The sequence below is a fragment of the Chiloscyllium plagiosum genome, unplaced genomic scaffold, assembly GCF_037043375.1.
Source record: "Chiloscyllium plagiosum isolate Xiang-an unplaced genomic scaffold, Cpla_swu_hap1 HiC_scaffold_3, whole genome shotgun sequence".
Lineage (NCBI taxonomy): Eukaryota > Metazoa > Chordata > Chondrichthyes > Orectolobiformes > Hemiscylliidae > Chiloscyllium > Chiloscyllium plagiosum.
Window position 1 is genome coordinate 74,989,690 of NW_028270141.1, and position 112,977 is coordinate 75,102,666.

Sequence of the window (112,977 nt, forward strand, 5' to 3'; positions counted from 1 at the left end):
AAGTTTCAATCTGTTGAAGCTGACTAACAGGACTATTTGTGTACCAAACAGCATAAGCAGCAAGTGTTAGACAGAGCTAAGCAATCAACCAAACAGATCAGATCTAAGCTCTGCCATCCTGCTACATCCAATTCTGAAAAATTGCTAACATCCAATTGTGAATTATGGTGGATAATTAAGTAACTCAATGGAGAAGGAGGCAGGAGAAGCATCCTTATTCTCAATGATGGAAGAACCCAGTACATCAAAGCAAAATAGAAAACTGAACAATTTGCAGCAATCTTCAACCAAAAGTGCCAAGTGGATGATTCATCTTGGCCTCCCCCAGTGGTCAAGATACCAGTCTTCAGCAAATTTGATTCAGTCCACGTGATATCAAGAAATGGTTGGAGGTACTGGATACTGCAAAAACTATGGGCCCTGACATCATTCTGGAAATAACCTGTAATAACCTATACATGGATGCCCAGTTCGGGTTCCGCCAGTGCCACTCAGCTTCTGACTTCATTCCAGCCTTGATTCAAACATAGACAAAAGAGTTGAATTCCAGAGGTGAGGTGAGACTGACAGCCCTGGACATCTAGGTAATCAAGCAGGAGGCTAGAAAAACACAGCAACCCAGGCAACATCAGGAGGTCAAGTCAACATTTCAGGATCCTGAAGAAGGGTTACATCTGAAATGTTGACTTCTCCATCTCCTGATGCTTCCTGGCTTGTTGGGTTCTTCCAGCCTCCTGTTTGTCTATCTTGGATTCCAGCCTCTGCAGTTTATTTTGCCTCCAGCCTGGACATCAAGCCTGCATTCAACAAGTATAGCATCAAGGAGCCCTACCAAAACTGGAATCAGTGGGAATAAGGGAGCAAATTCTCTGCTGGTTACATTCAGGAAGATAGTCATGGTTGTTGGAGGTTAGTAATCTCAGCTCCAGGATATCTCTGCAGGAGTTCCTCAGGGTAGTTTCCTACACCCAACCATCTTCAGCTGCTTCATCAAAGACCTGTCTTCAATCATAAGGTCATAAGTGGAAATGTTCACGGATGATTAGACAATGTTGAGAACCATTTGCAATTCCTCAGATACTGAAGCAGTCCATGTTCAAATGCAACAAGATCTGGACAATATCTAGACTTGGGCTGACAAGTGACATGTAACATTCAGGGCAAACAAATGCCAGGCTACAACTATCTCCAATATGAGATTCTAACCACCGTCCGTTGACATTCAATGGTGTCACCATCACTGAATCCCTCACTATAAACATTCTTGTGGTTACCATTGACCAGAACCTCAACTTTACTTATCATAGAAATACAGAGACTACAAAAAAGGTCAGAGGGTAGGAATACTATAGCAAGGAACTCACCTCATGACTTCCTAAAGCCTATTCTTCATCTACAAACCACAAGTCAGAAGTTTGATGGAATACTCTCCACTTTTCTGGATAAGTTCAAACAATGACAGCATCAAGGACAAAGCAGCCTACTTGATTCACATTCACTAACATCCACTCCTTCCAGCAATTACACTCAAAGCAGCAGGATGTACTATCTACAAATACACTGCAGAAATTTACCACAGATCATAATCATAGAGTCATGCAGCACAGAAAGAGATCCTTTGGTCCAACTCGTCCATGCCATCCAGATTTTCCAAACTAGTCCCATTTGCCTGTGTTTGGCACACAATCCTCTAAATCTTTCCTATTTATGTACCTGTTCAGATGTCTTTTAAATGTGTAACTGTACTTACCTATACCACTTCCTCTGGCAGTTTATTCCATAAATACACCACTATCTGTGTGATTTTATAAACCTCTATACGGTTTATAAAATCAAAACCTCCAATGCTCCAGTGAAAAGTCCCAGCATATCCATCCTCTCCTTATAACTCCTTAGATTGCACCTTCCAAACCCACAACCACTTACATCAAGGAGGACATGGGAACACCACTACCTGCAAGTTCTACTCCAAGCCACTCACCATCCTGACTTGGAAATATATTGCCGTTGCTTCACTGTCGGTGGGTCAAAATCCTAGAAATGTGGCAGCATCTGTGAAAAGAAATCAGAGTTAACGTTTCAGGTCCAGTGACCCTTCCTCAGAACTGATGGAAGCTAGGAAAATGTTGGTTTATATGCAGAAGATAGGGTGGGGGAAGGGGGTAAGGAGTAAAGGATAGCTGGGAATAGAACCCAAGGAGAGAGAAGAACAGTTGGACAGACAAAGGAGTGGATAACAATCTAGCTAGGGGGTGAATAACTGATAATGGAGACTGTTAGTGGCTAATAATAGGTAGTGTGTAATGGCAGATTATGTGATAACAAAGCCTGGTGAATGGGGTAGGGGGCTTGGGGACCCTGCAGTCTTCCAGACTCAATATCGAGTTCAATAATGTTAGGGCCTGAACTCCCCCACGCCCTTGCCCCCTACTACACACTCCAGGCCTTGTTATCACATAGTCTGCCATTATACACTACCTATCATTAGCCACTAAAAGTCTCCATAAACAGCTATTCACTCTGCTTATCACTATCCACTCTTTTGTCTGTCCAACTGTTCTTCTCTCTCTTTAGGCTCTATCTTCACCTATCTTTTACTCCTGACCCTTTCCCCCCGCCCTATCTTCTGCATATAAACCGACATTTTTCTAGCTTCCATCAGTACCAAGAAAAGGTCACTGGACCTGAAACATTAACTCTGATTTCTCTTCACAGATGCTGCCAGACCTGCTGAGCTTTTCCAATAATTTTTATTTTTATTTTCTGATTTACAGTTCTTTCCATTTTTATTTCTCTCTTCCATAGAGGTAGAGGACAGTCTATCTTACGATGCTGTTGTCTAGGGCGCACAGACTATTGTAAAATTCCTCATAACCTCAGGAAACAAAAGAGAAAATGCATTGGAACAAAGGGGTAGAAGTTGCAGCATGGTGACAATACATTCACAGTGGGGTTTATTGGAGAATTGTGCAGCAACAGAAAGTGCTTCTCCAAGAAATGGATGTTTCAGTGTCTCCACAGCACCAGTCTCAGCCTCTCATTGTAACAGAATTTCAAAGGGACAATATGTTAGTTTTGATAAGACATGTTATATAATGTAAGCAATGGGAAGCATCAGGTTCACGAATACTTGTGCCATATACACAACTCACTTGTAACAAAGATTAACAGCCAGTAGTTTAAGTTTAATGGTTGTTTCTGCAGTCATCCATTAAATAACATGGGCTTTCAGTGTTCCCAAGTACACATTCGCTGCTTGAGAAGAGCTGATCTCATCAGATTCTGCAGAGCTTGCTCATATAAATAATTGAACTGTACTTAGTACATGCCTTTTACTTAAATGAGAACTTTGTAGATCTGAGAGGTATGAAACCAGAAAAGCTGTCACTCTTAAAAGGCAGGCAGTGCTTTAATTGAAAGCTGAGTAAGGTTAATAGGTAACTAACTCCTGATCATCCAACCGAACCACAAACACTGGGCAGCTAGAGTATGGTGTGAGTCATGCCATGCCTCCTTTCGAGAAGATGCACTGAATTAAGGGCTTCTCAGTGTTAATCAATGGGCCCTTCCCAGGATCATGGACCTCAGACAGCTGTACACTGTTGACTTTTTCTTGAGGGAGCTGCTAACCAGAGTCAACTGCTGTGCATTGCAGTTGGCACCACCAAGTGGCTGCTGTCAGTAATGTACTCACCAAAACACTTTGGATTGCCAATGGACTGGGGCAAGTGAGTGAGTCACAGGGTGCAGGTGTATTGGAGCAGGGGAGGTGTTCACAAACAATGCCAAGGAATTTGCTACCTGTTGGTTCACTATTTCTGTTTTCCAAAACGTCTGTGTTTAGGGGAAGATTACATTAAGATTGGAAGATAGCAAATGTAACTCTTTTATTTAAAAACACAGAGAGATAAAAAGCAGCAATCTACAAATCTACCAGCTTAACATTTGTCATTGGAAATGTTAGAAGGTATTATGAAAGATGATTTAGCAGAGCACTTCAGAAATTTCAAGATAATCAGGCAGAGTTAGCATGGTTTTGTGAAAGAGAAAATATCATTGGCCAATCTATTGGAGGAGGTCACACAAGTTGTGGATAAAATGAAACTGGTTGAATAAATTTCTAGAAGACATTTGAGATAGTGCCACATTAAATGTTATCATGGAAAATAAAAGCTAGTTGGAAGTAGACTGGATGGCTAGCAGAAATCAGAGTAGGCAGTTAGGACTTTTACAGATTGGCAAGATATACAAAGTAATGCCAAAGGGGTTTTTGCTGGAATGTAAACTGTTTAAAATGTATATATCTGACTCAAGTGAAGGGACTCTATGATTCTAGGATATTGTGAGACATTGCAGGTTTTAGATGCAGAAGGATCTAGCCATCTAAGTGCATCTATCACAGATTGTCAGTGTTCTGATATAGTTAGTAATTTGGAAAGCTAAAAGTAAGTTATCATTTATCGTGAGGCAAATTAAACACAAAAGTAAAGAGTGTATGCTTTAAATATACAGGGCACTGTAGTATTGTGCATTGTATTGGTCACCTTAATTAAGGAAGGATGTAAATGTTTTGAAGCAGTTCAGAGACTAATAACTGTAATGGTTATGTTGTCTTATGAGGAAAGGTTGATAGTCTAGTTTTGTATCTGTGGTATTTAGAAGAGTGAGAGAAACTTGATTAGAATCTGAGGAATCTTCGATGGATGAGGAAAGAATGTTTCCTCTGATGAGAGAATTTAGATTTAGGGGTCACTGCTTAAATATCTGGGATCATGGGTCTTTGTAACTCTCTTCCTGAAAAGGGGATGAAAGTTAACAGGAATAAGTGGAATGAGTTTACATTCTGATCAGCCATGATTTTATTGTATGATGGAGCAGCTGAAAGGGATTGAACAGTTGATATCTGTTCTTATTTGTACATTTATGTCAATGAGAAGTCTAGAGCAACTCTCATGGAACCCAATCAGCCTGTTATCCATTTACATCAGACTGAATTTGGAGGATTTCCAGTGGATCTGTTGTAAAGGAAACCTAGGGTTAGAATTAGGTTTGGTGAATTGGAGCAACTAACACAGCAGCTTATGAAAGTCTAAGGATCAACAATTCAAAGATGTAAGTATAAAAGGGAGGCTTTCAAATGCTTAAATATTTACGTTTGAAAATTGGTGGGCTCTTGCCTCTGGTTCACTCAATACCTAACCCATAGAAGGTTCTATTGGTGTGTTGGCAGCAACCTGGCAGCTTATGTGTCCATGCACTCAAATACAGAACATATTACTGTCCCACCATTTTTTTTTACATATGCTCTCGCTGGCTCAGATAAGAGATCTATATGCATGGTACAAAGATGGAATGCAACCATACTTAATACCTTGTCAATATTGTCTCACTTACAAATGCAAATTAGGTAATGAACACTTCAAAATTACAGGCTCCTGACCATATAATATAGACAAACAGGAGGCATTTTAATCCTCACAATAGAGAGATATAAGGAGTTGGTTAATGAGGCTGATGTCTGTTAGTCGCAATGTAACCCACCATCCTCCAACCAAAGACTCTGAAACTGCATTTTACCCTCTCAATTCATGATCTTCCATCAGATGGAATCTTTTCCCATCCAGTGATCATCCCTTATAGCCTAAAATCTCCTCCCTGGACTCTCAATCTCTCGCCAGATCAGCAATCTTCCATTTTTCACTTTTTGAAATGTTATGAAGTTGAAGGCGTGTACTGTACCTTTAAGAGAGAGAATCAGCCATTGAGACAGTAACCCATGGAGAGCTAACATACAGTCATAGAGTCATAGAGATGTACAGCATGGAAACGGACCCTCCGGTTCAACTCGTCCATGCCGACCAGATATCCCAACCCAATCTAGTCCCACCTGCCAGCACCTGGCCCATATCCCTCCAAACCCTTCCTATTCATATACCCAGCCAGATGCCTTTTAAATGGTATAATTGTACCGGCCTCCACCACTTCCTCTGGCAACTCATTCCATACAGATACCACCCTCTGAGTGAAAAAGTTGCCTCTTATGTCTCTTTTATATCTTTCCCTTCTCATCCTAAACCTATGCCCTCTAGTTCTGGATTCCTCCACCCTAGGGAAAAGACTTTGTTTATTTATCCTATCCGTGCCCCTCATAATTTTACAAACATCTATCAATTCACCCTTCAGCCTCCAACGCTCAAGGGAAAACAGCCCTAGCCTATTCAACCTCTCCCTTTTGCTCAAATCCTCCAACCCTGGCAATGTCCTTGTAAATCTTTTCTGAACCCTTTCAAGTTTCACAACACCTTTCTGATAGGAAGGAGACCAGAATTGCACCAATGTCCTGTACAGCCACAACATGACCTCCCAACTCCTGAACGCAATACTCTGACCAATATTATCCTATCTACCTGTGACTCTATTTTCAAGGAGCTATGAACTTGCACTCCAAGGTCCCTTTGTTCAGTATGACCTCCCAACTCCTACACTGAATACTCTGACCAATAAAAGAATTGCTCTCCAAGAAATTAGGAAAATAACTGTTACGACAGTGAGGTGAACCCCTCTGTTAATTAAACCAAGCACCCAGAAAACCTCACCTCGCTTCGGATTCTATTAATATGAGTGACAGAGAACCCACAAATTCCACTATTTAAAGAAAATAACATCAATTTGGGCAGCACAGCGGTTCACAGCATGAGGGACCTGGGTTCGATTCTAGCCTCGGGTGACTGTCTGTGTGGAGTTTGCACATTTGCCCCATGTCTGCGTGGGTTTCCCTCCACAGTCCAAAGATGTGCAGGTTAGGTGAATTTGCCATGCTAAATTGCCCACAGTGTTCAGGGATGTGTAAATTTGGTGCATTAGTCAGGGGTAAACGTAAAGTAATAGGGTAGGGGAATGGGTCTGGGGTGGGATACTCTTCGAAGGGTTGGTGTTCACCTGTTGGGCCAAATGACCTGTTTCCACACTGCAGGGATTTTATTAATTTTTTTAACTCTAAAAGTGAACATTAAACAACTATTCACAATTCTAAGCCCCCCCTTGCACTTAACTGCTTATTATCTGCCTCCAACTCTATAACAATTTGCTGTTTGAATAAGACACTTATTAAAATTACATCAACTTAATATAAAAACCCCCAGCCAATGTCGTCTTCTGTCTCTTTCTTCTTCTGGCTGAGGATCTCCCTGGGTCATCTTCTTTCTTTTTACTCCGAGTATATTTCCTATAAAAAAGTAGCTTTGATAGAGAGTGTTTTCTAATGTCTTAGAGAGCAACATGTTGGCTCTCCACTCGTTTCTACCTCGACAGCAGTTGCTCTCTCTTAAAGGTACAGTACATGCCATTCAACTTCATAACAGTAATTACTCCAAAATCAGTTGAATGGCAAAAGTGTCAGATACCTGCAAGTTACTGAAAACCGTGACAGTTCCCCTTTATGAAATAAAACACAAGGAGCCTCTGATGTGTTTGTTTTACCTCACTCAAATGAAATGTCCAATTGCAGTAATATAACCAACCATGAGCTTTCATGGCATCATCCCTCCCTATTTCTGTAACTTCTTCCTAACATATAAGAACAGCACCCCCTGCCTCCTCACTGGCTGACCAATGAACTGCATTCTCCTTATTCTGGCTTTCTATGCAGCACACCTCCCTTCAACCTCATTACTGATGATTGTTCACACAGAACCTCCTTAAAACTCACCTCTTTGTTTGAGCTTTTGGTCATGACCCCTAATCCCTTTGTTTTATGCTCAGTATCTTTTTCTTTACAAATCACAGAATAGTGTAAACTAGAAGGCCATTAGTCCCATCGTGCTTGTTCAGCCTCTTGGTTGTCCTATCCAACTAAACCCATTCCACCATTTTAAGGGTCATGGTCTAAGGGTTTGGATTGGATCATTCAGAACTGAGATGAGAAGAAATTTCTTCAGCCAAAGAGCAGTGAGCCTGTGGAATTCTCTGTCACAGAAAGTAGTTGAGGACAGAATATTGAAGGTTTTCAGGAAGGAGTTAGATATTGTTCTTGAGGTTAAAGCAATCAAAAGTTATGAAGAGAAAGTGGGAACAACACACTCTAGGTGGTCAGCTATGATCATACTGAATGGCGGAGCAAGCTTCAAAGGATCGAATGGCCCACTCCTGCTCCTGTTCTCTATGGTTCTATGTTAATAGCCCTGTAAATTATACCTTTATGAAACAGCAATTAACATTTTTACAAAATTGAATCTCTGCAAAAGACAAGTTGTAATTTTCATGTCAAAGAAGGTATAATTGTATTGGAAGCAGAGGAGTCACCTCAATGCATTCCTGGAATGAAGAGCCTATTTTATGAAGAAAGATTGAATTGTTAGGTCCTGTTGTAGTTTAAAAGAATGAGAGGTGATCCTGTACGATCCTGAGGGTAGATACCATGAGGGTGTTTGCTGTAATGTGAAAGACTAGAACTAAGGGAGGCAATTTAACAATTAAAATGTCTCTCTTTTAGGACAAAGTTGGAGATTTTTCTTCTCTCTCAGAGGATCATTATTATTCGGAGTTCTCTTCCCCAGTAACTTGTGAAGGATAAGTCATTGAATTTATTCAAGTCTGAATAACAGTAGATTGTTGAATAACAAGGGAACCAAGAGTTCTGAGGCAGACAGGAGGGTGGAATTGACACCTCAACCAGATCAGTTATAATTATATTGAATGGTAGAGCACTTTTAAGGGGCTGAATGGCTTGTTCTTAAAACCTATGGTGAACAATAGGTATCATTTTAATCAACAACATGCAGTGATTTGAGTCAGATTCCAACTGTGTCAGATCCAAGGTCAGACTAATTAGATCTATCAATAATTATGGGCTTATTTCAGATCTGAAAGCAAAACAAAGTATAACATGAAAAGCCTGGCATGCTAGAATTTCCTGTTAGAGACTGCATCCTTCTATGGAAATGCATACATATTGAGGGAATGATTTTCCATTAACACCAGTTACATGACAGGCTTTCAATACCTATTTTTTTTTGCATTACGATATGGGATACACAAAGCCATTTTGTTGGACTACCAGAGACTAAACCATTCTTGACAACATGCCCAGTATCATTAAGGTACCATTTATGCAAAGGAGATTATTAGCAACGTAAATGTTTTGTCTACTCCCTCAAAATCATTGTACATAACTTTCTCAGCAATTTTAAATAATCATCTGAGTTGGAATACTTCCCACTTCTCTGGACAAGTACATATCCAACAACACTCTAGATGCTTGACACCATTCAAAGTTAAGCAGCTTGCTTGATTGCTTTATTCATGTAGATGGTGCAAGACTGCAGTGTGCACCATCTACAAGAAATACCACAGTAATTAAACAGCCCACATTGTTAGACCTCTTTTCTTCTTTATTTTTTGACTGGATGTGGGTGGCACTGGCAAAGCTAGCATTTTTTGCCCTTTTCTAATTTCCCTTGGAGTGAGCGGCTTGCTAGGTCAATGCAGTGGCCAGATTAGAGTCAACCACCCAGGGAGTCAAGGAAGAAGGTACAGCAGATGCCTCTGCACTAGACTTTGTTGGGCAAAAAGTACAGCCACTACAATTTGAGCCTGGATATGCCTCAGTTTTTTTTCAGAATCCTGTTGATTCTTTGCAAATGCTGGCAAACACCCATGTCTATGTTCTGCACACTTTAAACCACATCAATCAAAATCTGCTGCTGCAAGTTAGCAATGGCCAACTCACTATCAACATGTAATGATAAAAAAAATTAAAAGGTTATAAGGGTCAGTTGCTGAATTACTCAAGAGCACAGAAGACGGCAATGTGTCCATTATTGGGCTACATTGGTAATGTTGATGTTGGCAATTGAACAGTTAACTTTGAGATTCTTGGTCGGAGGGGAGCTTACCGATTGTTCTCAAGCTGTGAATTCCACAGCGTATTAGATAGATTCTAGTTCACAGTAGCATAACAATAAAACACGACTACTGGTGTAGCTCATGTTAAAGCTCTCATTTGTGTTTTGCTGGAAAGGGAACCTACAAAATGTCTGCAAGAGGTAGCTTCCTCTGTGCAAATTGGCATTCGGTATACTGTATTAAATTAGAGAGATGAGTATGTGGCTCAAAAAAATATTGTGGGAGAAGTGTGTTCTGATTGTGGGATAATGGAACAAGTACTATGGAAACTGGGGACTATGTGATCAAAGCCAATAAAACAAACAGCTTATGAGATCTTGGCTATTTTTAAGAGTTGGAAAAAATAGAAGCTGCCTGAATGGGCCCCAGAATTGCTTTTTGTTTTAGCTTCAGTAGTAATTACTTATGGCCCCTGGGTCTGAGCTCCATGGTCATTCAGAACATTCATTTTGTGTTTACCCTGTCTAGTCCTGCTAGAATTTTATAGGTTTCTATGAGATCCTGCCTCATTCTTTTAAACTCCAGTGAAGACAGTCCTAAAATGTCCAGTGTCTCTCTCTGTCAGTTCTGTTACCCCACGAATCAGTCTGTTAAGGCTTTGCTGCAATCCCTCTTTAGCAAATACATTCTTCGTCAGATGACACCAAAACTGAACACAGGTGTAATCTCACCACGGCCCTGTCCAATGACAGCAAGACTTTCTGCTCCCGTACTCGAATCATAGATCCTGAAAGTGTGAAAGCAGGCCATTCAGTCCATTGAGTCCACACCACTCCTCCAAAGAGTGTCTCACACAGACTACCCTCCCTCCACCCTATCCTTGTAACCCTATATTTCCCATGGCTAATCCACCTAGCCTTCACATCCCTGGACACTATGGGCAATGTATAGAGTTACAGAGATGTACATTATGGAAACAGACCCTTCGGTCCAACTCGTCCAAGCCGACCAGATATCCCAACCCAATCTAGTTCCACCTGCCAGTATTTGGCCCATAACCCTCCAAACCCTTCCTTTCATATACCCTTCCAGATGCCTTTTAAATGTTGCAATTGTACCAGCCTCCACCACTTCCTCAGGCAGCTCAGTCCATACACATACCACCCTCTGCGTGAAAATGTTGCCCCTTAGGTCTCTTTTATATCTTTCCCCTCTCACCCTAAATCTATGCTCTCTAGTTCTGTACTCCCATACCCAAGGGAAAAGACTTTGTCTATTTATCCTCCCCATGCCACTCATGATTCTATAACCTCTAAAAGTTCACCTCTCAGCCTCCGTGCTCCAGGGAAATCAACCCCAGCCTATCCAACCTCTCCCTATAGCTCAAATCCTCCAACCCTGGCCAGATCCTTGTAAATCTTTTCTGAATCCTTTCAAGTTTCAGGTCTCCGATAGGAAGGAGACCAGAATTGCATGCAATATTCCAACTGTGGCTTAACCAATGTCCTGTACTCCTGTACTCAGTACTCTGACCAATAAAGAAAAGCATACCAAACACCTTCTTCACTGTCCTATATACCTGCGACTTCACTTTCAAGGAGCTATAAACCTGCACTCCAAGGTCTCTTTGTTCAGCAACATTCCCTCGGACCTCACCATTAAGTATATAAGATTTGTTAAGATTTGTTAAGATTTACTTTCCCAAAATGCAGCATCTCACATTTATCTAAATTAAATTCCATCTACCACTTCTTAGCCTATTGGCCCATTTGATCAAGATCCCATGGTAATCTGAGGTAACCTTCTTCTCTGTCCAGTACACCTCCAATTTTGGTGTCATCTGCAAACTTACTAACTATACCTCTTATGCTCACATCCAAATCATTTATATAAATGATGAAAAGTAGTGGACCCAGCACCGATCCTTAACTCCACTGGTCACAGGCTTCCAGTCTGAAAACACCTCCTCCACCACCATCCTCTATCTTCTACCTTTCAGCCAGTTCTGTATCCAAATGGCTAGTTCTCCCTGCATTCCATGAGATCTAACCTTGTTAACCAGTCTCCCATGGGGAACCTTGTCAAACGCCTTACTGAAGTCCATATAGGTCACATCACACACTCTACCCTCATCAATCATCTTTGTTACTTCTTCAAAAAACTCAATCAAGTTTGTGCGACATGATTTCCCACGCATAAAGCCATGTTGAAGATCCCTAATCAGTCCTTGCCTTTCCAAATACATGTACATCCTGTCCCTCAGGATTCCCTCGAACAACTTGTCCACCACCGATGTCAGGCCCACTGGTCTATAGTTCCCTGGCTTGTCCTTACCACCTTTCTTAAACAGTGACACCACGTTAGCCAACCTCCAGTCTTCTGGCATCTCACGTGTGACTATCGATGATACAAACATCTCAGCTCGAGCACCAGCAATCACTTTCCAAAGAGTTCTGGGGTACACCTGAACAGGTCCTGGGGATTTATCCACTTTTATGCGTTTCAGGATACCCAGCACTTACTCCTCTGTAATATGGTCTTTTTTTCAAGATGTCACCATCTATTTCCCTACATTCTATATCTGCCATGGCCTTTTCCACAGTAAATACTGATGCAAAATACTCCTTTTATTATCTCCCCCATCTCCTGCGGCTCCCCACATAAGCTGTCTTGCTGATCTTTGAGGGGCCCTATTCTCTCCCTAGTTACCCTTTTGTCCTTAATGTATTTGCATTCTCCTTAACTCTATTTGCCAAAGCTATCTCATGTCCCCTTTTTGATCTCCTGATTTCTCTCTTAAGTATACTTCTACTGCCTTTGTACTCTTCTAAGGATTCAATCGATCTATTCTGTCCATACCTGACATATGCTTCTTTCTTTTTCTTAATGAAACCCCCAATTTCTTTAGTCATCCAGCATTCCCTCAACCTACCAGCCTTTCCTTTCACCCAAACAGGAATGTACTGTCTCTGGACTCTCGTTATCTCCTTTCTGAAGGCTTCCCATTTTCCAGCCATCCCTTTACCTGCAAACATCTGCACCCAATCAGCTTTTGAAAGTTCTTGCCTAATACCATCAAAATTAGCCTTTCTCCAATTTACGACTTCAACTTTTAGATCTGGTCTATCCTTTTCCATCACTATTTTAAAATTACTAGAATTATGGTCACTGGCCCCAAAGTGCTCCCCCACTGATACCTCAGTCACCTGCCCTGCCTTATTTCCCAAGAGTATGTCAAGTTTTGCACCTTCTCTAGTAGGTACATCCACATACGGAATCAGAAAATTTTCTTGTACACACTTAACAAATTCCTCTTCATCTAAACCTTTAACACTATGACAGTCCCAGTCTATGTTTGGAAAGTTAAAATCCCCTACCATAACTACCCTATTATTCTTACAGATAGCTGAGATCTCCTTACAAATTTATTTCTCAATTTTCCTCTGACTATTAGGGGGTCTATAATACAATCCCAATAAGGTGATCATCCCTTTCTTATTTCTCAGTTCCATCCAAATAACTTCCCTGGATGTATTTCTGGAAATATCCTCCCTCAGCACAGCTGTAATGCTATCGCTAATCAAAAATGCTACTCCTCCTCCTCTTTTGCCTCCCTTTCTATCCTTCCTGTAGCATTTGTATCCTGGAATGTTAAGCTGCCAGTCCTGCCCATCCCTGAGCCATGTTTCTGTATTTGCTATGATATCCCAGTCCCATATTCCTAACCATGCCCTGAGTTCATCTGCCTTCTTTGTTAGGCTTCTTGCATTGAAATAAATGCAGTTTAATTTATCAGTCCTACCTTGTTCTCTACTTTGCCCCTGCCTGTCCTGAATGTTTGACTCACCTTTGTTCTCAATTGTACCACTTTCAGATTGATCTCTTTCCTCACTATCCCCCGGGTCCCACCCGCTCCACCTTACTAGTTTAAATCCTCCCGAGCAGCTCTAACAAATCTCCCTGCCAGCATATTGGTTCCATTCCAATTTAGGTGCAATGCGTCTTTCATATACAGGTCACTTCTACCCGAAAATAGCTTTCAATCATCCAAAAATGTGAATCCTTCCCCCATACACCAGCTCCTCAGTCAAGCATTCATCTGCTCTACCCTCCTATTCCTGCCCTCACTAGCTCGTAGCACCGGGAGTAATCCAGATATTTCTACTCATGAGGACATCCTTTTTAAATTCCTTCCTAACTCTCTGGAATCACCCTTCAGAATCTCAACCTTTTCACTTCCTATGTCGTTGGTTCCAATATATACAATGACCTCCTAATGGCTTTTGAGAACACGCTGCACCCTCTCTGAGACATCCTTGATCCTAGCACCAGGGAAACAACACACCATTCTGATTTTTCACTGCTGGCCACAGAACTTCTGTCTGTACCTCGGACTAAAGAGTGCCCTAACATAATCAATCTCTTGGAACCTGACGTACCCCTCATTGCATCAGAGCCAGTCTCAATACCAGAAACTTTCCTATTTGCGCTATGTTCCCCTGAGAGTCCATCACCTCTTTCATTTTCCAAAACAGCATACTTGTTTGAAATGGGAATAGCCACAGAAGACTCCTGCACTACCTACCTACCTCTTTGACCTTTCCTGGAGTTAACCCATCTATGTGACTGTATTTGCTACGTTTCCCCCTTCCTATAACTGCCATCCATCACATCCCCTTGCTTTTATAAATTCCTCATTGCCTCTATCTGTCTCTCCAACTGATCCATTCGATCTGATAGGATTCACAATCAGCAGCATTTATTGCAGATATAATCCTCAGTAACACGTAAACTCTCCCTAAACTCCCACATCTGACAAGAAGAGCATACCACTCTACTAAAGGCCATTTTTTTGTTTCTTTCAATCTCCAGATCCAGAAAATAGCATTGTCTTATTCCTCTACAAAACATTGCTCCAGGTTAAATTAATGCTTACAGCTTATATTTTAAGTTTAATCAAAAAACATATCACAATAAAACATATAATCAAGGAAGAACCCATTCTACTCACTACTGCAGACTTACTGTAAGGCCACGATTAAAGTATTCACTTACCTGTGCTGTGCTGTGACGTCTCCCAAACAGGTTCCTCCAAGATTAGTTGTGAATTTCACTGTTTGTTAATTTTCCTATACACACTCCGATGTCAACGATACATGAATTTAAACAGCAAAGGCAGTAGCTGTGCAGGTTCACTGCTCTGTCAGTTAACAGTGTGGGTTTCTTTCTCTCTCTCTCCCTCTCCTGCACTGACCTCACCATGTAATTTAGTATGGCCAGTCCACCCAACCTGCACGTCTTTGGACAAGGGGAGGAAACTAAGTACCCAGAAGAAACGCATACATAAAAGTGGAGAATGTGCACACTTCACACAACCAGTCTCCTGAGGGTGGAACCGAACCCACACACTTCCAGTTACTCAGTTATGCAGGCACAGCAATCAAACACAGAATTACACAATCCCTACTTACTTTCCCCTCTCTTGTAGCACTACTTTTGGCATGATTGTAGGGAACGTAGCAGAATTGGTGGGAGTCAGATTGCCTACAGCACCTGGTAATTCACATGATGGGGACAGTTGCCACAGTGCCTGTTTATGTGACAAAATTGAAAACATTCTAAATTATGATATGTTCCTGTCTGTGCTGCTTCTTGACACATAATTCACCATCTTTTTACTGTGTGGTAGAATATGTTGCTAATGATGTGACCATTCACCTTTTGTCTTTCATCACACATCCCTTTCCGTATTGATTTTCTGCTTTCAGATTCCCAACAATTGATGCCTAGGCAGCATCAGCAGCTGCAGGAAGAGTGAGAGCCACCACTGATGATAAAGCATTGTCACTGAAGTTGTATAAGACAATTGGCTTGAAAGGGTTAACTGATGAATATTTGCTTGGCTCCACCCATTGATATATATGTGACAGTCTCTAGAAGGAGCTAGTTAGCATGCATTATATATAGTTGGACTCTGCAGTCTGTAATCATGTAGTTTAGATTTAGCTACAATCCTGTAGGATATAACAATGCCACTTACCTGGTGTATATGTAGTTCTTTGATCTTACTTTCTTGTAATTTGCTATCTTACTACTATGAAATGAGCCTTTCTTATGATTCAAAACACACTTCTTCTATTGAGACGTCTATGTGCCATCTTTCTCCACTTAGTAGACATAATCCTTAGATGTGAAGTAGAAAGGGATGGGTGGCAGCTTTCTATCCTGAGTCTTCAAACGTCTTTGATGTGAGCATCTAGCAATGTTCCTCTTATATGAAAGTGCGTCTCCTACAACAACTTAACATGACTTGCTACATGCAGATATTGAAATTGCTCAATCTTTAGAGTAGGCTATAGTTTGGATTTGCATGTGGCAGTCATGGGGAACAAATAAGCTTCAGTCAGACCAGGGGATAGGGAGAGGCTGCGACCCACTTCCCTGGAAGACTTAGTGGCACACATTTTATGCTACATATGAGGATATCAACGGGGCAGCATACAGAAGAATGCTGATGTGTTTGCAGACCACAGTGATTCGTACACTGACAGATCTTTAAGGCAGTTTCCTGTCACTGTCAAGGAGCATGGAGGAAGCCAGATCAAATGTGTTTTGTACGAGAGCTTGGAGATAATATTTCACAAGATAGAAACTGTGGTTAACTCAATGGGAGTGCTTTTACAACCAGACATGGTGCAGCATCTGGTGACTGATACAGAAGAGAGACATAGCAGTATTCTATTTATAGTAGGGGTGTGCTGGAGAAATTGGACAGAATGACTGCAAGAGCTAGGGGTAGAGTGTGAGGAAGAGGGATACTGACAAAATTTGTGACATGCTGGTAGCTTTGGGATCAGGTCCCATGTACTCACCCACTCATGAAAAGAATTAGATTCTCTGCACGTAGCTCCATTTAAGAACTGATGTTTGCACTCCCAGAGGATTTTTACTACAGTTGGACAGTTGTAGAGATTGCAAATAACTAATAATGTCCATCATTTCTGTTGTATTATGGCACAGAACCAAGACCACGCAGGCATTGCACTTTTAAAACACTACATGACATCACAACACGTGATGTTCTGGTTTAATGGTACCTGCCTCACCTTCAGTCAATCTATAATTGGAGTCAGTGTTATCAATCAGTTATGTGTATGTACCGTACAGTAATGACAATAAGCACAGAACCCAGACCATGTAAGTCTGTGATATCATAATCTTGTAAATAGTTTGAAAATAAACTTCAAGAAGAATCCAAGTATCTGTGAAATGACAATTTGATAATGTACTGCGTAACAGTGAAATCACTACTTCAGATACATTTTTCTTTCAGGTGGAGAGCATGGCTCTGGTTATTGCTGACATTTAGAACAAGGAGAGTTTGAAAACAAGTTAGGCGAGGCCATTGTGGAATTCAACCTAAAGTTGAAATGATAAACCAAGAAGTAAAAACCAGTACTGAAGACGACAAACGCTGGAAACTCGAAACGTTAGCTTACTCTCTCTCCATGGATGCTTACTGACCTGCTGTTCTCAGTACAGATTCCAGCATCTGCAGTAATTTGTTCCTAAGGAAAAACCAGTAACATTTCTGTTCTTAAAAAAAGTAAAATACATTCTGTTTAGTGGTCTCCTTTCTGTTTTAATGCTCAAAATGGCACAATTCCCATTATTTCTTCAACATCACATTGAATGTTTATGTTATGAAACATTTGAAAGAAATCACTATAAACTAAATCTTATTGTAGGGAATTTTAGTAGATTTCTGGATGTTCTTTGGAAAATTTATTTTCATTGTTTAAGGTATAGTGCAGTTTTGTCCAGATTTTGAAATATAACAAATCCCATTTGATTTGTTACATTCCTTGGCTAGCACTCAAAATGACTAAGTCATAGCCCAAGATAGAATAGACAGAAAGACTGACGGTTGCACAGAGACCAAACTCCCTGTTCCCAAGCCTCTTTCATGAGTAATCAGAATTAATAAAAATAGGACCATCCCTTTGCTGCCTTTGTATGGGTTTCATCTTGGCCTTAGGAACTGCTATTAATTTTAGTTAAGCCTTGAACTACTTTGTAATATTTCACCAATATGAGTTTCTGAATGATATTTTTTTCGGTGACTGATTATAATCAGCTGTTTTATAATAATGCTAACTGTTACTCAATAATAGGAGTTAATTTCAAAGGCATCACTTGAAATTATTAAATGCACCAATTAATTTAGGAAGTCCTAAGTCTTTCACATGTCGTAAATCTTTATATTTACCAACTTGTGTATGCTTTCCAATACACCTACATCTGTGCTATGTGCATATTTTACATAGTTGAGATTTTTGTGGCAAACTGTACAATTACAATTTGATTTTGGAGGTAAATGTAGGAGGTATGATTAGTAAGTTTGCAGATGACAGCAAAATTAGAGGCATAGTGGACTGCAAAAAAGGTTACCTCAGAGTTCAGCAGATCAGATCAGATGGGTCAATGGGTTGAGGAGTGGCAGATGGAGTTTCATTTAGATAAATGTGAGGTGTTGCATTTTGGAACTGCAAATCAGGGCAGGACTTATACACTTAATGATAAGCTCCTGGGGAGTATTGCTGAACAAGGAGACCTTGGACTGCAGGTTCATAGTTCCTTCAAAGTAGGTCGATAGAATAGTGAAGATGTTTGGTTTGCTTGCCTTTAGTGGTCAGTGCATTAAGTATAGGAGTTGGGAGGTCATGTTGCGACTCTACAGGACATTGGTTAGGCCACTTTTAAATACTGCATTCAATTCTGATGTTTGTTATAGGAATGATATTGTGTAACTTGAAATGGTTCATGAAGGATTTACAAGGATGCTGCTGGGATTAGAGGGTTTGAGCTGTAGGAAGAGGCTGAACATGCTGGGGCTGTTTTTCCTGGAGCATCGGAGACTGTGGGGTGATCTTATGAAATCACGAGGGACATGGATAGGGTAAATATGTAAGGCCTGTTCCCTGTGATAGGGGAGTCCAAAACTAGAAGACATAGCTTTAAGGTGAGACGGGAAAGATTTAAAAGGGACCTGAGTTTCACACAGAGGACGGTGTGTGTACGGAATGAGCTGTGAGAGGAAGTGGTGGAGGCTGGTTCAATTACAACATTTAAAAGGCATCTGAGTAGATATATGGATAGGAAGGGTTTGAAGGGATATGGGCCAAAATGTTGGAAAATGGGACTAAATGTATATACGATATCTGGTTAGCATGGATGAGTTGTGCCAAAGGGTCTGTTTCTGTGCTGTACATCTCTATGACTCTAACTTTGGGCAGTTGTAGAAATAAAGACAACAGGGGTTTGTGTATCTACAGGATTCAAAGGATTAGATTAGATTAGCTACAGTGTGGAAACAGGCCATTCGGCCCAGCAAGTCCACACTAACCCTCCGAAGAGCAACCCATCCAGACCCATTCCCCAACATTTACCCCTGCATCTAACACTATGGGCAATTTAGCATGGCTAATTCACCTGACCTGCACATCTTTGGACTGTTGGAGGAAACCGGAGCACCCGGAGAAAACCCATGCAGACACGGGGAGAATGTGCAAACTCCACACAGACAGTTGCCCAAGGCGAGAATTGAACCCAGGTCCCTGGCGCTGTGAGGCCGCAGTGCTAACCACTGAGCCACCATGCCACCGTCTTACGAGTTACAATAACTATCAGTACTGGTAAATGTGTGTACATAATCTTGAAGTTACCAAGCAAATAATGGAGAATACATGAGGATGACGGAAAATATGCCAGTGTTTATTATTTCTAGAACAGCTATGTAAGAATCCTACTCATTGACTACAATTCAGCCTTCAACACTATTATCCCCTTGAGACTGATTACTAAACTTAGTGATCTCGGAATAAGCCCCACTCTCTGCAATTGGATCCTCAGGTTCGTGACCCACAGGCTAAAATCAGTGAAGATTGGGGACAATACTTCATCCTCACTAATACTCAACACTGGAGCCCTCCAGGGATGTGAACTCAGCCTTCTACTGTACTCACTGTATACCCATGACTGCATCGCCAAATACTAGACTAGTGTCATTTACAAGTTCGCTGATGACACCACCATAGTTGGACAAAACAGACTACCAACAGGAGGTGGAAGACTTGGAAAAATGGTGCATTGAGAACAACTTAGCTCTCAATGTCGGCAAAACCAAGGAACTCATTATTGACTTTCGGCGGGCTGTCACTCATGCCACCCTACACATTAACAGAGGTGGAACGAGTGGAGAGTGTCAAGCTCCTGGGAGTGGTCATCAACAACAAGCTTTCTTGGACTCTTCATGTGGACACACTGGTTACAAAAGCCCAACAACATCTCTCCTTCCTCAGGCAGCTGAGAAAATTTGGCATGACAGCAAATACCCTTGCCAACTTTTATAGGTGCGCCATCGAGAACACTCTGTCTGGAAGTATCACTACGTGGTATGGTAACTGTACCATTCAAGTTCGGAGATGGCTACAGAGAGTAGTGAACTCGGCCCGGACAATCACAAAGGCCAACCTCCTATCTATAGGATCTATCTACCAAGCCCGCTGTCAAGGAACGGCCACCAGCAAAGATCCATCCCACTCTGGCAATGTTTTTCAACAACCTCTACCATCAGGGAGAAGGTACTGAAACCTGAACACATGCACCAGCTGGTTTCAAAACAGTTACTACCCTACTGTTGTTAGAATACTGAATGGACTCTCAACATTCATCTTTTTTTTAGACTAGATTAGATTTTACATTACTTACAGTGTGGAAACAGGCCCTTTGGGCCAACAAGTCCACACCGACCCACTGAAGCGCAACCCACCCAGACCCATTCCCCTACACCTACCACTACGGGCAATTTAGAATGGCCAATTCACCTAAGCTGCACATTTTTGGACTGTGGGAGGAAACGAAGCATCTGGAGGAAATCCACACAGAGAGTCGCCTGAGGTGGGAATTGAACCCAGGTCTCTGGCGCTGTGAGGCAGCAGTGCTAACCACTGTGCCACCATGCCGCCCACATGTACCTGTGTTTTGGTTTTTGCCGCTGTTTACCTATTATTTACTTATCTATGCTATTTAACTATGTGATCTGCCTGTATTGCTCAGAAGACAAAGTTTTCACTATGCCTCGGTACATGTGACAATAAATTCAATTCAATTCTTATTGGTTTAAAACTCGGTTTTATTTGGTTCTCCATCACAATTGTAGAGGGTGCCCTTGCAGCCATAATCCCTTTGACTTAATTGCCAGTGACTGCACAGGACTGGTTTAATAGCTTCATATTTTCTTTCATGTAGCAGGCTGAGCTCCTGAAATGAATTAGACAGCTATTGACCAACTGAAGCACTCAGAAGGAGTATATAGCACAGAAACCGACCTTTCATTTCAATCTGCGTTCATGTAGACAGACGACATGAATCTCCCCACATTCCATCTGTCTCATCCCAGCCTTTCAACATAACTAATTCCTCTTCTCTCATGTTCTTATCTTTCCTTTTAAAAACATCTCAGCTATTTGTCTCAACCACTTCCTATGGATGGTCTTTCTTCTAGCAGTACCTGTAGTAAAGAAATCACATCACCAGAGATATTTGGAGGTCTCAATGTAATCTGTACATTCAAGGTTATGAACTCTAATATTCAGATAATTACCCTAGAAAGATTTTCAGGGTGTGGTAGACAGTTTCAAGACAGTGGCTAGTTTTTTGCAACATCAGTTCTTTTGCCATGTTAGACAATCCTTTTTAAATTTCCATTGAGCTTGAGCACCCATTTTAAAGTGTTACTTTAAATGTTTTCTCTCAAAACAATGTCCAAGTTTTAAATTTAGTGAATGAGTTTTAAAGGGTTCTAGTCTATATTTGATGTCATCATGACGTAGTGCATTAGTATTTTCACATCCATCAAAGTTTCTCCATCCAAGGCCCACATCTATCAAAATTTCACCTGCACATCGCACAATGTCATTTATTGAATCCGTTGCTCCCGATGCGGTCTCCTCTACACTGGGGATACTGGACGCCTTTTCGCAGAGCACTTTAGGGAACATCTCCGGGATACCCCCAACCAATCAACCCCACCGCACGTGGCCCAACATTTCAACTCCCCCTCCACTCTGCTGAGGACATACACGTCCTGGGCCTCCTCCACCGCCACTCCCTCACTACCCGATGCCTACAGGAAGAACGCCTCATCTTCCACTTCAGAACCCTTCAACCCTAGGGCATCAATGTGGACTTCACAGTTATCTCATTTCCCCTCCCCCTACCTTACCCCAGTTCCAAACTTCTAGCTTAGCACCATCCTCATAACCTGTCCCACCTGTCAATCTTCCTTCCCACCTATCCGCTCCACCCTCCTCTCCGACCTATCACCTTTACCCCTTCCTCCATCCACCTATTGCACTACCTTCACCCCAGCCCCACACCCTAACAATAATCTTTCCAGCCTTATTAGTGATGAAGGGCTTCCTCCCGAAGTGTCGATTTTCCTGCTCCTCAGATGCTGCCTGACCTGCTGTGCTTTTTCAGCACCACTCTAATCTTGACTCTAATCTCTAGCATCTGCAGTCCTCACTTTTGCTTAGTATTTCCAGAACTGAGCAGGCAGAGTAAATAAGCCGTGAGGCAACTAGGTGACAGAAGGCTTGAATGATCTGTTCCCCTTGGTGTGCTGTTGATCTCAAATAGAAGGTTCTGATCAGTTTCAATTATGACATTGCAATATTAATATTATAGCAGACAAATTATGTAAACTGGGAGGTGATGGCCTGGTGGTATTATCGCTGGACTGTTCATCCAGAAACTCAAGTAATATTCTGGGGTCATGAGTTCAAATCCCACCAGGGTAGATTGTGGAATTAAGAGTCTAATGATAACCATGAAATCAGTGTTGATTGTTGGGGAGAAAACCCATGTGGTTCACTAATGTCCTTTAGGGAAGGAAACTGGCATCTTTACCTGCTCTTGCTTAAATGTGACTCCAAAACCACAGCAAAGTGAGTGCCTCTATACTGCCCTCTGGGCAATTAAGGACAGTCAATAAATGCTGGCCTGGCCAGTGATACCTTTATCCCATGAATGAATTAAAAAAAACATGCCTGATACAGACTGGATTCTTAAATACAGATATTTTACTGCTAATTTTAAGGGCTATTCAATTTGGTTTGCTGTTGGTTTCCAGACCTGGCAACCAAGCCCAGGCAACCAACATGCTATCTTACAATTGTACTTCTTATATGTTATTTGATTTTTACATAGCTGGAAGATCTGGAAAAGCCTGTTACTGAGTTGTTAGACAAATCCTAAGTAACACCACCAAGCTCTGTTAGTCATAGCTGCAAGGACAGACTAGTTTTAGATAATCTGTGCAAAGAAATCCGAAGACTGCCTTCCATCAAACATTGAGTTTTGTTTTTCCAAATGGGTGCAAAACCAGTTCAATCATAAACTTACAAGTATTCCTAAAGTAATTTCTGACTGAAAATCTATTTTCAAGCTTTTATTTGAACTTCAGGAGCTGATTAACATTAACATTTCCAGGACTTTTGTCTTTTTACTTCAGATTACCAGCATCTAAACTGACATTTTATTGATATTGCTGGGCAAAAATGTAAATTGGCTTTTCCCCTTTCAAAACAGTACCTACATCATATACAAACCAAAATTCATCAAAGTGCCTGCCAGTCACACTCTATTATACACTTAAGCTGCCAGTTGTGTCCTTTTAAGCAGCAAAACTACTCTCTATCCATGGAATTAATTTTGTGGATGCTTCTAAATATGGGAAAAGATAATTAACAGAGTGATTCCAGGTTTCAGGCAGCTGAGAGCTCACTTAGAGGTATAGCAGATAAAGGAAAGACACAGAGAAGAGCAATATTTGAGCACAGACAATCACAGCTCCTGCATGGTATAATGTAAGAGTACTAAGATTTGAACTTGGTGCAGTTATTATGAATGAAAAAAATGATTTTTTTCTCAAGTTATAATTTAAATTAACAGTCAGACTGTAACTTAGAACTTTAAAACTATAAGTTATTTAAGGAATAAACATAGAAAATGCTGGAGAAACTCCACAGGTCTGGCAGCATCTGTACAGAGAAAATCAGAGTTAAATTTTTGAGTCCAGTATGACTCTTCTTCAAAACTGATGTCCAGAATTATTGAGTTTCTCCCGAATTTTCTGTGTTTATTTCATACTTCCAGCATCTGCAGAGTTTAGCTTTTATTTAAGTTATTTAAGGAGCATGGTAAAATAAGCTACCTGCAAATGGTAGTTATTTATTAATCAACTTAAAATAAGTAGACATCAATTATTATAAGAGGAAGTTGATTTAGCAGTTGCTATTTGCAGATGCATCAGGGAGGAGGAAAGTTACCTAGACACTTTAGATTAGATTACATTACATTACAGTGTGGAAACAGGCCCTTCGGCCCAACAAGTCCACACCGACCCGCCGAAGCGCAACCCACCCATACCCCTACATTTACCCCTATACCTAACACTACGGGCAATTTAGCGTGGCCAATTCACCTGACCTGCACATCTTTGGACTGTGGGAGGAAACCGGAGCACCGGGAGGAAACCCACGCAGACACGGGGAGAACGTGCAAACTCCACACAGTCAGTCGCCTGAGGCGGGAATTGAACCCGGGTCTCTGGCACTGTGAGGCAGCAGTACTAACCACTGTGCCACCGTGCCGCCCACATAATGTGAAATTGCATACAGACAGTCACCCGAGGCTGGAATTGAACCCAGGTCCCTAGCTCTGTGAGGCAGCATTGCTAACCACTGAGCTACCATGTGGAACTTCTGATTCAGAAGGAAACAGACACCTTAGGCTACTTCAGATTTGGTCAGGATAACAATGGATGATACAGGGTATGAGATCCAAAAGCAACAATGAAGGAGCCTCAGATCGTATAAGTACACAAAAAGCTTGAGACACTTGCAATTTGTGTCTGCAATAGGTCTGCAGGGATTTTGAGCAAGTTAAATATGGCACTATCATTCAGAGAGCCATTAATGTTGGGGAGTTAATAAACAAAGTAGAAGTAATATAGGACAGTACAGTTAGGGGAATACATACTGTTCTTTGTATCTGATATTGTGTCCCAAAGGCTTGTTGCCTGCCTGGTGCCATATTCAAAGACATCTCATGAACTTGGAGTGGAAGGAAAATGACTTTTTTAAAAATTCACTCATGGGACATAAAAATCACTGACTGGTCCAGAATTTACTGCCTGTCCTGAGTTGATCTTGAGAAGGTGGTGGTGAGCTGCCTTTTTGAATCAGTTCAGACCATGTGCTGTTGGCAGACCTTAGGGATGAATTCCAGGATTTTTACCCAATGATACTGAAGGAACACAGACATATTTCAAAGTCAGGATGGTGTGGTCCAACTCACTATCAGTGACGTAGGTAGGACTAAGAAAGAGAGTGTGCTGAAGGGTTTTGAGCAGTTAAGGACTAAATTAAAATACTCAGTTATTAAGGTAATAAATTCTGGATAACTATCTGTGTCACAAACAAATTGGAATTGGTGAAATAAGATCAGAGTTGAATATGCGGCTCAAAGACTGGGAACAGGTTATTTTAAATCCCGTAATGCGTACTGTGACAATGTTAATTAAAAACCTCATCGTCAAATATTGTCTAGGTAATAACGATCATAATAGTTTCAAATTCAGTTTGAGGGTGAGAAATGTGGGTCTGAAACTAGTGTCTAAAACCAAATAAAGGCAATTAGAAGGTTATAAAGACATAGTTGGCTAAAGTGCAATGGGAAAATAAGTTAAAAGATAAGACAGTAGATATAGGAGCTATTTATGTATATACATATGATATATGCAAATAAAAAAGATAGTTGCTTTGAAAAGGATGCTCCATCTGTAGACGTTAAGGAGAACATTAAATTGGAAAAAAAGTACAATCTTGAAAGATTAGTAATAGCCTAGAAGACTTGGAAGATTTTACATATTAGCATATAATGAGTAAAAGAATAATAAAGGAGAAATTGGAATATAACAGAAACAAAACTAGCAAGAAATATAGAGAACAGTTCATACAAACCTCAAGGAAGTAGATGCAGAGTAGATTTTAACTGGATGTTAAAATCTTCCAAAATGCCCTAGTTTCTGGAAATATTTGAGAACATCAGAAAATCACAAATGTATTGCCAGTAGTCAAGAAAGGAGTGAGAGAGAAGGCCAGTTAGCTTAAATCTGTCATTGGGAAAATGCTAGAATCCATTATTACGTAACTAGTAGAAATAACACATTTGGAAATTTACAATATTATCTACCAGAGTCAACATAGCTTTTTGTAAGAAAATTTGCATTTGACAAATGTATTAGGGTTTCTTCGGAATATAACAAGGAGTGTGGATACAGGGAAACCTTTTAAATGTATATGAATTTCCAAGACGTTCAATATATGCCATGTAAAAAATTACTGCTGAAAATTATCTTGTGGTTGTACAGGTCATTGGTTAGGCCACTTTGGAATATTGTGTGCAATTCTGGCCTCCCTCCTTTAAGAAGGATGTTGTGAAACTTGAAAGAGTTCAGAAAAGATTTACAAGGATGTTGCCAGGGTTGGAGGGTTTGAACCATAGGGAGTAGCTGAATAGGCTGTGGCTGTTTTCCTTAGAGCATCAGAGGCTGAAGGGTGACCTTATAGAAGTTTATAAAATCATGAAAGGCATGAATAGGGTAAATAGCTAAGGTCTTTTTCCTGGGGTGGGGGGGGGGGGGCAGAACTAGAGGATTAAGGTTTGGGGTGAGATGGGAAAGATTTAAAAGGGACCTAAGGGGCAACGTTTTCATGCTAAGGGCAATATGTGTCTGGAATGAGCTGCCAGAGGAATTAATGGGGGCTGGTACAATTACAACATTTAAAAGTCATGATTTGGAAATGCCGGTGTTGGACTGGGGTATACAAAGTTAAAAATCACATAGCAGCAGGTTACAGTCCAACAGGTTTAATTGGAAGCACACTAGCTTTCGGAACAACGCTCCTTCATCAGGTGATAGTGGAGGGCTCGATCGTAACGATCGAGCCCTCCACTATCACCTGATGAAGGAGCGTCACTCCAAAAGCTAGTGCAATTCCAATTAAACCTGTTGGACTATAACCTGGTGTTGTGTGATTTTTAACATTTAAAAGGCATCTGAATGGGTACATGAATAGGAAGAGTTTAGAGGGATATGGGCCAAGTGCTGGCAAATGGGACTAGATTAATTTAGGATATCTGGTGTGCATGAACGAGTGGGACTGAAGGGTCTGTTTCCATGCTGTACATCTCTATGACTCAACAAGAATTGTTGGTATTGGAGTGATCAATTAACATAGACAATTAGCTAACTAACAAGAAATAGAGTGTTTCAGATGAAAGGGTCTTTTGAATCAGATTAGCAAACTGTAACTAGTAAAATGCCACTAGTGCAGGGCTCAACTATTTACGATTATTATTAATGATTTGGATGAAGGGGCAGATTCCCTGTAGCCAAATTCAAAGATACACAGGAGTGAGTTGTGAGGACGATACAGTGGGGCATGGACAGGTAAGCGACTAAGCAAAAAAATATTGTCAGATGTATAAAGACCCCTTATTTGGTTTAAAGATTCTGGCCCAGACATCAATGGTACACAACTTGGATTCTGTTCCACTATATGTAGTATACCTTGATTAAACTACCAAGTATGTACTTAAAATTTCCCTGGCTGCTTAGAAGTCCCATGGGTCAGTCTCAGGTGGTCAATATCAACTGATCTCTTGATGAACCTTTGGAACAGACAACTGAACTGCTCTACCTGGCTACGTCTCAAAATATGTTTGAAGTCTTTCTTTACACCATTTCCTTCATTTGACTGTTTTTGGCCTATACAATTGGTGTTTAATTATATCATTATCTATTCAAAGCTTTTGCCAGATGCATATTATATGGCCTCAATTTACAAGGTCACACTTGAATGGACAAAAGCATTTATCTGGGCCGTTCCCTCTTGATTCCTTTACCCACTTCCAATGCTGAAATGAAAGAGACACTTTACAGTCATAGAAGCAATGGAACAAAAGTTCTCTCACAGTTCTGCCACTACTTAAAAATTACTTGATAAACTTCAGCAAATCAATGCTATATGCACCATCCTGTCTTCCTATTCGCATTCCATAATGCAGTTCTTCAATCATGGTACCAATTTCTTCTTTGATGTTCCATTGCAACACCATAACCAGCTTACATTCATTAATATGAAAGGAAAAATACATGATTTATGGTGATTAATACAAGAGTAAAAAATGTATTACCGTATGTTTGTGCATGTGTGTAAACATTAGCTTACAGATGTGTGTAAATATAGGAAAATGTGAGGTTGTTTACTTTAGACAGAAAGAATAAAAATACAGAATATTATTTAAATGGAGACTGTAGAATCAAGCAATTGAGAGGGATCTGGTTGACCTTGGTATATGAATAATGAAAACTTTGCTGGCAGGTAGAGCAAGTAATTAGAAAGGCAAATGGAATTTTTATCTTCATGGTAAAGGGGATGAAATATAAAAGTAGCGAAGTCTCACAACAGGTGTAGAGAGCACAAAAGAGACTTCTCCTGGTGTGTACAGATTTTGTCTCCTTACTAAAACAGGGATACATTTATACTAAAAGTAGTTTAGAGAAGGTTAACTAGGCAGATTCCTGGGATGAAGAGGTTTATTTTGAGAAAATTATTGAGCAGGTTAGTCTATGTGCTCATTGGAGTTTAGAAGAATGAGGTGATCTTATTGAAACATATTCTGAGAGGAGTTGACAAGATAGATGCTAGGAGTATGTTTCCTCTTGTGGGGATCTAGAACTAGGGGATATATTTTAAAAATAAGAGATGACTCTTTTAAGACAGAGATGAGGAGATTTATTGGTCCCAAGTCAATTTAATGCCTTGTATTTGATTTATGCAGGTATTTCAGACACATTATTTTTCTGGCACATTCCTTGGCCAGTTGGTCTCCTTGCATCAACTGAATGAACATTAAATATTTCAGCAAAAAATGTACTTTATTTAAATGAGCAGTGGCATAATAGTATACAGCAGCTGCACTTCCTTAGAACAGTCTGAAATTCTCTCAGTTGATATGTTGTGAAGGTTCATGTTTAGATATGCAAAATGTACATTCACTGTACATCAGGGAGTAGCTGTAATTGGTACTCATGCAGCACTGTGAGAGAGAGCAAAGAATGAAACAGTTCAAAGATGGTACCATGTAGCAGCAGCTACACCAGGTTCACAGTGACCAAGTTTGATGTTATCATCAATCCATCTTGACTCCAAGCAGTTTCCCTTCAAGTAGATCTGGGATTGCAATAAGCTGAGTCTTGTGATGACTCTACTTATCGCCTCTACTTGCTTCCAAGACCAGGATGAGTTATAAAAGTAAAGCTATGGTAGATAAAGATGTTAATAATTTTGCCTGTTAATCAATTTTCAAGATGTCCTGCTGCAGAACTTCTGCAAAATACAATGAAAACAAGTAGGTTGACATTTTCTAATAAGAACAGAAAGTGCTGGAGAAATTCAGTGGGTCTGGCAGCATCTGTTGAGATTGAAGCAGAGTTAATATTTTGAGTTCAAATTGACACTCCTTTAGAATGTTTGAACATTACTACCCAATGATTTTGACAAAACACTTCTCTATTCTCTATCTTGTCCAGGAACAATGTTTGAGATTGCTATCTTTCACCAAAGAGGTGGTCACTGAGCTGTGCCACTTTCTACAACAAGGCAAGGATGATAATGCTGTTGATTATAAAAATCAAAGTTGTATTCAATTTCCATGCTATTGGTTCATTCCAGGCAGGAATATTGCCAACAATTCACAGTTCATTGAGGAAGGGATAAAGGCCCTCTAGCATTGGATTGATGGCAGCTTCACAAGAAATCCATGTTTAGTGACAGCACTCCTGGTAGGAAGCAGTTGATTTTCAGCAAGTGAATTTTCCAATTTCTGAAGGTCACTGGACCTGAAATGTTAACTCTGATGTCTCTTCACAGATGCTGCCAGACCTGGTCAGCTTTTCCAGGAACTTTTGACTGTTGTGCCAGTCCTCATCATTATGGACACTTGCCAGAGAGGAAGCAACATTCGAGTGCACCTCGCCACTTTCCCTTCTGGATAATATATTCAGGAAAAGGCTCATATTCTAGCCTTTAACTCTGAATCTCCAGAGAGACTAAAAGACCTCCTATTTTCAGGATTCTGCTTCACATCCTCACAACTCTTGTGGGGGACAACAATCTCCAGTGCTCTAGTCCTAACCCTCCAGGATAGCCCTGTCTAATGTTCCCCTTCCCTCTCAGTGTCTTATTTGTAATGTCAGCTGAGAAAAAAGTAAAGAAATTAAATCTAGTAACAGTACTGGATTGCTCTTTGAATTGTTGATCCAAACTCAGCATGCTGTATTTTACCAAAGTGCAGGGAGGAATCATAGGAGGTGGGGAGGTAACCAGTTTGCCTGATTTGTAGCAATAAAATGTAGTCCTATGACTTATTAAGAATTCATCACCAAATAACACAAAATCTTTTCTTCTATCAGTTTCTCCCATTTTATTTAAGTTACCACAATGATGGTTGATTTCATACCCTTCTTGATTTCCTTCTGTCAGTCACCCACCGTTCTTTCAGTCTCCTTGATGGCAGTCTCATCTCCATCACCGGCTTCACCACATGTCCTCTCTCACTCTGCAATATTAAATCTTTATCTTAAAAGCTTATGGTACTCTAAATTGGAATGACATTGAGTAGCTGCAGAAGATAGGAATGCAGTGAAAAACATTCTGTGGTAGTATCAAAATACACAACAAGCTGCAATCAGCCTAAAGTATATGTGATCTGCTTGGTTAAATCCATTTACAATCATATGTCAGCCAGAATGTGGTGTATTTTTGAACCAATAAGCCAAACAAATCCAGGTCCATTCAATTTGATATTGCAAATTCTGAAGTTACACTGAATTGAAGGTCTCAGAAGCAGTGAACAAATTTAACCAAATTTATTTTCTGGCAATTGGGAGATGTGGTCAAATTATTGCTCCCTGGAAGAGAGTAGATTAGATTAGATTAGATTACTTACAGTGTGGAAACAGGCCCTTCGGCCCAACAAGTCCATACCGCCCCGCCGAAGCGCAACCCACCCATACCCCTACATTTATCCCTTACCTAACACTACGGGCAATTTAGCATGGCCAATTCACCTGACCTGCACATCTTTGGACTGTGGGAGGAAACCGGATTACCCGGAGGAAACCCACGCAGACACAGGGAGAACATGCAAACTCCACACAGTCAGTTGCCTGAGGCGGGAATTGAACCCGGGTCTCTGGCGCTGTGAGGCAGCAGTGCTAAAATCACAGAATCCCTACAATGCAGATAGAGGCCATATGGCCCATTGAGTCAGCACTGACTCTCCGAAGAGCATCCCACCCAGACCCACTCCATCTCTGTAACTCTGCATTAACCATGGCTAATCCACTTAGCCTTAGTATCCCTGGATACAATGGGACATGTTAGCACTCTCAATCCACCCAACCTGCACAACTTTGGACTATGAGAGGAAACCCACACAGGTACCAGGAGAACACGCATACACAACACAGAATCACTCAGGGAGGAAAGTGAGGACTGCAGATGCTGGAGATCAGAGACAAGATTAGAGTGGTGGTGGAAAAGCACAGCAGGTCAGGCAGCATCTGAGGAGCAGGAAAATCGATGTTTCAGGCAAAAGCCCTTCTTCAGGAATGAAACTGGGACCCTCCGGGGTGGAGAGATAAATGACGTGGGGGGGGAAAGGTAGCTAAGAGTACAATAGGTGGATGGAGGTGGGGATTGGTGACAGGTCGGAGTGGAGGATGGAGCGGATAGGTGAGAAAAAAGATTGGCAGGTAGGACAGGTCATGAGGACGGTGCTGAGTTGGCAGGTTGCAACTGGTGTAAGGTGGGAGGAGGGGAAATGAGGAAACTGGTGAAGTCCACATTGATGTCCTGGGCTTGAAGTGTTCCGTAGCGGAAGATGAGGCATTCTTCCTCCAGGTGTTGGGCGGTGAGGGATTGGCGGCAGAGGAGGCCCAGGACCTGCATGTCAGCTAGAATTGAACCTGGGTCCCTAATTCTGAGAGGTAGTAATGCTAACCACTCTGCCACTCTCAGTAGTCACCAAGTAGTTAATAGTTCCACCAGGTTAAAAATTCTTGTTCTGATCATTTCACGAAATGATTTCCAGACACATACATTTCCCAGAAATTGTTCCACGTAGCCAAAACACTTTACATAGGTGTCTAATGCAAATGTAGGAGTATTCTCTTCTTTTGCAATTTTGTTTCTTCAATACCATTTATAATTTTGATCCTTATAATGAGTGTTGACAATAATCTGGATTAAAATAAATCAGCATTTGGAAAATTATGAGCTAATAAATAAAAGCATAATTTATTAAAGGCAAATTGTTTTGACTGACTGATTGAGGACTTTGACAAAGTAATGGAGATGATTCATGTGATTCATACGGTTGAAGTTACGCATTTGAATTTTCAATAGGGTTTGACAATGTTCCACACAACAGATAAACAAAGCTAAAGTTTATGTGATTAATAGAGAAGCATCTGTGTGTAATAGGATCAGTAACTTGGGGGTCAGGGGGACATTGGACCTGGTTGTTGAGACAATTAAAGCATTAGTTTAGTAAAAAATAATTGGAAAAAGTCATTGCAATAGGAATATAAACTGGATTGTGAAGCTACAAGAGAATGCGCCAGTACTGTCATTATTATCATTCTTTGAAAATTCTTGTGTACAGCTATCCACCTTTTAGACCACATTCTAATATTGCATCTTTATTTTAAAGTGTTCTAATAGGTAGGGAACTTATTGGAGTAAAATTTCTGGCCACGACATCAATTTTTGCCTGAGCATGCTTACAACACATTCATCAAGAACTATTTTGATTATTTATTACTGTGCATTCATCAAGAACTGCAATAAGTCATCAGTGCACATGAATAAGAAGCACACCAATATATTCAGTCATCGTTGCACCAAAACATCGTTGTGTAGAAGATGGTGTATAACTGATGCATGACTTTCATTTGTTTAACCATCATTGATAATAGTGTATCTAGTTGTGCTGGAGTCTGTCTTCTGCATTAGCACATTAAATTAATACATATAAGTAATGTTTAAATCTAAATCATAGGGGTCAGGAATATGAAATACCCTTATTACATAGTTTCTTAACAGGCAAGTGATTTTTGTTCAGCAAAGTATAAACAAGGGATAGCAATATTACAATGAAAGCATAAAACATTGGGGAAACTCAGCAGGTCTGGTGGCATCCATGGAAGAGAAACAGTTAACATTTTGAGTCAAATATGAGTCTTGTTTGGAGTGAGATGGAAAAGTGTTGGGTTTATGCTGTGTAAAAAGATGGAGAGCCACAAGTTGAACAGAAGGAAAAGTCAGCGAGTGGTTAGAATGTGAAGATTAGCGATCAAAGGCTTCGCAGAATGAAAAGCAAAAAGTGTGGCACTTTTCCATTTCAATTAAGTTCCAAAGAGTCATATTGGACTTGAAGCATAAATTCTTGGCAGAATCTACCCAGACCTTCCACATTTCCACAAAACACAACTTGCTTCCTTTATGTGTGTTGTTCCATTTCGGTTTAGTTCAGATTGGTTGCGCCAGTCATTTTGGAATGCAGTCTCTAAATCCACCAGACAAGGTTTGACTGAGGCTGCCAGCTGGATACCACTTGCCCACCGTGTGGGTTCAGTAATGGGTCATAGAGCATGGAAACAGACCCTTTGGTCCAACCCGTCCATGCCGACCAGATATCCCAACCCAATCTAGTCCCACCTGCCAGCACCCGGCCCATATCCCACCAAACCCTTCCTATTCATATACCCATCCAAATGCCTCTTAAATGTTGCAATTGTACCAGCTGTCACCACTTCCTCTGGCAGCTTATTCCATACACGTACCACCCTCTGCATGAAAACGTTGCCCCTTAGGTCTCTTTTATATCTTTCCCCTCTCACCCTATACCTATGCCTTCTAGTTCTGGACTCCCCCACCCCAGGGAAAAAGACTTTGCCGATTTACCCTATCCATGCCCCTCATAATTTTGTAAACTTCTATAAGGTCACCCCTCAGCCTCCGACGCTCCAGAGAAAACAGTCCCAGCCTGTTCAGCCTCTCCCTATAGCTCAAATCCTCCAATCCTGGCAACATCCTTGCAAATCTTTTCTGAACCATTGCAAGTTTCACAACATCTTTCCGATAGGAAGGAGACCAGAACTGCATGCAATATTCCAACAGTGGCCTAACCAATGTCTTGTATAGCCAAAACATGACCTCCCAACTCCTGTACTCAATACTCTGACCAATAAAGAAAAGCATACCAAATGCCTTCTTCACTGTCCTATCCATCTGCGACTCCACTTTCAAGGAACTATGAACCTGCACTCCAAGGTCTCTTTGTTCAGCAACACTCCCTAGGACCTTACCATTAAGTGTATGAGTCCTGCTAAGATTTGATTTACCAAAATGCAGCACCTCGCATTTATCTGAATTAAACTCCATCTGCCACTTCTCAGTCCATTGGCCCATCTGATCAAGACCCCGTTGTAATCTGAGGTAGCCCTCTTCGCTGTCAACTACACCTCCAATTTAGGTGTCATCTGCAAACTTACTAACTGTACCTCTTATGCTCGCATCCAAATCATTTATGTAAATGACAAAAAGTAGAGGACCCAGCACCAATCCTTGCGGCACTCCACTGGTCACAGACCTCTAGTCTGAAAAACAACCCTCCCCCATCACCCTCTGTCTTCTACCTTTGAGCCAGTTCTGTATCCAAATGGCTAGTTCTCCCTGTATTTCATGAGATCTAACCTTGCTAATCAGTCTCCCATGGGGAACCTTGTCGAACGTCTTACTGAAGTCCATATAGATCACATCTACTGCTCTGCCCTCATCAATCCTCTGTTACTTCCTCAAAAAACTCAATCAAGTTTGTGAGACATGATTTCCCACGTACAAAGCCGTTGACTATCCCTAATCAGTCCTTGCCTTTCCAAATACATGTACATCCTATCCCTCAGGATTCCCTCCAACAACTTACCCACCACCGAGGGCATGTTCACCGGTCTGTAGTTCCCTGCCTTGTCCTTACTGCCCTTCTTAAACAGTGGCACCACGGTTGCGAACCTCCAGTCTTCTGGCACCTCCCCTGTGACTATCGATGATACAAATATCTCAGCAAGAGGCCCAACAATCACTTCCCTAGATTCCCACAGTGTTCTCAGGTACACCTGATCAGGTCCTGGGGATTTATCCACTGTCACCTGTTTCAGGCATCCAGTACTTCCTCCTCTGTAATCTGGACATTTTGCAAGATGCCACCATCTATTTCCCCACAGTCTATATCTTCTATGTCCTTTTCCACAGTAAATACTGATGCAAAATACTCATTTAGTATCTTGCCCCATTTTCTGCGGCTCCACACAAAGGCCACCTTGCTGATCTTTGAGGGGCCCTATTCTCTCCCTTGTAACCCTTTTGTCCTTTGTGTATTTGTAAAGACCCTTTGGGTTCTCCTTAATTCTATTTGGCAAAGCTATCTCATGTCCCCTTTTTGCCCTCCTGATATCCCTCTTAATTATACTCCTACTTCCTTTATACTCTTCTAAGGATTCACTCGATCTATCCTGTCTATACCTTACATATGCTTCCTTCTTTTTCTTAACCAAACCCTCAATTTCTTTAGTCATCCAGCATTCCCTATACCTACCGGCCTTTCCTTTCACCCGGACAGGAATATACTTTTTCTGGATTTTCATTATCTCATTTCTGAAGGCTTCCCATTTTCCAGGCATCCCTTTACGTGCAAACATCTGCACCCAATCAGCTTTCGAAAGTTCTTGCCTAATGCCGTCAAAATTGGCCTTTCTCCAATTTAGAACTTCAACTTTTAGATCTGGTCTATCCTTTTCCATCACTATTTTAAAACGAATAGAGTTATGGTCGCTGGCCCCAAAGTGCTCCCCCACCTGCCCTGCCTTATTTCCCAAGAGTAGGTCAAGTTTTGCACCTTCTCTGGTAGGTACATCCACATACTGAATCAGAAAATGTTTTTGTACACACGTAACAAATTCCTCTCCATCTAAACCCTTAACACAATGCAGTCCCAGTCTATGTTTGGAAAGTTAAAATCCCCTACCATAACCACCCTATTATTCTTGCAGATAGCTGAGATCTCCTTACAAGTTTGTTTCTCAATTTCCCTCTATTAGAGGGTCTACAATACAATCGCAATAAGGTGATCATCCCTTTCTTATTTCTCAGTTCCACCCAAATAACCTCCCTGGATGTATTTCCAGGAATATCCTCCCTCAGCACAGCTGTAATGCTATCCCTTATCAAAAATGCCACTCCCCCTCCTCTTTTGCCTCCCTTTCTGTCCTTCCTGTCGCGTTTGTATCCTGGAACATGAAGCTCCCAGTCCTGTCCATCCCTGAGCCATGTTTCTGTGATTGCTATGATATCCCAGTCCCATATTCCTAACCATGCCCTGAGTTCATCTGCCTTCCCTGTTAGGCCCCTTGCATTGAAATAAATGCAGTTTAATTTATCAGTCCTACCTTGTCCCTGACTGTTTGACTCACTTCTGTCCTCAACTGCACCAGTCTTGCTTGTTAAATTGTTCCAGTGCAGGGGATTTTGGGCATTCACCTGTTTGGCAAGCTTAATACCAATTACAAACACAAAGAATACTGCAGAAGTTCTGCAGGCCTGGCAGCATATGTGATGAGAGAAACAGAGGTAATGACTCCAGCTCGATATGACTTCTTCAGAAGATATTGCCAGACCCGCTAAGTTTCTCCAGCAATCTTCTTTCAGATTTCCAGTATCTACAGTATTTTTATTTCAGTGCGATACAAGTGACAAGAGATCTCACACATGGGCTCTGAGTGAACGTTCAGATTTGTTTCGGTACTGCTTATTATTGTTAGTTACTGGTGTAACTCTGGTCAGTTACGGTTAGTTATTGGAGGAGCCCTGCTCCTCGTAACTCCGCACACAGCTCCCGCTGGCACAAAAAGCACCAGCAAAACTTTTATAAACCAAGTGTGATGAAATGTGAGGCTGAGAACTCAGCTGTATCGACCTGGAGTTGGCTTGCTTTGTTTCGGTTATTTGTGTTTGTTGACAGTGCCCCAGGGGATCTCTGTGCTATTCCTTACTGACTATTGCTGTCCCCGGGACTGTGCAGGCGACAGCCCAGGCTGCATTTCTAACGGATCTACGTTCCATTGCGGTTCAAACCGAAACGGCATGAGTGCGTGTGCAGGGTGACGTCACCTCCGTCTCTCAAACCATGGCCGCGAGGACGGGAACGACCAACGTGAAGACTTTGCTGCAGTTCATTCACTACATGGGACAGCTGAAGGTAATCCCGCTCATAAAGTCAAAAGTGTCGTGCCCAATGTGTGTAGGTCTTTTCCTTCTTATTGCATGTAGGTTTTTTGTTGCATCTCCGGCGGTTGCATTTGCAAGCCCTGCGCGCGCACATACATATACACACACATTCTCACACGAGCCGTTTGCTCTCTGCCGGTTCGAACCCATTGTCTCCATTGTTTCCCCTGGATCACATCACGTTCCACGCTTCATTGTTCTCACGGGCTCACCCAGTCATGACACTGCCCGCGGACCTCACTCCCAAGTTAAGACTTCCTTAATAGTACCACGGTCCCTAGGATCTCCCAAAACCTTCAACAGAGTATAGAATTACAGTCACTCTTGTAATTGAGAAACGCAGTAGCCAGTTTGGGTAGGGCAAAATGCCATTTCATAATATGTTGATTGATAAAGTAACGTGAGGACACCAATTTAATTAAAATGGAAGTAGTTGGAGAAATTCAGCGTGGCCTTGCAGCATCTGGAGAGAAACCAGTGAACCGTGTTCAAAACGAGAAGTAACTAGGAAAAGGAGTTATTTATGGTAATGAGGGGGAGAAGTGAGCAGATGGGTGGAGACGGACCACAGACTCCACCAAGGCCGCTTTGAAGTCCAGGTAGATAACATCCATTGGCTCTCCTTGGTCTAACTTGCTCATTACCTCTTCAAAGAATTCTAGCAGATTTATCAGCCATGCTTCCTCTTGATAAAACCATGCTGACTTTGCCCTATTTTACAATGCATATCGAAGTATTCAGAAATCTCATCCTTCATAATGGACTCCAAAATCTTACCCAAGACTGAGGGTTAGGCTAATCAACCTGTAATCTTCCATCTTTTGTCTTAATCCCCTTTTTAAATGGGGTGTCACAATAGTGATTTTCCAGTCCTCTGTGACCCTCTAGTGATTCCTGAAAATAATGCCTCCACTATCTCTTCAGCGATCTCCTTTACAACTCTGGGGTATAGTCCAGCAGGTCCAGGTGATTTATCCAATTTAGATCTTTCAGTTTTTCTAGTACTTGCTCCTTTGTGATGGCCACCATAGTCAGCTGTGCGCCCTGACTGTCCTGAATTTTTAGGAAATTACTTGTATCTTCTACTTTGAAGACTGACACGAAGTAATTATTCAGTTCTTCAGTCGTTTCCTTATTCCCCACTGATATCTTTCCAGTGCCACTTTCTAACAGTCCACAGTCCACTTTGCCTCCCTTTTGCCCCTTATATATCTAAAGAAATTCTTACAGTCTTCCTTAATATTACTGGTTAGCTTACCCTTTCCCTCATTCCATTTTTTGTTGGTTTTTGTAAGCTTCCTAATCCTCTGATTTCCCACTGCCCTTTGCCATATTGTATGCTTTATATTTTGCTTTTATGCTATCCCTGACTTCCTAGTCAGCCAGGGTTGCCTCATCCTCCTTGTACCATGCTTCTTTTTCCTAGAGATGAACTTCTGCTGTGTCTCCTGAACCAACATCACCTCAACACCAACTTCCTTAACTAAAACTTATAAAAACAAATGATCTAGTCCCAGATTTTATTGCTGTTGTTCAGTGGTGATTCTCTCTGCAATTTGGCACCGTTTATCTCTAGCAGCAACTACACTTTACATGTATTAACTGTAAAATGAATTGGAACATCCCAAAGACATGAAAGAATTTAACAAATATATAAATGTTCATTTTTCTTCACTTGTCCAATTGGAAAACTTTAAATGAAAGGAAATATTATAACATTCTTTAATACAAATAAACAATTAATTGTGAAAGACTAATTTTCTTTATACTGCTGTGACGTCCAGCAATTAGACTGCTACTTATCGACATGCTTAGGCAGATTTAAAAATTTAATTCTGTCATTTAAAAGTTGATTATCAAAATCATTTGTACTTGATATGTTGGAATATCAGACTTCTGACAATGTATTTTTACATATATTTGTTGAATGATCTAAAGTATGCTGTGTAAGTAATGTCACCATTTAGAAATATTCTGGGACCAATGAATAATCTCAATAATGGTGTAATTATTATACAACCAATATTAGTTTGGGATCTGTATCTGTGTACAATAAAGGGGAACTGGCATCACCCAGATAGGTGGCAGATGAAGTTCCATTGAACAATTGTGAGATGATGCACTTTGGTACAAAGAATCTGGAGACACTGCATAAATCAAAGAATACTTCTGTAATATGTGCACTAAGGTGTATATGTGCATGAGACACTAAATGTATGACAGGGAGAGAGAGCTATTAAAAACGTGCAGTATTCTAGGCTTTATTACTAGCAGCATAGAGCGCAAGAACAGGGAAGTTCTGCTGACTTCATATAAAACACTAGTTAGCTCTCAGCTGGAGTATTATGTACAATTCTGGATGCCACACAAGAGGAAGGATGTGAATGCATTGGAAAGAGTGTAGAAGAGGTTTACTGGAATGGTTCAATAACTTCAGTTATGAGGATAAATTGGAGAAGTTGAAATCGTTTAATTGGAGAGAAGGCTAAGGGGAGATTTGGTAGAAGTTTTCAAAATCATGAGGGGTCTGGATGAAGGTGGCCAAAAGGCCTCTCCTACAGTAAAATTATTCCATGATCATCACATGTATCAGGTAAACCTCTACATTTGCATGTTTGTATACTGTCATTTAGGTGCTGGTTAGAATTGAATATTTTGTTTTAAATCAGTGGGATAGGAAACACTTTTTTCAGATAGAGGTTATGTTTTTATCTTAAACTTCCAGCTGGATTTAAAGCACAGCATTAGAGATAACGGTGGTGTAAAGATTTTGCTTCTAGTTTAATCTAAGTTGTTTGTTATTGTAACCAGCAGGTTTAGACATGTAATTGCAATTTCTGTTTGTGATTAAGTATAAACATTTTATGGATGTATCCATATGTACAGAATGATTGTTATGGCACTCTTAACTGAAGAACCAGGAAGATAAATGAAGTTCTTCAATGTATAATTTGTTTAAAAAAAGATTAATATACAAAGTGTTGCCTGGAGTTCCACAGCTCATCTGAAGTTACAGTGGTTTACTGGGAAATCCCCTGGGGAAATTCATCCCCATAATATTTAAAATTATCTATGTTTTTTTTGTATAAATTTAATGTTCCGTATGTTTAAAAATCAGGTAGCTATAGGAAATAAATTTGATTAGCGAGTTTTGATAAGATTTGTAGCTCAGGTTGAGGTTCTGGATGTAGGTTTGCTTGCTGAGCTGGAAGGTTCATTTTCAGATGTTTCGTCACCATACTAGGCAACATCATCAGTGAGCCTCCAGATGAAGCACTGGTGGCATGGCCCACTTTCTATTTATGTGATTAGGTTTCCTTGGGTTGGTAATGTCATTTCATGTTCTTTTTCTCAGGGGGTGGTAAATGAGATCTTCTTGCCATCATGCTAGCCTACAAACCCACCAACACACTAAAATAGCAGCTAATGAACTTGAAAGATCCTAAACAGACAACAAGCAAAACTAATGTCATTTACAAAATACCTTGCAAGAACTGTAACAAACACTACATTGGACAAACGGGCAGAAAATTAGCCACCAGGGTACATGAACATCAACTAGCCACAAAAACACATGACCCACTCTCACTAGTATCCTTTACATACATATGAGGAAGGACACCACTTCGACTGGGACAACACATCCATCCTAGGACAAGCCAAACAGAGACACGCATGAGAATTTCTCAAAGCACGGCATTCCAACCGGACCTCTATCAACAAACACATTGACTTTATCCCATTTACCACCCTCTGAGAAAAAGAACAGGAAATGGCATCACCACTGGAAATGGTGTCACCACAGGAATTGACATCACCAACCCAAGGAAACCTAAACTCAAAAATAGAAAGCAGACCATGCTCACTGATTATTTTACCTAGTATGATGACAAAATGACTGAAAACGAACCTTCCAGCTCAGATAAATTTGATTAGTTTGGGCTCCACTGGTGCTACTTATGTTGAGGTTTAAGGTGTTGAGTGCAAGCAATCTCCAGTATTTTAAACAGTTTGAGTAATTTCCAGAGGTATGGTGAATGTGAATAAATATGATGTTATTGTAAATACATTGAGAGTCTTGGTGTATAATTGACCATATCCTTGTTTCTTTAGAGAGTACCTCGAACAGGTTGGGTCTACAGAAATGTAGAAAAGCCAGAAAGTGTGTCAGATCACATGTACAGGATGGCAATTATGGCACTCTTAACTGAAGATCAAAAACTCAACAAAGACAGGTTCAGTATATCAGAAACTTTACTTCAGTATATCATTTCTGTAAAGAGAACTAAATTAGACCTGTATATAGTTTTACATTTAAGTTTTTCATAATATGCTGTAGTTTTCTGTTTTTGTCAAATCAGCAACACTTAAAATGACTCCTGCATAAATCACAACTAAATTGGTTTTTCAGAGATTTAAATTATGGATTGAGCTTAGGACAATCATATTTTTCACCTTTTCACAAAGTGTAATCTATAATTCAATAGTTATAATTTTATAAAGTTTAATTTGTATTGTGGACCATACAGAGGAATTTGGGAATCTCGGCAGCTTGCTCAAGACAGCAAAGAAACCTGCTTGATGTCTTATTTAAATGGAAAACCTCTCCTTGCCCTACCCTCTTCCCTTCTAATTAGAATAATGTGCTTTTCATTTATAGATGCATAAAATTAGCCTTGGTTCATGATATGGCAGAATGCATTGTAGGTGACATAGCACCAGCAGACAACATCAGTAAAGAGGAAAAGCATAGGAGAGAAGAAGTAAGTTCCAAGAGTGATCTCCTCTGTTGAATGTCTTTGTGAATTTCTAAGGATAACAATGCAATTTCTTACAGTTCTTGGACTGAGTATTGACATTACAGAAGTCACTATCAGTGGTAGCTACAATTGCCAGACAATTTTCAAAACACAACTTGAACTGATTTCAATATTGTTATTGCTGTTTTTACTCCCTTTGAAAGGAGGGATATGAGCTCCAGATTTCATTACTGTTTGTGTGTAAAGGCATTTCCTGATTTTACTCCTGAAAGGCCTAATTTAAAGATTATGCATTATTATTTATAAGGAGATATTGTTTCTATTTCAATCCCATCAAAATAATTTAGATTCCAATACTCCTACCATGAAAAATGAACCCAAACCAAGCTTATGTATCTCATTATGCTAACTTCTTTTAAACCCAGATATCATGCTGTTGAATGTGTGTTGTATCCTATCCAGAGCCAGTGTAGTTAGTTCAAAGTTTGGGTGAAGATTTGTAGCTCGGGTGCTCGTTGTTGTGGTTCTGTTTGCCGAGCTGGAAATTTTTGTTGGTAACGTTTCGTCCCCTGTCTAGGTGACATCCTCAGTGCTTGGGAGCCTCCTGTGAAGCGCTTCTGTGGTGAAGCGCTTCACAGGAGGCTCCCAAGCACTGAGGATATCACCTAGACAGTGGACGAAACGTTTGCAACAAAGATTTCCAGCTCGGTGAACAGAACCACAACAGTGTAGTTAGTTTTGAGCAATGAACCTAAAAACAAAGTGTTGCACTTTAGAAAACAGCAGACCAAGTTTTGCTTTCAAAACAATTTTAAACTGGTTTCCTATAATAGATTAGATTAGATTAGATTCCCTAAAGGATGGAAACAGGTCCTTCAGCCCAACAAGTCCATACCGACCCTCTGAAGAGTAACCCACCCAGACCCATTCACCTACCCTACATTTACCCCTGACTAACACACCTAATATTACGGGCAATTTAGCATGGCCATTTCACCTGACCCAGCATCTTTTGGATTGTGGGAGGAAACCGGAGCACCCGGAGGAAACCCACACAGACGTGAGGAGAATGTGCAAACTTTTTCATTGGTAATGAAGCGAGGACTGGAATTACAGCAAGCTTTCCACAGCACACTGTACCTCTGTGTTATAGAGGCACACCAGGTCACTGTGCTCTATGATCTTCTCACCATGAAGATGGCTGCCACCATCCACTTGCAGTGTATGAATCTGCAAGACCTGCTCAATCTTGTGTGAAAGAGGAAAACCACTTCATGACTAGCGAATTTTGAGAAGATTTGTAGCTCAGGCTGAGGTTCTGGCTGTAGGTTTGCTCGCTGAGCAGGAAGGTTTGTTTTCAGACATTTTGTCGCCATACTAGGTAACATCATCAGTGAGCCTCCGGATGAAGTACTGGGGGTTTGGCCCGCATTCGATGTGTGTGTTTGGGTTTCCTTGGGTCATTTCCTGTTTTTTTTCTCAGGGGGTGGTAAATGGAATCCAAGTCAATGTGTGTGTTAGTAGAGTTCCGATTGGAATGCCATGCTTCTAGGTGCATGTCATTCCAACTGGAACTCTACCAACAAACACATTGACTTGGATCCCATTTACCACCCCTGAGAAAATGAACAGGAAATGGCGTCGCCACACGAAATGATATCACCAACCCAAGAAAACCCAAACACATAAATAGAAAGCAGGCCATACCACCAGTCCTTCATCAAGAGGCTCTCTGAAGATGTTACCCACTATGGTGACAAAATATCTGAAAATGAACCTTCCAGCTCAGCGAGCAAACCTACATCCAGCACTTCATGACTAATTAGAGGAATATCTTGTTGTTCACAAGATGTGATTTATTTCATGTTAACAACTTATACCGGTTGTAAGACTTAAACAACTTATTGATATGAAGATATAAGATCCTGAACTGTACAATATCCTGTGAATGTGGGAAAGACTTTTCTGCTTGTGAGAGAATCTATAACAATAGGTCACTGTTTTAAAAATAAGGGCTGACCCATTTAAACCAGAAAAGTGAATTTCTTTTCTCTGAGGATGGTGGGTACTTGGAACCCACATCATCAAAAAGCTGCGGAAGCAGTATCTTTGAATATTTTTAAGACAAAAGTAAATGGATTTTTGTTTATTAAGAGGTGAATAGTTGCGGGAAATTGCTTGGAATGTGAAGTTGACATTACCACCAGATCGACTAAATTTTGTTTGAAAGGCAGAGTGGGTTCAAGGGTCCAGTTGGCTTACTCCCATTCCTAACTTGTATGTTCATATATGCTGGATGTTGTTAAAGAGACTTTGTTAGGTCTCCTTCCTTCAAGGTCCAAAGCTGTTTCCCCACAAGTCCATATAACATCATTGTATTGCACATCTCAGGTTCAACCATTTCAGACCTTTCAGACCCATGTATAATTGTAAATGATGGAAACAAACACAGAACGTTGGAGAAACTCAGACCTGGCAGCATGGAGAAATGTTGAGTCCAGTATGACTCTTGTTTAGAATTGAATAATGATAACTCTGGTTTTTTTCTCGTCAGATGCTGTCAGACCTGCTAGCTTTCTGGAACATTCTGTATTTGGTTCAGATTTCTAAGATCTGTAGTATGTTGCTTTCAGTAAGTGATGGAAGCTTCCCTGCTTTGAGCTGGCACTAACGTGTTACTTCCAGTGAGTGAAAAGAAGTAACTTTCTTTTTCCAATTTCTTCACCTTCTGCCCTTTTGTTACCAAGTTGGTTGTTGGTACTTTTACCTTTCCATGCAACTGTAGGAGATGTAAAACCAGTCTCTCTAGTTCCTCCCTTTTCAACATCCAAATCCCTCAATACTCCTTCCAACTGAGAGCTACGTGCAGTTCTTTGGATTTAGTATACTATAATCAGTGCTCACATGGGGAGCATCAAATACAGACAAGGTGGTTGCTTTGCTGAACATCTCACTTCGGTTCCCAGACATGACCCTGAACTTCATGTTGCTTGACACTTTCATTCTCCACATTGCTTCCACTCTGATCTAACTGTGATATGCTACAGTTCAAATGAATCCCAGCACCTTACCTTCATAATTTTGGATTATAATCCTGGTACACATTTTTGTTTTATAAGTGTTTTGTTAGTTCATTTTTTACTCTTCTTTCTTAATTCCTTAACTTTGCATTCACCATAGCTGCTATTTTGCCATTTACATTGAGACACATTGGGGTGGCACGGTAGCTTAGTGGTTAGCACTGCTGCCTCACAGCACCAGGGACCCGGGTTTGATTCCAGGCTCAGGAAACTGTCTATATGGAGTTTGCTCAGTCTCTCCCCGTGCCTGCGTGGGTTTCCTCCGGGTGCTCCGGTTTCCTCCCACAGTCCAAAGATGTGCAGGTAAGGTGAATTGGCCATGCTAAATTGCCCGTAGTGTTACGTGCATTAGTCAAAGGTAAATGTAGGAGAATGGGTCTGGGTGGCTTGCTCTTCGGAGGGTTGGTGTGGACTTGTTGGGCCAAAGGGCCTGTTTCCACACTGTAGGGAATCTAACCTAATATCTTTTATTTCTTTACTTGTCTCATTACCACACTATTGGCTTTTGTAGCAGGAAAATTTTCAAATGTAATCTGGCCTAAATGTAATTCACCCTATTACATACCTTCACTTTTGTCTATTTGTCTTCCCCTCCCTCTTTCACTTGCTTAAATGCTATTACAGAGCTCAGTTTTCTCAGTTCTGATGAATGCCTACTGTTTCTCTCTCTACACATGCTGCTGACACGCTGAGTATTTACAGTATTATCTACTTTTTATTTCAGAATTCAATATCTGTGAAATTTTACTTTTGTTACACCAGACTCCATTCATGGGCTGCCAAACAGGCATTTTAGTAAAGCCTGGAAAATAGAAAGGAAGAGAGCAAAGAAACTTTGCTCTAAGTTGATTGATTTTAAAAATCCTTTGAGAAAATTCTTAGATGGCATTATGATAACATCAATGCGGAGCTGGAGACACGAAAGGACAAAAAAAGTTCAAATATTGCTAGACGAAAAGGCCCAAAACCCCACAAACTTATCAGGTGATAAAATTGTCTTTTGAAAAACATTGTGTATAAATGCAGGTACTTTTATTTTGACAAATGGATTTTGAATCACGTATGCTGTCCTATCCTGCAGGAAGCTATGAAACATTTAACTGGTCTGTTAAGTGATGAAGTGGGTAAAGAGGTCCTGGGGCTTTGGGAGGTGAGTTATGAATTAAACCATTTTTAGATGTATAAAATGGACTAAATGGCCTCCTTTGGTCACACAGATTTTTTCAATAGACTGTTTTTACTAAATGTTGCACCGATGCTTACTAAGTTTCTTTGTTAGATGGATTAGATAAATATTGTATAATCCATAATGTGCTCTGATTTGTATTCTAATTTTTTGATTCTGAGGGAAATTACAAGCAACCTATGCATATTGCTGATAGGCTATAATGGTGCTTGAAGAACGTAAGGTGGAAAGGACATCAGAAATATGCCACAGATGTAGAGAACTGATTGTGCAAGACTTCCTTTTATAAAATTGGGATGGGAGGTGTGTTGAGGGGTAGGGACATACTTGAGAATGAAATCAGAAGGGCAGAAAGAGGATATGAGAGAGCTTTGACAGATAAGGATAAGGAGAATCCAAATAGATTCTATAAGTACATAAAAGGCAATAGGGCAGTGTTTTAAAAAATTCTCAAGGTCAGGTTCGTAGGAGAGTAGTCTGACACAGAACAAACGACCAAGAGGCGAGTCTGCTAGAATATGAGCATTTTATTCCCCGCAGCGTCGCCACAACCAGGTCTCATACTTACAACGGGTCTGGCTTATACTCACTCTACATGTTACCGGAACTGGGAGCCGTCAGTTCTCGTAGAGCGGTTGCCAACAACCCACGCTCAGCGGTTAAACGTAACCCCGGAGCAGACTCACCGAACTGGAGACTTTTCCAGCTGATATACTCTTTTCCAGATATAAACATTCATGTGAACAGCAGAGCAAGGCTATAAAACACATTCCATTCTGGTTACATACAGATAAGAAGATTCACACGGGGAGGTGTGTAATAAGATTCACACGGGACTAAGCAACACCTCCATTCCGGTTAGATTCACACATGTATTGGGACATAATTTTTAACCGTTTCACCACATTCCACTGCTTGGCCCAATACATGTGTTACATTATGATTCACACATGTATTGGGACATAATTTTACACCACAGGCAGCTAGGGAGAGAATACTACCCCTTTAAAGATCAATGAGGATGTCTGCATATGGAACCACAGGAGATGGGTGAGGTGCTAAATGAATATTTTGTATCAGTATTTACTGTAGGAGAAAGACCTGGAAGCTAGGGAACTTGGAAATAAATAGTGACATCTTGAAAACAAGTCCACAAAACAGAAGAAGAGGTGCTGGAGGTCCTAAATAACAGAAAGGGGGCTAAATCTCTGGGACCTGATCAAGTATAATAGACGACATTGTGGGAAGCCAGAAAAAATTGCAGAACCCCGAGTAGAAATATTTGTGTCATCTACAGTCACATGTGAGGTGTTGAAGGACTGCAAGTTGGCTGATGTTGTGCTTTTATTTAAGAAAGACTAAGGAGAAACCTGAGAACTATAGACCACTGAGTCTGACATCAGTGGTGGGTAAGTTGTTGGAGGGGATTCTGAGAGACAGGATTTACATACATTTGGAGAGGCAGAGATTGATTAAGGATAGTCGGCGTGGCTTTGTGTGTGGGAAATCGTGTCTCACGAACTTGAGTTTTTTGAGTATGTAACCAAGGGGATGGATGGGGGCAGAGTGGTAGATGTTGTCTACATAGACTTTAGTAAGGCCTTCAACAGGATTCCGACTGCTTAATAAGGGTAGATCCAGTGGCATCCATGGAGAACTTCCCAACTTGAAACAAAATTGGTTTGACGATAGGAAACAGAAGGAGGTGGTGGAGGGTTGTTTTTCGGCCTGGAGGCCTGTGACCAGCGGCATTCTGCAGGGATGAGTGCTGAGTCCACTATTGTTTGCCATCTATATAAATGATTTAGGTGAGAACGTAGGAAGCATGATGAGAAAATTTGTGGAAAATTGGTGGTGTAGTGGACAGTGAAGAGTACAGGATCTTGATCAGCTGGGCCAATGGGCAGAGGGGTGGTAGATGGAGTTTAATTCAGATAAAAGCACTGCATTGCATTTTGCTAAGGCAAATCAGGGCTAGAGCTATATGCTTAATGGTAAGGTCCTGTTGAAAGCTGAAGGTCACAGGTAGAAAGGAATATCAGAAATGATTGCTTTCATTGGTCAGTGCATTGAGTATTGGGATTAGGACATGATGTTGTGGCTATATATTAATGAGACCACTTTTGGAGTACTGCATACAGTTCTGGTCACCCTGCTATAGGAATGATTTTATTAAATTGGAAAAGGTACAGAAAAGATTTACAAGGATATTACTGGGACTGGAGGGTGAGAGTTATAAGGAGAGGCTGGATAGGCTGGGATGTTGAGGTTGACTGGTAACCTTTATAGAGGTATATAAAATCACAAGGGACATAGATAAGGTGAATAGCAAAGATCTGTACCCTAGTGCAGGGAAGTTCAATACCAGACGGCATATTTTAAGGTAAAAGGGGAAAGATTTAAAAGGAACCTAAGTGGCAACTTTTTCACAGAACGAAATGCCAGAGGAAATGGTAGAGATGAGTACAATTACAACATTTAAAAGCCATTTGGACAGGTACATGAATAGGAAAGACTTAGAGGGATATGGGCCAAACACTGGCAAGTGATACTAGGTTGGTTTGGGAAACCTGGTTGCATGACTAGTTGGACTGAAGGGTCTATTTCCGTGCTGTATGATTGTTCTGTTAGTCATTTTATTTTGATCATGATATTTTGAGGAAATTGAACTATCAAGAATACCACCAGACATAGGGACTGGGAGAAAGGATGAAAGGACATATGGAACAGGTCATTGGTCTTGGAGGTGAGAGAACATTGAAATGGGAGATGCAGGAGAAACTACAAAGTGCTGAAAGTCTAGGAATGCATTATTAAGGAACTTGAACTCAGAATACAGACACATGCGGAGGTATCTGCACATTCTTTTGATTTTAGATATGATAAATCCCGCAATCTCTTAGACTTGGAGGTGGAGATGGAAGGCCAATAAAGAATTTGAGTAGTTAGTTGAAGAGAAAAGAAGCTACAGTGGACTTCAAGATGATTTTGTAGGTGGTTTCAGACTGAGTTGGGATACTACAGACATAGATATGTACATGCCAAATTAGACCAATATTGGCAAGTTCTACATTAACAATTTGGAGTCACGGCCTTGAAGATAAATGTAGGAACAAGAATGAGAGGGTTCAGAGACACTGATCAATTTTCTAGAAAAAAGTCATTTGCAGAGGCCAGAGGTGCTCAGTAAGTTTATTATTATTCATTATTCGGTTGTTGCCAAGGCAGCATTTATTATCTATCCCTTAAATTGCGAAAGTTGTTGTGTTAAGTCTTGCTCTTGAACCATTGCATCTCTTGTGCTTTTAGCATACCCATATCACTGTTAGGAAGAGAGTTCCACAATTCTTACCCAGTAATGATGATGTAAGTTAGGATGCTGTTTGGCTTAGAGGGAAAGTTGCAGGTGATGATATTCCCATGTGTCTGTTGCCTTGTCTTTCTAGGTGGTAAAGGTAATTAGTTTGAATGGTGCTGACAGAGGAGATTTAGCAAGTTGTTGCATTAGTTCCTGCAGATGTCACACTCTAGGTAAGGAGTCACTAGATGTAAAGCATAAGAGAGCAGAGCTCTTAGAGTCTGTTGTACATCATGGAAAGAGGTCCTTAAGGCTATTTCTACGCAGATCATCAAGCATCCACCTACTTTAATCCTATTTTCCAGCAATTGGCTTTGTATGTTCCTTACTTTAAAATTGTTTATTGATCCCTCTATATTAAAGAATCTCCCTAACTACTTTTATACTGTTTATTTATGAGACAGTGAGGCTGAGATTGAAAATGACCTGTAAGGAGAGTTGTTGTCGAAGTGAATGTAATGGGGCATTGCGTTTATTTGGAGCCTTCAGGCGAGAGCAGGTACTCAATAAAATTCTGCACTACTCAAAAAATAAATGTGAATGTGAGACCAGTCTGCTAACATTCAGTGCTTCCCACAAAAGGAATGAATGTTGCATTTTCTTTCCTAAATGTGTCCATTGTATGTGGTGAGAAAAAAAATGCCTATATATAACCAGCACTTTTCATATTCTCAAACATCTTGAAGCATTTCATTGTTTTGTTGTACAGATCTTGCTCTAATGTAGGAAACTACTGCAATGTGCATAGGAAGGTTTAACATTGTATTGAGAAAAATGACCAAATCTAACTTATTTACAGTGTAAAGTTTGATCTGTACATTGGAAAAACTCAAATGCTTTACATCCATTTGAGGGGGCAGGCACAATTTCAGTATAAAGACTGCATTTCTGATAGGAAGCGCTTAATTTAGCTCAGTACTGAAGCATCAGTCTAGATTGTGCTGAAATCTCTGGAGTGGGGCTTTTGAATCAAGACTTGGTATGGAAAATAAAGTTTAGGTGAAAATAGAGATTAAATGTTAAAATGTCTTAGTAATTTAGCAAGTTTTAGAGACTTGAATGAACAGCAGTCAGTACTTGTGGATTTACACAGAAGTTGTATTCCACATTTTCTGCTCATGTTTGAAATAAAAGGACTGTTAACACTTGTGACACCTTATACTACAGTTAATCCACTCTTTCTTAACTTTGAAGTATATTCAACATGTAGTGGCAAATAGTCCTAATTGAATATACCTTTCTACAGGAATATGAGAACCAGTCTAGTATTGAAGCCAAATATGTGAAAGAACTGGACCAGTTTGAAATGATTATGCAAGCTTTTGAATACGAAGAGCTGGAAAAAAAGCCGGGTCGATTGCAGGAGTTTTATGATTCAACAAAAGGTTAATATTATTTTTGTCTTGGGATTGCTTATACATGAGTTAATGATGCAGCTTCTAATAATTACTCGTGTACTTATGTTACAAACAAAGTGTTTCTTTATACCATTTCTTTGTCCACAGCATGGAAATGGGCATCTTATTTAGTGTATTAGAGACACAGGCAAGTGAGTACTTCAGTGTGAAGTACACTCCTAGACACCATCTGGTCATAGAATGTCTAAGAGATGGTTGTACACACTTGAGGCAACTCAACCTTCAATCTATTCTAACGTATTTTGAACAGTATACCTGAACTTGTATCCAATGTAGTACATTTTACTTCAAAACTGGACTGAAGGAAGATTTAATCTGAGGCATTCAAGACAGCATTGGATAAAAGAAATTTGCAAGAGATTGGCATCTGATGTTGCTCATTTAATGAGCTGGCAGACATGTTGGAGCTGAGTAGCCTCCCTTTGAAATTCCCATTACTTGCTTGGAATGGCACGTATTCAGGCTTGAGTCTGAATTTTGCAATATTAGTCTATACAGAAATAATTCCACTATACAACTCGTATATATAAATTAGGCAGTATTCTGCTCAATAAATAGGATTACTGCATCAAAGTCTGTCATACTCCAGAGAACAATTATATAGTTTTTCTATCTTGCATTTATATGAATTTGTATCTTACAGAAAAATTTCATCACCCCGAAATTCTTCAACTGGTAGCAACATTAAATGCAGAAAGAAATTCCAGGCAAATGAAGGCCAGCACCTCAGATGCACAGTTTTTTGGGGAGAATGGGCCAAGCATATTGCCTCAAAGCACAAAACTCTAGGACAGCATTGTGGATTATACGAATAAATGTTTTTTTTTTCTAAAATTGCATCAATATTTATTTTGAACCAGTAAATCCATAACTGAACAAAACTAAATACTTAGTGACTAATGCATTGTGACTTTCTAGTGTATGAAGAATGTATGTATTTCCTTAGACATTGAGTATTTTAAATTTCAGTGCTTTTTATTTTCCTAAGATAACATTCAGCCTATTTATTTTTATCAGGGCTGTTTTAAATATTTGGATGAAATGGATGTAAAGTTATTAATGGGAGCATTGTGTTCAAATTTTTAAATAAGGTGGTTCTGAGCAAACAGCTGGGTCTCTTTTTCTTGGGATTTTCAATTACTTGGGCTGCAGGATTCACTACAAAAGATATTTAACAACATGTTTGGAGCAGGGTCCAATCATTTGAACTTGAAAATTGGAAACAGGATCTAATAATGAACACAGCACTTGGCTTGTTTAGTGTCATTAGAAGTACCTGGTACCCATGAATAAACCTATTAAAAAAAAAATGAGGAAACAATGGCTTTAAGTTGCCATTTTAAAAATTCTCCAATAGTGCAGTAGAGCAGATGTTTTAATTAATCAGTGGTTCTAGGAGAACAAAAAATGCTATTAAATGTGCAACAACTTAAAAGTAAACTCTAATTTGAATCCTGACAAAGCTACAAAAATTTGCATTCATTGTTTAAAGGTCTACGATACAAAAATACTAGTTCCACCATGTAGAATTGTTCCTTTCAGAACAATTTCTACTTTTATGCATTTTTTTTTAGGAACTGGTAACTGTTTTGTGCAGTATTTCCTGCCTATCATCTGGAGGAAGGACTAATAGGAGAAAGAGGTAGTTTTGGGTCTTAGAGGATTGCAAGATACCACCCATGCTTTAATCCTTTACCCTATAAAACTACATTTCAATGCTCCAATTAGTCTGCAAGATTTCATGCTGGCAGAGGAATGAATGCATACCAATTTCTTTAAGAAACTCTGTTAAGGTAACAATGAAAATTTTCTGTGGTGTAACCATAAAATCAAACTTAAATGGCATTATAAACTGCTCCAATAAAGCCAAGTGGATTTCAGCCTCTGTGTTGCTTTTTTTTTTAAATGATATTGCAGTATTTATTAAATGTAAGTCTGAAGCAGGCTCAGCTTATACCTTATTGCTGTAATTAAGAATGAGATACAAGTAAAGTCAGGGCCTGGGTCATCAGTGGAACAATCTTAAGGACTTTACCTTTTACCAACTTCCCCTTGGAAAAGAAAGGAACTACGGCCATTGTTCTGGACTGCAAATAGACAGTTAAGTCAAGACTGAAAATTAATCTGGTGACAACTTTCATAAAAGCAAATAAGTAAGGAGAAAGTGTCCCAATTTTTGAAGAGGTTGAACACTAAATCATCTGCCACACAATACTGAAAGGATTAACTTCATTTCCTCTTCCCATAATGGAAAAAAAATGTTTTTAAGCACCTTTCATATCGACTGGACATCTTAAGGTGTATTACTATCAATGAAGTACTATTTACTTGAAACATAATCACTGGAAGAAACATAGCTAATATGCACTCAGCAAACTTTCACAACTCCAGCATGATAATGATCAGACAATTTCCTTCTAAGAGATATTAACTGAAGGATAAATATTTGCCGAGATATTTTCCCTACTCCTCTTCAAAATAGCACCATAGGATCTTTTATGTTCATCCAAGCAGAAGATAGGGCCTTTATTAAACATTTTATCTGAAAGACAACACTTCTGACAGTGAAGTGCACCTTCAGTACTGCACTGAAGTGCCAGTCTTTCAGACATGAACCCAGAACCCTGTGATTCAGACCAAGTTTGGTTCCAACAGTTGAAGGAATTAAGGATTAACATTTCAGTTTCTTCTGTACTAAAAGCATTAACCAACCTTTTATACATGTATAAAAGTATAAATTAAAAATTTCTAAATGTGCTATAATACACTGGGGAAAGGAATCCACTTTAGTAATGTCTAATGTATTTTGGAATACTGTAGTGACAGTGAGAGAAATGTCAGCACATGCCATTTTCATATGCACTATAATATCAATAAATAATATATCCAAATTCTTCAGCATAGCTATCAATCGGGTATGGATTTAGGCAATTATCTCTTGACTTAAAGTCATAGAGCTGCACAGCCTAAAAACAAGACTCTTCAGTCCAAATCGTCCATGCTGACCAGATATCCTAAATTAATCTAATCCCATCTGCCAGCATTTGGCCCATATCCCTGTAAATTCTACCTATTCACATACCCATCCAGATGCCTTTTAAATGTTTTAATTGTACCAGCCTCCACCACTTCTTCTTGCCGCTCATTCCATATATGTACCATCCGCTGCCTGAAAAATGTTGCTCTTTAGATCCCTTTTAAATCTTTCCCCTTTAACATTAAAACTATGCCTTCAAATACTGGACTTTTTCATTCTGGGGGGAAGTCCTTGGTTAATCACCCTATCCATGCCCCTCATGATTTTATAAACCTCTATAAGGTCACCCCTCAGCCTCTGACAGTCTAAGAAACTGGACCACGGAGCAAGTGCTGTACAATTATTCTGTACATTTGCACAAATTAATGTCCATCCTGCATGTTCCCATAAAACACAAATACACATGCATCTTTTCCCTGGATGGGGGAGTTTAAAACTAGGCATATTTTTAAGGTGAGGACAAAGATTTAAAAAAGATGTTGGGGGGGGGCAATTTTAAAAAAACACAGTGGGTTGCATGTGGAACGACCCACCAGAGAAAGTGGTAGATGCAGGTACAGTTACAATGTTTAAAAGACATTTGGATAAGTTCATGAATAGGAAAGGTTTGGTGGATATGGGCCAAGCGCAAGTGGGTGGGACTAGTTCACTTTGGGAACATGGTCAGCATGGATTCGTTGGACCAAAGAGTCTGCTTCCATGTCATAGCATGGAGCCATGGTTACATTAAAAATACTGTATTGTCTGAATATTATCTTTGAAGTGCTTCAGTATTTTAACAAAACATTGATTAGTATCTATAACATACAGTAAATAGTTAATTCTATTTCCAAATACATAATTTTAAATCATTTCACTTCATAAACATCAAAAAATTGCAAACGGAGCCTCATCAAGAAATATTTTTTTTTCTGTAAGACTTCTGAAATACAATACATTAAGTATTCCAAACAGTGGTTTGTATAACATTCCTTTTAACAGAAATTGTTACTTGTGAACTTACTGCATTACAATACAAGTACAAATGGAGCTTACAATTCATGTTTAGAAATAAGCACTTTATAAGTTAATAAAGATGGTCCAAGAATAAAAGTATGTGCAACAATTTTCTATTAATATAATGTAGAAAGTTTTTTCCCACTATTTTGTTTTAAATAATTCCAGGCGATTTTCCCCAATATACTCAAAGACAGGTTTACTGAATTTTAAATAAAATCTAATAACACCAAGATTTATACATTTTTAACCCCACAGTATTAGAGAAAAGATTTAAAAATATTCAATGTCTTCTGCTGGAAGATTTCGTGAAGTTGATTCCTGAATATTAGCACTGGCAGTAGAATTCAGCACATCTTCAAAACTTCCACTGCTGTGGGCAGACACACCAACTTTGCACTAAACAAACACAAGATTATTGAAGTGTTTTAAAAAACAATATTACCAGACACATTATGCCAATTCGAAATCTCTATATAGCAACATGTTTTTAATCGGACTGAATATCATAGTTGCCTTTCATTAGTTAACTTGGAGATCAGGACTTTTTAGAATAAACAATTCTAGAAAAACAATACATCCAAGAATATATAACCAAGTCACTCAAAGAGAAGTAAACTCCAGCAGTTTGGATAAGTAGCTAAAAAGAAAGGTGACCATTTTGGGTGGTGATGACATTCTGAGAAATGAAAAACCAAGGGGCAACAAAAAGCTGTTTACCAATTTGAAGTGGCCTAGGATAATAATCACACTGCCAGGAAAAGCAGCATACAACAGATAATATTAGCACAGAAACTTACACATAACTGATTATGTAACCTTAGACACGGGGAGAACACCAGGAACTCAAACTGTCTTCAGAATCCTGAAACAGCAATCTATTATTTAATCTGCTGATTACTTTTGAGCATTAGGTTCCCGCAGCTTCATTGTTTGTATCTCTGTTGCACGGGTTTGAAGTAAAAATAAAGCTCATGTAAATAGCTAGTCTCTCAAAACAATTTTTACAAAGAAATCTCTTCTACAATTACTTATACATTGTCACTGTTTAGATTAGTTTCTAATTAAATCTTTTAAAAGACTCTCTGACCCTGTTCATGCAAAAGAACTATAATTGGCATTCAGCCATTTCATCACCCATGGACAAATTCTCCTGATAAAAAATTTACAAATAGGTGAATACCATCTGATATTTATTAGAACAAAACTACTTGCTGCACAGCACATTGGGGGAGGTCAATCTTCATTTTCTGTAAAGACACAACTTGTTACTGGATTGTCTTTTGTCAAAGGCAAGGAATTTGGAACAGAAACTACACTTGATCTTAGCCAAAAGGCTGAAAAGTGATCAAAGGCAAGGAATTTAAACAGGATATACAGAAAAATACATGGAAGTAAAGAGCTGTACAGATAATTTAAAGTAACAGCAATTACTAATATACTCAGCATTTAGCTGGTTGGGCAGCATCAGTGAAGACAGAAACAGAGCTAATGCTTCATGTCTGTGACCTTTGATGAGATTTGGGAAAGGTTGAGAATTGTGATTTGTTTTAGGAAAGTGAAACGGAAGGATTGAAAAAAGATCAGAAACAGGCTGTCTCCTGACACCAACCATCTGATAATAACTTCCAACTATCCGTGAGCAATAAACCCAACTTGAAAATTTGTTAAACATCAACACTTTTTTTCTGTGCACCTTTATATTTCATAACTTTTTTCATTTTTAAGGGTTTATTTGGTTATCATTCCTTATTTCAGAGATTTTGCTGCTACTTATGTTCCTGTATATAGGGAAACACAATTGATAGAATAGGTGGATCTGATAAAGTGTGAAAGACATGAAACAAAATGACCATTTTCTTCTGCTTTGCTTTTGGTTGGCAGCCATTCACAGTATGTCCAGATACTGAGTTTGTATGTTCCCTTAATCCATTACCACTCCCTTTGTCCTCACATCATCAAAATTTATGTTGCTTAATCGCTCTTATCTTTAATTCTTAAGTATGTTCTTCTTGCACCCTGTCTCTTCTCACTTGGTTAGAACCTATTATAATTCTAACAAATTCTAGTTCTGATGAAAGGATTTATACTTTGAGTATGTAATCTGTTTCTCCATGACACTATCAGACCCTCGAGGTATTTCTAGCATAGAGTTGCCAACTCTGGCTGGACACATTTTGGGAAATGTTGTCAGAGGTGACATCATGGAAAGCTGATGGCAAGATCCAGTTTAGAGCCAGTTCTGAAAGGGACAAGGATTCACTTGCCTCCCCCTTAGGAACTCAAACACCTTCCAGAGCCTGCTGTGAACACATCCCAGCAACCAGCAAGCTATGCAGAAAATGCCATCAGCCCATTCAGTCTGCGCTGACCCTCCAAAGAACATTGTGCCCTATCCCTGTGACAGGAACACCGTCAATAAAGGCATACAATTTTCACACTAAGACAGAAGAATCTGGGAGTTGGTTTCCTCAGTGACTTGATTAGAAGTCCCCTTCAGTGAGAAGCTCCAACACCGACCCATACTAACCTCCCTCTCTCCAGTCCCATTTCACCCCTTTGCTCCCTGTTCAGCATGTCCTCAGTACTGCACCGAAGTGTCAGATTACATTTCTGGTTCAAGTCTCTGGATTGGATCTCAACTAACCATCTAACTTGAGTGTAATCCCTGTGCTGGGCTTTCTCAGAGGAAATGCCAAGAACAAGTACACTTTCAAAATAATATTCATGCACGAGCTCTGATGGACTTTCACTGAAAGGGGCCAACAACAAATAAGGAATACGGCTATCCACTAACCTATATTGTAAATGAGTTGAGGACTGGTGCTTCTCTGAAGTCAAGCTTGCTGTATGGGAGAATGGGTAGGTTGATCTTATAGCTGTGGCTTGGGGCAGCTGCCGCCAAGGCGCAGTGGGGAAAGACCACCGCGTAACGTCTGCCCGCCAAAGAAGAACAGGGAGCCCACTCAGCAAGTCGGCTCTGCGGATGTCTCAGCTAATTATATGGATGGTAAACGTACAGACCTATATATAGGAATGATTAATTCCAATCTCTGTATGTAAAGAAATGAAATGTATATGTATGTATGGCATGACCAAATTGTATAGATATCAAAATAATTTTAGGAATAAAGTATATTTTTGAAATAAAATAAAGCACACATCAGGCACTACAGCACTCTGCACTTGATGATGTGCAGCTTGACTGTCTCACTGATTACACATGATTTAAAGCAACCATTGACTGAAGCACCATCAAGATCACCAAGCATTCCTCTGAGCACCTTCAGCTGCATGCCACTGGTTGGGTCCTGTACTCGCTCTGCCACCAGACTAATCCAGGTGAGTGTCCCTGGCCTATCCTACTGTTGGGTCAAAATCCTAAAACTTCCTACCTCACAGCACCATGACAATACCTAACAGCAGTACATTATAAGGGTAGTAGAAATTTAAAATGGGCTAACCAATGTTGGTTGTACCATTATACCATATTCAATATTAAGGAATCAAAGTTTCTTCACAATAGCAAAGTCTGAAATCCTGAAATGTGATTTGACCCCTATTTGCCATCTCCCTCTTTTCAGTGACTGGGTCACATTAGTCCTTTTCCCTCTCCATAGAATAATTTTGACTTGGGATGATGATGTAAAATCACCTTCCCTAATTTGTATTTCCACTGAACCAAGTGACTATGTTCAAGTTTAAGTAAATTCAAAGTTAGATAAATATATACTAAATTTACAAAAGTTGTATCAAATTTTGCCTGCACCACACCTTGAGAAACATGTTCAGTTCTCAATGTAATTTTATATAAATGATGGAGAGGTGTTGGGGACAGTACATTGAAAACTTCCAAGGATGTTACCAGAAATGCATAGCTATAAATGCCAATAAAGGATTCTATATTTAAATAGGATTGACAGGTGATCCAACAGAAGCTTTTAAAATTATGAACAGTTCTTACAGAGTGGAAACAAATAAAATGTAACATCTTGGCAGAAAGAGCATAATTAGAACCACTAATATAGTTACCAAGAAATCCAATAGGGAGTTCATCCAAAGAATGATAAGAAAGCATAGACAGCGGTAGAAGCAAATAGTATAAAACATTTAGGGGAAGCTTTATATAAGCATATGATGGAGACAGGAAAAGATGTTACAATGCTAGATATTTTGGAGAAATGGGAGGAAACACAAATAGAGCTTAAACACTTGCACACCTTGGTTGTTGTGCCATATATCCTATATGATATAACAAACAGCCTCCTTAAAATGTGAAACTTCAGTACTTTAATTGGATGAAATTTTGACAAAGATGTTATTAAATTCAAATGTCTAAAGGCAAGGTCAAACTCTACATGCAACAAAATTAGATCAAACCACGCTAATTGGGTTGGTTTAAGAGATATTACAAGGCTGACACATTTCACCACCATATCATGACAGGCAAACATTTACCTTCAAACTGCTAACTGTAGTTTCCATCTGTTCTTCAAAGGATTTGAACGCTGGAGAATTTCTGTGGCAACAAGAAATATCAAAAATCAGAAGATGTGGATGCTGTAATTCAGAAACAAAAACAGGAATTGCTGGAAAAGCTCAGCAGGTCTGCAGCATCTGTGAAGAGAAATCAGAGTTAACGTTTTGGGTCCAGTTTGGGTTCTGAGGAAGGATCACCAGATCAGAAACGTTAACTGATTTCTCTTCACAGCTGCTGCCAGACCTGCTGAGCTTTTCCAGCAATTTCTATTTTTAAGAAATATAATGATTTGCGTTCTGCAGTTTTATTCATTTAATTGAGATTAGGTAAATGGCTCACAAATTTTGATTCATATCCTATAAATATTAACAATCTTATGAAGAATCATGTTTTATACAAACAAGCCTGCTGTATGCACTTCCAATTTATAATCAAGTTACAAACTATTGATGTAACAGTAAGTCTAAAAACTTTCTAGTGACTCAAAATAAGTTGACTTTATGAAGAGATGCCCAGATACTAAACCAATAAGTCTAAGCTTTTTCAAAACACAGGCGTATCCAGTAGAAATTACAGAGTTACGTACACTCTAAAGGCAGAACTCAAATTTAACATATAATAGGAATCTTTACCATGCTAGCATATGGTGAGGTTTCATCAAAAGAAAGATGATAACAGAACAGTGTGAGCGCTGAGGGACCAGACGGTATGAAGCACAAGGGGAGGCTGGGTGTGATAATTGCGAGTAGGATGGGAGCAGGGGTGAATGAGAACAGTACAATATGTTAAAAGGTTAGTGTAGGACTTGGGCGAGATAAGGGGGGTCGGTGGTGGGATTTATTCAGTGGACACTGGATCAGCCAAGTTGAGAGAAAAATCCAAGTGTGACACCAGTAAACTAGATGGTTGATTGGTTAGTAAGTTTTTTTTCTGTTTGTTTTCTACTCAGGGCGTATGAGTAGCCTTGGGCTAAACTAAAAAGCAAACCTCAAAGTTACCTCTGAAATACGACCGGAGGCCTGAACAAACTGGAGTAGGGTAAGAGACTAGAGATTTAATATGTATCTCAAAGGCTGTTGTGGAGGAAATAGGTTTCAATTTATGGGGCACTGGCACCATACTGGAGAAAGTGGGAACTATAGAATCATAGAATCCCTACAGTATGGAAACAGGTCCTTCAGCCCAAGTCCACACCGACCCTCCGAAGAGTAACCTATCCAGATCCATTACCCTACTACTTTACATTTACCCCAGACTAATGCACCTCCCTGAATGCTATGGGCAATTTAGCATGGTCAAATCACCTAACCTGCACATCTTTGGATTGTAGGAGGAAACTAATATAGACACAGGGAGAATCTGCAAACTCCACACAAGCAGTTGTCCAAGGTGGGAATTGAACATGCGTCCCTGGTGCTGTGAGGCAACAGTGCTAACCAGAGCCACAGCGCTGCCCCAATAGCATTGGAATGGTCTTCAGCTGACCCATTTTGCTCTGTCTAGTTATATAATTAGGCAATCCATGTGATAGATTTAATTAGATGTGATAAATTAAAGAGAGAACAGTCAAGACAGCAAAGTAACAATAAGGCTAATGATAATCTGAAATGAAATCAGAAATTGCTGGACAAACTCAGCATATGCGGAGACAGTTAATGTTTCGGGTCCAGTGACCCTTCTACAGAACTGATGGGACCAAAAACAACCCACTATCAGTCACTAATGGTTCCCATTGGCAGCTACTCATTCCCCCAGGCCGACCGTTACCCATTCCTTTGTCTACCCAATGGTTTCTCTCTCAGCTCCAACTCCATCTATCATTTACTCCTCTCCTCACCCCATCTTTAGCATACATACCAATCTTTCCCAATCAGTTCTGAAGAAGAGTCAATGGACCCAAAATGCTAACTCTGCTTTCTTTCCACAGATGCTGCCAGACCTGCTGAGTCTTTCCAGTTATTTTTGATTTCCAGCATCTGCAGTTCTTTAGTATTTTATTTAATGATAATCAAAATGTGGTAGGAAGTGACACAACATATAAACCTAACAGTATCTGCAGATAAGGCTGTAATTTGAAAATTAATAAATGATATGCATTTAGATGCCTATAATTCTATCGCCTTAGAAGGAAAATGGTTGAATTATCAGCTCAAATTGAGATATGTTAGATCTAAAGCCATAACAAAGACATGGCTGCAGGACCTAAATATCAAAGATATAACATTCCTGAAGGGTAGAAAGCTAACGAAAGGGGGAAGTTAGCTCTGTCATTTAAGGATGGCATTAGTACGATACACAGAGATGACCTTACTTCTAAAGATTAAGATGTGGAATCAGTTTGGTCAAAAATGAAAAAAAACAGCATAGATAAAAGTCATTTGTGGGAATGGTCTGTAGGTCTCTAAACAGCGACTACACTATAGGATTAGAAATACAGGAAGAAATACAGAAGCTTATGAAAAATGTAGTAAAAATCATGGGTAACTTTAATCGACATATTAAGCGGATGAATCAGATTGAGAAAAATAGCCTGGAAGATGAATACGTAGAGTCTTCTTAGAACAGCACATTTTGGTGCCACTCAGAGAACAGGTTATTCCAGATCCGACTATGTGCAATTAGGTATGACTAATTAATAAACCGATAATAAAGTCATCCCTATATAATACTGTCGTTAAAATTGAATGTGAAATTCAAAGTGGGTCTAAGACTCATATTTAAATTTAAATAAAAGGAGATATTTCATTTCACTCAGCAATGACAGATTTCAGTGAGAAAGAAAGACTCCAGGGAGGGACACACTATCCATTGCTAACTAAGGAAGTTAAATATACTATCAAACTAAAATAAACAGTGTACAAGTCCATAAAGATAGTTGTAAATCTGATTGGATGTAACATAAAACCAATAAAGAATGACAAAAAAAGAGGAAATAAGAGTATGAGGGGAATAAATAGATTAGTGGTTCGACATGGATTTAACAATGAAAAGATGAACTAAAGTGAGCACTGGCCCTCTAAAATGTGAGATTGAGGAATAAATAATAGAGTATCAGGGAACTGACAATTAGGTGAACAACTATTTTGTACTTGTCTTTGATAAAGAAACAAACACCCAGAAATAATTGTACATCAAGAAGTGACAGGATAGAAAGAACTTAAAGCAATCAAAATCAGCAGGGTAAGGACACTGAGAAAATTATTAGAATTAAATGATAGCAAACCCCCAGACCCTGATGAATCTCATCCTAAGGTCTTAAAAAGAAGTGGCTGCTGAAAGCATGGATGCATTTTTTCAACATTTCCTAATTCTGGAAAGGTCTCATGAGTCTGGAAAATAGCATGTGCACCTCCTCTACTCAAGAAAGAGAGAGAAAAGGCAGGGAACATCAGTCATTGGAAAATTGTTGGAATCTATTACTAAGCAGATTATTGCAGGAAGCTTAGAAAATCTGAATGCAATCAGGCAGAGTCAAGAGGTATCATGAAAGGGCATTTGTGTTTGACTAATTTACTGGTGCTCTTTAAGTAAGAAGCAACATGGATAAAGGGATTCTGTGGCTGTGGTGTACTTGTCTTTCCAGAAGGCATTTAAAAATTCTCATCACAAGGTTGCTACACGAAATATGCACATGGTGTAAGGAGGAAGTATCAGTGAACAGGTGCAGTAGTGGTCAGCTAACAGGCAGCAGAGGAAAGGCATAAATAGGTAATTTTACAATTGGCAAGATGTAACTAGTAGAGTACCACAAAGCCTCAACTATTTATAACATATCAATAATTTGAACAAAGGTGCTGAATGTATGTTGTTACATTTGCTGATGTCAGAAAGGCATAAGGAATCTGCAAAAGAACACAGGTAGATGAAGTTCCTCACCAAGAAAGGCAAATAATGCATAATTAATTAAAACAAGCTTGTCCATTTTGACAGGACAAATAGAAAAAGCAACAATAATAAAGCAAAATATAAATAACAAGACAGTGGGCGGGGTGGGGGTTGCAATCAATAAAAGTAGCATATTATTTAAGTGCAGTGAGAGATTGCAAGACACTGACACAAGAATCTGGGCATCCTGGTAAATGAATCATAAAAGGTTAGTACTCAGGTACACAGCAACGTAAATCAACCATTTTTACGACCACTTGTACAATGACTGGTATCTACAATTGATAAATCAAGATGATATTATTCAAAAATTAATACTGCTAATAAGAGTGAATAAATGCTTAATATGTTTGAATGGATTTAGTCTGTTCACTAATTAATACCTACATTATAGATAGAAGAAAAGTATTGTGATGTGCTATTGTCTGCAAATTATAAGTAAATCCCAAATGAATATGTTATTGTCTGTTAAAATTGTTAACTAAGTAATACTTAATAAGTGCTTCTTATTATTTCTTCCAACTTAAGCACTTATTGTGGAAGCTGTGGTACAGGTAGGTGGTTCTAAAACAACTTCAGATATTTTCTAATCTAAAACCACTCCAGTGGAGGACCAGGAGTACAGCAATCAGACTAATTAATACCACGTTTTCTGGTGGTTAACTGTTACTGTATTCATACCAAATGGGAAAGTGCCTTTTCAAGACAACTGAAAATTTATGTTTGGTTGAAATTGCCTTCCCGTACTTGTGATGTTCATAACTGACACAAGGGAACCACTAGGAACCTTGCATTTATAAGCAGTTGATTATTATAAATAACAAATTAAAATACAGTAGTAGCAGCTACAAATATTAGTTCAGTTCTCAATGGGCCATATAATTCTTCCAAGATAGTCAAAGTCAGACCCTTTAATCCTACTTATCACGCCAACAAGACTTCCCAATCCAACCTAGTCCCATTTGCCAGCATTTGGACCAGATCCCTCTATCCCTATACCCATCCAGATGCCTTGTAAATGTTGTCCGATTACATTTTTTAATCAAAATAAAATAATTCTAACACAAGTGACAAGTGTTGGAGGAAATCACAATGTTGTTTTGATTTTCAAGAGGCAAATGATGTTAACAATTAATTTTATGGGAAGAAACCTTAAAACTTTACCAAGTCCAAAGTGAAGTACTGTCATTCTATTGATCATCTGGTTTTACAAACATAATTGATAAGCGTAATCTACCACAGTTGAAAAGCATTTATTTCCATAAAACACGACAGAACACACAAGAAACCAACACCACTGGTTTATCAAAAATGTTCCCAAGTCTTTTGGTTTTTCCCCAAAATGAAAAAAAAGTACAGTTAAAGCTGTTCAAATAGAGCTTAACATTTTAAATTTAGCTAGGTCTTAGTTACATCAACACACATCACATTACCTTGTAGTTGGCGTACTAATAGAATGCTGCATAGGGTGACTGACATATGGAAGCATTGAGGGAAAAAAAAATTCAATGTGCTTAAGTCAAGCAGTAGGTATACAAAAAGGCCACCAACAAAACAGTTACTAAAGTTACTTAACATTCAAAGCTTGATGGCAATGTTAATATATAAGAAAATGTTTAAATTGGTAGCATAAACATGAAGGGGTGGCTATCATGTTAAAATACTGCCCAGGCACTTCTTCCAGCTCTGAATATTCCATTGTTTTCTTTATTCACTCGTGACACATGGGCTACTCAGCATTTACTGCCCATCCCTAGTTGCCCTTGAGATGGTGGTGGTGAGCTGCCTTCTTAAAGTAATAAATACTTGTTACTGAACTTCCAGATAGAGGCAATAGTCCTTTCTTTATTTACTCTTAAAACACTTTATGATGTTAAAGCTGTTCTAAATTTCTTCTTAGCCAACCATGTTTCGATGAGATAGTCCTCATGTAATTTCATAATATAGGATTTCTCTTTTCTAATACATCTATAGTTTTAATGTCCTTTAAGTGCAGGGGCATCCAAAACTGCACAGAGTATTTCAACCGTGGTTTAACCAATAAATGTATTAATACTACTCAATTTTTGTACTCTGTATCTACTTATAAATATCAGAACATTATTGGCTTCAAAACTGTTATCTACCTGCACTCACTGTTTGAGAATTATATACAACTATCTTTGCCTTTCTGCTTTCATTTAATGCTGATTTCACTCCCTTTCCACTAAGCGTACATTCCTATTTCTGGTTATAAATTTCAAAATGTATTAACTCATTCATATGGACACTAAGTTGGTTCTGCCTGCTCCATGAATTATCCCCTTCCAGGTGTGGCTCGAGCAATGGTAAAACAGACAGGAAAATAGTGAGAATGTCTCAAAACTAGTTCTTGAGGTGGAGAGAAACGTTCCTTTCAAGACCTATAAAGGTGACTTTAGAATCTAGCCATTGAACAGTAATTACATAGTTCAATTCCAGCCTCGAGCGACTGTGGGTGGAGTTTGCACATTCTACCATGTTTGAGTAGGTTTCCTCCAGGTGCTTCAGTTTCCTGCCACACTCCAAAGATGTGCAGGAGAGGCAGATCGACCATGCTAAATTGCCCATACTGTTCAGCGATGTGTTGGTTAGGTGCATTAATTGGGGTAAATGTAGAGCAACAGAGTAGGGAAATGGTCGGTTTGGGCTTGTTGGGACTAATGGCCTGTTTCCACACTGTAGGGTTTCTGTGATTTATAGGGCAATGTTAGAGTGTGTGCTAGCCCTTTGAGCGAGGGATAGCAGAGAGAAGATAGTTGCAGTTAACTATGCAGAACATAGAAGTTCAATGATTTTCCTCCTACAATGTTGGGTATTCCTTTTCATCACAAAAATGATTGGCAATGTCTGGTTGCATGGCCTAACGGAGTGGGGAAAAAACTGTCCTCCTCTGCACCATCCAGTTATCCACAAAAACCTACAGGTCCCTTCTGTGAAATTGAGAGTTAATTTTGCTTCCCTCTGTGCCATGTGTTTGGTAATAACAATCGAGCACTCCTGTATGGGGGCCAGTTCCTGGTGGTGCAGCATCCAAAGTCAAATGCCAGTGGGTTTAAATATGGTGCCAGGGATGTAAATATTGCAAGCAGCGATGAAAATACTTCTAACTCTCTCGTTGCACAATTCCTTAACGAAAGCACTCAGGAGTTCAAATGCATAATTAATGGTTTGAAGAGCTGGAGATTGCCTGATAAAAGTTGCTCTGAACCATGATGGTCCAGGCACCTTGAATCTCACTTGACAAAGCACCAACAGTAAATGGGAGAATGTACCCCATGTCTTATTGAAATCTTTATGAACCTTCCTCAATGACTGCCAAGTGCGTTGCATGAACAAATTTTAATTCTGTGCTCATTATTATTAGGACTCTGAACACTTGAAGGTACCTGGGAACACACATTAATAGACAGCTGCTTTAGTTACTCTGCTTTCGATAGCCAGTTTCTTTGACCAAAACTAATCATTACACAAGAACATTGGGCTGGACTTTCCAAGTAGTGTCGATCTCACCACTCTGCCCTTTTTTTATATATAGAGAGGGCAAGAGTGGGTGCTGGTCTGGAAAGGAATTGGGGTAACAGGTGTCAGGTTAAGGTCTGGGGTCATGTTAGTGGTATGGGGAGGTGTAGTAAGATTTCTCAACCACTAGCCCTAATGCCAATTTTGAACTTGCATCTTCCTCTGGTTTCTCTGCTGACTCTCCTCATACTCTTGCTGAGCTCATTTTGTCCATGTGAGATTCATCTCTTGCTCCTTTGACCTTTTCCCACCAAAATGCTAACTTTCCAATTTCAATTTCAGGTCCTCCATCTTGATAATGTTCATGGTTCTTTTTGCTTACATATTGTCCCCTTTTCCTTCTAATCTGCCATCATCACCCTCTGGGGAAAAAATCTTTCACCCTCTCTTCCCTGAAAACTCCTGCCCCATCATTAACTCACTTTTCTCTCCAAAGTTCCTGACCATACTGTTGCCTCCAAAATTTGAGCCAATCTTTCACAGTACTCCATGTTTGAATCCTTCCAGTAAAATTTTATCTCGACTATATTACTGAAACAATTCTCAGCAAAATCAAAGAACACATTCCACATGTCTGTGTCTATGATAAACTAGTCCTCTTTATCCTGTTCGCAGCTTTTTCACATGGCTGAATACAACATCCACCTCCAACATCTCACTGCTGTGAAACTGCATACCCAGCTTCCTCCTATCTATTCTGTCATAGTTAAGAAATCATGAGCCACGGCTTTCCTTCCTTCTGCAGCACTGTTACTTCTGGCATCCCAAAAGTATCTATCCTCAGTTCTAACTTAGTTGTTATAGCCATGCTATGCCTCAATGACATTATTCAAAACAGTGTTAGCATCTCCGCGCACACTGATAGAGCCTGGCTCTGTCTCACCATCGCCTCTCCATATCCATCTACTGTCTCTAGTTCTCTACTTGTCCAACATCTATTGGAGGATGAGCAAAAAAGGCCTCAATTTTGTATACTGGGAAGTTAGAAGCATCGCCTTCAATTGCTGTCAGACTCAATTCTATGGTCAATATCTCCACCCCTCTTCTTTTGTAAAGGGGTCAAACTTTTAAATTGTACTATTGAGAAAAACGCAGGTATACACATGCAAGAAACACAAAGTTAAAAAGCAGTTACAGCAAGCAATGAGGAAGGCAGCAATGTGTTGGTCTTTATTGTGAAGGGTTTGGTGCCAAATATAAAGAAATCTTCCTGAAATCACACCCACTTGTCACTCAAGTGACATCTCTTGTTGTTTAATATTTTGAAGAGATGTTCTTTCCAGGCCTCTTCAGCTGGCTAATTGTCTCCCAATTGAAGGACTAGACAACCTTTCTTTTTGGTCAGAGTAAAGTCAACTTTGTTTCTCGTCATCAACTCGCCTGAGGTATCCACAATGAACAATGGCCCATAGCTGGGAGTTTGGTTCATGAGTGCCAGAGAGTGTCTACATGACAGTGGCCCTGCACAGTGCATGTCTGGAGACCAAACCTCCTCTAGTTGCTCTGAAGCTTTAGATTCATAGAATCCCTACAGTGTGGAAGCAGACCTCTTAACGCATTGAGTCCACGCTGACCCTCCAAACAGTATTCCACCCAGACTCACCCCCACTGCCCTATTCCTGAATTCCTGCATTTCCTATAGCTAACTCACCTTGCGTGCACATTCCTGGATACTATGGACAATTTGTCATGGCCAGTCCAGCTAATCTGCACATCTTTTGACTTTGGGAGGAAACCAGGGCACCCGTAGGAAACCCACACAGACACGGGAAGAACATGCAAACTCCATACAGTTACCAGAGGGTGCATTTGTACCCAGGTGCCTGGCGCTGTGAGGCAGCAAGGCTAACGACTGAGCACCGTGCTCCCCTTTAGCTTTGCTCTGAAGAAACCAGTTGTCACACAGAGAAACAGCTGAGGACACATTGATGGAAAGGCTATGTACTCTCCTTCTTCTATTGGAACTGTGGGATCAGTGAATATACCAGTATCTTGGCCCACTTGAAAGATGGATAAGATTCCTTGAAGCTGACAACATCAAACTTTTGGAATCATTGGCTACTTACCCAAGTGGTTTTTCAACCAGAACAAGTCAGTAATCTTGAAAGAATCTAAATCAATTGTATCTTCATTACTTTCACACATTCAACTAATAACTGTCATCTCTTCAATTTGATGGTCTGTCCTTAATCCTTCATTTGTTCAAGAATGGTCTTCTTACTTTGACCTTGTTGAAGACTTCCACATTATCTTCATTGCTAAAGCTTGGTTTCATCTATCATATGGAATACTTTCCCACTCTCAGATGTTAAATTTCTCTCAAATCCATGCCCATCTAAGATTTGGAGAATACACTAATTTCTGAAAAGGATCATTTAGTACTCCATCTGCCTCTAGCTTCAATCTTTTTCTTTCTCTTACTGTTTATTTTCTGTTTTATTAGTAATGTGATGGAAAGAACCATTTGTCACCATTCAAATGCACAGCATCATTGCAAACACAATAACACAGGAAACACATGCTAGCACAGGAAATATTTATTAATGCAGATCTTTCTGACTGGGATGAAGGTCAGTGTTAACATATTTGTTATAGTTCTTAAATCAACTGATATTTCTAAATGTTTTCACTTATACTTAACCATTTTGCTTTGCTTTGCACTTGACATATTATGTAGTATGGAACTAAGAAAGAGACAAAAGCTGTATAAAGCTACAAAGAAAAGCAAATGAAAAAATAGTTAGATGTTGAAAAGAAACAATTCAAGAAGGGTACACTGATGCATGACATCTAAGAAATGTCACAGCACAACACAAAATGTAGTCACTGTGGGTTATGTAATTAAAGTACATATACCTGTGATTTTACCATCCCATGAGACACAATACTTCAACTGGTAATCTAATTACATTTTGTACTCTGCATGCCATGGGTTAGTACTTGTTTCAGTTTTTGTGATTTCAGCTGTTTTGCCCAACGGCTGCTTTACTTTATGATACCAAGAATTGCCATAAAGTGTGGGGTAACTTGAAAGGGGTTCTTTATAGGAATCCTTTCCAAAAGCTGTAAGCACTCCCTGACAGCGAGCTGCTCAATTTTAAATGAGTATTTATATTTTAAACACTGATTCTTTAGTCCTAAAAGAATTTTTAAAAACTGGAAAAGCAAAAAGGAACTAAACATCAGACAAAATAAATTTACAAAACCTTTTGAAGAATTATCTACTGAGTAACTAAGCAATACAAATTGAGGAAAGTTTCAAATTTGATTTCTGATTTATGGCAAATTGGATAAGTTCAACTAGTGGACCAGTGTGATGCCATTTTGATCCTCTGTACTAAATGTTCACGACAGGAAACCGTGCAAATTCCTACTCATCAATTAGCAGCATTCCTTGGGAAATGCCCTTTTCCTTGATTAGCTCCTATAGGTGAGATCAGGATGAGGTTCAGAGATGACATTCAAAGCTTAAGCTCATAGGTGTAATGGCCCAGCCTCCACTTGAAATGTTTGGCCACCTACATAGGATCATGAATCCCTGACCTGATTTCATGGGCAATCAGGATGCTAACTGGGTATAGTACCTTGCACCTCAATATGGTCAGAAAATCAGTCAATCAGATGGAGGCAGCTCTCCAGTCACTAGGAGGATTGCTGGGACCCAGCCCATACACCATGAACCTCAGCACTGAAAGCCAGACAACCAGGTAAATTTGCTATGGTTGGCAACTGTGAAGTTCTTATTTTCTAGTTCACACATGAAGTACTTTCCATTTTTAAAATAGGGTGGAAAAGTCAGGATACTGACTTAATGGTGATAAAACCATTGCATTCTTTAGTCAGTCAGCCACCCAGTAAGAGATCACTGAGGGGTGGAACAAACAGGGACTAGAAAACCAGGGATACTTGATTTCCATGGGGCACATGGTGTCCAAAGAGGAAGCACCAACCCCCTAACTGGTAGCTAGGGTGTCAGGAATTAAATGGCAGACTTGCCACACAGCCTGGGTATACCCTGCCATTAATTGGCCATTAAGCACTTCAATTGGCTCAAGTGCAAATAGGCCCACATGATACTTACTCTGTGACTAGTAAAATTCCAGCTGAGGTAAGTAGGCGTTGCCTTCCCCACAGTCCTCTATCCACCACACATATCAGATTGAACACACCAAGCACAAACTAGTAGCCTGTCTGCATTTGAACGGAGGAGTTGGTGGGTGCACAAACAGAGACATTATGCAGGGTTCAAAATTCAGCTCATAGTTACAAGATGAATTACCAAAAGGTGCCTGTCATCTGTGCAGCTGTACATTAGTCCACACCTAGGAGGGGATTGCAGGCAGTAGAAAAACTTGTAGTAGTAAATTGGCAAAAAAAAACAAAATAAAAATACGTGCAACATTACTATTCTTGCCAACATCGTGAAAAAAATCCTTTCCATCTCTCTCAATCTCTACAGGCACAATGTATCACTTGATCATTCTACTAAAGTATCAGTTAGTGAAAACTAAAACATGCTCACTGCAAATTTGCGAGATAAAAACAACAATAGAGCTTAGAGGTTTTAATATGATTCAATATGGTAGATCATCACACAGAAAACAAAACCAGTCACTTAAAGAAATGTCAAAAAGAATATATGGTGGTCAACTCTTCATGCATGGACCAGCACATTAATCAGAAAGAGAATGAGAATGTGGAATTGTATATAAAACATGCATTTCCAACATTGATAGCTTTTAAAAAACAAATCAAAGTCATAAAACTATTTTGATCTCACCTGTTTGGGAGCAGAAGTCTGAGATATTGTAAGCTATAGTAGAACAGTCAGAAATCAAAGTCAAACAGCACAAATAGTACACTGCAGAATGCAGTTGTTGGAAAAATGCATGATTAAACATGAAGCTAGCTAACACATATACGAATATCTCAGACATCAGCATAAAGCTCTCTTTGAGATATTTGTTAGGTAGGCTAGCCAGTAATATCAGAAATGATAGTAAAAGTTTCTTTCAATACATAAGAAACAAACGACAGGCAAAAGTAGACATTGGGCCACTTCAAACTGTTGCTGGAAGGCTAGTGATGGGAGATAAGGAAATGGCTGGAGAACTTAAGTACTTTGCGTCAGTCTTCACAGTGGAAGATATGAGTAATATCCCAACAATTAAAGAGAGTCAGGGGGCTGAGTTGAGTATGGTTGCCATTACAAAAGAGATAGTGCTAGAAAAGCTAAAAGGTCTAAAAATTGACAAATCTCCTGGCCCCAATGGGCTACATCCTAGAATTCTGAGGGAGTTGGCTGAGGAAATAGTGGAGGCGTTGGTTGAGATCTTTCAAAAGTCACTGGAGTCAGGGAAAGTCCCGAATGATTGGAAGATCGCTGTTGTAACCCCCTTGTTCAAGAAAGGATCAAGACAAATGATAGAAAATTATAGGCCAATTAGCCTAACCTCGGTTGTTGGTAAAATTCTAGAATCCATCGTTAAGAATGAGGTTTCTAAATTCTTGGAAGAGCAGGGTCGGATTACAACAAGTCAACATGGATTTAGTAAGGGGAGGTCGAGCCTGACAAACCTGCTAGAATTCTTTGAAGAGGTGACAAGTAGATTAGACCAGGGAAACCCAGTGGATGTGGTCTATCTAGAGTTCCAAAAGGCCTTTGATAAGGTGCCACACTGGCATGGATTGAGGATTGGCTGTCTGACAGGAGGCAGAGAGTTGGGATAAGAGGTTCTTTTTCGGAATGGCAGCCGGTGACAAGCGGTGTCCCACAGGGTTCAGTGTTGGAGCTGCAGCTGTTCACGTTATACATTAATGATCTGGATGGAGGGACTGGGGGCATTCTAGCGAAGTTTGCTGATGAAACCAAGTTAGGTGGACAGGCAGGTAGTACTGAGGAAGTGGGAAAGCTGCAGAAGGATCTAGACAGTTTGGGAGAGTGGTCCAGGAAAGGCTGATGAAATTCAACGTGAATAAATGTGAGGTCTTGCACTTTGGAAAAAAGAATACAAGCATGGACTACTTTCTAAACGGTGAGAAAATTCATAAAGCCAAAATACAAAGGGATCTGGGAGTGCTAGTCAAGAATTCTCTAAAGGTAAACATGCACGTTGAATCAGTGATTAAGAAAGCGAATGCAATGTTGTCATTTATCTCAAGAGTGTTGGAATATAAAAGCAGCTATGTGCTACTGAGACTTTATAAAGCTCTGGTTAGGCCCCATTTGGAGTACTGTGTCCAGTTTTGGGCCCCACACCTCAGGAGGGACATACTGGCACTGAAGCGTGTTCAGCGGAGATTCACACGGATGATCCCTGGAATGACAGGTCTAACATATGAGGAACGGCTGAGGATCCTGGGATTGTATTCATTGGAGTTTAGAAGGTTAGGGGGAGATCTAATAGAAACTTACAAGATAATACATGGCTTGGAAGGGGTGGACGCTAAGAAATTATTTCCGTTAGGTGAGGAGACTAGGACCTGTGGACACAGCCTTAGAATTAGAGGGGGTAAATTCAGAACAGAAATGCGGAGACATTTCTTCAGCCAGAGAGTGGTGGGCCTGTGGAATTCATTGCCGCGGAGTGCAGTGGAGGCCGGGACGCTAAATGGCTTCAAGGCAGAGATTGATAAATTCTTGATGTCACAAGGAATTAAGGACTACGGGGAGAATGCTGGTAAGTGGAGTTGAAATGCCCATCAGCCACGATTAAATGGCAGAGTGGACTCGATGGGCCGAATGGCCTTACTTCCACTCCTATGTCTTATGGTCTTATGGTTACATTCCCACAAAGACTGATAACTTTTGAAAAGATATTTGACTTCTAACAACCAACTGGAAAGATCACATAACTTGAAATTTGGTTTTAGGATTTTTATTTGAACTACTAAACTAAAACCAATACTAACTAAACCCTATTTTTGTCGGCAACATACTCCAAAGAATCTCCATTTAGTTTTTACATCAACCAAAAATCTCTCATCACAATTATACTTTAACACTGTCCTTAAAGATGCTTTATTCTCTTTGCTTGTTTTTCCCTTTCTCCATCAACTAACATCTAATTTGAGAACTAACTTTCACTTTGATTCCTTCTCTCTAGCCCATGCCAAGCGAACTGTCAATTTTCCTTTTGATCATCACAAACTCTATCTGTTCAACTCAAGCTACAGAGTCATACAACATGAACAAACCCTTCAGTCCAACCCATCCATGCCAACAAAGTTGCCCAAACTAAACTACTCCCATTTGCCGATATTTGGCCCATACCCCTCTAAGCGTTTCCTATTCATTTACCTGTCTAAGTGTCTTTTAAATGTTATAATCATAACTGCATCTATCACTTCCTCTGGCAGTTAATTCCACATACGAACCACTCTCTGCAAAAAAGTTCCCCCTCATGTCCCTTTTAAATCTTTCTCCTCTCATCTTAAAAATATGCCCTCTAGTTTTGAACTTCTCTACCCTGCTATTCACCTAATCTATGCCCTTCATGATTTTATAAACCTCTATAAGGTCACCCCTCTATCTCCTGCGCTCCAGTGAAAAATGTCACAGCCTATCCAGCCTTTCCTTACAACCCTCCAGTCTTAGCAACATCGCTAACTCTTTTCTGCACCCTCTCCAGTTTAATAATACACTTCCTAAATGTGGCCTCACCGAGTCCTATACAACCGTAATATGACATCCCAACTCCTATACTCAATGGTATGAGCAATGAAGGCAAGATGCTAAATGCTTTCTTAACCACCGTGTCTACTTGTGACACAACTTTCAAAGAACTATGTACCTGGACCCTTTGGTCTCTCTGTTTGTGAGCACTACCTAAAGCACCACCTTTAACTATATAAGTCCTACCCTTGTTCATCTTATCAAAATGCAACATTATGAATTTATCCAAATTAAACTCTATGTGCCATCCCTCAGCCAATTGGCCAAATTAATCAAGATCCCTTTGTAATCTTAGATAACCTCCTTCACTGTCGGCAATGCCATTAATTTTGGTGTCATCCACAATTTACAAACCATTTCTCCTAATTTCTCATCCAAATTGTTTATACAAATGAGAGACAACAGTGAACCCAGCACTGATCCCTGTGGAATACCACTGGTCGTAGGCCTCCAGTCTGAAAAACAACCCTCCAACACTACCCTCTGTCTCCTGTAGTCAAGCTAATTTTGTAACCAACTGGCAAGCTTTCCCTGAATCCCACATGATATAACTTTACTAATCATTCTACCATGCAGAACCCTGTCAAAAGCTTTACTAAAGTCCATGTAGAAAATAGAGTCTAGATTAGAGTGGTGCTGGAAAAGCACAGCAAGTCAAGCAGCAACTAGGGAAAGAATAGAGCTCTTTAAAGATCAATGAGGTCATCTATGTGTGAAACCATAGGAGATGGGAAAGAATGTTTCACATCAGTATTTACTATGGAGAAAGACATGGAAGCTAGGGAACTTGGGGAAATAATTATTGATAATTTGAAAACAACCCACATTACAGAAAAAGAGATAGATAAGTCTCCAGGACCTGATCAAGTTTATATTGTGGAAAGCTAGGGAAGAAGTCACCGAGCCCCTAGTAGAGATATTTGTATCATTAGGGTGGCTAATGTTGTGCTTTTATTTAAGAAAGATTAAGGAGAAATGTGAGAACTATAGACTGGTGAGTCTGACATTAGTGTGGGTATGTAGTTGGAGTGGATTCTGAGAGAGAGGATTTATGTCCATTTGGACAGGCAAGGCCTGATTAGGGATTGTTAGCACGACTTTATGCGTGGGAAATTGTGTCTCACAAATTTGAGTTTTTTGAGGGTGTGACTAAAACAATAGATGAAGGTAGAGTGTTTTCTACATGGAGGCAAAACGGAGGACTGCAGACGCTGGAAACCAGGGTCTAGATTAGATTAGAGAGTTGCTGGAAAACCACAGGTCAGGCAGCATCCGAGAAGCAGGAAAATCGACATTTCGGGCAAAAGCCCTTCATCAGGAATAGAGGTTCCTTGCTGTAGATGACTCTGGGTAATTCCATTTTGCTTTAAATTAAGTAGACAGAGACAAAACCTAATCTTCTGAATGAATCACAATCTTCAGTGTTAAGTAGAATGAAGGGACTAATGTGTGTGCTACATACAAGTATGGTAGTCAAAAGCTTTTTGCAGTCAAATCTATTGAGATAGAATTACATTGACTTTTACTTACTTCATCTCTCCTAGTTTCTTGCCAAGTGTAGAACTTACATTGTTCAAAGCTGCTGAAGCTTTCTGCCCTGTGGCATTAAGAGTCTCCTGTGTTTTTTTATATCTTTTTGGAAAGAAAGAAACAAAAATAAATTAAGGGTGAAAGACAATACTGAGGAGAGGAAAGTGAAGAGTTCTACAGAGTCTTACTTTTTAAAAAACTTCAAATGTTATTTGTCACTATATGAAAAAGAACACAAAGTCCAGATTATCCATCTCATTTAATTGTGATGAATGTGAGTAACATGATTTTCAATGCAACCTACATGTATTCATCAGCACCAATGCAACCTCAGAGGAGAAGAAAGAAAATGCTCTAAAGAAAAGACAAGTCTCTTTAAGGGGAAAACAGTTCTGGAAAATACCTCATCCCCTTAAGATAGTCCAAAAGAGGTTCCAAAACAGAATAGTGACAACAAAATATGTTGCACAATATTCTTCTTACCACTTGCATGCAACAATATCATTTGCTTCCAAGTCTTCATCCAGTTTCTTTACAGAGATTGCAGTGAAACTCCACTCTCTGCATATTGCAAATCTAACAGTTTGATTGCAGTTGCTCACCATTAAAGAATTAAGAACAAAAGTTCACATTCTGTTCTTTAAGAGTATTTTGTTGCTATTATATAAGTATGTTTTATTTCAGAAAACAATTTTACCGTAAACACATAGAAGAAACAATTTAAGCCTCTTAAAATCAAAAAAGTACCTTGAGCATAGCAGGAGGCTAATCACAAATTTATTGAGCAATCAGTTATTAAACTTGATCTACCTGCCCTTCCCCTGGTCAGTTGTCTTAACATCTCAAGTTTACTGACATTAATATGTCTTCTCACGTGTAGATATCTCCCATAGCAACAATGATCTACACATGGAGAAAGAAGCCTGTTGTGCTTTGTTGTAGATGAACACAAGATCTGACTGAGTATGACATCACATCAAATCTGTCTGCACTAATTCGCTATCTTGAAAAAAAAAGTCAAAGGAACAACTACCCTTTATCACAGTTTTCAATACTCTCATGCTAAATTATAAATAGGGTTGATAAACCAAAATGTTCAGAAGTGAAACAAACTCAAGCCCAAATTTGATATTTCATTTTATCATTGTTGTGTTTAGGGATTTTCAGTATTTGACCTTTGAAGAGGAAGTTAGTATAACTGATACAAAAAGGATTTAAGTTAAAACTTTCTTTCAAGGAGTTAGATTCACAGGATAGCCACATGCTGAAGATACAGATCAGAAATCAGAGTAAGTAATCCAAATATCTTAGAAAAAAATTGCATTCTAAAGTTGAGAATGCCTTGTCTTTCTATGTCTGCAATGAAAGGCAGGTGTGGTCTAGGCCAGGCTACTTGAAGACCTCTGAACTTTTGATGTGGTCAGTCATGTATTTTGCCACTTCACCTACCAACTAGGAGAGAACAGTACATTTTTCCCCCTCCAGAGATAGTCTACATGCTAATTTGAAGTGAGAACTGTGAGAACCATGACTGTTTATTTAGTTACAGACAAAAATAGACAATAGATGCAGGAGTAGGCCATTCAGCCCTTCGAGCCTGCACCGTCATTCAAAATGATCATGGCTGATCATTCCTAATCAGTATCCTCTTCCTGCCTTATCTCCATAATCCTTGATTCCACTATCTTTGAGAGCTCTATCCAACTCTTTCTTAAATGAATCCAGAGACTCGGCCTCCACTGCCCTCTGGGACAGAGCATTCCATACAGCCACCACTCTCTAGGTGAAGACGTTTCTCCTCATCTCTGTCCTAAATGGTCTACCCCATATTTTTAAGCTGTGTCCTCTAGTTCGGCACTCACCCATCAGCGGAAACATGTTTCCTGCCTCCAGAGTGTCCAATCTTTTCATAATCTTATATGTCTCAATCAGATCCCCTCTCAGTCTTCTAAACTCAAGGGTATACAAGCCCAGTCGCTTCAGTCTTTCAGTGTAAGGTAATCCCGCCATTCTAGGAATTGACCTCGTGAACCTACGCTGCACTCCCTCAATAGCCAGAATGTCTTTCCTCAAATTTGGAGACCAGAACTGCACACAGTACTCCAGGTGTGGTCTCACCAGGGCCCTGTATAGCTGCAGAAGCACCTCTTTGCTTCTATACTCAATTCCTCTTGTTATGAAGGCCAGCATGCTATTAGCTTTCTTCACTACCTGCTGTACCTGCATGCTTGCCTTCATTGACTGGTGTACAAGAACACCCAGATCTCTCTGTACTGCCCCTTTACCTAAATTGATTCCATTGAGGTAGTAATCTGCCTTCCTGTTCTTGCCACCAAAATGGATAACCATACATTTATCCACATTAAACTGCATCTGCCCACTCACCTAACTTGTCCAGGTCACCCTGTAATCTCCTAACATCCTCATCACATTTCACCCTGCCACCCAGCTTTGTATCATCAGCAAATTTGCTAATGTTATTGCTGATACCATCTTCTATATCATTAACATATATTGTAAAAAGCTGAGGTCCCAGCACGGATCCCTGCGGTACCGCACTGGTCACTGCCTGCCATTCCGAAATGGAGCCGTTTATCACTACCCTTTGTTTCCTATCAGCCAACCAATTTTCAATCCAATTTAGTACTTTGCCCCCAATACCATGCGCCCTAATTTTACTCACTAACCTCCTGTGTGGGACTTTATCAAAAGCTTTCTGAAAGTCCAGGTACACTACATCTACTGGATCTCCCTCGTCCATCTTCAGAGTTACAGAAATAAAATAGTCTAACAATTTTTATCTCAACACATCTCTCTAAAGTATTAACTAATCCGCTTTCTTAAAAACTAAGATGCCTATGAGAACTGCCCATGTACAGCCTGTCCAGAAAAATCAGGACACATTCAAACTGGCCAATTAATGCTCCATCAGTTCACTCCAAGTCATCAGCAAAGCGTGGAAGCGGTCAGTGACAGCAATTATGTACGAGCAACTTAATCACCAATACTCATGAAATCAGGTGGAAAATGTTCCACTAGCTAAAGTCTCATCCAGAAACTTGGTTGTGGTTGTTGGAGACCAATCTTCTCAGTCTCAGGTCATCAATGTAGGAGTTCCTGAGGATATCAGGCCAAAACATCATCAGCTGCCTCATCAATTGACCATTCCTCCATCAGAAAATCAACAGGACAATGTTTGCAGATGATTGCAGAGTGTTTAATACCATTCACAACTCCTTAAATATTGGAATAAAAACAGGAAGTGCTGGAGAAACTCAGCAGGTCTGGCAACACTAGAGAAAGAAACAAAGCTAACATTTTGAGTCTAATGACTCCGCTTTAGTTCTTCTCTTTACAAATCTGTCAAACTTGCTGAATTCTCCACACTTTTGTTTTTCTTTCAGATCTCCAGCACCCGCAATATTTCATTTTGTTTCCTTAAATATTGGAGCAGTCTATGGCCAAAAGTGGCAAGACCTGAAAAATATTCATATTTGGGTTGATAAATGTCAGGAAATAAGTGCCAGGCAAGGACCGTCTCCAAGAGAAGAAAGGTAACTATCGGCACTTGAAATTTAACAGCATTACAATCACTTTCCCCTCCATCAACATCCGGGGGATTATCACTGACCAGAAGCATAACTGGAGCAGCTATATAAATAGTGTCTACAATAGCAGGGAAAGATTAGGAATTTGGCAGCAAGCAATTCTGTTCCTGAATCTCAAACCTTACACACTATCTACAAGTCACAAGTAAGGAATAAAATAGAATATTGCCCACTTACTTGGATTAGTGAAGGTCAAATAACACTCACTTAGCTCAATACCACGCATGACAAATCAGCCTATTTGATCAGCTAATTCACCACCTATCCATCTGATCCATCATTTTAAACATTCATTGCCTCTGTCACCAGTGCATAGTGGCAGTAATGTACCATATACATGATGCACTGCAACAACTCACCAAGGCTGTTCCCACACACCTTGTAAAATGTGACTTTTACGACCTAGAAGGACAGGTATAGTAGATGCCTGTTAACACCACCAACGTGAAGGTCCCGTCCAAGTCTCAGAACATCCTGACTTGGAACTATGTTGTCATTCCTTCAACTTTTGAAATAAATATTTCTTTTATAATGAGTATAATAATTGCAGATGTAATGTAATATTGAGTTGCAAACAATACATACGAATTAAACAAGGATGAACATTGACAGTTCACACAAGACCGATAGCCACTCAACTGTGGCTTGGCAACAGGATAGTCAGCTCTCAATTCATATCCAAATAGTAATATTTCATCAGCTCAAAATCAATGCAAAGTTGTGTTTACTTTCAAAAACAAACTGATTTTAAAGCAAAGCTTCCATCACGCTCATTTCACAAAAGTTACCTGTAACTATGCAACAGTTTTTAAAATATTAAATTTAAGATTTGAAATTGATATTCAGGATAATATATGCAATATCAACCTAGCATATTTCATAGTCCATTTCCCAACAGGGAAATAAAGGCAACAGTGCTTTTGTTCTGTCTGGCTGATGGTTTGATGAATTTCTAACTCTAACTACTCCTATGCTTAGTTTGAAGGAAACATTGAGGTGAAATTAGATTCATTCAAAGGCACAAGAAAGTAAAATAGGTAAAACTGAATTGCAGCATGTGGCATTTATTTTATTTAGCTTAAAAAGACTTTAAAAAGACATAAAATTGCAAAGGTTGCAATTTTTCCCAATCTACTCACATGAGGGAAAATGAAGCAGACAGGTAGGTTGAAGTTTGTATGACCTGCACTTATCTGCCATTTCCTTTCTCAGGTTCTTCAAATAGGTGAAAAATAGATATCTTGTGAAGTACTCATTCAACACACTATCATGTTTTAAATAAACTATTTGAAAGTAGATATGTAGATTCCAATTCTGGTATAAATCTCTCTGGATGCCAACAACCTACAGCTACTTTAACCAAGTTTGAGAATACAACAATGAGTGATGGAGAGCATTCAAATTTGGCTACTTTAATTTAATCCTTGCGGTGTCCACAAATACAGCTATCTATTTTTGAGGTGGACAATTCAAGATCCAATGCAGCAAATTTACACCACCAACGTAAATGGGAGAAAGGTTCATTTCAATTTTTAATAGATGCTTCTATTAGTTAAAAATTATCCAGCATCTCAAAACACAACTTATATCAAGCAAATAAATATTTTGATGAATCACAGCAAAGCGTTCCTTCATACAACAGCAGGAATAACGTGCACTTGCTTTAATCAAGTTGCAGCAAACTCCTCCACTCAAAAACTTACATCACAGAAGTCTGCATGTCATGCCAGCTTTTGCTTAAGTTGTGTTTTATTTCATTCAGTGGGGTAATGCCCATCTTCTGTTTTATTTCCACTAGATGCTTCTCCTTGGCACTTAGAACTTGTCTCAAGGTAGAGATTTCATCTTCTAGCTGACATTGAAAGAAAACATTTAATTCTTCATGCACACCTTCAAAATAGAAATTTCAGTAGGTTTATATTATAATCAAAGTCATAACCATCTTCTAGCCTACTGAACTTGCTGAAGTAAACAAATGCATAAATTACCGTAATATTGAGTGCACTTTGCAAATCTATAAGCCCTAACCCCATAAACATTAACTGTATAGATTAGAGAAAATGTGAGTTGCAGTTTTTACTTTTAAAATACCTACTTTTAAGTATACTTTGTCACTAGAATTCTTGACAGGCTATGCAATTGCTGTCATTGAAAAGGCAACCTGTTTCCATGTTTTTCATCAGCAGGCCACTGCCTCCCAAGATGAATTGGAGAAAATTCTTGCTCCAAGTCCTGGATGCCAGACAAACAATCCAATATTTCAGCAACAGTAGAAAAGTTGAAGTACCAGGAAGCTACACCTGTGTATTGTCAACATACAGTTAATGCTATGTTTATGGGTGACGTAATATGTAGAGACTTGGAAGACACCAGAGAAGCAGGAAGACTAGCTATAATTGCAGGAATACTCCATCTATGATAGATAAGAATATAAGTGTAGTCCTATCCAGCATGACAACAATGAAGAAGCATTGGAGGTGGTTTGTGTAGTCAACAATGTCAAAGGTAGTGGATAAACCAAAAAGGATAACGAAGGATAGTTTACCAAAAATGCCGGCAAATCAACAAAGTTTTTAAAAAGCTTCTTCTTGATATTGGAAATGCTGCAGTTACAATGTTTCATTTGTTGTCTGAGCATCTTGTGCTGAGTTTATTCAGAAACGCTGGTGATTTGCTCCTACAATAATGCTATGGAATACCATGACGCTGACACACCAATATTGAAGGGACAGGTATAAACGTCCAATTCAGCTTTCATGGGAGGAGCTTATTTCTGGAGGGGTGGGGGAAGATTCAAAGGGAGAGCATTTCCTCATAGATAGAGATAATAGGAGATCAAGTTGTATGACAGATACATTGAGATGTACAATATCAAAACACACCCTTCAGTCCAACCACAACACGCCAATCACGTCCCCAAGTTAACCTAGTCCCACTTGCCTGCACTTGCAGCAGTACTGAGTATCCCTTCAAATCTTTCTTATTCATGAACTTATCAAATGTCTTGTAAATATTATAACTCCACTTGCAACCACCACATCCTCTGGCAGTTCATTCCACATATGAGCCATTGTGTATAAAAAAAATGTTGCCCCTCATGTCCTTTTTAAATTTTTCTCCTCTCGCCTTAAAAACATGCCGCCTAGTTTTGAACTCCCCCACCGGAGGGAAAAGACCCTTGCCATTCACCTTACCTATGCCCCTCACAATTTTATAAACTGCAATAAGGTCAGTCCTCAATCTCCTACACTCCAGTGAAAGAAGTCCTCATCTTTCCAGTCTATTTTTAAATCTCAAACCCTCCTTTTCTGAACTCTCTCTAGTTTAATCATATCCTTTGTATAACATGGCGATCAGAACTGCACACAGTACACCAGAGCAGGCCTTCACTAACATCCTGTACAACCTCAACATGACATCCCAATTCCTATACTCAAAGGTCTGAGCAATGAAGGCAAGCATGCTGAACTGCCTACTTGTGATGCAAATTTCAAAGAATAATGTACCCGAACCCCTAGGTTCTACAACAATACCCAGGGCCCTGTCATGAATTGTATAAGTTCTGCCCTACTTATTGGATTAGGTTCATCCATTCTGCAGTCATATTGTACCAGTACAAGTGGAATGCAGTTCAAGTCCAAAGACAAAGAGAAGATTTGAGCAAACTCCTCTGTTCTGGTGAATATCAAGCCTCTCCACTATTGCTACAGCTGCAGTTATTCAGATAAGTGGGAAGCATTTCATCAACACTCCTAAATTACAGACATGCTGAAGAGTTTTGAAATATCAAAGTGGTGAACCAGAGTTCTCAGCACATAAATACGATTGACTCAGTTAAACTTCTGGTCAATGATTATGCTGAAGGTGAGGGTGGCAAGAGTTTTGGGAAAGTGATCCTTTTGAAGGTCACAAGATGGCTGTGCTTTCTGCTTTTGAGATAGCCACTATCAGCAGTTTGATGATGCAAACATTATCTGTCATTTGGACCAAGCTGGAATATTACCTATGCCCTGCTGTCAGCCGATATGGGCCCCTTCATGATCAGAAGCATTGTGAATGTAGCAGTGCACTGTTCAGATATGTGCAAAAAGATCCCTCCTCTGACATCATAAAAACAATCAGCCCGGCAAAATGTTTTTTTTCTTTATTCATTCACGGGATGAAGGCATTGCTGACTAGGGAGTATTTATTACCCATCGGGCAGTTAAAAGTCAACCTCATTGCTGAGAGCCAGGAATCACATGTAGGCCAGACCAGGATGGTCATTCCCTTCATTAAAGGACATTATTAACTAAACAGAAACCAGGAATCAAACCCAAGACACTGCAGATCCTTGTGGCTCAGCTAATCTCTGGAAAAACCCAAAAGTCATTGGGAAAAGCTTGGAAATTTGGGTATTAAGTCAATTTTGTTTTAAATTGAATTATTTTCAATGGAATTCAAAGCAATAAATTTCATATTTTTGTGCAGTTTTGTGGATTCATTAAAGCTAGATTTATAACTATATTTTTTTCAGATTACCTTGGCCAGTTCTACACCAAGATCTTCTTTTTCTTCAGGGAGCATTCCAAGGTCAATATCAGAACCCAAGTCACTAAAACATCTGGCTTCAAGAAGTGCTGTTAAAATATAAGAATATTGTTGTATTCCCTGTTTCTGTTTCAAAGGTTAGAACTTGAATTACACAATCACTCCTGAGCTACTGAATATTTTGGTATCAGGGCTGAGGGTTATCAAATGTTAACTGCCATTTAGCTTTTCTGCTGTACACTGACATGAGCTGCTTTGTTACTAGAAAAATTGGAAACAGAGCTACAGACTGAAATCATCATTCCTGATCTGTGGGTAGATGGAAGATTGTCAACTTATCAAGTAAACATCTTGTGAACAAGCTGTAAGCTTTTATCATCACATTTTGAATAGTAGTTTTTTTTTAAACTTATAATATTTTATACTTAGACACACACAATTCCTAGGTACTGATGGATTTACCCCTGGGTTTAGATCGCTGAGCTGTAATGCACGGGGAAATTTTTACACCTCATTTTTAGGTAGCAGTGGTGTTTCTGGCAGCCTTGGTTTAAATACAAATGTGGAAAAGGCTGGAGATTGGCACCAAGGATGAGAGCTAGTGCAAACACATTGGTATGAATAATCTCCTTCTACATTATAACACATAACCTAATGCACTTTTCATTGAAAAGGCACCAATTTCTTGGCTTAATCGTAACTGTAGAGTGGGGGTATGCCCTGCCGTGAGTGTCTTGAGTACAATTGTACTGTGGCTGATGGTCCACTGTGCCACAAGAATGCTGAGTCTTCAGTTGCTAGATCTGGTTGAAGTCAATCCCACTGAGCATGGTGACAATGCAATATATCACAATGGAGGGTATCCTCGTGAAGAATGAACTTTGCTCCACAAGGACTATGCATGGTCCCTTTTATTGATGCTCCATGCCTTCTCCGAATCCCACTTTTGCCATATATTCACTTTACCCCTTAACTTTCGATATGTGCTCAGCAAAGACTTTTACATACCCACCTCAATGAATTTCAGGCATGTGATATTAACATCTTCTTCCAATGTCTTTGTCTCTGTGCCCACTGCTTTGGACAGGAGTCCTCTCTCCATTCCACGTGACATTAGCCACCTTAATTTCTCTGCTCCCCTTACCCACTCTAATCTGTCTTCCTCTGAATTGCATGCACTCCATTCTCTCAGATCTACCCTGACTGTGTTATCAAATCTGCCAGTAAAGGATGGTGTTGTCAACTGGCTTGCTGACCTCTAACTCACAGAGGCTGAATGTCAACTCTTGGACACTTCTTCCTATCTCCCCTGGATTGTGATCTGACCGTCAAACATGTCCTGGAAACAACAGCTTCATCTCCCCTCCACAGCTCCCTTTCTCATAATCCCCCAACCCCTGCACAACCCTCTTCTACCTTCATCCCAAAATTCACAAACAGGACTGCCCTGGCAGACCCAGTTTTTCAGTATGCCCCTGCGCCACTGAACTTATTTCTTCTCAATTTGACTCTATTTTGTCTCCAGTTATTCAGTCTCTTCCTGCTTACATTCATGGTCCTTTTGAGGCTTTATTTCAGCTCTATAATTGCCAATTTCCTGGCCTCAGCCACCCATTTTTCACCATGAATGTGCAATCCCTCTACATGTCCATTCCCCACTCGGACATTCTGAATGTTCTCCACTTCTCTTGAAATGAGACCTGAACAGTCCAATCAAACACCTCTCTTCTTCACCTGGCTGAGCTTATTCTTAGTTTGAACAACTTCCTCAATCATTCCCACTTTCTCCAAGTCAAAAGCATGGCTATGCGTACCCATGTGGATTCCAGCTATGCCTATGCCTTTGTGGGCATTCCTTGTTCCAGTCCTAATCAGGCCCCAACATACAACTCATTCTCTGATACACTGTTAATGTCATCATAATGTTTCCTGTTTTTATCCAGAATTGGATAAGTTCATCAGGGCGGCACGGTGGCACAGTGGTTAGCACTGCTGCCTCTCAGCGCCAGGGACCCAGGTTCAATTTCTGCCTCGGGCAACTGTCTGTGTGGAGTTTGCACATTCTCCCCGTGTCTGCATGGGTTTCCTCCGGGTGCTCCGGTTTCCTCCAACGGTCCAAAGATGTGTAGGTTAGGTGAAGTGGCCATGCTAAATTGCCCGTAGTGTTAGGTGAAGGGGTAAATGTAGGGGAATGGGTCTGGGTGGGTTGCTCTTCGGAGGGTCGGTGTGGACTTGTTGGGCTGAAGGGCCTGTTTCCACACTAAGTAATCTAATCAGTTTCACTTCTAATTTCCATCCTTCACTCACCTAGTCCATCACTGATTCTTCCTTGCCTTGACTTCACTATTTCCATTTCTGATGACAGGCTATATGCTAGTATTCACTACAAACCCATCAACTTCCAGTTATCTTGACTATATACACTCAAAACCTGGTTTCTGCAAGGACTCCATTCCATTCTCCCAAATTCTTCATTGCACCTATTCTGATGACACCTTCCACTGGAATACCTAGAGCATCATCCCCTTTTACCCCATAGGCAAGAGCTCTTGGCCAGGTCTAACCCATTTCCTGTTTTTCTGTCCTCACACTTGCCCCTCCTTTCCAGAGCAAGTACAAGGTTCTCCTTGTTCTCACTTCCAATCCCACCAGTCTCCACATTCAAAGGATCATTACCTTTCATTTCCTTTCCCTCCTGTCAATATTCCACATGGACTTCTCTCTGTGACACTCTTCTACACTCCTCCATCATTCCTTACACTTCCTCATTCTCCCAAGGCACTTTCCTATGCAATTGCAGAAGGTGCAACACTTGTCCTTTTACCTCCTCCTTTCTTAGTGCGAATACATTGTCCCACTGAAGCAGTGGTTTACTTGTACTTTTTTTCAATGTAGCATTTGATGCTCACAAAGTAGTCACTTTTAGATTGTTAAATTGCTGAGACCAAATGCAGCCCAACTCTTCTGCTCTGTGTGTAAGATGATCTCTATCTTCCAAGTGTTTGCCACTTCAATAAACCATTTTGTTTTCATACTAACATTTCTGTCCTTGGTCCATTGCAGTATTCCAATGAAGCTAGAGGAACAACACCTTATTTTCCACCTAGTCACTTTACAATCATCAGGACCTTCCAACAACCCACCACCCAGGCCCTTCCAGTGCATTTTGTTTGTCTCTTTTTGCTCAGCAAAGCTGATTTACGTTCTCGTAATCAAATGTATAGAGATGTCTTACATCTCAATATTTCCTTTATTATTAATACACCCTTTCTCTTTTGCTCTGGGCATCCTCACCATTTGTTCCATCTGCTTCTCCTCCCACTTTGTCAATAACATAAACACCATCATTTTTCCAACCTACTTCAGTGTAGTCAAAAAGTGTGTTTGGGCTTGAAGCATTAACTCTCCACAAATGCAGCCAAAGTTTCCCTTGTTTTTATTTCAGATGTCCAGTATCTGGCATATTTCACTTTTATTATGTTGGTAAGAATGCCTTTGACAAGGCTGAAATCTATCCTGTTTAATTGCTTTTTTGATGCTTTTAACAAGCTTGATACATCTGAGCATTTCAGAGACAATGTCTAGAGGGGTCCAGACTTACATGAAAGCCCGGAAAGGAAAGCAGTTTTCTATCCCTGAAGGAATTCCCAGGTGAATAGATCAATTTTTAATAACAATTTAATAAAATTGACATAGTCATCATTGGAATTTTAATTCCAAGTCTTTTACTGAATTCAATTTTTACCACGTGCTCTGGCAGGAATCGAACCAGCGTCCCCATAATACTATTTTTGGGTCTCTGGATTGCTAGTCCAATAACAATATCACACTATTGTCTCCCAACTAGTAATGTAATTCCAAACTCAGAACTCAGCATCTGAATCATCTATATGATAAGGTTGTAGATATACAATCCACTGAACACGAAAAACATACTTCAGCCAGAAGTTTCTTGTGCACTTTTACATGATGGCTCCATGTGTTTGAGGTACACAGGAAAGCAAATATTTAGTGCTTACTGAGCTGTTCTGTAACTGCAACCTGAGAGAGAACTGAGATAGAAAGAGTAAAGATAAGCAGAAATGAATACAAACATTACAAAGATAAAATAATTTAAAAAAATTAAGTAGACTCAAGACAGTCTCAGAAAATATAAACAAATTTCTTCTCTTCTGATTGCTGTATTTAGACCAGTGATTATGCACATTTTGAAATACAGACAACCAGGAGCCAACTGATTTTTCACCTAACCCTACCATTAGATTGGTGTAAACAACTACACTATAATTTAAACAAGAAGTGATTTACAATCATACTTGGTTACAGTAGCAGGTCCTTGTGACACGGCTAAGGTTTTATTTCTTTTGAGGTTGGAGTTAAGGTCGATAACTATAGTACAACAAACAGCTTTACCTTGAGTCTTAACTGAACCACCCTAATTCCCAATCATTTTAGGGCATCCTTAGTCTAACACTGGAGTATAAAGTTGTGAAAGTATTCTACTGCCTAAACACAATTATCCTTAAAGAATATAATTTATTTTTGTCACAGTTTCAAACTGAAAACCATACTGTAAAGAATCCACAATGGCTACTTCCAAGGTATCTTAATTAATAAGTCCTAACAAACTGGAGAGAAGCAAGCCTCAAGACTGACAAAACTTACACTTTTTCACTTGCATACATATGCACTTTTTCTTGCAAAACAGTGATTAGCTTCAAAAGAAATATATAAACTATACAGCACTTTGGGAAGTCTTAAAACCATGAAAAGCACAATTTCTTCTTTTGAAAAATCAAATTAACTATTTCCTTTCCAAATGTCTTTGGAGCTGAGGTGCTTACTTTAAATTTAAACAGTTTAAACCCTTTGTGCCAGTACATTTGGTGCAACGTTTCAAGATTCTTCCAACTATGGTGATAAAAGCAGTTCATTCAGTAATGCATCCTGAAACAAACCACGAATAGAAACTGCTGGAGAAACTCAGCGGGTCTGGCAGCATCTATACAGAGAAAATCAGTTTCGAGAAGACTCGAAACGAATGCTGCTAGACCTGCCGAGTTTCACCAGCAATTTCTATTTTTCTTTGTTTCAGATTTCCAGCCTCCATGGTTTTTTGTTAATTCAGTTTCCCCTCTGACCAAACCATGGGGACAGGGAAACCGATCCACAAGGCAACCGCATCTCCTGGTACTCAGTTTAGTTAATATTGCTGGTCAGACCTAATCAGAAATTAAGTTTCCCAAGTCAAACATTCAATGGTAAATTAGAAACACGTCTGATTTAATCTGAGCATTGACTCCAGCTCAATGACATTGACAAGACATTCTCAAGGTTTTGGAATGATGCAAAAGAAATCGTTGGAAAATTTAACGACACTACTTTTGGAAAAGTTTCGCTATTCCCCTTTGGGTGTATTGAGGATATGGAGGCGAACCCTTACCTCCCTCATTAAGCTCCATCAGACTCCTTCTCAATCCTGATCCGCTGGGAACTGGACTCCTCGTTCACACCTGCACTCCGCTCCACCTTCAGGATAGAGGACTCGCACTCTCATCCGATACAGCAGCGACCCCACTGGCTGGAGGACTCGCACTCTCATCCGATACAGCAGCGACCCCACTGGCTGGAGGACTCGCACTCTCATCCGATACAGCAGCGACCCCACTGGCTGGAGGACTCGCACTCTCATCCAATACAGCAGCGACCCCACTGGCTGGAGGACTCGCACTCTCATCCGATATAGCAGCGACCCCACTGGCTGGAGGACTCGCACTCTCATCCGATATAGCAGCGACCCCACTGGCTGGAGGACTCGCACTCTCATCCGAAACAGCAGCGACCCCACTGGCTGGAGGACTCGCACTCTCATTCGAAACAGCAACGACCCCGCTGGCTGGAGGACTCGCACCCTCATAGGATACCGCAGCGACTCCACTGGCTGGAGGAGTCGCACTCTTCTCCAATATAGCAAAAACTCCGCTGGCAGGAGGACTCGCACTCTCATCCATTACAGCAAAGACCCCGCTGGCTGGAGGACTAACATTTTCATCCGACGCAGCTTTCCAATATTTTCCCTAATGATATAGTTAAAAAATTACACATCACCAGGCTTTAATACAACAGGTTTATTTGGAAGCACTAGCTTCAACCCACAGATATAGTTCAACCACCTCATTTTTTTTAAATTTCAAAACTATACTTTATTCATAAAACCATCTATAAGTACATACAAATGTTCAAAATCAGTTTGTAGTCTTTGCAGAGAAAAAGCAAAACATTAGATTTTTGACATTTCTCAGAGCTTCTTGACAGTTGCAAAAAACAAAAGCATTTTCTACTAATCCAGGAAACTATTTATGTTCGTTTGGAGGCACCTGAAGGGTCTGACAACTGAATGGACCTTCATTATACTTTGACAGAATTAGTCGTCTTTCCCCATTGCACCTTAGCAGTAGAAGCCCAAAGTTTTAGGGCATCCCTCAGCATGTAGTTCTGGACGTTGGAATGTGCCAGCCTGCAATAATTGGTTCAGGTCAACTCTATACACTAGAAGACCAATAGATTTTGGGCAGATCAAACAATGTATTTCAACAAATCAATGGTCCTCCAGGCTCAGTCAAGGTTGGTCTCTGTGTTTGTCCTGGGGAACAGCCTGTTGAGCACAAATCCTACATAATGAAGCTGCTCAGGATGAATGACGATGAAAACCACTGCATCTCTCTTTAAGCTTCTTTGCAAAAGCACATTCCAGAAGATGTGTTGTAACTGCTTCGAAGCACTGTGAGTTGGCACACAGAGACTGGGCGTGCATGAAGAATCTGACAGGCAGTGCCCTTCTCATCACCAGGCAAGCTACTTCTTGGTGCTTGTTGGGAAGTTCTGATGATGAGAAAAATGATTTTAACAGTCTCAGGGATCCACACAATAGGTTCAACCTCTCCTTTTCTCGCAGAGTCTCGAGAACATTACGTGATGATCATTTTCTGATGGACTTGTGGCCAGTTATTTTTCTTTGTAAATTTCTCTGTGAAGGACAGGTGATATGGAATGGCCCAACTAGACCACTGCACTAAGGCCAGGCCCATCCTTCACAACACCGAGGACAGGTAGAAATTCGGTATGTGGTGTTTGTGTACCAAGGGCTTATACATACAGCTTGATGCAACCACATACAAAGGTGGCCATCAGGATGCTAGCAACATTTGGTATGTTCTACCCCCATTGTCCAGAGCATTATACATGGTGTCCCTGTAGACACAGTCCATTTTTGATCACCAGATGAAGTGGAAAATGGCTCGGGTGACTGCAGTGACGCAAGCTTGGGGAATGTGCCAGACCTGTGCCACATACAAAACCACCGAAAGTATCTCACATCTGATAATCAGGTTTTTACCCATAATAGAGAGGGAACGGTGCTCCTATCTGCCCAGTTTCTGCCTCACTTTGGCAATACATTCATAGTGATAGTCATAGAGATGTACAGCATGGAAACAGACCCTTCGGTCCAACCCCTTCTCCCAAATGTTTTGCACATGCCCCAGTCCATCTGAACCATATTCCCAGTACCTTCAGATAATCTGCCCTGACGATGAAGGAGGTAAAGGAATGGTTTGATTTATCTTGGCTCCTGAGGCCAGTTCAAACTCACCACAGATGCTCTTAAGTCTGTGCACTGACAGTGGATCCAAGCAGAAAATGAAATAATCAATTATGCACAGAGAGGCTTTGACCTGCAGGCCTCCATTGCCCCAAATAGTCACCCATCGCAGGCTTGTATCCTTCCTGATGGACTCAGGAAAAGGCTCTAGACAACACACATCAGAGATAATACTCAACTCCACTATCCTGTTTTTTTCCCTCTAACTCATGAGTCCCTTACTGATTAACAATCTGCCTGTTTCAGTCTTAAATGTAATTAATGATCCAACCTTGATAGCCCTCTGCAGTAAAGAATTCCACAGGTTCACCACCATCTGATAGATTAAATTTCTCCTCACCTGTGATTTATGTGCACCACCACTTATTGTGAGATTAGGTGATAGATTTTCCCTTAAGGGGAAACAACAGTTCTGCACATATCCAATAAAGTACCCTAAGAATCTTGCATGTTTTAATAAAATGACTTCTCATTCTTCTGAATTCCAATGTGTACAAGCCCAACCTGCTCAATCTCTCCTCATTAAACAGTACCTGGTGTCAGCCTCATCTCTGCACTGTCTCCGGTGCTGGTATGGCAGTTAATCTACTGCTTATACCAATTTTGTTAATGGGAGGTCATATGACCAAATTGATTGAATTTCTCAAAGCAGTGACCCACTGTGTACAGGAAGGCAATACAGTTGATGTGGTCTACTTAGGTTTCAGCAAATTTTTGATAAGATCCTGCATGGGAAATTGGCAGAGAAGATAAGAGCTGATAGGATCCAAGCAAATTTGACTAGTTGGACCCAGAATTTTCTGAGTAGCAGGAAACATAGGATAATGGTTGAGGGATGTTTTTGTAACTGGAGGAAGGTTCCACAGTGATCAGTGTAGGGACCTTTGCTGTTTGTAGTTTAATGTAAATGGTTTAGACTTGAATATGCAAGGGTTGATCAGTAAATTCATAGATGAAATGAATTAATCGGGTGACAAATTGTGAGGATGATCACCTTGACTACAGAAGTATATAGATGGGCTGGTCAGATGGGCTGATCAGTGGCGAATAGAATTCAATCTGGCTAAGTGTGAGATGATGCACTTGGGCAGGTCAAACAAGGCTAGGGAATCGATGATGATTGATAGGATCTTGTGAAGCACAAATGAGACATCTTGGTGTGCATGCTGACTGGTTCCTTAAGGTAGATAATGTGGTTAAGATGCAACATATGCTACAACCTGCAACACATTATTGATGAGGATGAGAACCTCACCTTCACTATGCCTCCAATTCTCATCTTTAAACAACCACTAAACCTTAAACAGACCATTGTTCACAGCAAACTGCCTAGCCTTCAGGACAACATTGACTACAACACCATAAAATCCTATCATGCCAACCACTGCAAGACGTGTCAGAGTGTTGACATGGATACTACCATTACACATGGGGATATCACCAACCATGTACACAGCAGGTACTCATGTGACTTGTTCAATGTTGTCTGTTTCATACACTGCAGGCAAGGATGCCCCAAGGTACATTGGTGAGACCAAGCAGATGCTATGACAATGGATGAATGGACGCAGTGCAACAATCACCAGACAGGAATGTTCCTTCCCAGTCAAGGAACACTTCAGCAGTTAGGGACATTTGGCGTTGGATCTTCGGGTGACCATCCTCCAAGGCGGTTTTTGGGATACGCAACAACACAGAATGGCCAAGCAGAGACTGATAAGAGAAAGTGAGGACTGCAGATGCTGGAGATCAGAGCTGAAAATGTGTTGCTGGAAAAGCGCAGCAGGTCAGGCAGCATCCAAGGAAAAGGAGAATCGACGTTTCAGGTATGAGCCCTTCTTCAGGAATGAGGAAAGTGTGTCCAGCAGGCTAAGATAAAAGGTAGGGAGGAGGGACTTGGGGGAGGGGCGTTGGAAATGCAATAGGTAGAAGGAGGTTAAGGTGAGAGTGATAGGCCAGAGTGGGGGTGGGGGCGGAGAGGTCGGGAAGAAGATTGCAGGTTAGGAAGGTGGTGCTGAGTTTGAGGGTTGGGACTGAGACAAGGTGGGGGGAGGGGAAATGAGGAAACTGGAGAAATCTGAGTTCATCCCTTGTGGTTGGAGGGTTCCTAGGTGGAAGATGAGGCGCTCATCCTCCAGGTGTCGTGTTGCTATGGTCTGGCAATGGAGAAGTCCAAGGACCTGCATGTCCTTGGTGGAGTGGGAGGGGGAGTTGAAGTGTTGAGCCACGGGGTGTTGGGTTGGTTGGTCCGGGTGTCCCAGAGGTGTTCTCTGAAATGTTCCGCAAGTAGGCGGCCTGTCTCCCCAATATAGAGGAGGCCACATCGGGTGCAGCGGATGCAGTAAATGATGTGTGTGGAGGTGCAGGTGAATTTGTGGTGGATATGGAAGGATCCCTTGGGGCCTTGGAGGGAAGTAAGGGGGGAGGTGTGGGCGCAAGTTTTGTATTTCTTGCGGTTGCAGGGGAAGGTGCCGGGAGTGGAGTTTTGGTTGGTGGGGGGTGTGGACCTGACGAGGAAGTCACGGAGGGAGTGGTCTTTTCGGAATGCTGATAGGGGAGGGGAGGGAAATATATCCCTGGTGGTGGGGTCCGTTTGGAGGTGGCGGAAATGATGACGGGTGATATGATGTATATGGAGGTTGGTGGGGTGGTAGGTGAGGACCAGTGGGGTTCTGTCCTGGTGGCAATTGGAGGGGTGGGGCTCAAGGGAGGAGGAGCAGGAAGTGGAGGAGATGTGGTGGAGACCATCGTCGATCACATCTGGGGGGAAATTGCGGTCTTTGAAGAAGGAGGCCATCTGGGTTGTTCAGTATTGGAACTGGTCCTCCTGGGAGCAGATGCGGTGGAGACGAAGGAATTGGGAATATGGGATGGCGTTTTTACAGAGGGCAGGGTGGGAGGAGGTGTAGTCTAGGTAGCTGTGGGAGTCGGTCTGTTTATAGTAAATGTCCGTGTTGATTCGTTCGCCCGAGATAGAAGTGGAGAGGTCTAGGAAGGGGAGGGAGGAGTCTGAGATGGTCCAGGTAAATTTGAGGTCGGGGTGGAAGGTGTTGGTAAAGTGGATGAACTGTTCAACCTCCTCGTGGGAGCACGAGGCAGCGCCGATACAGTCATCGATGTAGCGGAGGAAAATGTGGGGGGTGATGCCAGTGTAGCTGCGGAAGATGGACTGTTCCACATATCCTACGAAGAGGCAGGCATAGCTGGGGCCCATGTGGGTGCCCATGGCTACTCCTTTGGTTTGGACGAAGTGGGAGGATTGGAAAGAGAAGTTGTTCAGAGTGAGGACCAGTTCAGTCAGTCGAAGGAGGGTCATAGTCCCACAACCCCGCACCGCCCGTTTCTACCTCCTGACCAAAATCCACAAACCTAACTGCCCCGGCCGACCCATTGTCTCAGCCTGCTCCTGCCCCACCGAACTCATCTCTGCATACCTCGACACGGTCCTGTCCCCCTTAGTCCAAGAACTCCCCACCTATGTTCGGGACACCACCCATGCCCTCCACCTCCTCCATGATTTTCGCTTCCCCGGTCCCCAACGCCTTATCTTCACCATGAACATCCAGTCCCTGTACACCTCCATCCCCCATTACGAAGGACTCAAAACCCTCCGTTTCTTCCTTTCCCGCCGTACCAATCAGTACCCTTCCACTGACACTCTCCAAAACCTGCAACGTATTCTAAAAGATGAAAGACTTAACAGCAATCTAGGTTTGTTCAATATATCATATCAGTTGCATGACACTATGATCTTTTGCTACAAATTCTGTCTTATGATCCTGCTCCACAACCAGCTGATGAAGGAACAGCGCTCTGAAAGCTAGTACTTCCAAATAAACCTGTTGGACTATAACCTGGTGTTGGGTGATTTTTAACTTTGTCCACCCCAGTCCAACACCAGCACCTCTGCATCATGGTTAAGATGGCACGTGACATATTTACTTATATTAGATGAGGCATAGAATTTATACCAGAAGTTATGCCAGAACTGTATAAAACCATATTATAGGAGAGATGTGATTGCACTCAAGAGTGTACAGAGGGGATTTACCAGGATGTTGCCTGGGCTGAAGGGTTTTAGTTATGAAGAGAGATTACATAGACTGGGGTTGTCTCCCTTGGAGCAGGGGATGCTGAGAGGGGACGTGATTGAGATGTATAAAATTCTGAAGAGCAGAGGAAGGAACTTCTCCTCTTGATGAAGGGATCAATGACCAGAGGGTGTAGATTTAAAATAAGGGTCAACAGATTAGGAAGGGGCATGAAGAAAACCCTTTTCAGCCCAGAGGTTGGTGAGAATCTGGAATTCACTCTCTGTAAGTGTGTTCGAGGCAGAAATTCTCATAACATTTAAGAAGTATTTAGATGTTCACTTTCAATGCCAAGGCATACAAGGCTATAGGCAAAGTGCTGGAAAATGTGATTAGAATCGTTAGGTGGCTGTTTCTGACTGGTGGACCAAAGGGAATTTTTCTGTGCTGTAGACCTCAATGACTCTATCTTTCCATAGAGAAGGGGTGAAAATTGTTCACACTAATTCCAGCGTGTGGAACTAACACACAAAAAGCCTCATCTTGTTAACTAGGAGAGAGTCTTCTGGTTCGACGAAGCAAGTCATATAGTTCCCCATTTTTAAAAAGGACAGTGGTAGTAACCATTATCACAAACAACAGCTCACATAATGTAGTGAGCTGACATGTCCATACAACAGTTGTGCTGTTTTTTTGCCAATTATTTTAAGTATGTGCCCTCTACTTTTGAACCTTCTGCTACTGGTAATTGTTTATCCTTATCTATTCCAACCGGACACTTCTAATTTTGATCTTCAGTTCTGCAAGAAGTACTGCCTCAGTTTCGTCAATCTCTGACAACACAACGTAACGTCCACATCTTTGGACCCATTCACATGAATCTTTTCTTGGACCCCTTTCTTGACCTGTGCTACCATTTTCAATAATTATGCATGCACTCCCCAATGCTCCTCCACTTTCCCCTCTTTAGAAGTGCACACCTTGCTTTATGTTGTCTCTTGTTCTTCCTATTTTGACCAGAGGTCATCATATCCAATAGTAGCTAAGGAGGCTTTTCACCTTAACCTAATTTAGTTCTGAAGAAGAGTAAAAATCTTAACTCTGTTTCTTTCTCCACTGTGCTGCCAGACCTGCTGAGTTTCTCCAGCAATTTCTGTGTTTGTTTTAGGATGGTTGCCTCAGTTCTAGGAGCTCATTTATTTAATCAGCTTCAAATAAAGTGATACAAACATTTATTTTGAAAATATCCATAATTGTGCATCTTTTAATTTAGTTTCAAATTTGTTATAATCCAAGGGATGGCCTTGGGCACTTGGATTGGCTCTAGCTATGCCTGCCTCTTTGTCGGCTATGTAACATTCCCTGTTCAGAACCTATGCAGGCACTGTGGCCCAACTCTTCTGCTGTTAATCCTGCACCCAGGCTGAACTGGAGCAGTTCATCGACTTCACCCATAACTTCCACCTTGCCCTTAAATTCACTTGATCTTTCTCGGACACCTCCCTCCCCTTTCTTGACCTCTTAATTTCCATCTCTGGCAACAGTCTACAGACAGATGTTTACCACAAATGCTCAGACTCCCTTAACTACCTGGACTACACCTCTTCCCATCCAGCGTCCTGCAAGAACTCCATCTGGTTTTCCAATTCCGCTGTCTCCGTCGCATCTGCTTAGACGAGGAGACATTCCACTCCCAAGCATCCTAGATGTCCACCTAATTTAAACAACGTGCTTCCCCCCCCCCCATCATCCAGAAAACCCTCCACTGCACCTCCACCATTTCCTGCTCCACTGCTGTAACCCCGCCCCTCCACTTCAAACACAATAAAGACAGGGTCCCCCTTGTCTTCACATACTCCTCCAACAGTCTCCGCATCCAACGTATCATCCTTAAACACTTCTACCAACTCCAATTAGATCCCACCACCAAGAACACCTTCCCCATCTCATCCTTCTTGGCTTTCCGCAAGGACCATTCCATTTGCCAATCCTTGGTTCCAGACACTCACCCCACCAAACCCTTTGAACACCCGGTACCTTTCCCTACAACCATAAAAGATGCAAAACCTGTTGGCACACCACCCCCCTCACCTCCATCTGGGGCCCCAAACAGTCCTTCCAGATGAGACAGAGGTTCACCTGCCTCTCATTCAACCTAGTTTACTGTATCCGGTGCCCCTGATGTGGTCTTCTCTATATCGGGGAGACCAAATGTAAACTCTGAGCACATTTCGCTGAGCATCTCAGCTAGACCTGCAGGGGCTGACGGGGCCGACTGGACCTCCTAGTCACTGCTCATTTTAATTCCTCCTCCCACTCCCTTTCTAACATGTCCATCCTTGGCCTCCTCCATTGCCAAAGTGAATCAGATTGCAAATTGGAGGAACAACATTTCATCTTCCGCCTGGGCAGCCTACAGCGTGGAAAACTCAACATTGAGTTCTCCAATTTCAAATAAACTTCCTTCCCATCCCCCAACTCCTCCCTTCCTTCCATTCCCTTCCATTCCTCTGGCCGACACTTCCTTCCAGCTATCAACTAGATTCATTCCTCCCAATGACCAACCAGGTTGTACCCTCTACCTATGTTCACCTATGGGCAAAAGTGAGGACTGCAGATGCTGAAGATCAGAGTCAAGACTAGAGTGGTGCTAGAAAAGCACAGCAGTTCGGGCAGAATCCGAGGAGCAGGAAAATCGACATTTTGCACAAAAGCCCTTCATCAGGCAGGATATGTTCATCTAGCCCTACCTCACCACTTCACCCCTCACCCCACTCAAAACCCTCCCCGTCCAACTTTCCTCCCTTTTATCTACAGCTCCCTTTACACCCAACCCCAGTCCTGAAGAAAGGTTATACCTGAAACGTTGAGTTTTCCACCTCCTGATGCTGCCTGACTTGCTGTGGTATTCCAGCCTCCTGCTTATCTATTTTGGATTCCAGCATCTGCAGTATTTTTGTCTCTGAAAGAATGGGCACAGCAGTAAAAACACTTTGCTCAATAGTTTGTGTGTTTGGCAGGCATTGGTGGTACATAAACTGAATGGAATAACTGAGTAACTGAAAATCCATCATAATATAACTGTAATAAGCATTTACTGAAACTATAAATACTTTACTAAGGAATAGTCAGTCCTGGTGCCTCAATTATCTATATCAATGACTTGGAGGAGTGGGCAGAGTGTATTATCTAAATTTGCTCACAATGCAAGAGAAGGCCTGAGATATTGTGATGAGGCAGATGGAGTTTAATATAGAAGAGTGTGAGATTGTGCACTTTGGTAGAGAAAATCAAAAGACAGACTATTATTTAAATGGAGGCAGATTCCTAAAAGTACACCACAGAGGAATTTGGGTGTTATTGTCCACAAATTGTAACAAAAAAGGATGTATGCTAGCAAGTAAATAAGATAAATAGAATTTTGGCCTTTATTGTTAGGCGTTACCATTTAAAAACAGGAAAGTTTGTTACAACTTTACATGATGTTGGTGAGGCCACACCTTGTGTACAGTTTTAACGCCTGCATTTAAGAAAGGATTGGGGACAATTCTAAAGAGATTCACTAGACTAATTCCTGGAGGAAGGGACTGAGAAGATTGGCTTAAGAAGTTCAATCTTTATTCGTTAGAGCTTACAAGAAGATTAGTGATCTTATTGAAATATGTAAGATTTTGAGGGGGCATTAAGGAGATGTTTCCACTAGTGGGAGAATGTCAAACTAAGGGCCATAGCTATAGAATAAGAAGAGTCTCATTTAAGACTGAGATACAAAGGAACTTCTTCTCCCAGAGGATTGTGAATGTCTGGAATTCTCTACCCCATAGAGTTATGGCAGCTAGATTACTGGAAGTATTTAAAGAGGAGGTAGATATTTCCTGAAAATATTGAGGAGTTAAAGGGCTATGAGGAGCTGGCATGAAAGACATGTTGAGGCATGAGATAGTTTAGCATGATCTTATACACTGGTTGGCAGGCTTGAGGGGCCAAATGGCCTACTCCAGCTCCTGTTCCTTATGTTCTAACATTCTTATGAAAGGACTGAATGCATTGCCACTTGCTAAGTGGGAAATTAAGTTGCGAACAGCAGTTTGCAACAGAATATAGTTAGGTTAAGTGGGCAAATGTTTGTCAGATGGGAATAATGTAGGAGATAGTGGACTTAGCCACTGTGGCAGGAGGAATCTCCAAACATCATTCTTATATAAATGCAGAGAGATTACAGAATTCTAAAAGTTAGTATGTTGGTACTGCAAGTGATTTTCTTTTATTTGTTCATGGGATGTGGATGTCACCAGCCAGGATTTATTGCCAATCCCTAATTTCCCAGAGAAGGTGCTGGTGAGCTACATTCTTGAACTGCTACAGTTTGTTAAGACGCAGAGACACTCAAAGTGCTTTTGGAAAAAGGATTTTTGACTAAGTGATATTTCTCGATACTCTGAATAAGTATACTCACACTAGGTTTCCTTATCTTTGAAAATATTTGCTTATCATGGAGGGAATGTCGTGAGTTCATGGAATGCCCTGCCAGTAGCAGTGGTGGACTCTCCCTCATTATGGGCATTTAAGCGGGCATTGGATAGGCATATGGAGGATAGTGGGCTAGTGTAGGTTAGGTGGGCTTGGATCGGCGCAACATCGAGGGCCGAAGGGCCTGTACTGCGCTGTATTCTTCTATGTTCTATGTTCTATGGAACACAGTGAAGGTCCACCAGATTTCTGTTTTGGCCAGTGTGTCCTATGAGGAAAGGTTAAGGTGACTGGGGCTATGATGTCAATGGTGTTTAACAGATTGAGAAGGAATCTCATTGAAACATATAACATTCTGACAGGACTAGATAGGCTTGATGCAGGAATGATGGTTCCCCTGAATGGGGGTGGAAAACAAGGGGCTGCAGTCTTAACATACATGACAGGACTAAAATACGGAGACATTTCTTTCACTGAGAGAAGGGTGAATCTGTGGAATTCTTTAGCACAGGTGGTTGTGGAAGTGAAGTCACTGAATATATTTAAGATAATAATAGATTGAGTTTTAGAAGCTAATGGCATCAAGAGGTATGGGGAGAGAGCAGGGGTATGGCATTGAGATAGAGGATCAATCATGATCATATTGAATAGTGGAGCAGGTTCAATGGGCCAAATGGCCTACTCCTGCTCCTACTTTCTGTGTTTCAAAGCAGTTGAGTATACACAAAACATGTACATACATTTTTGTATCCTACAGAAATCAAAGAATATTGAGAAAGTGAAGGAAATTGCAGTTAAGGTGGAAGATTAGCCTTGTACCTGTGTTTTTGCTTTTGCCGCTGTTTACCTATTATTTACTACCTAGGCTACTTAACTATGTGATCTGCCTGAATTGCTTGAAAGACAAAGCTTTTTACTGTGCCTCGGTACACATGACAATAAATTCAATTCAATTGATCCTATTGAATGGTGGACCTGGTTTGAATGACCAAATGGGCTGCTCCTACTGCTATTTCATACCTAAGATAATTAAAAATAATTTACTGAAAAAAGAAACACGCAGAGTACATGAAAAAAAAATTATTAAACTGTGGAAGTTTGTCATCGTGGTTCAGCACTGATGTCCTTTGTGCTAATTAGGAATCTCCTGATATTTATTTAAGATTAGTTATTCCAAAACAAAAATGGTGGTACCTGTTACATGATCACTTTAGTGATGAAGTGGTAATTAGAACAGACAAAAGAAGAAAAATATAAATTATTTTACCAACAGGTAGCTACTGACATTTGGACTGAAAATCCTTAACAATCTTTATGCTGGATTCCATTCAATGGATCAGGAGTAGGTTCTGTAAGATTTTAAAAAAAGCTTCTCTCATCTTTGAGACGCAGGTCTTAATTTGCAATTAATTAACTGGCACTACTGAATAACAATAAAATATTCAAGACAGCAACGTGTCACAATAAAGTGCCAGATTTTATTGGGAGCTCTGTCCATGTGCAGATGGCACGCCAGCCACTGGTGAATTACCAGAACCAGTGGCGAGTGGTTTTTAACTGGTATTTCAAGGGCCTCAACTGGTCTTTTGGTAGGAAGGCGATCCTTCAGCCTGCCAGCACTGACAGAATTTTGTGCCTTTGGGAAGATGAATGGCATCTGACCTCCTCACAATTCTGTTTTTTATGTCTGCCACTCCTCCATCTTGTGACTAGGGGGACTTCTAGAATTCAGTCCATTCTATGAGAACCATCTGATTTCCAGGCAGTAGTGATACAACTGCAATAGAATCTATAGAGTGTGGAAGCAGGCCATTCAGCCCATCAAGTCCACACCAGCCCTCCAACAAGCATCCCACTCAGACCCACCCTATCTTCTCCCTGTAACCCTGCATTCTCCATGGCTAACCCACCTAACCTGCACATCATTGGACTGTGAGAAGAAACCAGAGCACCTGGAGAAAATGCAGAGAACATGCAAACAGGGAGAACATGCAGACTTCACATAGGCAGTTGTCCAAGGCTGGAATTGAACCCAGGTCCCTGGCATGATGAAGCACTAGTGTTAACCACTGAGCACTGTGCCACCCCTACACTGATTCTCAGATGGGAGCTCAAAAGGGCAAACGGACTGAGGAAAATTATAGCAAAAATTGAATTAGTAAGAGTAACACCCAGCAGTCTTCCATTTCATGAGATATTGGTGTGCACCCTTTGTGGTGAACACTCTGTTAAACACAGGGCATCTGCAGCAAAAACAACCTAATCTGGGGATTTAAATAAATGTTAAAAGCCACCACATTCCCAGGGGACCAGATGACTGGTGGGCAGTTCAACCCGATGGTCACTATGCCTCAGATGAGGGGTGATATTGAGAAGGTAGAACCTTCACGGTGACCTTAGCCATTGCAGGACCTTAAATAATAACTCAGTTATGACTAATCACTTTCAATCATTGTCCTCTATTTTTATCACATGGCAGAAATAGATGCTGTGGAACATGTTAAAAGTTACTTTAACAGTATTAGCAAATGTTAACAAATTTTAACATATACAGAGCAAATATCAGTTGTGTATTTTATCAATAGTAAATATGCATGTGATGTGATAATGTACCCATTGAAATTAAAATAGGGAGAGATACAAAGTATTCTGCCAATTTGTTATAGCGCAGTTTAGCCAACACGACTATTGTAGGGAAGTTATTATGTATGAATAATGGTCAGGAGAGTGTAAATTTAATTAAAGACACATTATACGAACTACACTTGCAGTTTCCGTTACATCTGTGACAACTGCAAGGTGCAGAAAAGCACAACTTACCACAAAGTCTTCTCATTTGTTAAATTTTATAATGATCACCATTATTACCTTTCTTCCATCTTCAATGAAAGGCAAAGTTTGGACAGAAGGTAGTACTATAGATTTCTTTGAGTCCACATGAGCATTCTCCTTTATTAAAACCAACTCATAAGTGACCATATGTCACCCTGCTCTTCTTATATCATGCCTCCCTATGGCATTTAAGCATGTCATAGTCATAGAGTCTTACAGCATAGAAACAGATCCTTTGGTCCAACTTGACAATGCCGACCAGATTTTCTAAAATAATCTAGTCCCATTTGCTTGCATTTGGCTCATATCCCTTTAAACCTTTGCTATTTATGTACCAATTCAAATGTCTTTTAAATGTTTTAAGTGTACCTGAACCTACTACTTCCTCTGGCAGTTCATCCCATAAATGCGCAAGCCTCATTGTGAAAATGTTGCCTCTCAGGTCTCTTATAAATCTTTCCCCTCTCACCTGAACCAACGCTTTCTAGTTTCAAATTCCCTTATCCTAGAGAAAAGATCTTTGCTTTTAATTTTATCACTGCCCCTCGTGATTTTATAAACCTCTACAAGGTCACCCCTCAACTTCCTATATTCCAAGAAAAGACCCAGCCTGTCGAGCCTCTCCCTATAGCTCAAAACCTCCAGTCCTCATAACATCCTCGTTCTTGCTCTTATGCTAATGTCCCTCCTGAGTGAAGTCTTGAAAAGCTGTTGTTTATTCTTATGCTACGTCAGACCCTTGGAAACTGAAATGATCCTTCTCTTTTGCTAGCTTAGTCCAGGGAAGAAACTGCTGCTGGATGAATTTTCTAACCACCTTTCTTTCTGGTGGTTTTCCTGCCTGTCACTTGCAGGGAGAATGTCAGAGAGCTTGCAAGTGCAGCTGTTTACAAGAACTGTAACCTCACGCAATCATGTTTCCACTGACCAGCTATCAAATGTTGAAAAACCTGCGGAAAAATAGTCTTCGTTTGGAGACTATTGCATAAGATCAATGACTTTGGGTGAGCATAAGAAAGCTTGTATAGGATACAACATTGGCAGACCTGGCTCAGTGGAACTTCAGTACTATTCTGTTACTATGTTATTTTTAAATATAACATTTATTTAAAATCTGCACCGTATATATCAAGTATTACGGAAAAATCTCATACACTCTACTCCATTGGTCTCCTGCCAGATCAGAGAGTAATATAGCTCACTTCAGCCCTCTGCTGGGAGAGAATATCCACTGCCCTAGAAAGAAGGATTTTCCTGCTTTTATTATATACAGGCGTATTTAAACAGCTTACGGTCGTTTTCAATCAGGAGTGTATAAAAACATGTTTTATAAAATCCTTGGCAATTTAGCAAACTATTCTTTTAAGAAATTTGTACATTGTAGAAGGAAATATTGTAATACTGCGGGCGTGGAAAGATATTGGGGATAACTGGGTTGTGATGGACAGTTTTGATAGGGATTGGGTGGGGTATTGGAGCGGTGGAAAAATCAAAATTGGTGCAGCAGAGAAAGGGTTTTCTGAGCAGATGACCTGAGGCAGAATGAGAGCTCCATGGCATTACTGAGGTGGAGTAAATAGTCTTGAGTGATGGAAACAGTGTAGAGTTAGAAGCTCAGCTTGAGGTCAAATGGAACTCTGAGGTTCCAAACAATTTGGTTTAGATTCAGTCAGTGGCTAGGGAGACGGATAGAATCAGTGACCGGAGGTGGATCAAAGTCAATTGACTTACTCTCTTTCCAAACTGAAATACAAGATTATTTTATGTTGAGCCAGTGGTGGATGTCAGTATAACAAGCTAGAGATCACTGAGAAGACAATAGAGATAGGTGGTAATAAGATAGAACTACATAGAACCTGATATTTTGCATCTGAAATCTTATTGAGAAGGCGGAGTTTGGACAGCCAGTTGGACCCCAGGCAAAATATCCACACTGACTCATTAAAGCACCGAGGTCAACCCCTCCGTTACTTCAACACAAACACACAGAAAAGCTCACCTCGTCCCGTAATCTGTTAAAATATGAGTGATAGAGAACTCCCAAATCCCACTATTTAAAGAAAATAACATCAACTTATTTTTTAACTCTAAAAGTGAACTTGAAAAAGCCCCCCTTTCTCTTAACTGCTTATTGTCTGCCTCCAACTCTATAACAATATGCTGCTCCAATATGACACTTATTAAAATTACATCAATTTAATTTCAAGACCACAAAGTCCCTGTCAGCTTCTGTGTCTCTTCTTCCAGCTGAGGAGCTCCCTGCATTGTCTTCTCTCTCTTTCCTGTAAGTATGTTTCATATGAAAATGTATCTTTGATAGAAAGTGTTTCCTAACTTCTCAGAGAGCAAGATATTAGATCTCCAGGCCTGTCTGTCTCAATGGCAGTTGCTCTCTTCAATTTTCAAAATGCCCACATTTTTATACTCCCAACATTGGATTGTCTCATTGGTTTGATGTTCGCAAAACATTTGGTTTTAGCATCCTGGGGCATAAGTTAAATTGTTTGATTAAATTCAAATTGTTGTCAAAACAGCAATCAAAACCCAAACATCTACTTCACAACCAATGTTACACACAAGATGACCCCCGTATCCACGGGTCCAGTTACCATGGTTTCAATTACCTGTCATTTATGTGGCCTGAATGTATAAATGGGAACATTTTAGAACCAAGGACAAGAGGCTTCTGGGAAGGTATGTTTCCCATTTAAATGAATGGGTTCACTCCTATCCGCAGTTTTGGCCTTCCGGGATAGGTCTTGGAATGTGCGGGTACAGGGGGACTACTGTATTTCAACAGTCTAGGACTGCCATCTAGTCATATACACAGGTGCTTACAATCTCTCAGTTCAGAACAGTATTTTTTTCTCTCTCTCTCTTAAACGTACAGACACACCTTCAACTTCATAATAATATTTAAAGCCAATCAGGCATTGGTGAGACCGCTGGTGTGCCTGTTGCTGGAATTAGGATTCCCTGAATGGAAATCCCACCCAGCAAAAGATGCCAGCCAATCAGAATGCCAAAGAGGAGGTCATGACTACTGCCAGAAAGAAACCCAATGTCACAAGGGAACAAGGTGTAAATTATGTGAGTTTGGTTGGGGAGGGAGCAGTATTTCTGGGGATTGGGTTATTGGGAGAGGGCAGTAGGGATCATCAGCATAGACAACAGGGTTGCTCAGTGTTCTATGTTTAGTGGTCTTTAATTCACCACTTAAGGGCTTCAATTGGTGAAGACTGATTATGCAACTTTCTGCTTTGAACGTAATTCCAGTGGATGCAGGGGTGGGGTTTGGGAGCATCACAATACTGCCTTATTAATGACGTTCTGACCTTTTTTGGAGGTATTTTTATTGAAAAAAGAAAATTTTTAAGATTCTTTACAAAATTACAAAAGCAATACAAACAAGAATAAACACCAATATAAAATTAAATAAAAAAGAGAAATAAAATAATAACCAAAAAAAGAAAGAAAAACCCAACTAACTTCTAATCTATCCTACAAACAACCAAAACATAAATAGAATATCATATATTTCTAACACTAAACAATGAAATAATTAAATAACTAGATATATGCTCAAAATAGATTTATATCAAGTCATAATAAAATCCATATTTATACAGGATAACTCCTCCCAGGGGTCCCCGAACCAGCCAGAACCATTACCACAGCTAGACAAAAGCCCTGGTCAGTATGGCCGAAATATCTGTGTCGATGTAGTTCAAAAAGGGTTGCAATGTTTTATAGAATAATTCCATTTTTTGGTGCACCATATTTGTGAGGAAGTCAAGGGGATATATTCCATGACTAACCTGTGCCAGTTCGAAACTCCTGGAGGCCTTCAGCTACCCAATTCACTAAGATATCTTTCCTTGCACAGAAAGAAAGAATGGTAAATAATTTCCTCCTGTACACATCCAGGGAGGAAAAATCTGAAGAACCCAAAAGCAGGGACACTGGATCCAATCTAATCTCCATACCTAAGATCTCTGTCAAGGCATTTGCTACTCTGTCCCAATACCTATGGGTCTTATGGTATGCCCATAGACAATGCGTGAGAGTGCTAACATCTATTTTACATTTAGGACACATCGGAGATGCTCCTGCCTTGAATTTTGCAAGTCATTCAGGTGCCATATGAGCCCTGTGGAGTATCTTTAATTGAATAGCCTGAGTTCTATTGCAAATAGAGATCTTTCTGGCATTTTCTCAGATGTCCTCCCACATTTCTAATGAGACTTCCAACCTTAATTCTTGATTCCAGGTTTTAAATAGTCATTCCATGTCCTTGGATACTTTATTATATAATGAGTGATAAAGAGTACTAACTGAGGGGGGCCCCATCGGCCATAGCACTCTCCTTTCCCTATCCGATTGTAGGGATTAATTAGCAGTGTGGTCGTCTTTTGTATATAATCTCGTATTTGGAAATACCGAAAAAGGTCCCTGTTGGGCAGTCCAAACACCTGATGCAACTGCTCAAAGGACATCATAACCTCCCCATCGAACAGGTCTCCCAAGTAGGAGATACCCCTGGACTTCCAAGTTTTAAATGTAGCATCTGTCATCCCTGGCTGAAATCCCGGTGCTCCCACTGTAGGAATATAAGGGGAGGTTTTTTGCAGGTTACCCTCATCTTGTTGCATTATCTTCCAGGCTTTAATTGTATTTAATACAATAGGGTTTTACAGTAGTCCATAATAGCTCTCATCTTGTCCATAAATAAAAGATTGATGAGGTGACATTTTGCTTGGGAGGTCTCAATATCTAACCAGATTGATTGTGGGACACAAGAGATCCAATCAGCTACATCAGATAATAAGGAGCTCAATTGATACCTCCTAAAATCTGGGAAGTCCAGTCCTCCCCTTGCTTGTGGGAGCTGCAGCTTTTTGGTAATTTGATAAGGGGCCGTTTATGATTCCAAATAAAGGAGACGAGCCAACCATAGAGCTTACGCAACGCCTGTCTCGGCAGCATCAGGGGGAGCATGATCTTCTGGCCCTTAAGAGCACAAGATTCCACCTACTGTTCCCACAAGCGATATGTATGCTGTTGAGGGAAGGATGGATACCAATTGTGGAGGCTGTAGCCACAAAACCTGGAAGTGATTTCAGAGGAGCTGGAGGGTTGAAATATTATTCTTCTGTTCAAAAAGTGGGAGAAAGAATAATCCAAGGACTGAAGGCCAGTCAGACTAATGGTGGTAGTGGAGAAACTTCGGAAACCAGTACACTATTGTAGAAGATATTTAACACCGGAACAAATGAAAATTGGCACAGATTTTTTGAGGAAGTGAAGAGGGTTATGGTCTACGCAGATTGTTATGGCCCAGACCAGACTGCCTCAAAACATTTCAAAAAAGTAGCAAACACTCAAACTTTGCTAGTTGTTTTAAGCAGATGTAACACAGATATTCCAAGAGGGATACAATTGGTCAAACCACGTAGTATCAAAACAAAACAGAATTATTTACAAGATTATCAAATGAAATACAAACAAAAGACAACAGAATACTGAATAACTTAACCTCTCTGAAAACCCAACAGATGATCCGAACTTAATGATGCAGTTCCAAATACTTGCAGCAATCCCCATAAACACTCCTTCGCACAAAAGGAAAAAAAAAACAAACACAGGGTCTTACAGGAGAGAAGTCAGAGAGAGAGGAGGAACAGCCTGGACCTGCTTCTTTGGGTTCCGCAGCTGTTTCCAACTGCCTTCAGTGAATAGCCAGACTAAACCAGAGAAAAGCTGAGCTGGGAGATCGAGCCACTCCCCCTTTCATTGTACAAGCATTTTTAAAAAAAACTTAAAAGCCTTTTTCCTGAGGCAGTATCTGTTAGTTATAATCAAACTGGCCCTAAAAACCCTTTAAACATAGACTTTTCAGAGTCTGTGTCTTTTATGACCTTTCTGAAAAAAAAAGCCAAAGATAGCATAACCTTGTTAAAGGAGCAGCATCGTAACAAGATTTTGGCAAAATAATTGAAAATATTCCAATGCAGATTGGTTTAAAAATAAAAGGCCTTGGGGTCTATAACAAGCTGGATGTAAAATTAATTCAATGTCAGGGAGTGAGAGGTAATTGTTGGTAGGCACTTTTGTAACTGGAAAACTGTTTCCAGTAAGGTTTCACAGGACTCATTAAAGTCCCCTGATTTTTGTGGTATATAGTAATCATTTTGACATAAATGTAGGGAGCACAATCAAGAGCAGACTAAATGAGAATTGGCTGCATGGTTGATAGTATTGAGGAAGGTATCAATAAACTTGTCAGGAGGGCAAGGGAAGTGGCAAATGGAATACAATACAAAGAAATATGAGATGTTGTATTTGAGGAGATTGAATAAGGCAAAGGAATACACGGTTAATGGGAGTACATTGAGGAGATGTCGAGGAAGTGGGGAACTGTGAAGTGAATGTTCATAGATCTTTAAAGGTAGCAGGACAGTTTGATAAGGGATAGGAAATCTTTATCTTCATTAAGTATATTACATAATATTGGAACAGACAGGGCTTGCTTTAACTATATAAATCATTAATTAGGCCATAGCTTCCATCCCACCTCATTATATACAGGGTAAAATTGCATTAGAAAGGGTACAGAGGAGATTTGAAAAGATGTTGCCAGGACTGGAAAAATGCAACTACAAGAATGGATTATATAGGCTGGTCCTGGAACAAGGAGGTTGATGGAAAATATGAGTGAGTTCCACAAAACTATGAGGGGTCTGGATGGGAAGGATGCATTTAACTTAGCAAGAGGTCAGTAGGACATGGGCTTAAAGTTATTAGGAGAAAGATTGAGGGAAGATGAGGTAACAACTTTTCATCCAGAGGGTGGAGTGGTCTGGAGCTCTCAACATAACAAAGACCTTCAAATCACTAAAAGGTGTCTGAATATGCACCTCGTGTCCCATTTTTTGCAGGCCAATGAGAAAAAATAACATGATGCTGAAGAAATTCGTTTGCAATAGTTGTCTTTGAGTTGGGGGTAAACATTTCTGGCATCATGCCATTATTTGGGAAGTTTGACTCGTTTGATCCTGCCATTGAAGACTAGGCTCAGTATGTGAAAAGATTACGTTTGTTTTCCTAGAGAATGACATTGGGGCATATCAAAAGCTTGTGGACCGACAGCTTTTTTGGTTATTAGGAGCCTAACATTTCCTGAGGCACCAGAAACTCAAACTTTTCAAGCGTTGATGGATTTAGTTAAGGAATATTATGACCCCAAGCTACCTCTAATTCTGTAAAGGTGTCAGATATTTGTGGTACACAGAGGAACCTAAATTATCCGAAGGACATGGGCAGGGAGTATTTAGTTTAGTTAATCAAATTCTGGATAATTGAATGCCGGACCACATAGTTCAGCCAAGCATTGGGACCTTGCAATCTTGCCAGATAATCCTTCCTCTGTACTGCACAGCACAGCATCGCCATGCAGCAGGGAGTTTTGGTGACACAGGCAGCTTGCTTGCAGAATGACATGTGCATTTCTGTGTGTAGAATGTTGTGACTTCCTCTTGCAACTCTGTGCCATTCATAGATGAGGGATTGGCATTTGTTTGTACGCTGCTGAATGGTGACCAGGTAGTTGGAACTGGGTCAGTATGAAATGACCCCTGCTCACATACATCAACTTCTATGGGTTGGATATTGGCAACGTTGTCGTCTACTTCCTCATCCTTCCCATCAGATGAGGCTCATGGCGTTTCTTCCTCTTGGTTGACATTATCCCTTTCTGCATGGCAAGATTGTGCAGTTCAGCATGCCACAAAAAGCTGTGACACCATTGCTGGGTAATGCTGGAGAGTATTACGTAGTTCTGCATTATAGCAAGCACACATACATGATGAGCATTTTGTGGTCACAGCTGCAATTTAGGAAAATAGAATTGTTGCTAAACAATGTCAGCTCCTCACATGTTGCCTTGATCACAACACATTATAGATAGGGAAAGCCAGCATTACCTTTCCCTCTCTGCATAGTTGCTCTCACTTGTCTGGAATCTTATTAATCCCATAGTGTGATGGATTGCTCACTTCCTTGATACAGTGGTTAATGGTTGCTTAGAAGAGGCCATTAATGTCACTAAAAGCCACTAAAAGGAACTGGCTACATAGGAATGAAAAAAAGGCTTAGCCACTAGCATAGTTTTCATAGTATCCACATGGGGTCAGGTTGTCTTGAATTAGGGCAAAGAACTCTGTGATGGTCTCTCTGCAGGGCCCAGTCTCTTCAGACACTCTCTCAAAGATTTTTAAATATGTCATTCCAATTATGTAAATTCCATTATGCTCTAGGGGTCAGTGACTACTTCTGTCTTGTTGCCTGTTCTCCTATCATTGTGCTCCCTCCTGTTGCTGCAGTAAAAAGAGTTTTCTGTTGGTAACACTGGCAGATTCCTTGAAGAAATCAGTGCTGTTCAACCGTTCATAGAGCACTCTGTACAGTGCTGATTGATAGTACTCAGGAACAAAGGATTCCATTGTACCCTCACATAATCTTCTCTTTAAAGGCAGCTTCCAATGTGCCATCCTCTTAGAAATACTGATATGTACTGCCACTTCAATCAGCAGCTTCTGTATCCCATATACCCCATTAATTTTTGGACCTAATATCTTTGGCTTAGGTACTTCCTAACTTAGACCCTTCTTGTCAAATTGTCAGATTATCCTGTTTAAATAGAGAAAATCTCAAAGACAGTGCTCCCTGTGAGTCACTCTCCTGTTAGTCAAATCAGCTCTCACCAGAGTAATGTAAGATTCAAACACTTACGAGTGAACATTAACAGGCTGTGTTAAATATAACTATTTACAAGACCTGGTAAAATTGGTGATTTGGCTGGAACTTTACAGACTCAGTCTTGTATTCCACTCAATCAGATATCACCTGCACCTTTTACATATTCTTAGAGCAAAGATATAATTAATCCTCCTTTATTTCACATTCACGGTGAGCAAGGTGAACCATTTGTAAGGTACAGCATTCAATTTGTAGGTTATAAAAGGCACCAGGTTCCCTTTACAAGGGAAGCACATTACTTTGTGGTAAATTACATCTAAATTACATGCAAGCTGTCAATTTTGGATAATTGAGGTTCCTGCCGTGAATGGGTGAGTTTCCTGTTTCTTGACCTTCGTGCCGCTGATGTTATTGGGATTCATTTTATGGCTGCTAGGGATCTGACACTCGGCCTCCTTTGCAGTACTGCACCTGGTCACCAGTTTTACAGCTCCTCAAATCCATCCCATGATGCTAGTGGTGCCAAAGACGAATCTTCTGAGCAAAATTGATGTCAGCTTACATGTGATCCAGAAGAGAATTGAGATGTCAACACGTAAGTGGAAATGAGGTAAAGAAATCAGAAAGTGAGTCTCATGGTTTAAATGAACTCAGAAGTATTGTTGGGGTACAAGACTGAAGAAGGGCTTATGCCCGAAACGTCGATTCTCCTGTTCCTTGGATGCTGCCTGACCTGCTGCGCTTTTCCAGCAACACATT

At 40.4% G+C, this 112,977-nt stretch overlaps 2 protein-coding genes across 6 annotated transcripts; one reads left to right on the forward strand and one right to left on the reverse strand.

Annotated features, from left to right (window-relative positions):
- The first annotated feature begins 37,171 nt into the window (after nt 1-37,171).
- hddc2 (HD domain containing 2) lies at nt 37,172-53,067 on the forward strand. The gene is made up of 6 exons (XM_043683958.2): nt 37,172-37,356; nt 41,499-41,620; nt 42,046-42,148; nt 46,307-46,375; nt 51,016-51,154; nt 51,831-53,067. The coding sequence occupies exons 1-6, from the start codon at nt 37,285-37,287 to the stop codon at nt 51,974-51,976; spliced, it is 651 nt and encodes a 216-aa protein (XP_043539893.2). The 5' UTR covers nt 37,172-37,284; the 3' UTR covers nt 51,977-53,067.
- Nucleotides 53,068-55,111: 2,044 nt separating this feature from the next.
- On the reverse strand, nt 55,112-89,994 carry tpd52l1 (tpd52 like 1). 5 transcript variants are annotated; one of them, XM_043683965.2, is made up of 8 exons: nt 89,912-89,994; nt 84,460-84,557; nt 81,642-81,790; nt 76,331-76,432; nt 71,906-71,938; nt 65,019-65,057; nt 59,679-59,739; nt 55,112-55,619 (listed from the first exon to the last, which is right to left on the reverse strand). In XM_043683965.2, the coding sequence occupies exons 1-8, from the start codon at nt 89,928-89,930 to the stop codon at nt 55,494-55,496; spliced, it is 627 nt and encodes a 208-aa protein (XP_043539900.2). In that variant the 5' UTR covers nt 89,931-89,994; the 3' UTR covers nt 55,112-55,493. The 5 variants fall into 5 exon arrangements, with proteins under 5 accessions (XP_043539900.2, XP_087836754.1, XP_043539909.2 ...); XM_087980628.1 differs by lacking the exon at nt 89,912-89,994 and adding an exon at nt 88,405-88,520; XM_043683974.2 differs by lacking the exon at nt 65,019-65,057.
- Between the last annotated feature and the right edge of the window lie 22,983 nt (nt 89,995-112,977).

What these genes read in the sequence shown, in the direction of transcription:
- hddc2 (XM_043683958.2), top strand. Translation starts at nt 37,285, where the DNA reads ATGGCCGCGAGGACGGGAACGACCAACGTGAAGACTTTGCTGCAGTTC. An exon ending in ACTACATGGGACAGCTGAAG is followed by an intron (nt 37,357 to 41,498) that starts GTAATCCCGCTC and finishes TTGTTTCTTTAG; the next exon opens with AGAGTACCTCGAACAGGTTG. An exon ending in AAAAGCATAGGAGAGAAGAA is followed by an intron (nt 42,149 to 46,306) that starts GTAAGTTCCAAG and finishes CCTATCCTGCAG; the next exon opens with GAAGCTATGAAACATTTAAC.
- tpd52l1 (XM_043683965.2), bottom strand. An exon ending in GACATGCAGACTTCTGTGAT is followed by an intron (nt 76,433 to 81,641) that starts GTAAGTTTTTGA and finishes CTTTCCAAAAAG; the next exon opens with ATATAAAAAAACACAGGAGA. An exon ending in AAGAAACTAGGAGAGATGAA is followed by an intron (nt 71,939 to 76,330) that starts GTAAGTAAAAGT and finishes GTTCTACTATAG; the next exon opens with CTTACAATATCTCAGACTTC.